This window comes from Lithobates pipiens, unplaced genomic scaffold (assembly GCF_037356315.1).
Source record: "Lithobates pipiens isolate NorthernLeopardFrog02 unplaced genomic scaffold, aLitPip1_a1.2 Scaffold_10, whole genome shotgun sequence".
Lineage (NCBI taxonomy): Eukaryota > Metazoa > Chordata > Amphibia > Anura > Ranidae > Lithobates > Lithobates pipiens.
This window is the reverse complement of record NW_027507686.1, coordinates 227596756-227740934: the sequence shown is the minus strand read 5'-3', so window position 1 is coordinate 227740934 and position 144179 is coordinate 227596756. Positions and strand designations below refer to the sequence as shown.

Here is a 144179-nt window from a genome sequence, read left to right as displayed (position 1 = left end):
TTTATGTGTGTATGGTCAGCCGTACACAAGATCGCACATTCCGACAACAAAATCCATGGGATTTTTTCCGATGGATGTTGGCTCAAAGTGGTCTTGCATACACACGGTCACACAAAGTTGGCGGAATTTCCGAACGTCAAGAACATGGTGATGTACAACACATATGACGAGCAGAGAACAACGTTCAATAGCCAGTGTGGCTCTTCTGCTTGATTCAGAGTATGCGTGGAACTTTGTGCGTCTGAATTGTGTACACACTATCGGAATTTACGTAAACAGATTTTGTTGTCAGAACCAGATCTCAAATTTTGTGTGACGGAAATTCCGATGGAAACTGTCCGATGGAACCTACACACGGCTGAAATTTCCAACAACAAGCTCCGTTATGCGGCATTAGTGTTAAAAACTTGGCAATAGCATTTTCATGAAAAGCTGTCTGAACATTTTTTAAATTGCTTAAATAGTGCTGTGTTGAGTCAGCATTACCCGATATTTTTTGCTTTTTAAAAAAAAAAAAAATTTTAAGCAAATATACCATTCCACTTTCCTACACCGATAGCAACCATTGTTTTTCCCAGAAGTTTTCACCGAGGATGCAAGACATGGGTTCTCACCCTGTGGCCATCTAGCTGTTGCAGAACTACAAATCTCATCATGCCTCTGCTTTTGTGAGTCATGCTTGTATCTGTTAGCCATGCAATGTCTCATGGGACTTGAAGTTTCACAATAGCTGAAGGGCCACAGGTTGAGCACGTCCTTTTTTTGCTTTGCCTAAATCTGGCCAAACACACACATTTTCCAATTATCACCAAGAGTGAAAGACTAGGGCAGCCCATACACTATTTCATTTAACCAGGGGATTTAGTGAAGGAAAATTTAGGATTCCTCCTAAACATTTGATGCAGATAGGCAGAATTCTCCGCCGTCAGATTACACTGAACATGCAGAAACTTTCCAACGAACTAGTTGTACAGAAGTAGATAAACTTCTGTACAACCAGCCTGCCCATACATGGAACCGGTCACTAGAGCTGCACAATTAATCGTCAAAGATTGTTATTGTGATCTTGACTAAAGTGTTTCACAATTCTTTCTATGCAAAGAATTCTCTCTGCTCTTCTGAAGCCACAGCCATCAAAAGAAAGGAAGAGAAAAGGGCATTCTGCCAAGAATCACAACATTCTTTATCAGTTGAACTTAAGTATAAGCATTGTAACAATTTGTCAATGGAATAGATTTTGTGTGCAAGTGAAAAAAGTTTAACCACTTCCCGACCGGCGCACGAAATGTATGTCGGCAGAATGTTACGGGCAGGCAAATTGGCGTACAGGGACGTCCATTTGTATTTGCCTCCCTGCCATCGCGTGCGCGCCAGTGGCGGTGCGCATGCCGGTCGGGTTCCCCCGTGAGTCCGGTCGCGGGTCCCGCGGACTCGATCGCCGCGGGGATACCTACGATCGTCTCACTGGGAGGCTGAACGGGGAGATGCTGTTGTAAACAGCATCTCCCCGATCTGCCTAGCAACAAGTGATGCTGATCTCTGCTCCATGTGATTGGAGCAGAGATCAGTGTTCACTAACACACAGCCCAGCCCCCCACAGTTAGTAACACGCCCCTAGGACACACTTAACCCCTACACTGCCACCCCTGGTTAACCCCTTCACTGCCAGTGTCATTTACACAGAAATCAGTGCATTTGTATAGCACTGATTGCTGTATAAATGACAATGGTCCCAAAAATGTCCGATGTGTCCGTCATGTCGCAGTAACAAAAAAAAAATAATAAAAAAAAAAAAAAATAAAAAAAAAAAATCGCTGATCACCGCCATTCCTAGTAAAAAAATAAAAATAAATAAAAATGCCATAAAACTATCCCCCATTTTGTAAACGCTATAAATTTTGCGCAAACCAATCAATCACTTATTGCAATTTTTTTTTTACCAAAGATATGTAGAAGAATACATATCGGCCTAAACTGAGGGGAAAAAAAAAATATTTTTTATAGATTTTTGGGGGATATTTATTATAGCAAAAAGTTAAAAATAACGTGTTTTTTTTCAAAATTGTCACTCTATTTTTGTTTATAGCGCAAAAAATAAAAACCGCAGGGGTGATCAAATATCATAAAAAGAAAGCTCTATTTGTGGGAAAAAAAAGGATGTCAATTTTGTTTGGGAGCCGCATTGCACGGCCGCGCAACTGTCAGTTAAATTGACAATGTGCTAAATCGCGAGAAGTGGTCTGGTCTTAAGCCAGCAAAATGGTCCGGTCTGAAAGTGGTTAAACACTAAACCCTTTTCTGACACAATGGCCATCTTTTTCACTCTCCCTCTCCACTATCCCTTCCCCACTTTTTATTTATTTTACTTTGTGTGTTGTGTGTCACGTTTTATGTTTGTCACTGCACGTTTGACGAGTAGGGTGTCGGTCCTCGGACCTATCCTGAAAGTCTTGTGGGGGTCTTCCTTCGGGGGAGCCCCTATACCCTAGTACCTGGGTGGGTCTGTTTCGGTAGACCTTCCGGAGAAAGGCGGTCGTCCGGCTTCGGCTGGATGGGCCATGATTATGGTACCTTAGTCCCCGTCTGGAGCCTAACGCCCCGGGGGATCAGGGTTAGGTCCTTCCTAGTGGAGGACAGTAGACACGCGTGGCATGGTTTTGTGTTTCACTTTTTATGTGTGTGCACTTTTTTTGGCACCAGGTGGAAGTTTTTTGGGGTGTGTTTTGCACGCCATAGGCTTTTTCCAATAGAAAAAAAAATAGACGCTTCTCTGCCTTTTGGCTAAGATCAAGTGTAGTATCTGTTCTTATCAGTTGCTAAAGGAGGCGCTGTTCCATCCCTAATAGAGAGGGTTTGGTCAGCACTCTCCGATGGCGTAATTAGCATCCGGTCGGATCAATCAAGGGCGGTTTTGGTAGGGGCCACGTCGTGCTGCCGACAGTAAACTGGGGGCCGATGCATGGTCGAGTTTGAGCCGTCTGGAAGGGTGCTCCTGGTGAGGATGGGTGCTGCTATTGGTCCAATCCAGAGGGTCCAGTACCTGGCCTTCTGGCCTGGATTGGGGTGGCTCTAGCCCTGGACAGTCTTTCGGGAATTGGAACGCCTGCTCCTCCTTAATGGGTGGGGAGGAGCGATCAGTACTTCCTGGATGTAATTAGGTAGGAGTGAAGGGAGCGACGGTGGAGCCTGATGGTCAAGGGCTCTCACCAAGCTTCCTGATCTTCACGCCTTCCTGCCTGGGGTGGGGACTGCTGTGGTCCGGACCATGGATCAGGGCAGTCTTGAAAGCCTTTGGAGTATGTGCCCCTGGAGTGGCAGTCCAGGGGTGCCTAAGAATCACTGTGAGAGTCACATTGATTTTGGGCACCAAGGTCACTGCACCAATAGCATGCTTTTTTAGCACCTGCCTCTTGGGCCGAGCCTCTTGGCTGGGACCAGAGGAATTTTTTATTCCTGGCCGGAGGGCCTGGTCATTGTTTCACACAATGGCCACCTTTTCACTCTTCTCTCCACTATCCCTTCCCCACTTTTTATTTATTTTAGTGCGTTTGTCACGTCTTGTTTTGTCACTTTGCATGTTTGCTGTGATGAGTAGGGTCACAGATCCCAGGGCCTGTCCTGAAAGTCTGGGAAGAGGGTGGACATGGCCTTTTGGCTTAGCTCACTCTCTTCCTTAGGGTTGGGGTCTCCCTTCAGGGGAGCCTCACCTAGTATTTGGGTGGGTCTGTTTCGGCAGACCTTCCAAAGAACGGGGTCTGACTGGTTTCGGCCAGGAACACCAAGTTTTAAGTGTCCTTGTCCCTGTCAGGAGCCTAATGCCCCGGTGGATTCAGGACAAGGCCCTCTGATTTTAGAGGGCTTGTCTACCCGTCTTCACTTTTTTGTGTCACTCTTTATGTGTGTGCACATTTTTTATGCACCGCGTGAGTTTAAGTGCGTTTTGCATGACACAGGCTTTCAAAAAAAAAAAAAAAGACGTCCAGCTTTGTTACCATGCTCAAATGATTTCTGAGTAGCGTATAACAATGGTTTTTGTGTAAGATCTAACAAATGGAGTTCGTACTCCCTACGACTCTGTAGCCATGCATCTCGTGTCAGAATCAGGGTTAGTAGTATAGGCAGACTCTGCTGTCAACATGACTGTTTCTAACTCCTCAGTACGTTGCCGATTATTTTTGCGTATAACACCAGTGATGGACATAAAGGTACCCCTCAGTGTAGTTTTAAAGGCCTCCCATTCTGTGGATGGATCTACTGTTCCCAGGTTGTCTTTCCAATAACCAGCAATGCCCTTTTTACATTCCCCCTGCACCACCTCATCCTCCAGGAATGCAAATGCTAAATAGTTGGGCCCGAGCCTGGGAGGAGGAGGAGGTCAACAGAGAGGAGCATGATCTGAAACTCCCTTGGGCAGATAGGATACCACAGAAACAATGGGAAGAGTGTCCTCTACAGCAAACTCCAGGTCGTTCCGAGACATGGTGTGCAAAGAGTCCAAGTGGCAGGAATATTGGCAAACATCCGGATGTTTCCAGCACCATATCTCCGTGAGACCATGAACCTATGTCTAGTCCACAAAGGAGGGGAAAGGTCTACCACCACCACCCCACCAAGCAGTCCACAGCCGGGTCTCAAATGGCATTAAAGTGGAGTTCTGCTTAAAAAAAATGTTTTAAGTCAGCAACTACAAATACTGCAGCTGCTGACTTTTAATAAATCGGACACTTGCCTGTCCCAGGGTCCAGCGATGTAGGGGAACGAAGCCCCGCTCATCTTCCCCTCCTCTCTGCGGCATTGTCACTGTGGGCACGTGCTGCGCTGCGACCGGCTGGGCAATCATCTGGGACCTGTAACGTGTCACAGATGATTGCTGAGAGGGAGGGGGGAGAGGTAAACTTACTTCCGGCGCCGCAGTGCCCTGGGAGGAAGTGGGAGCTGGAACCCTCTAGAAAGAGGGTCCCCCCCCTCAAAAAAAAAATGACATGCCAAAATGTGGCATGTTAGGGGGTCACCTTCCCTTAAAGCGGAAGTTCCATTTTTGGGTGGAACTCCACTTTAAAGTTGACCACATTAAAGAGGAGTTCCGAAATTTTTTTTTTAAGTCAGCAGCTACAAATACTGCAGCTGCTGACTTTTAAAATATGGACATTCACCTGTCCAGAGCGCCCGTGATGTCGGCACCTGAAGCCGATCGGCTCTCCGGTGCTGCCGCTGCCATCTTCGGTATGGGAATCAGGAAGTGAAGCCTTGTGGCTTCACTCCCGGTTCCCTGCTGCGCATGCGCGAGTCGCGTTGCGCAATACGGACGGTCCCTGCTGTCTCTGGGATCCGTGCGTTTCCCAGCAGACAGCGGGTGGGGGGGTGACAGAAAGTGGTGTAGCTAGCCACAGAGTCTGCGACTATGTATGCCCGGAAGTGGGCGCAAATACCTGTATTATACAGGCTTCTGCAGCCCCCACCCCCTCCCCCCTGAAAGGTGCCAATTGTGGCACCGGAGGGGTGGGGGAGGGTTACGATGAGCCACTTTAGGGTGGAGCTCTGCTTTAAGGGGCCTGGGGGTCTGGCCAATTTAGACAATACTTCCACTGAAAATGGGGGAGAAATATAAATGTTTACAAGGGTGAATGTGTACAGAGGTAATTTGTAAGGTGAGTATAATAAATCTCCCATCGGGGTCTGTGTTGTGTTAAAATTTCAGCAGAGAGAGATTTGGCCAGTAGAATAGAGATCCCCCTGGAGTAGTTTGTGTGCATGGTAAGACTGGGCCAGCAACGGGTGCTTGAGAGCTCTCACCTAAGTTCCAGTAAGGTGAGTTTCTTGTAAGCAATTTACAGTAACTCACAAAAGTGAGTACACCCCTCACCATTTTTGTAAATATTTTATTCTATCTTTTCATGTGACAACACTGTAGAAATTACACTTTGCTACAATGTAAAGTAGTGAGTGTAAAGCTTGTATAACAGTGAAAATTTGCTGTTCCCTCAAAATAACTCAACACACAGCCATTAAAGAGGAAGTAAACCCTCTTAAAAAACAAAACAAAAAAAAACACAACACCCTCATCACGAATTACTTGTCTGAGATCGAAGCCCCCGAAGCGACCCTCGTTCACCTCCTCCGTCGCCAACATGTTTACTCGGTGTGTCTTTCGGTTATCGCTGCTCTGGCGCTGTGACTGGCCGGAGCAGCGATGACATCACTCGCACGCATGCAGTTAGAAACAGCACGCACAGTGCGCCTGAGCCCGATGTCTGACATCTGTGCTACTAGTTCTGCAAATATATCCTAAACATTTTAGGTTTGGGAGATATTTCTTGCACCTACAGGTAAACCTTATTCTAGGCTTACCTGTAGGTTAAAGTGGTTGTAATCGGTTTGAAAATATCCACACTACTTTTCATTGTAGCAAAAGTGTAATTTCTTCAGTGTCATCACATGAAATTATACAATTAAATATTTACAGCTTTAGATTTAAGGCTCGGTTCACACAAGTGTGGGTCACACGTTCTGGTTGCTGTAATCTCATAGATACCAACAACCGAATTGCCATGTTCTTACGAGACAGGCAAGGCTGCCATTCACTGCAAATGGCACCCCTATGCATCTGTGCCTGCAGTGAGACCACGGGGAACTGCAGGGAAATGGCATGGTAAAAAAAAAAAAAAAGTTTGGTTTCCCTGCAGTCGCGTTTTTAAAAAGGGCCATGTGCTTTTTCTGTGCGTTTCACGCGGAACAGCAGCCCATTCAAATGAATAGGCTGCCGTGCCCGAGCAAACTTTGGATGCATGGCTACCGCACTAGAAATCACACAAGAACACGGCCCACATTACTGTAGGTTTCCTGTGTGATTCAGTACAGTGTAATTTTCAGCCCATTCATTTGAATGAATCCCCACGATTCCCACTTGCACAGCAGGTGCCGATCACTTGCGATCTCTGAACAATGCGAGTTCAGCCACACAGTTGTATGGCTGAACTCTCATTGGATTTGCACAGAAAATAGTGCAGGGACTTGTTTTTCCCCGAACTAGAATCGGATCGGTGTTCTCACCTATGCAATCCGATTCCTGTGCGAGTTCACAGTTCGCACTGCAATCTGTGAACTTAATGACACGCGCAGCGGTTCGCACAAGGCAGTGTGAACTGCCTGCAAAAGAGGAACGATGCAGGAACCAGCTCTGGAATTGCACTGTTTCCCGCATCGCACTAGTGTGAAAGTGGCAACTAAAGAATGTTGCCTGTTTTCCGTCTCAAACACATAACAGATGTAGGTGAATAGAGTGAACATGCTGCAACAATTAGGCTTACTTGTTAGTACTCCTGCCTTGCAGCACTGGGGTCCTGTGTTCAGGTCCTGGTCAGGATACTATCTGGATGCGTGTTCTCCCTGGGCATATGTGGGTTTCCTTCGGGTCCGGATTCCACCCACACTCCAAAGACATCCTGGTAAGCTAACTGGCTCTAGCGGTGTATGTGTAACAGGAACCTTAGATTATAAGAACTTGCTGCATAAATTGTTAGCCCTATGGAAAAATCTGTAATAGTGTAAACCCTAAGGGCCTCATGCACACTGCAGCTAAATAACGGAAAAAAAAAAAAAAAAAAACTGCAGTTTTACAAGCATTTGACTTTTTTCTGCCTTTTAGCTCCCCTCTATATTAGCCTGTGTGTCCATGCACACCATGAAATCTTAACACACCAAAATCACTTTCAGGAGAGGAACATCTGGGCAGAAAAAAAACGCTCAATGCACCTAAACGCTAGGCGCATTTATTGCTTGAGCGTTCAATTCAGAGGCCAGAATAAATTATTTATAATTATTCAGGACGATGAAATAAACGCCCAAACACTTCACACACCTGCTTCAATGCGTCTAAATGCTTTTTTTTCTTCTTAAATGCAGCTTTAGAAGTCTACATTTCCACTAGTACGACTTGTCATGCGACATTGCACACAAAGTCGCTTGACAAGTCACAGCCCATCGATTTCAATGGCACCCATTCCAATCTATGCGACTTTGATCCATGGAGTGTAAACTTAGATCAAAGCTGCACTCAGTCGCATCAAAAGGCGAACTCAATCGCCCAACTTTGAGGTCGCAATACTGGAAACCTAGACGTAGGCAAATTTTTAACACTACTTTTCTCCTTCCAGGAGAGTTTTTCATATAATAAGCTTGTGTCCTGTACTACACGATCAAGATGAGATGGCAGCATAATTTCTCGCCCCCACTTAGCAGTGCTGCAAACTGTAAACCAGACTTTACATGGCGTTTCCCAAAAAAAAAGCCTGTACAAGGGCATAGTTTGCAAAGTAGGCCATGGTCATCCCAAAATAAAGCCTGGTCAAGGGCATGGTTTTCCAGGTAGGCCATGGCCTTCGCAAAATAAAAAAAATGGGTAATGGTGCTGCCAAATAGTATGAGATTTAATACATTAGTCCATCAATAAGTCCTTGAAGTGGATACTCAGTTTATGTGGAGGGGGAGAGATGAAGAGGGGAGACCTGTATAGATTACTTTAGCAGTCCAAAACAACCTTGGCAGCCTTTGAGGGGGGAGTTGTAAGCAGACTCCAGATATACAAACGAGACGAAAAACCCAGGCGCCTCTAGATTAGAGCTGTAAACATTTTAATGAGATACAGGTGCATTATCCACTTACATGGAGGTTAAGGAAGTAAGGCATGAGTCCATCCACACTGGCATGGCGTTCACTGCAGAGCGGCATTCTGAACAGGCAATTTTTCTGCCTGTGGGGAAGAAATCCTAGCCAGCAGGATCTCTGGGAACATAGCAATGAAACGGAGGCTCGGATAAGGCCAATGGCGAGGACTGGAACGCGTCGTCGGGCGTTTCGGAGCATGTACACTAGAGGTCGACCGATATATCGGCCGATATTTGCCGTTTTTTAAATAATCGGCATCGGCCGATTTGTGCTGATAAAAAGCCGATTTAGAACTACAGCGGGACTTTGAAATGACTTCTGTATAGAAGTCAGTCTAAGTTGACTGAGTCGTCATAGCAACCCTTTCCTCCTCTCTGGGCAGACTGCCAAGAAAAGAACAGAAAGATACAATGTTTACACTTGAATGAATTAAGTCATCTCAGTGTGTAGAAGTTCTCAGTTTAACCATTTAAAGACTAAATCTTTTCTGACACTTGTTGCTTACAAGTAAAAATCCTGTATTTTCTGCCAGAAAATCACTTAGACCCCCCCAAAAATTATATATATTTTTTTAGCAGAGATCCTAGGGAATAAAATAGCGGTTGTTGCAATATTTTATGCCACACGGCATTTGCACAGAGGTCTTTCAAATGCATTTTTTTGGGAAAAAAATACAGCATTTAAAAAATAAAAATAAAATAAAAACAGTAAAGTTAGCCCATTTTTTTTTTTTTGTCCAAAAGTTTTGACTACCTGTTTTTATTTAATTTATATATATATATATATATTTTTTTTTTATCTAAATCATACATACAAGTAAACTGATTGGAGGTTTGTTTTGTTTAATGTTTAAGTGTAAGAAATTTTCTGTATCACGTATGAAGGCCGCTTTCACACTGGAGCGGGCAGGCGTTGATGGTAAAACGCAAGTTTTAGCGGCTCTTTACCATCATTTTAGCGGTGCTATTTGGCTGCTAGTGGGGCACATATAACCCAGCTAGCGGCCAAGGAAGAGGTTAAATGCGCCCATGAAGCACTGCTGCCAAAGCGCATTGCATGCGCTTCGGCAGTGGTGCCCATTGATATCAATGGGCAGGAGTGGTGGAGGAGCGGTATACACCACTCCAAACGTGCTGCTTGCAGGACTTTTTTTTAAGATCCTGCCAGCGCATTGCCTCAGTGTGAAAGCACTCTGTCTTTCACACAGACTGCAGGGGAGCCATTTTACAGGCACTTTACGGGCGCTATTTTTAGCCCAAAAGCGCCTTAAAACGCCACAGTGGGAAAGGTGTGTTAGATCAAGGGGGGATTAAAAATAAATAAATAAATAAAATAAAATCGGCCTAACATATCGGCCCAAAAAAATCGGCATCATATATCGGCTATCGGCCGCCATGATTTCTAAATATCGGCATCGGCCAGAGAAAAACCCATATCGGTCGACCTCTAATGTACACTGGTAGATGGACTTAGAGTGCGCTCCTTTGTCAAGCTGGCGAGAGACTTTGGCTGATAACAACTTTATATATGACTTGGAACACTGCCATCTAGTGGAAAGGATGTGACATCCTTTCCAACATGAAATCATGAACTATCCAGAGCTAAAATATAGATATCAACGACTGTTAACCGCCTATGGTTCAAAGGAACTAACATTACGTATCGCCTTCAGTTCCTGAGGTAATTCCAATAAGAATAGGTAATAAAAAAAAATATATAAAAACATTTGAGCATAAAATCATCTAAATAACACAATTGCATTAATTTCTTTGGATTACATTGATTATTACGAAATTAATAGTATGCGTTTTGGGGGAAGATATATGAGAAGAAACATGAAATTATGACTACCATATATGCATGTAAATAAATTGTAAATTTATTTAAAGAATATGTTTACACACTGTGTGTATATCACAGGAGAGGCCAGTAGTTCTTAGATACCTTTTGTAAAGCAATGAATTTTATTATAAAATGTATGCGATAACAGAATTAATATGCACTAATAGTGGTATCCAATGTAATGATTTTTGTGGTGGGGTAATTGCACCTTAAAGGGGCTATTGGGAGTAAAAAAAAAGGAGGTTTATTTTTTTTGGGGGGGGGCCTGAATGGCAGGTGAAGGGAAAAATGGGGGGGTGGAAAAGTATTTTATAATGATTGTGGGAAAATGTTATAATATAGTAGACACCCCCCTCTAGTTCCTCGTTTAGTCCCCCTGGTGAAAGAGTATTGAGAAAATAAATCCAATATGTTTTGCGTTCGCAGAGCCTATGGAATTGCTTAGCCTCTGAGGGGTTCTTAGGGATCTGTTCCATGATCTATACTTTTAGGCTTTCAGTAGATTTCTTATGCTATTGGGATAAGTGGCGAGGAATGATGTGTTTATCTTTGATAATATAAAATTCACCTCAAGAGCAAAACCTAATATCAGTGAATTGTATAACTGTTCATCCGATTATGTGGTGTATTGCCTCAGCTGCCCGTCCTCAACTTTATGTAGGTCGTACTATGCGCCCCCTCCGACAGAGAATTGGCAAGCACCGGAGAAAGGTTGAGGAAGGCAAAAGATAAAACAAAGCGTTCCTCGCCACTTATCCCAATATCATGCCTAAGAACCTCTCAGAGGCTGAGCGATTCCATAGGCTCTGCAAACTTGAAACATATTGGATTTATTCTCTCAATACTCTTTCACCAAGGGGACTAAACAAGGAACTAGAGGTGTCTACTATATTATAACATTTTCCCACAATTGCCCCTTTTCCCACAGTATCTCTTCCTTATGATGGTTTTCAATATAAAATACTTTTCTATCTTGGGGTGGTGGGAGGTTTGTCCCAATAGTAAATAAACATAGTGTTACTGTTAACGTCTAAACATCTAATCCCCCCCCCTTTTTTCATCCCTACCCAAACTCCCCCCTTCTCCCAAAAAACCCTCCCCCTCCGTCCTTTTACTCCCAATAGCCCCTTTAAGGTGCAACTACCTAACCACGTTACCCCATCACAAAAACCCATTACATTAGATACCACTATTAGTGCATATAAATTCTATTATTGCATACATTTATAATAAAAATCATTGCTTTGCAAAAGGTATCTAGGAACTACAGGCCTCTGTGCGATACACAGAGTGTAAACATTCTTTTAATTAAAATGTACATGCATATATAGTAGTCCTAATTTCATGCATCTTCCCATATAAATTCTCTTTTCCTCTCCCTCCCCCAAACACATACTATTAATTTCGTAATAATAATAAATCCATTTAATCCAAATAAATGAATGCGATAGTCTTATTTAGATTGATTTTATGCTCAAATGTTTTTATACATTTTTTATTAGCTATTCTTATTTGGAATTACCTCAGGAACTGAAGGTGATACATAATGTCATCTTAGTTCTGTTGAATCATAGGCGGTTGGTTGACAGTCTGTTGATATCTATATTATTTTATTCTGGGTATTTCATATTGGAAAGGATGTCACATCCTTTCCACTAGATGGCAGTGTTCCAAGGCATATATAAGGCTCACTAGCTTGACAAAGGAGCGCTCCCGAGTCAATCTACCAGTGCGCATGCTCCGTAAAGCCGCTGCAACCCACCAGTGACATCATAATGCCCCTGGCGTAGGTAGAATAGGAAGCATTAAAGGCTCTCTGGATCCACGGCTTCTTTAGTGCCAATAGTTTGCTGCCCATGAGGTGCGTCTCCTTAAGATATTTAAATAGTACTGCTCTTTTAAATTTAGAATTGAGCCCCCAGACATTCCAGGATAGGATATTAAACGAGGAAAAGTCACGTGTGGCCATCAAATGGTTCCATTATGATGTCAAGGAGACGCACATGAGTGTTAATATTGTGTAACAAGAGCCTCCTAGACCCAGAGAGCCCATTGTAGGAAGAGTCATGACCAAACATTAACCATACAAACAAAAAAACAAATACATAAACAAAAAACAAAAGTACCCTTGTTGACCGCAAGGGGTCAACCCTGCCCTTATCTGGTGGCATCCCTGGAAACTGAGGAGCGATCAGATTGGGCTGTTGTGAATTCATTAAGAAAAAAAATAATAATAATACATTTAATATTTACTGTTAGAGAGGTGAGATTTGTTTAGGCCTCAAGAACAGATGAACCACGATTTTGCTATCATTGAACTGTTACCCTCTTGGAGAACTTTAACGCAAAATACATGATCTCACGTTTACTACATCAACTATTGAAAACTTTTACAAGCATGCATTGAGACAAACTCGCTGGAACAATGGTGTATCTCGTCACAAAACAAGGAGATGTTTAGCTGGTGTTAATGGATAAACAGAAGCGACAAATAACAGCCATGAAGACAAAAGGTTAAACTATTGTGTTAGAGTAGCTAACACAACTCATTGTGTGAATTTTTAGGAACTGTTTGGACAAACTAAGTCATCTTTAAACATCCATGGGACTGCTCAAAGTCCATCTCTAAACATGGTGTTAGAGAGATGTGAGAGGAATATACAAATCAGACATATTTCAAAAATACTTCAAGTGATTCAAACTGTATGTGATATTTGTGGGTCAACAAGAAGATATTGTGGTTTGGTATCTGGTGATCTGGGGAACTTTGTCATGGAGAGATTATATATGAAAGTGTGATCATAAGTAGAAGTGTTTTAGCAAGGAATTAGTATTATGAAAAACATAATCGCGATTATAACTGTATAAGAATTTAACCTATGTTTAGATAAACAAATATTGATTGGATACCCGAATTATACATGTATCCATATAGATAATAATTGTATGCGATATTGTTTGATATATAGCTAACCTGTGTCCTTTCTAAATGGACTAAAGATTAATAGATATACATTGATATGCATATATATCACCATTTTATGCAAGTGATTATTCAAAATTATGTTAAGCGTATTTTATATTATACTATCATTCCTGAACACTCGAGATATATTCATTAGAACATATATAAACAACGAACGCATATTATAGAGATAAAAATATTAACTTAAAGAAATAAAACACTAAACACATGTGAGACACCTGGTGGTTGAAGGTGCTATTACCTTAAAATCACGAGACTACTGGGAAAGGTGATCATTAAGTCTGCCTGCCAATAGGAAAGGGACACATACCCTCTGGGCAGAACTTAGTATAATTTTATGACCTTTTTGTTTAAGAAGATATTTAAGAAACTAAAAAGATGGTCAATGGGAAAAAAGAGAGAGAGGAGAGCTGGGGGGAGAGAGTCAGGGGGAAGCTTAGGGACCCCCCCCCCCCCCCGAGAAGGGACACTGGAAGACTCCCAGACAACTGACACTCATGCACCATGCATGAATACATATTTTTACATTCACGGAGATCCCTGCTCCTTGGAACTCGGAGGTCACACAAAGTAATTCCTCTGTAAAAGGATCCATGTTGAAGCCACGGCAGCCATCTTAAAATTCCTGGTAACCAACACTCCACACTAATAGCCATATTGGAAATGGGTAAATATATGTTTATCATCTATTCTATGTTCTCTTAACCACTTCCCGACCGCCGCATGACGATGTACGTCGACAGAATGGCACGGGCAGGCATAAGGGCTTACATGTACGTCCCTGCCTTCCCGCAGGTCGGGGGCCCGATCGGGCCCCCGCCCCGTGCCTGCGGCGGTCGGTATTCGTTCGGGAGCGATCCGGGATGAGGGGGCGGCCATTCATTCATGGCCACCCCCTCGCGATCGCTCCCGACGAATAGAAATCCTTCGTCACATCACTTCCTCTCCTGTAATGTAAACACAGGAGAGGAAGTGATGTAATCTCTCCTTCGTGTCGGTATTTTTCGTTCCGACACCGAGGAGAGAGGATCGGTGAGTTGCACCAACACGACACTACACAGTAGAACATGCCAGGCACACTCACACCCCCCCGATCACCCCCCCAATTACCCCTGCCCCCCAGTCACAGTGACACCAATGTCATTTTTTTTTTGCATTGGTGTCATTTGTGACTGTAATAACTGTTAGGGCAGTTAGGGTTAGCCCCCTTTAGTTCTAATGTACCCCCCTAACCCCCCAATAAAGGTTTAACCCCGTGATCACCCCCCGTCGCCAGTGTCACTAAGGCTGGGTTCACATTGCAGCGGTTTATGAGAACGAATGTGATTCGCACCGCACTGCAAATCACATCCGATCTCTGTGCGATTCGAGTTCAGCCATACAGATAGTATGGCTGAATTCGCATCGCACCCGCCGCACCCGCCGCAAATTCGCACGGGACCATTTTTTTGGCCCGCAGCAGAATCGGATCGCATGGGTGTTCACACCATGCGATCCAAGTTTGCAGATCGCACTGCGATATGCGAACTGATCTGGGGGTGTCATTAACATTTTCACTGACACTCCCAGCAGTTCGCATAGGGCAGTGTGAACTGCCGCCGGGAGGCATGCGATGCGGGAACCCGCCGAGGATTCGTGGCGTTCCCGCATCGCTCCAGTGTGAACCCAGCCTAATAAGCGATCGTTTTTCTGATCGCTGTATTAGTGTCACAGGTGACGCTAGTTAGGCAGGTAGGTATTTAGGTTCGCCGCAGCTTTTTATAGCGCCAGGGACCCCCATATACTACCGCATAAAGCCCCCTGATTGCCCCCTAGTTAACCCTTTCACCAGTGATCACCATATAACTGTTACAGGTGACGCTGGTTGGTTAGTTATTTTTTTATAGTTTCAGGGCACCCGCCATTTATTACCTAGTCTCACTAGTGTACCCCTAAATTTAGGGGTGTCTACTTTCCAAAATGGGGTCATTTGGGGGGGGGGTTTGTGCCATCTTGGCATTTTATGGCCTTCAAAACTGTAATGCCCTTAGAAAGCCTGAAGGCGGTGCTTGGTTTCGGGGCCCCGTACGCGGCTAGGCTCCCAAAAAGTCCCACATATGTGGTATCCCCGTACTCAGGAGAAGCAGCAGAGTTTATTTTGGGGTGTCATTTCACATATGCCCATGGCATGCGTGAGCAATATATCATTTAGTGACAACTTTGTGAAAAAAAAAAAAAAAAAAAAATTTTTAATTTTCCCGCAAATTGTGGCAAAATATAAAATATTCCATGGACTCAACATGCCTCTCAGCAAATAGCTTGGGGTGTCTACTTTCTAAAATGGGGTCATTTGTGGGGGTTTTGTGCCATCTTGGCATTTTATGGCCTTCAAAACTGTAATAGGTAGTGAGAAGTGAAATCAAAAATGTACGCCCTTAGAAAGCCTGAAGGCGGTGCTTGGTTTTCGTACGCGGCTAGGCTCCCAAAAAGTCCCACATATGTGGTATCCCCGTTCTCAGGAGAAGCAGCAGAATTTATTTTGGGGTGTCAATTCACATATACCCATGGCATGTGTGAGCAATATATCATTTAGTGACAACTTTGTGTAAAAAAAAAAAAAAAATTTTTTTTTTTGTCATTATTCAATCGCTTGAGGCAAAAAAATAAAATATTCAATGGGCTCAACATGCCACTTATCAATTTCCTTAGGGGGTCTACTTTCCAAAATGGGGTCATTTGGGGGGGTTTTGTACTGCCCTGCCATTTTAGCACCTCAAGAAATGAGATAGGCAGTCGTAAACTAAAAGCTGCGTAAATTCCAGAAAACGTACCTTAGTTTGTAGATGTGACAACTTTTGCGCAAACCAATAAATATACAATTATTGACTTTTTTTTTTACCAAAGACATGTGGCTGAATACATTTTGGCCTAAATGTATGACTAAAATTGAGTTTATTGGATTTTTCTAATAACAAAAAGTAGAAAATATCATTTTTTTTCAAAATTTGCGGTCTTTTTACGTTTATATCGCAAAAAATAAAAATCGCAGAGGCAATCAAATACCATCAAAAGAAAGCTCTATTTGTGGGAAGAAAAGGACGCAAATTTTGTTTGGGTACAACATTGCATGACCGCGCAATTACCAGTTAAAGCAGCACAGTGCCAAATTGTAAAAAGACCTCTGTTCATTTACCAGCAAAATGGTCCGGTCTGAAAGTGGTTAAATATTGATTTTTTTTTTATATTCTATTATTGAAAATATTTCTCCCGAATCAATAACCGCCTAGATTTTTCTCTAAATTTAATTTTTCATTATAACATTTCTTTTTGCATAGATGCCAATTTATTGACAAACAAATGTCTAATTTATTTCACATTGTTAACCATTTACTTACCTGCAGTATAGTAAAGGTTGGACGTGTGAAATACAGACATTGTTTAATTGTCAATTATCAAAAGGTTATTGATTCTACCGAGAAGTGATAATGGTGATAATTGTGTCCAAGGTACTACTACGCCCAGTTTGAGGGTGTTTCCATTAATTGTCAAAATGATCAAGTAATGCAATCTGCATTTTAATATTTCATGTAAATATTTGTCTTTTGTCAACCAATAAATGTAACTATTTTGTATGATCACTCGTCTCTGTGAATAAGTTTCACATGTCCTTAAAAAGCACAACAGGGCTTATACCCCCAAAAAATAACAATTTAACCCCTTAAACTTTGCACGGCAACAGTTCAATGGTGTGCATAAGAACGTGTGGAAATCCTCCAGGGGGGCAATCAGCTGCAAGTTAGCAACAACACTCCGTGCTAACTCGAGTACCACGAGTGCTTCTTACAAACAAGAAAAAAGCAAAAACAAAAACCCCCAAAAAGGGGAAAAATATAGCTTCCACTGTGTATTCCAGCCGGGATGGAGAGGCACAGCTTCAATAGTCACCGAGACAAGCCAGAGGGGGGGGGGGGGGGATGGAGCAACAACTTATCTTGTAGAGTTCTGTGTGGATAGCTTCCTTAACGTAGGATTTTGCAGACATGTAAGGATGATGGACCGATACTTGGGCCTGAAATAACGTAAGATTTCAGAGTTTCTGTTCATTTTCATTGCCTTCCCCCAGTGAGCCCCAGCTGTCCCCCACGATGGAGTAGTGCACGCTTTCTCAATGCAGCCCAGTAAGCCAGGCATCCGCCCCGGCCGGTGTCAAAAAAATTTGCCAGTACCCTCATGATGGACTCGCAGGCGAGTAGGACAGAGCATTCCATATTTAATGTTGCAGTCTCGTAGTCTGCTCTGAACATCAGTGAAGGTCTGCCGTTTTCTCTGTAGTTGCGGGGAGAAATCGGGGAACAGCATGATATGTGCATTACCATATTGCAGATTCGGGTGCTTCCTGGCCTCAGAGTATACGATCCCGATCTCGGTAGTTGAGGAAACGTACCAGGAAGGCACGTGGAGGTGCACCCGAGATAGGTCGACCCATCGGAACCCGATGAGCGCGTTCTGCCACATATGTAGGAGGGACATCAGTCAGTCCCAGTAAATTTTTGAAGAAGGCTTCTGCAAAGTCTGCCAAGTGGTCTCCCTCCGATCCCTCAGGAAGGCCCAGTACCCGAACATTGTTACGTCGCATTCGGTTTTCTGCATCATTTGGCTTCACCACTAAAGCTTTAATTGTGTTTTGCATGTCAGTGAGCTGGTCGGCATGTTGTCCCGTTCAATCCTCCACCTCCGAGATCTGGTGTTCAGATTCCGAGAGGCGCCCCCGTATTTTATCCAGATAATTACGGATGAGATTGTACTCCTCTGCCAGGTGATCGATCCGTACCAATAGAGATATCCTGCTACTTTCGATCGCTGCTAAGATCATGTTAGTGTCACCTGTGGGGGACTGGGGTGAGGAGGGTGTGGGGATGTCAGCTGGGGAACCGTCTTCCATGTCAACCAACAAGGCCTGTAGTTTCTGGAGTAAGGCGGAATCCCCGCGGGTGGGTGGGGCTGCAGCCTGTGCCCTGGGCTGTTGCTTAGTTTTTGGTGGCTTCTTTGAAGGCATCAGATGGCTCCCTGACTGGCAGGGAGCCAGAGGAGACAGAGGATGCATGGATGGACTGCGCTGGACTGAAAATCACCCGTCTCTGGATCAAATCAGCCATCGCTGGACCCCAGAGAGATGATGATCATCCATCTCTGGATAGCAAGAGTGGATTAGCACTGCTGGAATCTTTTTTTTATTTTTAATAAAGGAATTTTGCAAAAGTGTGTTTGTCTTGTTTAACCATTTTTTACACTTTCTTTGTGAAATGGTAGGGGTACCCCCTTACCATTTCAAACAGGGGGGGCCGAGATCTGGGGGTCCCCTTGTTAAAGGGTGCTTCCAGATTCTCTGATAAGCCCCCCGCCCGCAGACCCCCACAACCACCGGCCAGGGTTGTGGGGATGAGGCCCTTGTCCCCATCAACATGGTGACATGGTGCTTTGAGGGGTCACAGACCCCCAAAGCATCCTCCCAATGTTGAGGGCATGTGGCCTGGTACGGTTCAGGAGCAGGAGGGGGGCGCTCTCTCGTCCCCCCCCCTTTTTTCCTGTGGCCTGCCAGGTTGCGTGCTCGGATAAAGGGTCTGGTATGGATATTTAGGGGGAACCCCACGTCAATTTTTTTATTAAATTTGACACAGGATTCCCCTTAATATCCATACTAAACCTGAAGGGCCTAGTAATTGAATTTAGGGGAACCCCCACGCTTTTTTTTTAAAATTTTTTTATCAATGGCTTTCAATGACTGTTCTCTGTATTACGGGAGCCAACAATTCATTAGAGCCGTGAGTGATTTTAAAAGACTTTTTTTCCTGCAGAAATGACACTTTTTGCAGGGACAGTTCTAAGCACGGGAAACATGCGCCCCTTTACAGGCATACTATAGACACCCCCCAGGTTGTGATGTGTCGCTACTTGTATATCAAGACATTGCTTGTTTATCAAGTCGAAATTTATTTAAAAATGTTTGCTGGTCTTGCAAAACGCTCTCAAACCGAGAGTTGGTTCCTAACAGGATTGAGGAAAACTTTTTATAATACATATTTGTGAAACCATCAGGTCCCGGGCTTTTACCTAATGGCAAAGCCGCCGTCGCTCCCCTCAGTTCTTCAATGGAGATTGCTTTTTCCATTTCCTCCAAGGCCGTAGATGGAATGTCTGTAGCCCTCAAGATATTCCCGAATTCTATCCGAGCGTCCACCCTCCCCCCCCCCCCCCCCAGGGGAACTGAGTCTATGTTATATAAAGACACATAAAAGCGATGAAACTCGGCTGCTATTGCCTGGGAGTCCCCGGTCTGCTTATCGCCTGTCAGAAACCATGAAACAGACAGACAGAGACAGAAGTACAATCAAATCACACTTGTTTATTAATAAAACTAAAAGGTAAATAGAAAAAGCGTAGTCAAGCATAGCCAGAGTCCAGTAGCCAGATTGGGTAGTCAGCCAGTCCAAAGTTCATTAACCAGATCGGGTAATCAGCCAGGCCTGAAGTCAGGGATCCAAGGAGAGCAACTGCAAGTGGGATAAGGAGCCAGGAAGGATGTCAGCAAGCCAGTCTTGAAACAAACAGCAGGAGATGGTTCCCTGTGATGTGACCAATGTGAAGGCAAAGGAGAAATTAACTGCAAGGCTTTAAATAGGCAGGTCAGACGAGCATCATCGGGAACAGCTGGGAACTGTGGAAAGAGAAGAGAGCTGGCAATTAGCCGACAGCTGAGCGGCCAGCCCAGAGGAGGAAGGGCTAAGCCAGCCCTGACATCGCCTTTCTCTATAGTGTGAATCCTGGTGTTTCTTTAGTTGTCTGACCAATAGTCTCCCCTCCTTATTCCCCTGTTTACAGAATCGGTGGGCAAAGTCTCGGTGTTTATTTTGAACTTTTCGATCGAGAAGCTGTTTTAAGTCTGTCCGCAGTTTCTCCAGTCTCTGGGCCTCCTCGGGTTTTAAATGGGCCTTATGTTAAATTTCAAGTTTATGATGTATTTCCTCTAAGAGCCCAACTATTTCCTTCTGGTCTCTCTTCTTTCATACGCAAAGCCATTAAAATGAACCACCCTCTGATGACCGCCTTGTGGGCTTCCCATACCACTTGGTCAGACACCTCCTCTGATGTAATGGTCTCAAAGTATAATGCTAATGTGCGGGACAAGGATTCCACATTCTGATTATCATCCAAAATAGATTCATTCAATCGCCAAGTTCTTTCCAGGCCCCCAATCGATGCCGGACATATCATTAAACTTATTGGAGCATGGTCCGACATGGTGATTGACTCAATAGTTGATTAATTTACATAATTCAGATAATATTGATTGATCAACAACATATTGATCCTTGAATATACATTGTGTATTAGGCTACATGCCTGCGGACGTTTTAAAAAACGAGCTGCAAAGCTAGTACCAACACCAGGAAAAAAGCAGCGTTAAAGTGAGGACACGCCCCTTGTGATGTCATCGCCCCATTATGCCCCGGACGATGACATCACAAGGGGCGTATCCTCTGACTACATCGGGTGGCCCCATGCCAATATAAGTCACTGCACACGGCGGACCCAGTATTACACCGGGAGATCGCACTGAGTCAACATCGGAAGAACAACAGGAGGAAGAATACCAGAGGAAGAAGACCCAGCAAAAGAGCAGAAGATAGCAGAGAAGGACCGGATACAGAAGAAAACTCAGCAAAAGAGCAGAAGATAGCAGAGAAGGACCGGAGAGGAGCGAAGACCCAGCAAAAGAGCCGAAGATAGCGGAGAAGGACCGGAGAGGAGAGAAGACCCAGCAAAAGAGCCGAAGATAGCGGAGAAGGACCGGAGAGGAGAGAAGACCCAGAAAAAGAGCAGAAGATAGTGGAGAAGACCCAGCAAAAGAGCAGAAGATAGTGGAGAAGACCCAGCAAAAGAGCAGAAGATATCGGAGAAAGACAGGAGAGGAGAGAAGACCCAGTAAAAGAGCAGAAGATATTGGAGAAGGACGTGTGTTTATTTTTGACACTTTTTTATTTAGGTGAATGGGTAAGGTCACGATGTACCCCATACTCATTCACCTAGGGTGGGGGGCTGTGGTCTGGGGGGCCTCTTGTTAACGATTCAGATCATGACAAGTCCCTGCCCGCAGAACCCGACAGCCACCGGGCAAGGGTTGTCGGGAAGATGCCTTTGTCCTCATCAACATGGGGACAAGGTGCTTTGGGGTGGTGGTACAGGGGCCCCCTCTGCCCCAAAGCACCCACCCCCCATGTTGAGGTCATGTGGCCTGGTATGGTCCAGGAGGGGGGGTTGCTCGCCCCCCCCTTTGCTGACCTGCGTGCTCGGATAAGGGTCTGGTGTGGATCTTGAGGGAAACCTCACGCAAAATTTTGTCGGGTTTCCCCTTCAAGATTCTCAGCACACAAGTTGCACCGCAAGTCGGATCCGCTTTATCAGACTTCTATTCAAATCAATCTGCACCCATAGGGAACCATCAATTTTGGGGGGGGGGGGGGGGGGGGAAGAGAGAGAGAGAGAGATAGAGAGAGATTAACCACTTGGGTACCGCGCTATTGCCGAATGACGGCATTAGCGCGGACCTAGATTTCCAGGACTACGTCTATTGACGTCGTCCTGGTTACGAGCGGCCTGCGCGCCCCCTGAGGGGCGCGCGCGGCGCGCTCTGTGATCGGCGAGTCCGTGAGACTCGCCTGATCACCGATCCGTGTAAGGGGTCGATCCCGACCCCTTATCACGTGATCAGCTGTCAGCCAATGACAGCTGATCATGTGATAGAACGGAGCCGGTAATCGGCTATTATTCCTCCTCGCGCTGACAGCGCGAGGAGAAAAAAAAAAAGCCGATCACCGGCGGCCGTGATCGGGACATCAGTCCCGATCACGGCCAGCAATGAAAGGCAGCACATGCCACCTGCCAGTGCCCACCTGCCTCCCGCAGTGCCATCCTGAAAAATAACAAAGTAAAAGTAAGTGCCCCCCGTCTGTGCCCATAATGCCCACAGTGCCACCCCACAGTGCCACCCACAGTGCCACCCCACAGTGCCACCCACAGTGCCACCCAATCTGCCTCAAAGGTGCTGCACCCCAGTGCCGCCCATCAGTGCCCAGCAGTGCCGCCCATCAGTGCCCAGCAGTGCCACCTATCAGAGCCACCTATCAGTGCCCATCAGTCCCATCTATCTGTGGTACCTATCAGTGCCCATCCGTGCCACCCATCCGTGCCACTTATCCGTGCCACCCATCCGTGCCATCTTATCTGTGCCCATCTTTGCCCATCAGTGCCGCCTTATCTGTGCCCATCGGTGCCGCCTTATCTGTGCCTATTAGTGCCGCCTTAACTATGCCTATCAGTGCCCACAAGTGCAGCCTATCAGTGCCCACCAATGCAGCCTATCAGTGCCCACCAATGCAGCCCATCAGTGCCCACCAATGCAGCCTATCAGTGCCGCCTTATCAGCGCACTTCAATGAAGGAGAAAAATGACCCGTTTGCAAAATTTTATAACAAACTATTAAAACATGATTTTTTTTTTTTTTTTTGCATCTTTTTTTGTTTGTTTAGCAAAAAATAAAACTCCGAGCTGTAACTAAATACCACCAAAAGAAAGCTCTATTTGTGGGAAAAAAATGATAGAAATTTCATTTGGGTACAGTGTTGTATGCCCGCGCAATTGTCATTCAAAGTGCATCAGCGCTGAAAGCTGAAAATTGGTCTGGGACTGAGGGGGGTTTAAGTGCCCAGTAAGCAAGTGGTTAACTTACAGCTCAAAAACGCCATGGTGAGCATGTCACCATAGGCTAACATGGAGAGGCGTTTTTAAGCTGCAAAAAACTTTCAAAAAAGTGGCTGTAAAAACGTCCGTGGGCATGAGGCCTTAAAATGGAAAAGATTTCCCTATGGGGTTTTGTATTACAGCAAAAAATTCTGAAAGAAAGCGATGGAGAGTAGTAGAAATGTAAATGTAGTGGAAACTCTACATACTTACTCTAGTATTCTACTATACTCACAGGGGCGTTTCATAATGAATAGCAAAGTCTTTGTGTAATATGTGAATCAGTATCCCTTCTCCTAAAGGGTGTGTAGCGGAGATATGTATGTCTTCATCCAAGGCCGCATTTGCTACGTATTTTCAGGAGTAGAAATTGAAGAATCCTTTGTTCGTTCAATAGTTGGTTTATTGTTCAGAAAGATGAGCAAAGACAAGATTGACATCTGGTAACTAGGGATGAGCTTCGTGTTCGAGTCGAACGCATGTTCGACTCGAACATCGGTCGTTCGTGCGTTCGCCGAATTCCGAACGTTTGGGCCGTTCGCGGCAAAATTCGTGTGGCCCACAATGCACTGCGATGGCGCAATGCATTGCTGTCTCACGATTGGCCAAGCATGCACTGTGACCCCGCATGCTTGGCCAATCGCAGCGCCAGTAGCGAGGAGAGCAATGGTTGGCCACAGGCATCCTGCCTGTGGCCAATCATAGCTCAGACTGTGTAGTGCACGCCCCACACTATATAAAGCTGCCTTTCAGGCGGCCTCGTGTAGCGTTTGTTAGCATCTGAAGCAGTGGGTGTTCTGTGTACCTTCAACACAGTTACACACCAATCGTTTTTGGCTGATTTACTATTTTGCTCTTGTGTAGTGGTTACTGTCTGTGCCCTGACCGCAGTATACACCACTATATTCACCTCACCTATATAGCTAGTGATCTAGCTTTAATAATAGAACTTGCAGTCAGTAGTGTTAGTGCGTGCTGTCTGCGTGCTCTGTACCCAGTACATACCACTATATACACCTACAAAGCTGTTCTCTATTTGAGCCCGATTGTCATTTGCTGGAGTTATTGGAAGTTGTGTGTGCCTCCAGCACAGCACAGTATACATCTGTATATACCCCTTTAACTCTGCTGTTTTCTTGTTATTGTCTGCGTGCCCTGACCGCAGTATACACCGTGATATTCACCTCACCTATATAGCTAGTGGTCCATCTTTAACAATAGAGCTTGCAGTCAGCAGTGTCACTCAGGAGATAGTGCGTGCTGTGTGCCTGCTCTGTACCCAGTACATACCGCTATTATCCACCTACATAGCTGTTCTCTATTTGGGCCCGATTGACATCTGCTGGAGTTATTGGAAGTTGTGTGTGCTTCCAGCACAGCACAGTATACATCTGTATATACCCCTTTAACTCTGCTGTTTTCTGGTTATTGTCTGCGTGCCCTGACCGCAGTATACACCGTGATATTCACCTCCCCTATATAGCTAGTGGTCCATCTTTAACAATAGAGCTTGCAGTCAGTAGTGTCACTCAGGAGATAGTGCGTGCTGTGTGCCTGCTCTGTACCCAGTACATACCGCTATTATCCACCTACATAGCTGTTCTCTATTTGGGCCCGATTGGCATCTGCTGGAGTTATTGGAAGTTGTGTGTGCTTCCAGCACAGCACAGTATACATCTGTATATATCCCTTTAACTCTGCTGTTCTATAAAAAAGGCATCTGCAAGAGTTAGTGGGTGTTGTGTGCCTCCAGCATAATATAAACTACCCAACTACTGTTTTACCCAACTCCCTTCAGGCCATTACCATGTCTGGAAGGCCAGCAAGGAGAGGCAGACAGGCGCGAGCCAATAAAAGAGGGCAAGCAGGCTCTGTGTCTAGAGACAACAGTGCTGGTCGTGGACACGGTGCATTGTCATCAGCACGTGGCCATGGGACATGCTTGTCCTTCTTTTCTGCCGCTGGACATGTTGAACCGCAACATGCCAACGACTTGGTAGAGTGGATGACCAAGCCCTCTTCATCCTCCTCATCCTCTCTCACCCAGTCTCAGGGTAGTAGAAAAGCAGCTGCCAACACATCGTCGTCCCTCCTCTCAATGTCATCATCAGTGACTCCTTCCCTAGACCCACCACGTCCTCCTGAGGAGTCTCCTGAACTCTTTGAGCACAGTGTTGGGTACATGCTCCAGGAGGATGCCCAGTGTTTGGTGGGCTCTGATGATGACACTCAGCTAGAGGAAGGCAGTAGCGTGAGCACAGAGAGAGGGGATGCTCAAGAAGGACAGCAATCTGGCAGTCATGTTCCACAAGCTGCAGCATACTGCCAGGTTTGCTACAGCGATGAAGAGGGAGGGGATGATGAGGGCACTGACTCCACGTGGGTGCCTGGAAGGAGGGAGGAGGAGGAGGAGGAGGAGGAGGCGGCACATGTCCAACGAGGCAGGATGCCCTCCGGGGGCCAGCTTAGGGGCAGCACACCGACTGAATCACACCGCAGAGCTCCGCCTGCGCAGAGCGCTTCCTCTGCGCAGAGCGCTTCCTCTGCGCGTTATTCTAAAAGTTCTTTGGTGTGGGCCTTTTTTGAGACGAGTGCATCAGATCGCACCGCTGCTATTTGCAACATATGTCTCAAGCGTATCTCACGTGGCCAAAACATCAGCCGCTTGGGCACCACATGCTTGACCAGACATATGTTGACCTGCCATGCAGCTCGTTGGCAAGCATACCTCAAAGACCCACACCAAAGAACAAAGCGGACCTCTCCTTGCTCCTCATCAGCTGGCATCTCCAACCCCACTAGACCTTCAGTCCTCTCTGAAACCTGCTCTGAGAGGAATGAAGGTGTAGAATTAGGTGTGTCACAGCCAAGTGCTTCCGGGAACTCTGCTAGTGGTACATCCACGTCCGATTATAGCAGACAAATGTCCCTGCCCCAGCTGCTGGACCGGCGGAAGAAATTTACTCCCAGCCATCCACATGCCCAGCGGTTGAATGCTAGCTTGGCTAAATTGCTAGCACTTCAACTGCTGCCTTTTCAGTTGGTAGACTCGGCCCCCTTCCGTGAGTTTGTACAATGTGCGGTTCCTCAGTGGCAGGTCCCCAAACGCCACTTTTTCTCACGGAAGGCAATTCCGGCTCTCTACCGGCATGTGGAAGGCAATGTCCTTGCCTCGCTGGACAGGGCGGTCAGCGGTAAGGTGCATATTACCGCTGACTCATGGTCCAGCAGGCATGGACAGGGACGTTACCTGTCTTTCACGGCCCATTGGGTCACTCTTCTGGCTGCTGGGAAGGATGCAGGACAAGGTGCAGTAGTATTGGAGGTTGTTCCGCCACCACGCCTCCAAAATGCTACTATTGGTTGTGACACACCTCTCTCCTCCACCCCCTCCTCTTCTTCTTCCTCCATGGCCTCTTCCAGTGCTCTGTCCTCAGAACCAGCGGTGCTCCGTAGGCGTTGCAGGGGCTACGCAAGTACGCAGGCAAAACGATGCCATGCCGTGCTTGCGCTGGTTTGTTTGGGGGACAGGAGCCACACTGGGGCGGATGTTTTGTCAGCTCTGCAGGGGCAGGCCGAGAGGTGGTTGACGCCACGCCAGCTTAAGCCAGGAATGGTGGTTTGCGACAATGGCACCAACTCCTCTCCGCCCTCCGACAGGGACAACTGACCCATGTGCCCTGTGTAGCTCATGTCCTTAACCTGGTGGTGCAGCGGTTCTTGGGCAGGTACCCCGGCTTACAGGATGTCCTGAAACAGGCCAGGAGAGTCTGTGTGCATTTCCGCCGATCATTTAATGCCTGTGCTCGGCTGGCTGAGCTCCAAAAGGAGTTGAACCTGCCCAAGAACCGCCTTATATGTGACATGCCCACCAGATGGAACTCAACATTGGCCATGCTGCAGCGGCTGCACACGCAGCAGAGGGCCATCAATGAGTACCTGTGCGACTACGGCACCAGGACAGGGTCAGGAGAGCTTGGTTTTTTCTCACCACGCCAGTGGGGCATGATCAGGGATGCATGCACTGTCCTGTCACCGTTTGAGGAGGCCACAAGGATGGTGAGCAGTGACAGTGCATGCATCAGTGACACTATACCTCTTGTCCACCTCTTGGAGCATACGCTGCGTGGAATAATGGACAGGGCACTTGAGGCAGAACAGAGGCAGGAAGAGGAGGACTTCCTTGCCTCTCAAGGCCCCCTTTATCCAGACAGTGTTCCTGCTGTGCCACCCATCACACAGGAAGAGGGTGAGGAGGAGGAAGAGGAGGAGGAGGATGATTGTGTCAGCATGGAGGTGGAGGCTGGCACTCAGCATCAGCAGCAGCAGTCTTATAGGGATGATTTACAGTCCCAAGAAACACGTGGACTTGTACGTGGCTGGGAGGAGGTAGCTGCGGATCATGTTGTCCTTAGTGACCCAGAGGACTCCGGACCGAATGCCTCAGTTAACCTACGCTGCATGTCCTCCCTGATCCTGCAAAGCCTGCGGAAGGATCCTCGTATTCTTCGGATCAAGGAGAGGGACCATTACTGGCTGGCCACTCTCCTTGATCCACGGTACAAGGGTAAGGTTGCCGACCTTATCTTGCCATCGCAGAGGGAGCAGAGGATGAGACATCTCCGGGAGGCCTTGCAGAAAGCTCTGTGCAACGCGTTCCCAGAGACTGGGAGGTCACAAACTCCTGGTCCTGGACAACGTGTTGCTGAGGCATCAGTCAGAAGGAGCGGTGGAGAAGGTGGCCGTCTGACTGATGCTTTCAGACAATTTTTTAGTCCGCAGCCCCAAGGTATGATTGGTTCCAGCACCCATCGCCAGCGTCTAATTTACATGGTGCAGGAATACCTAGGGGCAAGGTCAGACTTGGACACCTTTCCCACTGAAAATCCTCTGGCTTACTGGGTCTTGAGGATGGATCACTGGCCAGAGCTTGCACAGTATGCAATTGAGCTACTGGCCTGTCCTGCATCCAGCGTTCTTTCGGAACGCACCTTCAGTGCTGCTGGTGGCTTCGTTACCGATCACAGGGTGCGCCTGTCCACCGAATCAGTTGATCGACTGACCTTCATCAAGATGAATCAGTCTTGGATCACCCACAGCTACCAAGCACCTGAAGCTGATGTAACCGAATAATTTTTTTTGAAATACCACATCCCTTCAAGACTGCCTATGCTGATGCTGAGTGACTGTCCTGTTATGTTGATTGTCTATCCTCTTCCTCCTCCGCTGATATGTTGGAAGAACATTTTTGGTTCTGGGTGATGCCAGCAGCCCAATTTTTCTGCCCCTGTTTAACAGGGGCGTTTAAGTACAATTTTTGATGCAATGCTTTGCAGCAGGGCTAATTCCTGCAAAAAAACTAGAGTGTATGGCAGAGGTTGCAGTGTGATGGCACCAGTGCCTAAGGCCCAATTTTTCTGCCCCTGTTTAACAGGGGCGTTTAAGTACAATTTTTGATGCAATGCTTTGCAGCAGGGCTAATTCCTGCAATAAAACTAGAGTATATGGCAGAGGTTGCAGTGTGATGGCACCAGTGCCTAAGGCCCAATTTTTCTGCCCCTGTTTAACAGGGGCGTTTAAGAACAATTCTTGATATAATATTTCACAGGAGGGCCCCTTCCTGTGCCCACCCAGAGTAACTGTGAGGACTTATAGTGTTGTGGCACAAGCACCACAACCACCAAAGGTCAATTTTTCTACCACTGTTCAACAATGGCATGTAATTACAATTCTTGATATAATCGTTCACAGCAGGGCGCTCCAGCGCCCACCAAGAGTCACTTTGAGGGCTTACAATGTTGTTGCAAAACCAACACCTTGTTCCGCCATTTCTGCAGAGCATATAGGGCAGGCCCCTACTTTCAAACATCCAACTTACAAACATCTCCTACTTGCAAACGGAAGGAGACAACAGCAAGTGAGATGAAAAAAGATGGACGACAAAACAAATTATACAGGGGTGATAACCCTTCCCTATGTTTTCCAAAAAGCTTAAAAATATTTTTTTTGACTGGAGCTACACTTTAAAAATGTACCAGTTGAAAATTACAAACAGATTCAACTTAACACAACAAACCTACACAGTCCCAGTCTTGTTTGCACCGCCTGTATACTGCTGTTCTGAGTATATAGGGCCTGGGGGCCACACGCATTTCCTTTTTTTAATATGGGTACAGGGTTCCCCTTAATATGCGTACAAGACCCAAATAGGCTGGTAATGGGCAGGGAGGGCTACCCATGCCATTTTTCTGAATGATTTTCAACCATATTGCAGGAACCAGATATAACATTAAAACCGCAAGCAGTTTTAAATGGTGTTATTTCCGCTTAATGTCATTTTGTGCAGGGACTGTTCTAAACACGGGAAACACGTGGCACTTCACAGGCATACTACAGACACCCACCAGGCACCATATTTAAAGGAATATTTCACTTTTTTTTTTTCACTTTAATCGTCATTAAAATCAGTACTCCCACCAAAACGGTAGTTTTTAAAACTTTTTTTTGCAGTGACCCATGTCCCCTGAGGCAGGAGGCAGGTCGCCAAACCCTTTTTAGGACACTATCTTGCATATTAGCCGTTAAAATTAGCACTTTCCAATTCGAACGTTCGAGTCCCGAGACGTTCGAGACTTCAATGGGGTTCTAACGTTCGTACCGAACGCGGGGGTCGTTCGCAAGTTCTGGTGCGAACCGAACCGGGGGGTGTTCGGCTCATCCCTACTGGTAACATATGGCATGGTTTTGGCTTCTAAGGTGGTACTTCTGGTGTTACATTTTCAAGGTATAGCGTTACTTCCCACCGATCTCCCCCTCCTAATCTTACTCCATTCTTATACGGTTTCATGTTATGTCAGCATATCCGAATAACACCCATATTTGCATATATACCTAATATGGTTCAGTCTATAGATAAGTAGCATAACTCCACCCATTGTCCTGACATAGTAACTCAAAAATAGATGGACCTACTCCGCAAAACCACTCCTCCCTATACTTTGTTGTTCTGTGACCTTCAGAAACCATAACTTATTACCGTACATATAACTTGCATATATTTACAGAAACTTTTATCACTTAAAATATTAATTAACTCAAAAACTAACAAATTCTAAATTGTAAAAATATATTCATTACAAAAATAGAAGATACAAAGGCATAAATATCTGTTAAAACATGAGCCCTGTGAATGAGGCTAACATACATACATGATGATACAGCCGTGACGTGTTTCGACAATATGTAGTAGAGGTCTTCTTCTAGGGGAAAAAGAGTTGTAGAAAATACAACATATGAATGAGTACATTAAAAATCACACAATGTATGATAATTCCAACATATTCAATTATAATTATTATAGTTCTATTTACCACTAACGGCTGTGGATACAAAACCCCATAAGGAAATCTTTTCAATTTTTTACCATAATCGGGGCTTGCAGCATTCTCTTCTCTCGCCTATGGTATCACCTTTCCTTTCTCGCATACGTTGTGTATTTTGGAGTAATAACTGAAATCCCTATCCCGCTCATGCAGCTCCCACCAACTGTCCACCAAATGCAGAGAGTGAAGGCGCTGTTTAACCTAGCTTATCACCTTATGAGGAAATGTTTTCCCCGAAGGGGTGTCTAGACTAGGGGTCCAAGGTAACGTTAAAATCCCCTCCCATAACCAGCAGACCTTCCCCAGGATATCCAAAGTTTTAGAAATGTAACGGTATGGCTACTCGTACTTCTGTAGGTACTAGAGGACATTGTTTGTGTATAGCTATTGTAACTCCTCTAGCCCTAGGAATGGGTGAAGGTGCATGAAACCAGTGATTGTATGGAAAAAGAGGCATACAAGGGGGTCGATCCTGCCAAAAAAAAGTGAGTCTCTTGCAAAAAAAAAAAAAAAACACCTATCTCTGCCTTCATGTGACGCAGTTCATGCCAGAGACGGCCCCTCTTACCAATCGAAGAAAAGCACTCTCACATTATATGATATAATCTTCATTCTTCCTGCCATTCATTACTCCCATGAATCTCTTATTATACTGCTGTGCCTGATCGGTGTCAGCGTCCGGCCTTCCGAGCTCTCTCGCCCTCGCCCGGCCTTCCAAGCTCTCTCGCCCTCGCTCGGCCTTCCGAGCTCTCTCGCCCTCGCCCGGCCTTCCGAGCTCTCTCGCCCTCGCCCGGCCTTCCGAGCTCTCTCGCCCTCGCCCGGCCTTCCGAGCTCTCTCGCCTGGCCTTCCGAGCCTTGGGAGCTCTCTCGCCGAGCCTTGGGAGCTCTCTCACCCTCGTCCGGTCTTCTGAGCTCTCTCACCCTCGTCCGGTCTTCTGAGCTCTCTCACCCTCGCCCGGTCTTCTGAGCTCTCTCACCCTCGCCCGATCTTCTGAGCTCTCTCACCCTCGCCCAGTCTTCTGAGCTCTCTCACCCTCGCCCGGTCTTCTGAGCTCTCTCACCCTTGCCCGATCTTCTGAGCTCCCTTGCCCTCACCTGGCCTTCTGTGCTCTCGCCCTTGCCCGGCCTTGTGAGCTCTCGCCTTCGCCCTGCCTTCTGAGCTCTCTCATCCTCATCCGGCCTTCTGAGCTCTCTCGCCTTCGCTCTGCCTTCTGAGCTCTCTCGACCCTCATCCGGCCTTCTGAGCTCTCTCGCCTTCGCTCTGCCTTCTGAGCTCTCTCGCCCTCATCCGGCCTTCTGAGCTCTCTTGCCTTGGATGCATCTGATGAAGAAAAAAACCCCCCGAAAAAAAACACAAAAAAAAAAAAAACATAACCTACTATGCCACCAACCTATTGGGGAAAAGATGAAAAAAAACATGAACAGGGTACCTCATGAACCCCTGGGCTTCCATTCATATTCTTATATCATTTTTTATTTTTTTCGGTATTTCAGCGTGTTGCCTCAAAAAGTCCCACCAAAGGGGAGAAAACAAAAAAAGTACTTAGGGGTGCGATAACACCCACACAGTCCTGCCCAATAAGAGTGACCTAAAAGGGAAAAGGAAGCAGTGGCCATAGGTATATAAATGGCCCGACTACCAACTCGATTGAGAGAGGCTGCCAATAAATGGTATACCGATAAGATGTACTTACAGTGGAGTTACTGGCATAGCGTCCAGAGCATTCTCAAGCAGCAGCCTTTTTTTTTTTTTATATAAACCATGACCCAGTGGCATTCCAGTGATTTATAAATCCCCCTTAGTTGCCACAGGGGACCCTTCCTGTGACGTCCTGTGCATGCCAGTGTTTTGGGTAAGCAGCTCTTCTCTTCTCCATTATATATTTATTGGTATTGATATTTTGGTATTAAATTATGTGATCACTTTAAGTGTATGGTTATTGATCACCTGTTAATCAAATTACAGATCTCCTCCTGACGAAGCGGCATTAGACTGTGAAACTTGTTGAGATGCGATCCGTGATCAACTATCCCACTGTGATCTTCCCCGTTTGGGGATCATTATCCTGGTGATGCACATGGATTGTTACCACGCTTTTAATCTGTATCTGACTTAATTTTTTATTAATACATTTTATATCAATTTTCTAATTATTTGTGTATACATTTGAATGGACTTTATACTGTACCGAGATAGTCCAATTGCTCCTGTCCCTCGGGGAGGCTTGGTTGGGGACCAAGCATCCGACCTATTCGTCTTCAAAATAAAAACAGTGTGGTTCGCACTGAATCTCTCGTTGTGTAAGACTTCCAGTCACGTTACCATTATACATTCTTATAGCGCCAACCTATTCCCCAGCGCTGTACATTGTGTGGTGACACTTCCACATACACCCACCAGGTGGCGTTCTGACACAGCAATCTCCTCCTAGTGACATCAGTCTCGGGGGGGGCCGAGTCACACATGGAGGCATCTGCGCTGAGGCGCGGCACCGTGCGTTATTGTAACATGTCGATGCGCATTTCCAATTTGTTTTGATTAATTTTTCTCATGCTTGGTTATCCTGTGCTTGTGACACATCACAACTCTTTAGAAAGATGGCCACAAGAAGGAGATACGCTTTTTTGGCAACACTTTTAAACTTTATTTGTACTGCACAGTCACATGCAGATATGTTGCATATAAGGGGTTAAAATCGCCCACATTGTGGCACTCCTGAAACACTTTTCAGGCACTTCCACCCTGTTGCAACCCCAACACTGCCCGGCCCTTCCACCCCGTCGTAGCACCAGCTCCGCTCGGCCCTTCCACCTTCTTCTCGCAACCCCAGCTCCACCTCCGGCCCTTCCACCCCGTCGCAGCCCCAGCTCCACCCCGGCCCTTCCACCCTGTCGCAGCACCAGCTCCGCCCGGCCCTTCCACGCCGTCGCAGCCCCAGCTCCACCCAGCCCTTCCACCCCATCGCAACCCCAGCTCAGCCCGGCCCTTCCACCTTCTCGCAACCCCAGATCCACCCGGCCCTTCCACCTTCTCACAACCCCAGATCCACCCGGCCCTTCCACCCTGTCGCAACCCCAGCTCCGCCCAGCCCTTCCACCCCATCGCAATCCCAGCTCCGCCCAGCCCTTCCACCCCATCGCAATCCCAGCTCCGCCCAGCCCTTCCACCCCAGCTCTGCCCGGCCCTTCCACCCCATCGCCACCCCAACTCTGCCCGGCCCTTCCACCCCATCGCCACCCCAACTCTGCCCGGCCCTTCCACCTTCTTCTAGCAACCCCAGCTCCCTCCAGCACTCAGACACACAGGCTCCCGAAGCCTCAGGTAACACCAATCACAAGAGGCGAAGTTGGCCCGCGGATTGTCACCCAACAGTTATCTTTTATTGCCAAAACATGTATGACTGCAGTGTAAAAAAAAAAAAATAAATAAAAAAAAGAAAGAAAAAGCTAACATGTTTCAGCCATCAGGTCTTAGTCATGGCCTGATGACTGAAACACGTTGGAGGTTTTACAGCCGTTCTACATGTTTTGGCACAAAAGGATAACAGTTGTTGGATGCCATTCCAAGTGCCCACTACTTGTGACGGGTAATTGCCCATCATACCATACATGGGGGGCAGCTGCCAATAGTTAGAGTGGTATTAAACCCAACGCCAAAAATCGTCATATAGTGCAGCTTACCAATCATTGGATGTAAGGGCTGTATTTGTTTACAAGTAAATCTGCTACAGTGCACTCAGCAAATTTTATTATTCTACCCAAAATATGCTGGGTATGACCTTTGACCCCAACCCTGCCAATCCTTCATCTGGTCATTTGTATCTATATATATTTTATATTTGCTCTTCTTTTGACAGCTTTATCTCCTGCAAGGAAGATTCTTACATTCTGGCAGAAGGATGGGAGGACAATCTCCTGTGACCTGTGAAACCAAGAGGCCACCATTGGTAAATAAAGAGGATCCTGACTGAAAATTACCCTATTCTCCAGGATACGCAAAAAACGCTCTTTAATTGTAAGAGCTTGTATATCGCCAATCCTTCTGGCAGTGGTAATGGCCAGAAGAAAGGCCAAACTTAAATGACAAAAACGAAAACTTGACCCACCGGCTCAAAAGGCCCTTTCGTTAGAGCATCCAAATACCAGGGATAAATTCCACAGTGGGCACCTAATCGTCCTTACCGGGGCTAACCTCTCCCTGGCCAACAAAAATTTTTTTTACAAGGGGGTCTTGAGCTAGCCTCCTGTCAAAAAACACAGACAGGGCCGCCACTTGTACCCAAAGGGTGCTAACCACTAACCCTTGGTCCACCCCCTCCTGAAGGAAATCTAGGATGGTTGGCACCATTGGGAGAACTCCCTTCTCTTGAGTGCAACCAATGGAAGAAGACCTTCCAGACCTTTCCGTAGATCTGTCTGGTGACCTTCTTCCTACTAAGAGAGTATCGATCACTCTCTCCAAGCATCCCCTATCCCTGAGGATTTCCCTCTCAAAAGCCAGGCTGTCAGAGAAACCCCGGGTCGGGGTAAACGATTGGACCCTGGCAGAGGAGGTCTCGCTGTACTGGAAGACGCAGCGGTGGAACAACCGACCATCTCTGTATGGGAGGAACCAGGCCCTCTTCGGCCACCAGGGCGCTATCTAAATGAGAACACCCCTCGACCGACAACTTCTGCAATACCCTGGGTATGAGCATCAGGGGAGTTAATGCGTAGGCCACCGTGAAGTCCCACGTCTGAGCGAAGGCATCCACCCCCACGGCGTCCTGCTCCCTGTAAAGGGAAAAGAACCTCCGAACCTTCGCATTTCTCTGGGAGGCAAGCAAATCTATCTCTGGCCTGCCAAAATTATGGTATACCAGAGCAAACACTTCCTTTTTCAGCCCCCACTCCCCCTGATGGACAGGCTGCCTGCTGAGGAAATCTGCCTGAAGGTTGAGCGATCTCTTTATGTGAACTGCTGAAAGCGAAAGAATATTTCCTTCTGGTTCCTCTAGGATCTCTTGTGTTAGCCTTCTCAGCTTGCCTGACCTTGTCCCCCCTTGGTGGTTCCGGTAGGACACCATTACCAGGTTGTCCGAGAGGCCCTGCCCCTCCCTGCCCTGGACCTGCTCTTTGAAGCTTAGCGCCTTTCCAACTGCCAGGAGTTCCCTGAAGTTGGAGGACTCGCTGCTTTGACTGCGGTTTCACTCCCCTTAGGGTATACTGGTCTCCCAGGTGAGCACCCCAACCCCAGGCGACTGCGTCCGTAGTTATAACCACCGGATCTAACTGAGACCAGGCTCGACCTCCCGACAGGTTTTTCGGGTTGAGCCACCACTGTAGGGAGAGAACGACCTCTTTCTTGAGCCACACTTTCCTCCAGCGCTTCTCTTCTGCCGCCGCCCCCCCAAGGAAATAAGGAAAGCCTGGAGTTCCCGAGAGTGGAGCTTGGCCCAAGGAACGGCTGGGATGCAAGAAGTCATGAGCCCCAACACTCTCATGATGTTTCTTAATGAGGCCTCTCCCGCTTCGAGAAGAGTTGCCACTGCTCCCTGCACCTTCACAATCTTTTCCGTAGGAAGGAATATTCTTTGTGTCGTGGAGTCTATCTGGTATCCCAGGTATACCTTGGACTGCGATGGGACCTGGCTGACCATCCAACCCAAGGCTTACAGGGTAGACAAAACTGTCCCTGTCTACCAGAAGCTGTGCTCGACTCAAGTTGTAGATCAGCATATAGTCTAAGTAAGGTATCAGAGCTATTCCCTGGAGGTGCAGAAAAGATACCACTTCGGCGATGACCTTGGTAAAGATCCTTGGACTGGCGGCCAGTCCAAAGGGGAGAACCCTGAACTGCCAATGTTCTAACCCCGTTAGAAGCGCAGATACTTCTGGTCTTCCGGGGCAATGGGCACATGTAGATGCGCATCTTTCACATCTAGTGTAACCATGAAGACCCCTTCCTGGCGATGCTTCCTTACAGAATACTCTCCATCCTGAATTTCTTGTGTAGCAAGTACCAGCTTAATTTTCTCAAATTTATGATCAACCGAAACTTGCCAGGCGGCTTCGGGACCATGAAAGTGTGGGAATAAAACCCGAGCGCAGACTGACTCGCTGGCACCGGAGCTCTCGTACACTTCCCAACAGGCTCTTCGCCCTGAGCGGGTCCCTGGGGAGACAAGTAATAAGAAAATTTTGAGGAGGATTCACCTGGAATTCCAACCTGTAACCCTCTCTTATGAGACTTAGGATATAAGGACTGTGTAACCTTGTCCCATTCTGGAAGGAACTTGCAGAACCTTGTGCCAACCCTTATGCTGGCGTCATTTGGCTTCTTTGTGGGAAGGTCCGGAGCCGGAAAAAAAAAAAGAATCGCACTCTTTTCCTTGCCCTTCCCAAGCCCTCACTTCTTCCTCTGGTCACCTCTACTCTTAGACTGACCCTTTGCCGAGGGCCCACGAAAACATTTCTTGCCCTTCTCTTTAGCTTCGTAGGGAACTTCTTACCATTCTCTGTGGACCGGGAAAGCACTTGTTCAAGTCCCAACCCAAAGAGCAGGGAGCCCTCAAAGGGGATATCACACAGACGGGACTTTGAGGTAAACCCCCATCCCATGTTTTCACCCATAGGGCCCTCCTAGCGGAGTTCAGTAGTGCCGCTGACTTGGCAGCCGTTCTCACTGTCTCCACCGCTGCGTCTGCCACGTAAGCTACCGCTCTCCCCATCACCTCCAGGGAGTCAACCACATCCTTGGACTCTTTACGCGAGACGTGGTCCATCAATCTATTCCAGACATGCACGGTAGCGGTGAACATACGCCGCCCGATCGCTCATCGGAGCCTCCTTCTCCCTTCACCGGGAGCCACACGGACATCAGATGGGGAGACAGCTTCCCCAGCAGCTGGGGAAAAGAAACGCCTCCAGCGGTCCCTCTCCACCGTCCCCCCACCATCACGTAGGAGGGAGGAACAGGTATTTTGGGCACAGTGTTACTAAGACACCTCACCTGTCTTCCACACCATGTCTCAGGAGTGTTTTATTGAACTCCTGAGACTTCGTAAAAAAGTAATGTCGCACCGGACATTCCCCCTGGGAATGCAAGGCCTGCTGAGACCCCTGCAGTCACCACTGGCTGCTCTGGGTCTCAATCCCTCAGGGGTGACCTTTCAGTCTTAGGAAACAAGAAAAAAAAAAACAAAAAAAAAAACAAAAAAAAAAAAAACAAAGGTTCCTCTGCCACCCATGGGAAACGCAATCAATAACTGAGGATCGGAGGGATGGTGCGGGGACTTTTAAACTCTGCTGTTGATTGTGTTTCCTGTCAGATGAGACCAGTCATCTCTCAGGTGTGCCGTCCTGGAAGATGACTGGAGAAATTTAGAATATATATATATATATATATATATATATATATATATATATATATATATATATATATATATATATATATATATAATGATAGAGGTGTATGATGGGTGAGAAGGGGGATCATTCCTTCCATTAAAAAAAATAAAGAAAGAAAATTAAAAAAAAAAATTCTACTTCTGCCCACACAGGAAAGGGGGAGGAAAGATCCAGCGCTGTGCCCGGCTGCATCTATTCCTCGTCACACAGGGACGTGAGGCAGTGGCGTCACTAGGGTTGGCGTCACCTGGTGCGGGGAAAAAAAAAAAAAAAAAAAAAAAAAAAAAACTCTCTCTCTCTCTCTCTCTCTCTCTCCCCCCCCCCCAAACTATACACAGTATAGACCCCCTCCCGCAGTATAGATCCCCCTCCCTCAATACAGACCACCCTCCAATATAGAGCCCCCTCCCTCAATACAGACCACCTCCATCAATATAGACCTCCCCCCTCAGTACAGACACCCCTTCAGTGCAGACCCCTCCATCGGTACAGACACCTCATTTACAGAACCCCTCTCAGTGCAAAAACCATTACATCATTACATCAGGCGAGTATAACTTTATTTTTCTATAAAGAGGTTTGACAATAAAGTGTTAGTAACCCCTCGCCTACCGGGCACTTCCACTTCCCCTTCCTGCCCAGGACAATTTTCAGCACCACCACACATTTTTTCACACACAGCTTTTTGGTGGCATTTAATCCCCCCTGGAGGTTTTATGTTATGCTAAAAACGCCACACATTTGTTTTGGTTATAAAATTATTACTTTTTTTTTAATAAAAATAAGTAATTTTTCTTGAGCGATGAGTCTGCTGGCACAGGATCGCCAGTTATCAGCTTTCCTCATACTGACCGCGCTGAGAAAATGAAATTCCGATAACCAGCATTTGTTTACATGGGATGAGCTGTGATTATAGTAAAGGTCCAAACAGCTGCGTCCAATGGCAGGGGGGGGGGGCGGGGGGGTTGTTAGGTTAGGGAAGACGTAAAAAATAAAAATTCTTGCCGACATTTTAAATTAGAGATTGTGAGGATCTCACATCGAAACGACATCCACTTCTACAAAAATATACACAATCATAAAAGACAAAAATAGGGAATGTTACATCACAGACACCCCCCCCCCCCCCCCATCTACACTGCTGAGATATTCTGTAACATTTTACTAAAAATACTTTATTTTCTATACAAAGAAGGTGGCCAGGCCCAGCTATGGGGGAGGGGGCAGCACTTCGTATACAGAGAGGGGGGCCGCCAGCCCGGCTACGAGGGGCAGCACTTCCTGACATTACTTTTGTCAGGAGAAGAATTCTTTCTTCCTCCCGCTGGCACCAACGACGGGGCCACTATTCCTGCCGCTGGCACCAACGACGGGGCCACTATTCCTGCCGCTGGCACCAACGACGGGGCCACTATTCCTGCCGCTGGCACCAACGACGGGGCCACTATTCCTGCCGCTGGCAACAACGACGGGGCCACTATTCCTGCCGCTGACACCAACGACGGGGCCACTATTCCTGCCGCTGACACCAACGACGGGGCCACTATTCCTGCCGCTGACACCAACGACGGGGCCACTATTCCTGCCGCTGACACCAACGACGGGGCCACTATTCCTGCCACTGACACCAATGATGGGGCACTATTGATCTTTTATTAAAAAGAATAAAGCGACCAATTTTATACAAAAGTAAAAAACAAAACCATATTATAAAACTTCAACAGAAAACAAAGGAATATACAGTGCCTTGCGAAAGTATTCGGCCCCCTTGAACTTTTCAACCTTTTGCCAAATTTCAGGCTTCAAACATAAAGATATAAAATTTAAATTTTTTGTGAAGAATCACCAACAAGTGGGACACAATTGTGAAGTGAAATTAAATCTATTGGATATTTTAAACTTTTTTAGCAAATAAACTGAAAAGTGGTACGTGCAAAATTATTCGGCCCCTTTACTTTCAGCGCAGCAAACTCACTCCAGAAGTTCAGCGAGGATCTCTGAATGATCCAATGTTGTCCTAAATGACTGATTGTGATAAATAAAAATCCACCTGTGTGTAATCAAGTCTCTGTATAAATGCACCTGCTCTGTGATAGTCTCAGGGTTCTGTTGAAAGCGCAGAGCGCATCATGAAGACCAAGGAACACACCAGGCAGGTCCGTAATACTGTTGTGGAGAAGTTTAAAGCCGGATTTGGATACAAAATGATTTCTTAAGCTTTAAACATGCCAAGGAGCACTGTGCAAGCGATCATTTTGAAATGGGAGTATCAGACCACTGCAAATCTACCAAGACCTGGCCGTCCCTCTAAACTTTCAGCTCAGACAAGGAGAAGACCGATCAGAGATGCAGCCAAGAGGCCCATGATCACTCTGGATGAACTGCAGAGAACTACAGCTGAGGTGAGGAGAGTCTGTCCATAGGACAACAATCAGTCGTACACTGCACAAATCTGGCCTTTATGGAAGAGTGGCAAGAAGAAAGCCATTTCTCAGATATCCATAAAAAGTCTCATCTAAAGTTTGCCACAAGCCACCTGGGAGACACACCAAACATGTGGAAGAAGGTGCTCTGGTCAGATGAAACCAAAATCAAACTTTTTGCCCACAATGCAAAACGATATGTTTGGCGTAAAAGCAACACAGCTCATAACCCTCAACACACCATCCCCACTGTCAAACATGGTGGTGGCAGCATCATGGTTTGGGCCTGCTTTTCTTCAGCAGGGACAGGGAAGATGGTTAAAATTGAGGGGAAGCTGGATGCAGCCAAATACAGGACCATTCTGGATGAAAACCTGTTGGAGTCTGCAAAAGACCTGAAACTGGGACGGAGATTTATCTTCCAACAAGACAATGATCCCAAACATACAGCAAAATCTACAAAGGAATGGTTCACAAATAAAACGTATCCAGGTGTTAGAATGGCCAAGTCAAAGTCCAGACCTGAATCCAATCGAGAATCTGTAGAAAGAGCTGAAAACTGCTGTTCACAAACGCTCTCCATTCAACCTCACTGAGCTCGAGCTGTTTTGCAAGGAAGAATGGGCAAGAATTTCAGTCTCTTGATGTGCAAAACTGATAGAGACATACCCCAAGCGACTTGCAGCTGTAATCGCAGCAAAAGGTGGCTCTACAAAGTATTAACGCAAGGGGGACGAATAATTTTGCACGCCCCACTTTATTTTTTTTATTAGATAAAAAAGTTTCAAATATCCAATAGATTTTGTTCCACTTCACAATTGTGTCCCACCTGTTGGTGATTCTTGAAAAGTTCAAGGGGGCCGAATACTTTCGCAAGGCACTGTATATCCATGTTCAGAATATATACAATATATACATAGTCCATTACCAAAACATGTTTGGAAAACTATTTACATAAAGCAGCAGAGATGGCCTAAGAGGCACAACCCCTCACCTATGTACGTATCCATCAAAAATGAATCATAAGTTATAAAATCTAGGGTGATAAGAGACAGACAGCCACACCTGGGAAAGAGACTCCTGGTAGTCAGGGAGGCTTGAAACCCCTCCACGCCTTCAACCAAGCCCCCTGACTCCTTGTCTCTCTCAAGCACCCGAATCTTCTCCACCACCTCAACAGGTAGGATTTTATGCCTTATGCTGACCTGACACTGTGTTCCAGGTGAAATAATGGACTACTAGGCTAACTAGAAAAAGTGTAACCAAACAAACCAGTACACCAGTATTGAATGCTCCATACGCCCACTCAGCATAACCCAGCCTGGACAGGAAAGGAACACCGAGGGCCCTCCCCACCTGTTTGTACACCTCTATGTTAAATGGGCAATGAAGCAGAAAATGGTCCATAGTCTCCTCCTCATCTGCACACTCCTCCCGAGGACAGCTACGATCCACCCCACTGCGGAATTTCAAATTGCCCCGAACATAGAGCCTCCCATGGAAGCACAACCAGGCCAGATCCCTAAATTTAGGGGGTACTCTGTCCAAATTAATCAATCTTAACCCCACTCTCAAAACTGGGCCTGGGCAATCCCTTAAGGCCTGAAAGACTTCACTCAAGACTCGACTCATAAGGACTTTCCTCGGAACTAATATGAGATCTTCAGCTGACAATAGCCACTGCCGCAGTAACTTCAGTCACGGAGCAACATAGGCTGGTAGCTGACCACGATGACCCCTAAGATTCTTCACTTGGCCACCTTCTTCCCAAAAGTCGTAGAAAAGGCCTAAACCAAGATCTAAATATGCCTACCCATCCAGGAGGTTCCACTGCAAGCATATTACCAATGTTAAATTTGAGAAATAGCAGTGAAAAGAAAAGAACTGGGTTGACCATACCCAAGCCACCCTCCCTCCTGGATAGATAGGTGACATTCCTCTTGATGGGGTTCAGTCTGTTCCCCCACAGCATCTGGAAGAACACACTACTGATCCTAGCATAGAAAGACACCAGCAAGATGCAGACAAAGCTGACATACAAGATCGGAATCAAGTAAGTCTTAATCAGATCAACCCTTTCCCTCAGAGATAACTTCCATCTCTTCCAGCTGACCACCTTAGTATTGGCAATTTCCAGCCTGCCTTCCCAGTTTTTGAGGCCATAAATCGCCGGGTCCAAATTCAATGCCTAGAATCCTAATTCTTTCCTGGGGCACTGGAAAGGTGTCCAGGAGAGCAAACCCCTCACCTTCCTTTCCTATCCAGAAAACTTGACTCTTTTCCCGATTGATCTTGGAGCCTGATGCATCAGAATACCGTGATGTCAGAGAGACTACCTCCTCTGCTCCAGTGACAATCACCGCCACATCGTCCGCATAGGCAACAACCCTCAAAGGCGGCTCACCCGGGAGCCCCACTGGCACCCTACACAACATGCCGCTCTATAGCCTCCTGATGAAGGGGTCGATTGCAAACACATAGAGCAGGGGACAACCCTGGCGCACCCCGGAGCCAACCTCAAAGGACTGCCCAACCATTATCAAGAGGAAAGCTTTCTGCCCCCTTATACAAGACTTTTAACCAATCCACAAAACCACCTGGCAGACCGTACTTACTAAGGAGCAACCACAGGTACTCATGGTTAACACGACCAAAAGCCTTTGCCTGATCCAATATCAGCAAATACTTTACCCAGCCTGCAGCCCTGCACCGCTCCAAGGCCTCCCGGACAGCTAAAACCGCTGTGAAGGTGCTTCTACCTTGGACCAAACAGTGCTGATGGCGAGAAAGCAAAGACTCCGCTACTGATGATAAGCGCCAGAAAATAATCTTTGCCAGTATCTTTCTATCGACATTAAGAAGGCTGATGGGGCGCCAATTCTCAATCATCGAAGGATCTTTACCCTTTGAAGGAAGAATCACAGCCGAGTGCCTCATGGAAGGGCAAAGCACCGCCCCAGCAAGGCAACTGTTAAAAACCTCTACCAAATGTGGGGCCAGAATAGACAAAGGCTTTGTAAAACTCAGCTGTCAAGCCAGCCGCTCCAGGTGACTTTATGATGGCAAGCTGATTAATTGCCCTCATCACCTCTTCAACTGTGATCTCCTCTGTCAAATTCATCAACGGAACATCTCCACCATTTAGACCTGGAGTAGAGTAATAGTACTGTCCTTAAGGCCAACAACCGTTTTAACAGCTACACCTTGTTTGCAGTTCTGGTAAGGGTCAGGCGAGTGGTACTTCCCATAGTCCCTCTCCAGAACCAAAGAGGCATGCCGGTCATATTGACACTTCCTGAGAAGGAGTTTCACTTTGGAGATTGCCCCAGGATCTTCTCCTCTTGAGACAAGAATATCCAGCTTCCTCCGTAAACGTTGGTAGGTCATGTATTTATTAAACTGCTTTCTATTGGCTAGGCCCCTGAAGAATCCAGCGATCCTCTTTTTGATCAGCTCCCACCACTCAGCCTTGCTGCTACAAAAGTCCAGGATGGTCACCTGAGCCTGAAAGAATTCCTCCAAGGATTGTCTAACATGTTCTTCCTTGAGTAGAGTCGAATACAATCTCCAGATGCTCTTGCCCGTCTGAAGCATTCAGGACCACAGATAGCATACAGTGATCAGAGAACTCTACTGCCTGCACCACTGGGGGGCAAGAAAGCAGAGGTCTCCTTAAAAAAAAAAAAAAAAAAACCTATCTATCCTACTCTGACTACTACCTCGATGAAAGGTGAACCCGGTGTCATCTGGGAGGTGCTTAATGTGCACATCCACAAGACCAGCATCCCTAACCATACTATTTAAAAAAACGCTATCATATCCCAGCCTGTCCTTGAAGTCCTTCCTGTCCTTGGGCCTAGTTACTGTATTAAAGTCACCTCCAAAGACCACTTGCCGGGATGTAAAAAGAAATGGCTTGATCCTTGTAAAAAGGCATTTCCTGTCCCACTTTGTGTGCGGCCCATAAACATTAGGCGCAGGTCCTGCCCTCCCACAAGGATGTCTAAGACCATACATCTCCCAATCTCCAACTCAATAACCCACCAGACATTTACCATACCGGTTTTAAACAACACCGACACACCGTCGTAAGGCTCGGCCGCAAGAGACCAGTAAGACGGACCATACCTCCACTCTCTCTTGGCCATATGAATATCTGCCAAAGAGGTGAGCCTAGTCTCTTGCAAAAAAAAAATTTCAGTGTCTAATTGGCTGAACAAAAAGAAGGCCATGGAACGAGCTCTTACTGACTTAATGCTGGCAACATTTGTTGTCATCACTTTTAACAGAGGGGGAACCGCCATTTGGGTTATTGGGTGGATTGCTTCTTAGCTCCCCTCTGCTGCTCATCACCAGAAGCCTCTCTCTTTCTTGAGGCAGCCTCAAACTCCATTTCAGAATCGGAACTTGGCTCCGAAGAAGCTCCAGATGAAGAAATATATCATTCAGAGGTCCGATGACTGTTGAAGACAGGCACCAGAGCCCGTTCCATCCTCACCACCTGCTTCCGCTTCCCAACCCTCTTCCTCTCCTCCAGGTACTGCAGGTCAGCTTCAGAGATGCCATAATCTCTTGTTTTTTTCTTTGGATTCTTCACAGAAGACTCCTTTACAGAGGAAGAAGCAACCTTTTTAGTACCCGCTACCACTCCTGGTGGGGGTGGTGGTCCCTTTGAGACAGACTTAGAAGGGGTAGACACCTGAGGGGTAACTGACCCGGGGGACACAGACTTGGAAGGTTCTGACTCAAGAGGAGAGGATACAGTAGGATGGGGGGGGGGGGACACAGAGACAGATACAGAAGGAATACTTACCGTATATACTCGAGTATAAGCCGAGATTTTCAGCCTCTTTTTTGAGGCTGAAAGTGCCCCCCTCGGCTTATACTCGAGTCATCGCTGTCTGCCTGCTCGATCAGCGTGTCGAGCAGACAGACAGCGGACATTCTACCATTCAAACGCCACGCCTCCGCCTGTGATAGGCGGAACACTGAATTTCCCAGCAGCCTGTGTTCCGCCTATCACGGACATCGTCTCATCCTCGTACTACGGACGAGGATGAGACGATGTCCGTGATAGGCGGAACACAGGCTGCTGGGAAATTCAGTGTTCCGCCTATCACAGGCGAAGGCGGAGGCGCGGCGTTTGAATGGTAGAATGTCCGCCGAGGCGCCGACGAAGAGCGGCGATCCTGGCAAGGCACGGGACGGAGGCAAGGCAAGGCACGGGACGGAGGCAAGGCATGACACGGGACGGAGGCAAGGCACGGCACAGGACAGAGGCAAGGCACGGCACAGGACAGAGGCAAGGAGGCAAGGCACGGGACACAGGCTCGGGACACAGGTAGGCTGGACACACACACACACACACACACAGGGATGGATGGATACACACACACACAGGGATGGATGGATGGATGGACACACACACACACAGGGATGGATGGACGGACACACAGGGATGGACGGACACACAGGGATGGACGGACACACAGGGATGGACGGACACACAGGGATGGACGGACACACACACAGGGATGGACGGACACACACACAGGGATGGACGGACACACACACAGGGATGGACGGACACACACACAGGGATGGACGGACACACACACAGGGATGGACGGACACACAGGGATGGACAGGCATGTCTCACCCTCGGCTTATACACGAGTCAATAAGTTTGCCAGTTTTTTTGGGGGTAAATTGGGGGCCTCGGCTTATATTCGGGTCGGCCTATACTCGAGTATATACGGTACATACACAGGAAGGGTGGCCACAGGAACTGGAGAGGGATCTTGAGCAGGACTAGGGGAGTCAGTCACCGCAGAGGAGGATGGTACACCAGGAGCCTCACCCTGCACTGTGTTCCAGCCCCCCCCCCCCACCACCAATCGGCCTGATTGCTGTGGTCCTGGAGATTCTGATGGTTAGACAGAAAAATCAGCTGTTAAGAACGCCACTCTGCAGTGAAGGCCAAGCCAGTGTGGATGGACTCATGCCTTACTTCCTTAACCTCCATGTAAGTAGATAATGCACCTGTATCTCACTAAAATGTTTATAGTTCCAACCTAGAAGCGCCTGGGTTTTTATCACAAAATAAAGCCTGGTCAAGGGCATGGGTTGCCAAGTAGGCCATCTCCATTATACAAAACAAAATCCTATCAGTCACATAACAGCAACACAAAAGACATTTCTCATTGAAGTTAAGATTTCAGATGGTTGGAAAAAAAAACAAAAAAACAACTTTATTGAAGCTTCATTTACAAAATCATAGATCATTAATGAAGTGCTGTATGCAAAACCAGATAAAAGAAACAAATAGACAAAAATAAGACTTAAAAAAACCCAACCCTGTCTGTTACTCCCCCCACCCCAAACCCAAGGGACTGAATCACGTTTCAGCTTTTCAGATACAATAAGCACCACAAGCCCCTGAATAGTTGGTCCAAAAGCCATGTTTCAATGTCAGAGAGAGTAACAGTTTGAAAGGTTTACAATAAAAGAAATCAGGGTATGTTGCTCTCCCTTAGACTGTAACAATACAACGAACTGCCATTGGAGGGTCTCACAGCTTCTAAAAGTAATTATTCCCCCCAATAACAAAATTTCAAAGCATGCTGCTTGCAAGAAATGGGTTATCCCCACAAAAGTCACTTGGCAAAAAGGGGTTTTATTTGGTCGATAATTTGAAGCTGTAAAACCTCCCATCTTCGGAAGAGGTGACCAATCTCACTGGGTGTCTATTCTTGAATGCAAGCAATCTCAGAAAGCAGGCAAGGATTAGAAAAGCTTGGATCCCTTTGGAAGCCATGTACATCTGTGATGCTGTCACATGAGGGTTTCATCCTAAAAATGCTTTATCTCTAATGGGACCAGTGCAATCCCCATCCATTGTTTGGAGTGAAGCAGCACTGGTCTCTGCTCAGTGGTGCATTTGTTCTGCAATTTTAATTTGAAAGAAAAAAAATATAAAGCATGATTCTGGTGTGCAGTTGCCAAAAAATGCAGACTTCGACCTCTCTAAAAAGTTCAAAACTATTGGGGTACCAGTTGGTAAAATGATATAAAAAATAAAACACAGCAAAAATCATCCTCATGTACAGATAGTAAGATCATACACATTCTGATTGGTTGCCATGGGTAATATATTATATATTATATATATATATATATATATATATATATATATATATATATATATATATATATATAGGCTTTATTGACTAAAGGAGGTTCACAAAACAGCTACAATGTGCCGTAATGCAGAGCAATCAGTCAGAAATCCGCTTTCAGCAGTTAGGCCAAATGTGACTTTTAGATGGGGGTTACTGCACACTTTGCTGCTCCAATATTCGGATGATGTACAGTTCGGAGATTGTAACAGCCAGAGGTAGAGCATGACATCCCGAAGGATGAGTTTAATGAGTGCCATATTACTAAAGAGAAGAAAAAAAAAAAAAAAAAAAAAAAGCAATGGCCTCTTTGTAGAAGAATGTAATAGCAAATACTTGACCCCTTACCATCAACCATATAATACATCTATATAAAGCAACAGGCTCAGAGTTTTAATGCATGGTTCTATAGTTTGCCATTTTTGTAATACTGGGAGGAAACGGACTGAACCATATTAAAATAAAAGAGCAGCATAGAATACGCCAGTCAGGACTGCACCTATATAGGGGAGGTTCACAGTGGACATTACAGGTTGATGTTAACGGCTTCTTGTTGGTGCAAAGTGTCTGGATAGGGCAATCAACTATGGCATCCACAAAACCTATTTCCTCTTCAAAATGAAGTTGATCACTTTAGAAGCAAAGAAAAGAAACAAATAGTTAAAAACAGACCACTCCACCGGTAGAGCTCTTGTAGCCAAGATCAGGAAAGCGGTGCCGTTTATGGGCTGGTCACAGGCAGCTGCAGGTATACATCAGGGCACGATCACATGGAATCCCGACACTCACATTCTTATTTTTTTTTATTTTTTATTTTTTTTAAAGTGGATGAAAAATCGGAGACTGCAATGTAGCACTGCATAACGTTCAATATTGACTAGGCATAGATGGCTGTATAGTACACATGGGATAAAATCATTTAAACATTAGGAAGGGGGAGTGCACACTGCAATATGTGCTTTTCTCCCTAGATTCCTTGCGTCTTTCTCTTTAGGAACTGTTTATGGCCAAAACTTTTTTGAATAGTCAAGGGAAAGATTAGCATGTCTGTCTGTGTCCTTATGTCTTGTACTTCCTGCCTAGTGGATGTTGGACAGATCGGAAAGTGGGGTGCAACCTAGGGTGTCAGACCCAGCTGACAATGAAGGAAATTCCCCCCACCCCCACTAGGGCACAGGCAGAAATACAAATACATTTTTTTTTATTAACTTAAACTCCTTTCTGGATTTGAATTTGCAATCTGTGGCTTCCTGTCTAGGTGATGGGTGCCAGAAAGACATAAGAAGTCTTCTTTGCGTGGACGCAAAATCTTCTTATAGAAACATGTCCCCTAGTTGAGTACACTGCATTTAGAAACAGAAGGAAGTCATAACCCCCTAAACTAAAAAAATAAAAAACAATGAGTTTTAAGTTCTACATGTACCATACATCCACCTATGTAATGTTCACAGTACTATTATACTGCCATCTCCTACCTTATATTTTAGCAGAAACAAAGGTTATCATCCCAAAACTATAAGAGGCCAGATATACTGGATTAAAAACAAGCACATGTATTTACTGATAAAAAAAATTAGGTGTGAATGGTGCCTGCTGTTAGATCCGTACACTGTTACCCAGCTGCCACCTGTGAAACCACCCGACAGGGGAAAAAAAAAAAAAAAAAAAAAAAAAAAAAAGAAGACTGCCCTGCTCATTAATCAGCTCCAGTCAAGTAAAGGCACGCCTGGCAATAAAGGGGTTAACAGCCTTTAAAATGCATCTGCGTGTTAAAAGCCTGATAAAAACGTACTAGAAATACAAAAAAATAATCTGCAAAAACACTGCTCCCCTTGCCAAAAAGAAAAGAAAGAAAAAAAAAAAAAAAAAATCATGATTTGTAGTGTTTAAGAATCCAGCTCGGGTAATTATGGCAAAATTCTTTGTAGAGAGTGCGCAAAAACAGCGCCTTGCTGCAGCGCCACCAAGCAGAGAGCTGTGACGAAGGATCCTCTCGTAGGGACAACAGATGACGGATATCTTACTGCCGGAGTTCCACATAATTAGCTGGAAAGAGCCCATATCGTTCCTTGCACATCCCTCTCCACCATCCCTCATCAATCATCTCAATGTTCGTGATTATATCATCTGGGTCGAAGGAGATCTCATCATCACCAGCTGCGAAAGAAAGAAAAAAAACGTTCATTCACTGTACGACGACAATTATCTCAAACAAGTCAGTAAACTGATTTTAACCACTGCAGCCCTGGAAGATTTACCCCCCTTCATGATCAGGCCACGATACGGCACTGTGTTACTTTGACAATTGTGCGGTCGTGCAACGTTGTATCCAAATAAAATGTATGGTCATTTTTCCCACATATAGAGCTTTCTTTTGGTAGTATTTGACCACCTCTGGGGTTTTTTTTTTTTTGCACTATAAAACGAAAAAAAAAAAAAGACGATAATTTTGAAAAAAAGGAGATAGATTTATTTTTGTGTGTTTTTATAGCAAAAAGAAAAAAAATTATAATTCATCAATTTAGGCCAAAATGTATTCTGCTACAGGTTTACGATAACCAACAAGCGTATATTGGTTTACCCAAAAGTTATAGCGTCTACAAACTATGGGATAGATTTATGGAATTAATTTATTTTTTTACTAGCAATGGCGGCCATCAGTGACTTATAGCAGGGCTGTGATATTGCAGCAGACAATCGGACACTGACACTTTTTTGGGAACCGGTGACACCAATACAGTTATCCGTGCTAAAAGTATGCACTGTCACTGTACTAATGGCACTTGCAGGGATGGGGTTAACAAGGGCGATCATCAGGTTAAATGCGTGGCCAAGATGTGTTACTGTGTGCTGGTTTTACCAAGCAATTTGCTGTGTTTTCTTTACTTCCTACTTTGCTGTCAGAAGAGAGCGGATTGCCAGTTCTGCCCGCCAACCCTGCACTTACTGCACACAGGTCACAGGGGGTTTCGCAGCTTCCCCTGCTTCTCCGAATTGGTCCTAAGACCAATTCGGTCTTAGGAACTGCTTCCTGTTCTCATTGCCCGGGAGGAGAAGCAGGAAACCAATAGCAATGTTCATTCGCTAAAGTCACATATGGGTGGGCTAGGGGCACAGTGCCCCGTGCCCACCCTTTTTGAAGCCGATTAGAGTCTCTGGCAATCCCCAACCTCTCCACGTGGAGATTAGGGGCCAGTGCATAGAGATTAGGGGGCACTGCCCTTGCGCCCTTATGGACCGGCTGGACCAATGTAACCGTGCAAAAATATCTATACATGGAAATCAAGTGGTAAACCCCCACATACTGTTGTCCGTGCATACCTGTTATTTGACTATTAAAAAACTAAGTTTATTAAGGCATTGCACAGACCAGCATTGAACCTCCTCTATCCATGCCCCTTCTCTTCTGCATGTGCAACCAAAGGAAGCTGCTGAAATGGGCACTGAAGGTTTGTCTTACCCTAACGCATAGAATACATCAAGGTAAAAACCCCTTACAACCTTAGAAAGGTTTTTGGGATGACAAGCTCAACTGTTAAAAAATACAGAATTTTCTCATCTCTTCTGGCTCCTGTCAGATTTGAAATTGGCACAGTTGTACATGGCTCTGCCCTCACAGTCACATTCACTGAAAAAACGTGTGGCCCCACAGTAGAGAGACCTGTAATTCTCAAAGGAGCACAAGTGAGGCGATGTCACAGAAGTTGTAGTCCATTGACGATTCCTGTTGCCCTCTAACTGAAAGCCCCTACCCAAGTGCAATGCCAGAGCACTGAATCTACAATCCACCGATCGTGGTTGCTATGCAAATAAATAAATACACTTTGTTTGGCAAAAGACAGACCTAGGGGTTCATACTTATTCATAAATATATGCGAAGGGAATGCAACAACTTTGCTTCCATGCTACAGAGTCCGGAACACTCATTATGACATACTGTAAAAAGTACTTTGAGCCATACGGCGGGCCAAACAAACTGCACATGTGCTGATCTGCATTGCTGAAGCTGGAGTGGACTCGTGGAATGGCGGCTGCACAGTGGTATATCTCTGGTGTCTCCCACTGAGAGCAACAGCTACAGAGCTTCACCAACCAGGCACCTGCCAGCTGACAGAGAATCTGTAAGCCCCAGCAAGTGTTGCCCAGCTCAGGTTATATTTTTCTTCTGACATAACCGGTTAATCTGCTATACACCTGCGTAGTATGCTTGTTTGAATTGATCCTATGCAACTCATGGTGCCCCAAATTACTGTTGTTAGGGAAGGATCTTTGATTCATGGATTGTACATAGTAGCTAAAATAACTGCGAGGGTCACCAGCGTTGCAGCCAACATGCTTTTATAATACCTCTCAAATCTCAAGTCAATGCCACTGTTATGGCTCCAGAGTTAGAGCCATCTTGTTCAACAAGTGTTTAGCGCTACCCCTAGGGAAGAATGGATATCTCCCTGATTAATTGAACTGCTAGTACTGTGTGCGGTTGTTTAAACATGGTCACTTCTCATTGTAAGAGTCTTGAGTACCAAGTGCAGGTAGTGTTGTGGTTGGGATTCGAACCAGCGACCTTACTGCTAGGCGAGAGTGCTTACCACTACACCACTGGGATCAAATACTTTTAGTAGGGGTAGGGGTGTGTGCGTGCGTACGGGCGTGTGTGCGTGCGTATGTGTGCGTGCGAGCGAATGTGCGTGTATCAGCTTCAGCAATTTCAATACAGGAGGGGTTTCACACATGAGCCCACATGAGTCACTGACATGAACCTACCTGCTTGATAATCATACAAAGCAATAGCTGTAAGTCCAAGGTCACTGTCATACTCCGCGTACGTGTTCTCCACTGAAAAGACGACACAGCATATTACACAGATATCACATGTAGCAAGACTTAACATGAACAGACATTTCATTTCACAACAGACACATCAGTTACAATATCACGTTCTGATAGCCACCATGTTCAGTTTGAGGTGGCAGGTCACATCTAAAAGAGCAAAAAAGACCACTAATTCAGGGATTTTGCATCAACCGTTTTGCTCCAATTCAAGCAGGAATGAAAAATTCTAAAGCCAAAAAACTTTTATTCCTTTTAGATACAGTAAGGAATGGTTAAAACCCGGCCTAACCCACGTGTGTTTGTTTTTCTGTGGGCTTTTTGTGCAAGCTGTGCCCCTTTAGGGAGATTTTCCTGCATACATAACCTCAAGAGGGGGGGGGGGGGGGGCGGGGGGAATAAATAAAAAAAAAAAAAAAAGAGAAGGAGGGAAACCCCTCATGCCCTGTACACACATTCCGATACACAGGATCAAACAAAGTTGTCGGAAAATCCGATCGTTCAGAACGAGGTGACGTAAACCACGTACGACGGGACTATAAAAGAGGCCAGCAGCCAATAGCTTTCATCTCGCAATTTATTCTGAGCATGCGTGGCACTTTGTCCGTCGGAATTGTCTACACACGATCGGAATTTAAATGATTAGATTTTGTTGTCGGAAAATTTTAGATCCAGATCTCAAACTTTGTGTGTTGGAAATTCCGACGGAAAAAGTCAGATGGAGCCCACACATGATCGGAATTTCCAACAAGATCCGATCTTACATTTTCCGTCGGAAAGTCCGACCGTGTGTATGGGGCATTAGACATGGTGTGCTGGCAGCACATTTTTCCTTCCTCATATATATTTACTAAAATTAACTGAAAATGTACACGCAGGATCTACTTATAGAACATTCCCTGGACCAATGTCAAAAACATTGTACCGGCCTGCACAGATTTGCCCTGTATAATCTCTAATATGATCGTTTTCTAAGATAGTCAGCTCCACCTAGTGGCCAAAACACAGTTGTGCGATACTGTTCCTAAATAAAAGGAATGTCTTTTTTTTTCTGAAGTCAGCAGCTTCAAACACTGTAGCTGCTGACTTTTAATAAGGACACTTACCAGTCCAGGGAGCCTGTAATGTTGTCACCCCCCCCCCCCCCCCCCCCAAGGCTGATCAGTCCATCGGATTGGGTACAGGTGCCGCCATGCCAACTAAGGGAAACCGGCACAAGGCTCCACTGCTGGTTTTTGACCGCCGTATCGCTTTGTGAAAGGCTAGCTTGTCTTCTGGGACACACACAGGTCCCAGAAGACACCAGGGGGGGCTCGCTGCAGAAGAGGACGTGGTGCCCTGGACCGCGGCCCAGCTGGATCAGAAGTACATACAGTACTTCCAAAAAAGGCAACTATAGAAGGAAAAAAAAAAAAAAAAAAAAAAAAAAAAGAAGCTTTAAATATCCAAAAACAAGGGGTGGAGAGGAAGTCTTTTGTTTAAGACCACCTCTCAAAAGTGGGTGGAACTCCGCTTTAAGTGGTTAAGGAAAAAAAACAAAACTGCATTTTGGGCACTAAACGGAGCCGACGATCATCAGAAATAATCATAGACAGAGAGAACTTGTGCAGGCTAGGAGAATGTGATATTCTTCCAAAGAACGTTTTGCAAATTGACCACATAGTTTGCATTGATAAACACTGAAACCTTTGTAAAATCAGACAGACAATCAGAACAAAATATGTAAGCATCTTAAAAGAGAAGTCGTACATGCTTTAGTTAGGAGCAGGAGTCAGAAATGACACTTTACAAATTTCTTTCAAGATCTTCTAAGTTAATGACCAATCAAGTAGACTAGAAGTTCTGAATTCTGTGGCTGCATGCTGGTTAAAACAAAGTGACCCAGACTGTATGCTTCAGCAAATAATCTCCTTGTAGCTTTATGCGACGTACTCATTTGCTTGTCTGCACCGCATTATTGTGTGTGATGTCGCAAGTTGTTTGTTCCACTGTTTTATATACTTTGTTATACCCAAACCCTGTTAACAATGTACTGTGTATTCTGTCTGTAAAATGATAATAAAAACTTTTTGAAAGAAAACAAAGTGACCCAGAAAGTACTGAAAGTGGTTGTAGACCCTTCTATAGACCCACATATACCCACTGAAGTGACAAGTCCTCTCTTAACCAGACCTGTCCAAAAGCAGTGTCTCAATTCCAGAAGGCAGGCGATGGGGATCTGATGATACACACTGCTCCGCATAGAGCAGGGAGCCAAGTGTAATTTGAGACCCGAGTGGAGAAAATGGACACACACCCCTCCACACATACTCATAGGGAAACATGTACAGCTGAAGCACTCAAACACAGGTTTTGGGCTGGAGGGGGCAGGGCCCTCCCCCTGGATTCTTTGGTATTGGGGTAACCTGTGAGAAGTGACCCCTCCCAATAGAGTGAAGAGAGAACACAGAACTCACAGTAGGTGCCTTGGACTGGGACTAGTACACACTGTATAGGGATATGCTTGCTTTGTTTTTTATTTAAGAGGTTTACAAACAACTTAAAGACAAAAGTCAGCCACACAACTGGCTTTTTCTTTAAATGGTGTTTTTTCTTTAGGTTTGTTTGGAACTGCTGACAGTCATGCAGAATGATGGGGCCGATCCACGAAAACTGGTACAATGGGATCTGGAGCGGCTTAATAGCAGCCATTCAGGCTTCCCTTTCGTCTTCTGGGAACTGATTTGGCTAGAATAGGTAAAATCTCCTTGTGTGCCATATAATTGCATGAAAATATAATGCATGCTGTTCTGGGACGATATCTTTCAGAAATCTATATTGCTGTATGATAAACTATGCCGACAATTTTCCTACTTTAGTGTCATTTTATAGATTTTCAAAAATTTTAAAATGCGGTCAATATGTTCACATGTGACCTTTGTATTGTAGCTTTGTTTTGGTGCACACTGGACACCATGCATTACCATCTTGATAATCTGCTGTATCGTAAATGGCTTCAGTTTCTGGCTCCTCTTTTTTAGTCTCAGCTTCCTGGTAATCGGACTCTCCAGCATATAATGGTTCAGGCTCAGCTCTGGCTTTTGGTTGTTCTTTCTCAAAAAATGGGGCAGCGTCCTGCATTGGAAAAAACAAGTTACATTAATCTCAGAAGTATAATTTGGATATTTGTCATGTAATGTAAATCAATCTGTATATTTTGACACATTTAAAGTGGAACCAAAGCTCAAACTTATTTTGGATAGAACACGGAAATGTTTGAGTCTTTGTCAAGCTTCATGGCCCCATTATCACTTTTTGGGGAAATTTGCCCCCAATGTCATCTTTGTCATTAACTACTTCAATACTGGGCACTTTCACCCCTCGTCAATCATTTTCGGCTTTCAGCGCTGTCACACTGTGAATGACAATCTCGTGGTCATGCAATACAAGCATACACAACTTAAGTACACAATGGGATTTACTAAAGTTGGAAAGTGCAAAATCAGGCTCACTTCTGCATAGAAACCAATGAGCTTCTAACCTCAGATTGTTCAATTAAGCTTTGGTAGTAAAACCTGGAAGCTTGTTGGTTTCTATACAGAAGTGAGCCTGATTTTGCATTTTTCAGCTTTAGTAAATAAAGCCCATTGTGTACCTAAAAGTGGGGTATGCCTGTACTGTACCTGTTAGGTGGTATTAATCACCACTGTTTTCATTTGTTTAGCAAAAAAAAAAAAAAAAGTGTAATTTAAATAAATAAGTTCTTAGTTTCGGTTATACAATTTTGCAAAGAAGTCAATTTTTCTTCCTCACCAACGTGCACTGATGAGGCGGTACTGATAAGGCAGCACTGAAGAGGCGGCATTAATGGGCACCGATAGGCGGGACACTGATAATCAATGCCCTGATTAAATGAGTAAACAGTGTGATGACAGCCTTGCCAGTTATCAGCACTCCTTTCCTCACAAAGTGGTTAAATATACCCCAGACTCTTATGAGCAGAGTCACCAGTCCTAGGGCCGATGCACACCAAGTTGTTGTGTTAACACGAGTTACCGTACACCGTATCGCAATGACATGCACCATATTTTGGCACCACACTGCAAGTTAGTGCATTGATGTGTGGTTCTGACAAATCAGCTGTTGACAAGACCTGTGCTTACAGTCACACTGGGGGGGCCCTGATGAAGAGGGCCCTTGGACCCTCGAAACTCGTTGAATACTTTTTGGATTGTCCCCCTGACTTATTGAAAAAAATTTGTATCTAGAAACTTGTAGTGGTGTGGTGCTTCAATTTTCATTTTTTGTTACACTGCATGACAATTTATGTCCGTTGGTAAGGTGCACTGGAGTGAATGGTACCACATCACACCAACGCATGTAACGAAGTGTGCATTACCGCAACATAGTGTGAACAGGTACTTTATCATGAAAGCTTCACTGATACAGGGAAACAAATACAAAAAAGTATGCTGCTATAGTGCTTTCTGTAATGTGCTGTACTCAGACATGAGTTTAGGGTTCCACTGTCTATCGGTAGTCTACAGATGTAACAAGTATTACATGCACTGATGAAAACTCTCCGGTACCTTGAGATTTCAGATTACTGAAACAAAAGCGCTTGCATATAAATAACCCATGTAGATGGGCTTATTCAATTCTCACCTCATATACAGGACTTGCTGGGGCCTTTTCAACTACTTCTCTGGTTCTGGGGGTAGCTGGAGGAGGAGAAGCAGGTTTGGCTTTTTCTTGCTCCTGAATATGTGGTGGTAAAAAATAAAACAAAATTAAAAACTAGCTTAGACGAATTTGTGGATATCCATTGGAGCAAAGGGGTACTTTTTTTCTGCAATTTTTGGCCACAGATTGCCAGACCTTGCACCTGGGAGCCACCATACAAGATCTACGGCACCAGGCCCTCCCTCTCATCTTCTGGCCCATATTAAAATTTATTATATAGATAGAGCTTGTTTGATAGGGTTTGTGTGGAGGCGCATCCCAGGGTGTGCAGTGTGATTCTATTTATGCACACAGTGTAGGGAGACACAGGTCTAGCCCCCTGAACACAACGGTGGCTCCATAAGATGCAGCAATAGAAAGTAGTTAACCTAAAGATGAAAACCAGGGCAATGGTCATGTCACCAGCTTAGTATGAAACATAGGAAAGGATTAAATGATAAAGTTGTTACATACTAAGTGAATAAATCAGCAGCTGAAAGTGCTAAGAAAATAAATAAAAAAACTGGGGAGTGTTTAATATAAAACTTAAGAATAATCAAAATATGTAGTTTTTAAAAGACCATCTTTGGTGATATACTGTACAGTAGTATTGCAAAAATGTTTATTTTTTTATGTGATCAATAGACAAAATTGGCAACGGGCATGTATGGTAAGTACCCCAATGTTCACAACTGGTTAATCAATTAACTCATAAAAATACAAACAAACATACGCCTTTTCAGTTTGTATCATGTTTTACACTGACCTCAATCTTCCTGCGGGCCTGTTCTTGTTCATTCTTCTCCTGTGCCATCCTCTGTGCCCTCTCAATCTCTGCCTTCTTCCGGTCCTCCTGCTCTTTGTCTTTTGCAAGGTTTTCAAAGTTTGCCCGGATGTCGCTGGCTTTATTTCCCTCTGTAATGCATATACAGTAATTGTGAGTTTTTAAGAAACCAGCAGGGTCCATTTATTTGCCATATCTAGAATATGATGAGGAGCGCATCCAGGAAGTATTCACAGCTCTTTCTCCACATTTTGTTAGGCATTCCTATACTTTGAGCCTCATAGCTGTATATCTGCAAGATGAGATCATCTAAGAAATTGACGACTGACTGCTCATATCACCAGATTTAAGATGGCCATGGATGGATTGAAATTTGGAGGGTTCGGCAGGGACTGGAAGAATTTCTATCCATCTCTGGCCATTCCCGTTAGACGCCTCTCAAATGAGACCGTTGGTAAAATTTCATTCGGCTGCAGGGCTGATTAGTGTATTCCAACAGCAAAGGAGTCCCCAATGTCAGAATACAAAATCGCAGCAGATCAGATGCCTCCATCTACCTTGCTTGTGTGGATGGGGGAATCCACATAGGAGTCCAGCTTCTGACTTTACAACCCCTTTAATATTAATGTTTAAAAAGTGAACTTAACCAAACAGATGTTATAATGTATTCTTTAAAGGATATCTAACTCACTCCTGGTAAAATTTAACTGACGGCGAAATTCAAATTCCTATACAACAGATAAACCATAACTTGATATATTCAAATAATTTCAGATGAACTTCAATACATCTTTTGTTTTGTTTTTCCATTTGATACCTGTGCTTTACCCATGTGCTGCAGCACAACAGGTTTGGTTTGATTTGATGCTCTCCACCCCATCAGCAACTTTTCACCTTGTTCCTATCATATCAAAAGGATAGGCAAATTGTTATTACATACCGACTTCCACTGGTCGAGTTCTTTGGTAACTTGGGGCCACTTTCTCTATATCTTCAAAGGATGCAGCCGTCTGTAAAATGTAAAACATAGGTAATATATGCATTCTCTTTAATGCACACACATACAATGCAAACCATACATTAGTCGAGTCAACTGGGTAAATAATGAGAGCAAAAGAAAAAAAAAAAAAAAATGTATGCCAATCATGACTTTAAAAACAGACATAATAGACGATGCTGAAACTGACCCATGAATCAATTATGGCAATATTTCTACAACTCTACATGTGCACTCGCACCTGCAAATACGCCAAGCACCGATTACACATGAGAACTGTAGCGGGGTTCCCATCGACTAGTCGCAAGAGGCAGCCCACTGAATGCATTGGTAGGCTGTCGGCTCTCACAACCAATAGTGGTCGCTTGCATGTAAATTCCTTATGCAGCCATCACATACAAAGAGTAGGGAAGGATTAGAGCCCGTCACGTTTTTACTGCTGTGTGTTCCCGCTGGGAAGATTTATGCAACATTTTGTCCTGGTGTCTATGGTCACAGACAGTAAAAAATAAACTCCCAAACTTAAAGGTTGTCATTTGAACAGGATGTGGAGAGAAATCTTCCGATGTGGACAACTCTTCCAATAATTCACTTTACCTTCACTTTGGAGCGATTCACTCATTTCTGTTGTGGCCCAAATTGTCTGACAAGTAGGGTTGTCCCGATACCGATACTAGTATCGGTACTGGCACAGATACCAAGCATTTGCCCAAGTACAAATGCTCCCGATGCTTCACCCGATACCTGGACAGTCAGCACTGATTGGTGCGTGGGGGAGTTACAAGCTTCTCCGACCCCCCCCCCCCCCTCGGCTTTCAGCTGCTTTAGTGAAATCTATACAGCAGTGATCGGTGCTTGTAACTCTCCCACACAAGATCACCTCTGACTGTCACCACATCCTCCATGCCCCCTCCATTCTTCCTCCATGTCCCCCTTCGTTCTGCTGTTCCCCTCCGTGTCCCCTTCCATTCTGCTGTCCCTCTCCATGTCCTCCTCCTTCCTTTTCTGTATGAACAGAGTCAGTGATCACTGACTCTGTCCATTCACATAACAAACATTGTAGCCTCCTGTGATTACAATGTCTCAGTTTATTAATGGAGAGGAGCTGCTGTCTTATCTCCAATCATTTTTCAGTGTAGCCGAGGCTGCAGAGAAAGGGATTTGGAAATCTCTATCCTCTGTCTCTTTCTCTGTCTCAAGGGGGGATATCAGGGGTCTATTAAGACCCCTGATATCTCACCAAGGCCCCCCAACAGGGCTGATAAAAAAAAAAAAAAAACACACACACACACACACAGTCCACCCCTACCAAATACATTTTTTTTTTGTAAAAACACCATCACATGACAAGAAAAAAATAAAAAAAAAAACACCATCGGTACTCGTACTCGGTCTTAAGTGGTATCTGGATAACCCCACTGACAAGCAATGTACCCATTCCCTACTTAATCCAAAAACTGGGTCAGGAGGTGCCATATACGATGTGGGGGGGAGGGCTTTCGTTTGGTGCTGCTGATAACAGTGCTGTAAATATATAAGCATTCACAGTGGTGTCAACAGCAATCTACAGTAAGTACTGAAAAAAGAAGGCTGAGAATCAACAAGCAAGAACAAGGGAATGGAAGGGGGGCAGGCAAATTGAGATTTTTATTTTATTTTTTTTACATAAAGTCCACATTCAAAGTACTATTGACACACAAAAAAAAAAGTGGATTTTGCCAGTGCGTACACTTTAGGACACATAGCAAGCAAATAAGTAACCTTCAGTCTTAAGTTTGATTTCAGAAAATGTTAAAATGGAAATAAGCTGCAGTACACTGAAACATGTGAGTCCTAGCCAAGTCATCAGAAGCCACTGTGAAACAGCAGGACAGTGAAATTGCTTGCCAATTTGATATTGTTAAATCATAAATGAATTTCAATGAACATAATAAGTTTGTACTTGCTCCTGCAGTCTGTGAAAGAAAAATGCCAGTATGCACTTTAGTGTGGGTTTCTTCCCAACTAAAATGAATTGGCCAATTACCAATCCCTGGCCTAAACTGTCCCTAGGGCGCTTATGCATGCACATGCCTAATACCCTCAAGACTGTTTGTGTGATAGAAATATATCCTATACATTTTAAAACTCAACTTTTACGTTGCCACTGTGCAATTCTGCCTTTCCCTGGTTCTTCCCCAGTGATATTACACTTTCTCCAGTAAGATTACCACCTCTAACACACACACACACACACACACACAGTCTCCGCACGCACATCTTTCCCCTGTATTTTTCTACCTGCACAAACACACTGGTCTTTTCCCTGTGGCCCGCTGTCACATACACAACATGGGGTTAAATTACTAAAACAGGAGTGTAAAATCTGGTGCAGCCATGCATAGTAGCCAATCAGCTTCTAGCTTCAGCTTGTTCAATTAAAGAGGAGCCCCAGGCTCCTTCAGAAAAAAGGAATTAAAACACGGGAGCTGCTGACTTTTAATATTAGGACACTTACCTGTCCACTAATCCAATGGGGTCTACACCCCAGCCGATTTTTCAATCTGCTCCCGGGTGCCGCCGCCATTTCTTGTAAGTGAAGCCTTACAGCTTCACAGCCGGCTCCCTACTGCGCATGCGCAAAGCTTGCTGCACTTTGTGAATGGCCTGGCAGTGGGGGAAGAAGGCTGAACTTCTTTCACTTCTTTCCACTGCTATACCCTCCACTCTTCTGCACATAATGCCTGCTGTCATACCCTCCACAATTCTCTCCTGCAAACATTGCCCACTGTCATTATTATGGACCGCTCCCTGGCATATACTGCCATAGCCATCACACTCCTCTCCTGCACAGGCTGCCCACTGCCATACCCTCTATATCCTTCTCCTGCACAGAGCTCATTCTGTAATACTCTGTACTCCTTTCCTCATACTACTTGTTGCCATTCACTGCACACTTTCTCTTGCATATATTGCCTTCAACATATCCTCCGCACTCATCTCCTGCACATATTCCTTTCTATCATACAATTCACACCTACACTTATTTCCCCCCCATCATACCCTCTGAGATCCACTCCTTCACATGCTGCCCTGTCATACTCATTGCAATTGTTTTGTGCACACACTGCCTGCCGTCATAGCTCCTACACTCCTCTCTGACATACTGCCTCCTTTAAAACCTCGCACACTCCTCTCCTGCCCATACCGCTTGCCTTCCTATGCTCCGCACTCCTCGCCTGCACATGCTGCCTGCTTTCAAATACTGTGTATTCCTCTCCTGCCCATGCTGCTTGCTGCACTATGCACTGCGTTCCGCACCTGCACATTCTGCCTGCTTTCAAAGCCCCTGTACTCCTCTTCTGCCCATACTGTCTGCAGGCATATGCTGCACACTTTTCATCTGCACGTATTGCCTGCTCAATACAAGAACAAAGAAAAGTGCCTCCAAGTGCAGCGAGGCCAATTTTAACAACAGTCTTGCTGCTCTTAGAAGCTCTTTTCTTTGTTCTTGTATTTTACCTACAGTGTGAGCTTCTACTCCTTTAAAGAGCAGCCCTGGTGCCCCCCACTTACCCGGATTGCCTATGCTTAGTACATACCCTAATAGGACTGAGGACTTACAGATGAGGCCCATTTCACCTAATGTGTACTATTCTTTTTGTTTGCTCATATTGCCTGCTCAGACATTTCTTTAGCATGGTTATTTACCCAACCTTGCCCGTTCTTGAACAGGTACTATTTTTCTAGTATTTACTATAAAAGGCATTAGGATAAAACATGTTAAAAAAGGTAATAGTATTTCTCCCCCCCCCATACTTAAGTGTTGACTCAGTCCAGCGTGGTGCCCGTCTATCAACTCTCCTGGGCTTTGCTGAGGCACTGGAGCCATTGGCCCCTGCTGCTGTCAGTCAAATCATGCGACAAGAGGGGGGGCAGAATCAGGCTGTGCTGTATATTTCTATGGAGTGCAGCTCGGGATCAAGCGGCTTCCTATAGTGGTACACCGAGAAGAGGAGCAAAACATGCCAATGGAGACTTGAGAAGAGGAGGATCGGGGCTGCTCTGTGCAATTCCACTGCACAGAGCAGATAAGTATACCATGTATGTATGTATGCATGCATGCATGCATGCATGCATGTATGCATGCATGCATGCATGTATGCATATAATGATTCATGGTTTATATATAGCTCCAACAGTTTACGCAGCTCTTTACAATGTATAGGGGGGACAACACAAAAGGTACAGGAGGGCCCTGCTTGTAGAGCTTACATTCTAAAAGGGAGGGGGTGGTGGTAATAGCTGCAGAGAATGATTATATATCTCTCTCTTTCCATCTCTTTAAATCATTTTAAGCATTAAGTCCTTCCTTGAGTCACAGATCAAAAGCAAAATGTTTTATTTTCTGTAGATACCTTGTCCATACGATCTTTCTGTACACCATATTTTCCACCGAATCCCTTGGAGTAATCTATAAGCATATTGGCAAATAAGAGTGTTAATTGAAAAGAGAAAACAGGGACACATTTTAAATAAATGGAAAAAAAAAAAAATGTATTCCAAGACTGACAGGAGAGCAAATTGGCTTACATTTGCAACGGACTACTACAAGGGAAAGTCTTACTGGCTGTTAGTAATGGCTGTCATACAGGCAATTGTAAGCAAGTTGGGTCACTAAGTAAGAGGAACTAACAAGTGTGTGAAGAAATGTGAGAAGAACTATGGACAGTATCTACAGCACTATAGCAAGCAAGATCAGGTAAGCACCCATTTCATATAGTGCTTGCCACGTTAGCTATTATTTGGAAACAATGTATTTTAAACTTGTCAAAGAGAAACACAGAGTGACATTTCTGCCCTCTCTTCCTAAAAACTCTAGCCTGCCTGGCTGTCATGCAGACCCCTCTTCAAAATGTTCAATCACTGTCCCAGGACAAGTACAGACCTCTGACTTATCTTATCTGCACTTAAAGTCTTGATTTACTAACTGGAGCACTTCATATCTGCTGCAGCTGTGCATGTGCCAATCAGCTTCCAACTTGTTCAATAAAGTTTGACAATAAAACCTGGAAGCCGATTGGTTTCTATGCAGAGTTGCGCCAGATTATGCACTCTGCAGTGTTAATAAATCTCCACCCAAAATGCAATATACCTTTAGATTAAAAAAGGTAGTTAACAATGGCAGACCCCAAATTGAGAGCGGTTAACTTTAACCACTTCAGCGCAAGAATGCTTTACCCCCTTAATGACCAGGTAATTTTTTGCGATAAGGCACTGCGTTACTTTGACAATTGCGCGGGCCTGCGACATTATACCCAACGAAAAAAAAGTTATGCATGTCCTTTTTTTCCCCCTCACAAATAGAGCTTTTGGTGGTATTTGATCACCAAGGGAGTTTTTTTTTTTTTTGTGCAAAAAATAAGGAAGAAGGGTGACAATTTTGAAAAAAAAAAATAATAATTATATTTTTTATATTTATATATATATATATATATATATATATATATATATATATATATATATATATATATATATATATATATATATATATATATATAAAAAATTTGTTTTACTTTCTGCTATAAAACACATCCAAAAAAATAACTAAAAAATTCATAATGTGGTGGTCCCCTGGCCAGTCATGGGTCTGCACAGATCTACCCTTGTTTATAATATCCCCATTCTCGGGCTCGTAACGTGAGGTAATAAATGACAATTTGACTACCTGCTTTCTTTATTGACTTTATCATTGCCTTCTTCAAGCTATTGGATTGTATTTACGTTATGCCTGTTACATACTGGAAGACATACATTGTACCCATGGATGCCTCTTCTTTATCCCTGCATTTTGATTGTTTTGGAAGCTGACCTTTTTAAAAAGTGAAGCAGATTTAAGATCTCATACAAAACATCTAGATAATAACTGCTACGTTTCTCAGTTTTCTTAAATTAGATTTACTAAAACTGTAAAGTGATTCCTAATATTCTTTTCAAAAAGCAAAACTTTTTTTAAAAATTGTGAAAAAAATTGCATTTTACACATTAGATATTAAAACACAAAACAAATATAAAACAGAATCTAATGGCACTTTATTTAGCCATAATATTTCTACTGAAAAAAAATATATAAAATCTGATGTGATTAAAACGTGTACCGAGGTCCAACCGTGAAAAACAGAATTGTTGTATGAACCATTTAAACTGGTCTAGTCTGGTTATCTCATTGCAAGTGGTTACACTGTTACCTATGTAAGAGTTTTGTTGACCTACCCTTAGAACTTGCCACAAGCTTTTTTTTTTTTTTTTATAAACACTTCTGGGGAAGGGTTAATTGCGTCAGTTTCAGTTTTTTTTGGGCTTCCCCTTTTGAAGACTACTCAGGAAGAGAGTGGAAATCTCACTAGGGGAATACAACAAAAAGCAAAAAGGCTGCTTTTAACCCTTCCACACTCTTAAAAATACAGAGAATGTGTTGACTGAAGTCCTACTTTAACTGTAATTTACTACCCAAGACAAGCTCTTCCGCAACTATTAATAAAGACTTTATTAGGTGATTGAAGTGGAGTTCTGGGATAACCAACTACTCTTAAAACTGTCCCCTTCACCCCCTAACACCTATGCTCACTAACCTGTGTAAGAAAGACATATAGAGTTACCCATTTTCAGCCCGTTCAGATCGAGTCACATGATCTGGCTCCCCTTTGTCAACCAACACTGCTGCAGGGGAGAGGCGGGAGCACCAACAATAGTAAGGAAAGGGATGGTCGGCACTCAGGATGACATCTACCTTTTGTATCAATTGACCCTTCCTTTTTCGATTGCAAGCTCGAACGAGCAGGGCCCTCCGATTCCTCTTGTACCAAATTGTAATGTAACTGTAATGTCTGCCCTCATGTTGTAAAGCGCTGAGCAAACTGTTGGCGCTATACAAAACCTGTATAATAATAAAAAATAATCCATAACAGCATTTCTTTATTAGTTAAATATGCACAACGCTGTAAAACAGCCTACATGTTTCGGATGTTATTTTTGAGCCATGCGTAGGCTGTTTTACAGCAATGTACAGTGTTTACTTAATACTATTTTGAAGCTGATCCTGAGTGCCGGCCATCCCTTTCCTTACTCTGGTATGTTGGAGGTGTCAGCAGCCTCAAGCTTTGAGCACCAGGCAGAGCTTTTATGTGGGAAGATTGTAGCGCCTATACACCGGTTTTCCCTTGAGCACCAACAAAGGATGGGCAATTGAAGCCTATGGTCAAAGTCATGCCCTCAATCATTACCTGCCATTATTGGAGGGCTCTCTCCCCTGCAGCAGGCACTGGCTGACTGTCAGGGCTGGGCTCAGCTCCCATCTCTCTCCAGTGTTACTTATCTGTTGTCGATATCCTGCTCGTCAGCCCTGCCTACTTTGCCTACTTAAGCCGTCGAGTCAATAGGAGCTCTGCCTTTGCCAACATCACAAGAAACATCTCCTGCGTTCCTGTTTAAAGACTGGCTTTGCTGACATCCCTTCTGGCTCCGGATCCTGCTTGCTGTTCCAGTACCTTGATCCCTGACTTCTGGCTTAACTGACTATCCGTTCTGGCTACTGAACTTTGGCTATGTTTTGACTACATTTGTTCTTTTTACTTTTATTATTAAACAAGTGTGATTTAACTGTACTTCTGTCTCGGTCTGATTTCATGGTTTCTGACACTGACACAAGGGAGAAAAGTTTACTGGAGTGGGCTGAAAACAGGCAAATGCAGTTTTTTTAACACACAGGTTAGTCAAAATATCTGTTAGGAGGTGGGGAGGGGACAATTCAAGATTAGTTAGAGTTATCCTGAAATTCCACTTTAATCATGCAGATTAGGGGCTCCGAGTCAAATGGCCTTGGACTTCTATTAGCAGCAACTGTTTGACATCAATTTGAGAAGCTTTCAAAATCATTCAGAATTGATTGACAGGTGCATTTGACCTGTAGTTGACCTACTTCATGCAGGTTTTGCATTCATAAACATTTATGGAAATGCAAAACCAGTTTGAAGTGAACAAAAGTCCATTGACACAAAGTCCCAACTAAATAATCACTACCCTGGAACACAGTTGCATTCGAGATATTTGCACCCAATATATGAATCTGCATTTCCACAGAAAGTGTTTTTTTTTTTAAATACAAGTCAATTTAGCAAAGGTTGCAGGAAAGCCTGTAAACTTAAAATGAATGTATAAGCGAATACCCCTAGAATTACCAATGTTTGTTAGTGTTAAATGCCCATCACACAGTAAAGAGTAGAACAGCCAGTGGACATGAGAAGGTAGGACAAGGACAGACAAAACACAGAATGATTGGACGTTACAGAATACCTTTTTGGGATTCATGTAGCTGCAGTTTCTCTTGGTGATCCCAGCCAAGTGCACACTTGTCTTGTCTGTCTGTCTGCACACCAAACTTTCCTCCAAACCCTTTCACATAGTCTACACACACAGAAATCCACGAGCCATTAAACAGAAATGAGAGACACCCCATGCACAATTGACAGGTTATGAATTACCGACGTGTGCTGCTTAGTACTTATTAGGAGGGCAACAAGTTTTAGGCTGATCGTGTTAAATGGAAATTGCACATGTTGAAACATCTGGAATTATGGATTATTGCAAAAAAAGCACTGATAATAGGAAAATGTTTACAATGAAACATAATGGTGTTAATGAAACTTAAAGTGGATGTAAACTCTCTGAACAGCCTCAGACGATGCAAAAAAATGGGGATGAAAAATCTCCCAACATAAGTTTTACATGTATATCTGCTGGTCTTCAGATTTATATATTCTTTAGAAAGTTGAGATAATGTAAGGAGATTTTCTCTTCCTGTTCAGCACTGGAAGTGGATTATTGGCATACAGCCAAGACAGCTGATTGGAGGAAAGGCACACCACCCCAGTGCAGAGCTCTGCTCTGAATTGAGCATCACTTTGCTAGTCTATAGCAAACTCCAGAAGTTATCAGGCTGATAACAGAGCTATGGGGCAGAAGAAATACACGGGACTCAGTGCTTTGGAGAGAGATAAGAAAAACACTGCAGATATTTGTGCCCAGCTCAAATTTTATTAATTGGGTTTACATTCAGGAATAATTTTTTTTTTTTTTTTAATATATACTTTGTTACATTGGTCCAGCTAAGACCAATGTAACTATGCATAACCCATACCTGGCCAATGCCCCAAATCACTGCAGTAGACACCACTACTCCAGTGATCTCCACTTGCTTCCGGGTCCCGTGCCAAGCAGCTGACCTGATGCATTGTGGACACCGAGGGTCAGCTGCTCAGCACGGGTGCCATTCAGAGAATGCTTTGCATCTTCTGAATGAATGCAAAGTGGTCTCTGATTGGACAAGGATTAGAGCATGACATTACTGCCCCGCCTCTCCACCTCATTCAAAGCAGTCTCTGAATGGAGCCCATGCTCAGCAGCCAATCAGTTCAAAATGCAGCAGACCAGCTACTTGACACAGGACCAGAATGCAAACACAGATCACTGCATTAGCAGTGTCTACTTCATGGATATTCAGCTTCCAGGGGGGGGAATCGGTCATTTATGGTATATACAAAGTTACAGCAGGTCCATGGTTCCCATGTATAAAGTACACCTGGAAAACAGCCTTAAAATTTTATTTTTGGGTTTAGCTCTGCTTTAAAGGGAAGAGCAGACACCATCACAACCTTGGAATTACTTCATTTACTGGACAGAACTGAGAATTCTGGTAGGGAACGTGTTAAACATACCCAGCATGTGATTCAATTCTGTGGCACCAACACAAAACTGAAATATCAATATGATAGATGGGTTGGCCTGAACTACCAAAGTCTTTAGATAAAATTATATACAAGTTAAAAGTTGATTGTTCACGCTACAAAATAAACGATCAACTGGTAGATTTAAGTGGCGTATAGCAAGTTGTTGACTCATGGCAATTTCCATTTCACCGATCAGTAGAAAGAACCTGGTTGATGCCAAACCTCTTTCCAAAGGAAAAGGAAATCAAGGCGGTCAAATGATATAAGGGGACACACCAAGCATGAGAATGGGGAAGACCAGTGTCATTAGTCCCCTCCTTCACCTTGCCACCAAGCAGCATACTGGAATGTTACAGTTGGTTTGTAAACATGAAGGAAAAGAAGCAAGAACCATAGAGGAGGACATCTGACAAACAGAATTAAAAAAAGGTCAGTTTCTCCAAATATCAGTCAGTGCTGGGAGCATTGCACAATTATTTGCATGTTGATGAAATGTATTTTTTAAATATTTCAATCTGTTATCTCCATGCCCTCCGAATACGAATAGAAAAAGGTCAATTCCATGCCACTTAAAAAAAAAAAAAAAAAAAACACATACAAACCTAGGGGGCTGCCCAATTATTTTTTAATTGTGCAAAAACTGGTTTTGAGCTTCAAGGATTAGCCCCACCTTAGAGAATATTAGATTAACTGCTACAAATGACTATCTGTGTATACAACCTCTTCCAATGTGCTAATGTTCGGGGTTAAGCAAATATCTTGAGAGGAGAATGCTGAACCCAGCGTCTGAGTATGTAAGCTTTATATATTCTGTTGCAATATATTTTTGTTGGAAACATATACATTTTATGTGCAGCGGGCCTACAGGTGTAAATAACCTTATTTGATTCAAAAATAATTATAAGGATCTGAGTTTGACCAAAAAAGGTGCCCAAGAAGCACCTAGGGGACAGTCCTACTTGAGAACCTTTCAAATAACTGACAATGGGTGAAGAAAAACACTGAAGAACACCTTTAAAATGGTCAACAGATGTAAAGAAAGATGTAAAGAAATTAGAATTACATTTTGCAAAATATATATTTTAAAAAAAGGGCCAATTTTTACTACAGCAATAAAAAATTAGAATATCGTTGGACCCCCAAATGGCTCTTCTATAGCGTGGATGAAAAGAAACAATTGCAAACCATTAAATGGGTCGGATTTCTTGAACTATGATTATTTGATTATGCAGAATGCTTGCAGCTGTAAGAATAAGGTAGGGCATGAGAAACAAAGATTATAGTTTGAGTCTGGAGGAACATAAATAGGAAACTGATTTCCAGTTGGGTAGATTGCTAGTCCAATTTTTGAAAAAAACGTGTAAAGAGGAAAAAAAAAATAAAAAATACATGTTCATCAACTGCCAGCACTGACCATATAAATCAAAGCCACCATATTAAAAACACACAGAATACAGAACCCAAAGAAGTTAAGTTTTTTTGTCATGTTAATTTTGTTTTTATTACTTTCAAAAAAAAAAAAAAAAGTTCCTAAATATTCAACTTGAAACATTTTCCTGTGTTTGCATTTTCATGTCCAGCTGCACATGATGTGTTTATGGGCAGGATGTGACCTGCTCTGCACTGCTGTAGGCCAGGGGAACTGTAGGAAATAAATGGTTATTGATACCAAACCTTTTTGTGATTCATGCTTCTCAGTCTTCCCTTGGTAGTCAAACCCGACAGCACTCTTGTCCACATTATCCTTATCAACACCGTATTTACCGCCAAATCCTTTGGAATAGTCTAAAATTACAAATGTGTAAATCAAATAAGGAATTTGGGAGTAGGCTCATAAGTAGGGTTAGTATTCTAAATGGATGTATTTTATCACCAGTTTCAGCATGGCCTTTTGTTATCTCTGCGCAAGCATCAGAGGCCAGAGCTCTAAAGCAACATTAAACAATATTTCATACACATCTACTACTTAAAGTGGTTGTAAACCCTTACAAACCACTTTGACCTACAGGTAAGCCTAGATTAAGGCTTACCTGTAGGTCCAAGAAATATCTCCTAAACCTATACGGTTTAGGAGATATTTGCCCAAAGACAGGCACCGCTGTCTACGGCGCATGCGCCGTAGACAGCGGCGCGCAGGCGCACTGAGCGCGGCATTTCCAACAATGGAACTGCCGCGCGTGTCGGCTCCCGTGCGCATGCGCGGGAGTGACGTCATCGCGGCTCCGCCGAATGACAGGGGCGGAGCTGTGAGACCCCACCGAGAAGATGGATGCGCCGGACTACAGGGGACAGCGGCGACATCGCTGGCTCCTGCGTCAGGTAAGTGACACATAATGGGCTACTATGCGATGCATAGTAGTCCATTATGCTTTGCCTTTGCAGGGAATGAAAGAGGAAGTAAACCCATCAAGCAATTGTAAAGTCTTAGGGGTTTTTTTTGGGGTTTTTTTTTTATGCTTACCTGCTCTGTGTAATGGTTTTGCACAGAGCAGCCCGGATCCTTCACTTCTCCGGTCCCTCTTCTGTGCTCCTGGCCCCTCCCTCCTATTGCATGCCCCCACAAGAAGCAGCTTGCCATGGGGGGGGGGGGGGGCACCTGAGCCGAGCTGCAGCTCTGTGTTTCCATTCAGACAGGGAGCTGTCATTCTGCCCCGCCCCCTTCGGATTGGATTACTGACTTTGATTGACAGCTGGGGGGAGCCAATAGTGCTGTTGCTGCATCTAAGCCAAATCAGTAGGAGAGTCCCAGATGGCTGAGAGAATTCTGGAAGTGGCTGGACAGCGTTGGGGCTCAGGCAAGTATTAGGGGTGCTGGGGAAGCTGCCACACACAGAAGGCTTTTTATCTTAATGAATCAAGATAAAAAAGACCTTCTGCCTTTACAACCCCTTTAATGGGCCGGTGATCTATTTTTCATGAAAAAACACCTCCATGCATCATCTTCATGAGCTCCCAAACCTTTCCTTCTCCCAATCACTATGTGTTTGGAATGGGCAGCGCACATCAGTAGTACTCATGTGTACTGACACACACACACACACACACACACACACACACACACACACACACACACACACACCCTAATTCAGGGTGACTATGTTGCTACAAACAGTGGACTTTGGAAAATGAATGTAATCATCCTCTAACAAAGTCCGATCACAGCAGCTAAATATATAAATATAAGAGAAAAAAAATAAAAATAAAAAAGGGGGGCTATAAAAAAAATAAAAAACACAGATTTTTCAGAATCGGGAAGACATACTTTTCTTTTTAAGGCTGCGTTTAATGTAATTTTAAGTGATTGTGAAGGAGTTGCAATGTGAGACACCCCCTGCAAAAGGGAACCAATGCTGGCATAATTATTTAAAGTAGATGTAAACCCCAACAAATAAACCGTTTACTAAAGCACTATTATGAAAAAAAAAAAATAAAGGCTCAGGCGTGTTCGGGATCCTAGTCGTAACCCACCCGCCCAATCCCACCAGGAAGCCGATGCTGCACATGGCTAATCACAGGCAGAAAGACATTTCCTGGTTCACATCTACACAGACCAGGAAATGTCTCAGTCTGATTAGCGGTGCGCAGTGTCGGCTTCCTGGTGGGATCAGGCAGGTGGGTTGGGACTAAGATCCCTGAGCCCATCTCTAGTCTATGATAGATCACCAGGAATTATTTTAATGAGAGCTACAGATATAAAAAGTATTCAAAATTACTTTTGAAACAAACATGGTGAAGCTTATAAGAGGGATATTTCACCACGTTGCTGTAAATAAGCCATAATTGGATTGGTTATTCATAACACACATACAGCTGAATAAGTCAGGGAAGGTACAGATTCCCATGTCCACTCCAGCTGAATGCTCTCCTTCAATAAGGTTTCAATTAGACAGACAGCCAAACAAAAAACTGCTTAAAAAAACCCAATAGACTACAGATTCTGTGGATGTGAGGGGAATTATCTACAAGGGACACAGACAAAAAAAAAAAAAAAGTGGCAAGCTCCAACCCTCTCTACCCTATCCCAGCACTTTGGATCTTATTACTGGCCCGGTGTGTTCTGCAGTGATAATGGGGACCTGGCATCAAACAATCCCCGAAATGGGCTGTAGCCTTTGAGTGATAAATCCAAGAAGGGACATGAGAGAGTTATATATATATATATATATATATATATATATATATATATATATATATATATATATATATATATATATATATATATATTTAGCATTCTAATAAAATAAGAGGTACAACACACAAAAAAAAAAAAGCATTTGTAGCTATATTAACTTGCCAGAGAATACCAACCTTTTTGAGACTCGTGCTTCTCTGTCTTTCCCTGATAATCAAATCCTAGAGCACTCTTGTCCACACGGTCTGCCTGCACACCGAACTTCCCACCAAAACCAGTGGAATAGTCTGTGGGATAAAAATGTATTAGCAGAATATGACTTGGAGAAAGGCTTTTCCTTTTTAAAGTGTGGTCTCACTATAAAAGCAGAACTAGAGAGAAAATAAATGAGATGGCTGAGGAAAGGGGGGGGGGGGGGGGCGAACTTCCAAGGGATGGCGCCATGGTGCTGTCTCCCAGACGTGGGAAAGAATATCTGTCAAAACCAGGTACCCGTTTCTCCCCCCCCCCCCCCCCCCCATTATGAAAAGGTGCCAAATGTAGGGGGGAGGAAGCAGATAAGCGAAGGCCCACTTTTGGGTGGAACTCCGCTTTAAGCGATTTGGTACCTGGTTGATGGCCATAATGAACATGGCGTTTAACCCCCCACCCAAACACAAATGAGCCCTTACTGTCCTGAGCCCATATAAGGCTGTTTTCACACGGATGCGCTGCAGTTTACTGACACCATGGGAGCAGCTCAGCGCACCTCTGGCTTTCCTGTGGGGTTAGCTGCACTGAGCCTTAAACTTCTATTACATCTTGCAGGTGTGGTGCCCTTTCTGAAAGCACACCAAAACTCCTGCATTCAGATCCACAGGATAGAATAGAGGTCTATGGCTCAGTGCAGGTAACACACAGGAAAGCACAGCGCACCTGCAGATCAGTGTGAAAACAGCCCTATAACCCCTTTTTTTATAAGTGCGAATATGCCCATTGCAAAAGTGCAGTGTATGTTTAATACAATGACCTCTTCCAGATTCTGCTGGCATTGCTCTCCAGACTGCTTGCTTCATACATCGATGCTCTGAGATGGCGGTCAGCAACCCATTGATTTTTATCTGGTCATCCCGCCATCCCAGAGCATGGGCATGTGCTTCCCTGGTTTGGGATTGTGGGCCACATCTGAGGGCGCCACTGGCTGGGCAGTCCTGTCCTAGAAGAACATAAGGGTTTGCATAAAAAAAATGTCCTTTTTTTACATGCCTGTGAGAGGCATGCGACACGGCATGCTTAGATTTTTAGTTGCTCTTTGGCTAAAAGACTGCAGGCAAAACATCTGCAGTAGGAGTCAAGTCAGGAAATCTGGTTTTGGCTTGTGATGAACACACAGTGATGTCTTATTTGTGTTCAGTGTTCTTTTGTGCATTCCTGGGAAGAGCGATGCCCCTCACTGCTTGACAGGGTTACAGCAGGCCAACCCTTGCTGCAGGCTAGTTGTCATGAGTCTTGTTTCTCATTTTGACACAAACCTTTCTGGGATTCATGCTTCTCCGTTTTGCCCTTGTAATCAAAGCCAACGGCGCTTTTATCCACTCGGTCAGACTGAACTCCATATTTGCCCCCGAAGCCGCTGGTGTAATCTGAAAGGCATTGAGTTTTGTTATGCAACAGCTTTGGACATTTACAAAACGAAGAGACAAAATAAAAAATCTCTAAATCAATTCTAATACAATCAACCTTGGCAGCAAACTTCTTTACAAAGATGGAATATTTGTGGCACAGATAAGCGGTCATTTCCCTATAAGTATGGGCCTACATAAAGCAGACTTAACCTCCCTGGCGGTGATCCCGAGTCTGGCTCGGGTTAGGATTTTACTATCATAAGCGGTAACCCTGAGCCAGACTCGGGATCGCATCGCTGGATACAGGGAGAGGTTACTTACCTTGTCCCCTGGATCCAGCGATGTCCTCCGTGCTGTGTGATCGAGCTGGATTAACACAGTGCCCGAGTGCCGCCGAGCTCCGTTCCCTGCGACGTTACGACGCACGGGAGCGGAGATGGGCGCCAAATTCAAAAAAGTAAAAATACACAAAAACACACAGTACTGTAATCTTACAGATTACAGTACTGTATAAAAAGAATTACACACCCCCTTTGTCCCTAGTGGTCTGTGCAGTGCCCTGCATGCACTTTTATATTATAAATACTGTTTTTTTTTCTGCCTGGAATTTGGAGATTGCCCATAGCAACCAAAAAGAGTCCCTTTATGTCAAAAGCGATTTTAGACCAACTAGAAAACAGCGATAATAAATTATAATCACTTGCAGAATTGAGCGATAGCGATTTGTGGGGAAATTCATCAGCAAACACTAAATCTAATGACAGCGACAATTCTGCAAATAAATTTCAGTGTTTTTGGATTTGATTATTGAATAATTTTTATTATATTATAAACTTTATCATACCCAGGATGTCTGCTAGACTCTGGTTTGAACAGATTTAAGAGAGTCATTCCTAAGAATTACAGGACTACAATATAAAAACACCAAATTTCCATGCAAAATAATTGTACCGCTTTCAGCGCCTAAAACCAGAACTAATCATACCGCCAGGGAGGTTAAAGTCTACAATATTTATTGGTCAGATGATTGCAAGGCCCCACGATTTTCTTCCTGCTTGTTCCAGTAACCAGTCTTCACCTATCTGGATAATCCGGTGTCCTGTCAGAATAGCACTACCCATCAGAAAATGTAACGTTCTCAGCAAAAAATGCTTACTGTGCATGTGTTCCAACATGGCCGCTATGTGTTCTAATAGGTTTCCTAATCTGACAGAACATGAAGGCAGAAGCGGACATCTTCTTACGCCCAGGCAAGTCTTCAATTTCACACTTATTTTAGTAGTAAATTCACCTTATATACTGAAACACAGTATTTTTAAATCCTTAACACTGTTTTGATGTTGCATTCGACAAGCCTGCAGACAGAAGGTGGCGACGGCCATCTTTGTGCACCCCGCACTGCTCAGCACCAAACTGAATATATACTGAAATAGACTATTTCACCGTGACCAAGTGAAATTGTCTATTTCAGTATATAAGGCGATGTAACTGCTAAAGTGTGAGATTGAAGACTTGCCTGGGTGTAAGAAGCTGTCTGCATCCTTTGTGTTCTGTCAGATTAAGAAACCTATTGAAATGCTTGGCCATGTTGGAAAGTGTAGCGCATGCACAATAAGCGAATTCGTTTGCAACGTCACTTCCATTGCATTTTATGATGGGTAGCGGTATCCCGATTAGAACACCGGCACAAGATGACCTAAATGCCGCACATGTGATCCTGGCACGCAAACACTGGGATGACTGCAAGCACAGCTCAGTGTACATTTAGACTGAAAGTAGGCAGATAGGCTTATTTTATTGCAGAAGAGGCATTGAAAATCTCTTTAATAACGAGCAGCCTGCTCATAATTTTAGGTCTTAGCTCTACATTATTAACGCAAGCAAAGATTATTTATATGCAAATTGCCACACACACACCTCTCTAACTGAAACACATGGCTCCAACAATCTCAGAGATGCAAACAAAAATGCATACGAAGCTTTTCTGTGTGGCTTAATCCCCTTTCCTCTGCATGCAAAAATAGATGAAAACCCACATCTCTTGGTTCCCTTCTAAGGTCAGCCTGCCCTTCAGTCAATGGGTGATGCTGTGCATATAGCAGGCTCATGATCTGCAGCCCCACTAACAGAAGCCAGGACTCAATATGCCGACAACTTAATTATGCTTGCTGTCAGGGTTGCCAGAGGAGCATGTCTTCACAGTGAGGATTCTGGAAGATTAAAGCAGCTACAGACCATACATAAGGACCATTTAAACGTACGCTATATTACCAAAAGTACTGGGACACCTGCCTTTACACGCACAGGAACTTTAATGGCATCTCTGTCTTAGTCCGTAGGGTTTAATATGGAGTTGGCCCACCCTTTACAGCTATAACAGCTTCATCCCTTCTGGGAAGGATGTCCACAAGGTTTAGGAGTGTGCCTATGGGAACGTTTGACCATTTTTCCAGAAGTGCATTTGTGAGGTCATGTTAGCAGGAAGGAAGGCAGTCGGGTCAAGAAAAGAGGTGGACCAACATCCTACATCAAACTAACCACTTGCTTACTGGGCACTTAAACCCCCCTCAGTCCCAGACCAATTTTCAGCTTTCAGCGCTGATGCACTTTGAATGACAATTGCGCGGGCATACAACACCGTACCCAAATGAAATTTTTATCATTTTTCTCCCACAAATAGAGCTTTCTTTTGGTGGTATTTAGTTACAGCTCGGAGTTTTATTTTTTGCTAAACAAACAAAAAAAGATGCAAAAAAAAAAAAAAAAAAATCATGTTTTAATAGTTTGTTATAAAATTTTGCAAACGGGTCATTTTTCTCCTTCATTGAAGTGCGCTGATAAGGCGGCACTGATAGGCTGCATTGGTGGGCACTGATAGGCATAGTTAAGGCGGCACTGATGGGCAAAGATGGGCACAGATAAGGTGGCACGGATGGGTGGCACGGATGGGTGGCACGGATGGGCACTGATAGGTACCACAGATAGATGGGACTGCTGGGCACTGATGGGCGGCACTGCTGGGCACTGATGGGCGGCACTGCTGGGCACTGATGGGCGGCACTGCTGGGCACTGATGGGCGGCACTGCTGGGCACTGATGGGCGGCACTGGGGTGCAGCACCTTTGAGGCAGATTGGGTGGCACTGTGGGTGGCACTGTGGGTGGCACTGTGGGTGGCACTGTGGGCACTATGGGCACAGACGGGGGGCACTTTTACTTTTAGTTATACTTCAGGATGGCACTGCGGGAGGCAGGTGGGCACTGGCAGGTGGCATGTGGTGCCTTGCATTGCTGGCCGTGATCGGGACTGATGTCCCGATCACGGCCGCCGGTGATCGGCTTTTTTTTTTTCTCCTCGCGCTGTCAGCGCGAGGAGGAATAATAGCCGATTACCGGCTCCGTTCTATCACATGATCAGCTGTCATTGGCTGACAACTGATCACGTGATAAGGGGTCGGGATCGACCCCTTGCACGGATCGGTGATCAGGCGAGTCTCAGACTCGCCGATCACAGAGCGCGCCGCGCGCGCCCCTCAGGGGGCGCGCAGGCCGCTCGTAACCGGGACGACGTCAATAGACGTAGTCCCGGAAATCTAGGTCCGCGCTAATGCCGTCATTCGGCAATAGCGCGGTACCCAAGTGGCTAAAGAGCAAATGAAACCCCCTATCTGGACTTTTTAGACCAAAAGGATAAGTAAACTATGAAGATAGTGGATGGATAAACTTGTCAGGCCTGACCTCAACCTGAAAGTACACTTTTGGGATAAATTATAGCAGAGACTGTGAGCCAGACCTTCTTGTCTGACCATTCTTCCAGAAGCACATTTGTGAGGTCAGGCACTGATGTTAAACATTCCTATAGACACACTCCTAAACCTTGTGAACAGCCTTCCCAGAAGAGTTGAAGCTGTTATAGCTCCAAAGTGTAGGGCAACTCACTATTGAACCCTACAGACTAAGACGCCATTAAAGAGTGTAGGGGTCCCAATACTTTTTGGCAATATAGTGCATCTATAACCACTCAGGGCAAAGCATCAATTTTAAAGTGTGTGTGTGTGTGTGTGTGTGTGTGTGTGTGTGTGTGTGTGTATTCCATAATGTAATAAAACAAAAAAATTTGTAGTATTACTGTATGTGGATCTCCATAAGAAAAAAAAAATTAAAATAACCACTCCTAATTTTGCCAAAGTTGTACAAATATAAAGTACCCTACATTTTTGTCCAACACTAAATTAGGGCATCACTTTCCTTGTTCAAGTGGAAAGGTCTCCTGATAACCCACCTCCCAGCAAGGTATACCCAATCTGTACCATCTTGCCACTTCCTTGCCCTGTTTCTTGAACAGAGCTGGGCTTCCAGGCTTGGGGTAGTATAGAAACTCCATGTGGAAATCTCTAAATAGCATTGCCACTTATATTGGTTAGCCGCTTGCCTTACTAAATCTTGTGATTGCTAGCATCCTTTTCTGAAGAACCTGAATCAGAGCCCACAAAATGGTAACTAGATTTTCCACTTTCTGTTGTCTCAAACAGAAGCAGAGCTTACCTGTGCAAATACATACATACATACAGCTCCTTCGTAAACATCATTGCAAAGTATAGACAAAAATTTGATTTTTTTTAAAACCCCGATATTTACATGCATACAGTAGTTAAAGAGACCAAATTGCAGGTAAATGCACAGAAAAAAATATTTAAACATTGAGTATTTTTCCCTTCACATAAATAGGTTATTGAAATGCAATGCGTCATTGTACGTGCTAGAGAATCTGACTACCCCAGGAAAAGTTAATGTCCTATTGCATGTCACAGGCCTCTTCTCTACTGGGAGTGCCCAATTACTCCGTGTGCCGACCCAGCTCCTTCACCCCTCCCTTCACCACCTTTTATGCAGCTGCCATAGGGTAGTGAAGGGCAATACTTTAAACTGTTTGGGTCTGCTGACATCACATCCAAGCAGTGCTTAGCAGCCACCATTACCTCTTTTAGATTTCTACACCAGGGAGGACATTACAGATAAATAAGATTATATGTGCATTTAGAGTATTTTATGTATGTTATGGGAAGGCTTATGCTGACATACATTTTCTGGTGTCAGGGTCTCTTACTCTTTCACCATGTATTTGACCCCACTTTTACATCTCTTGAACTTGTTGGGGTGCTCTGAAATACAGCAGAAGTTGGCTTACAATCAATGATAGTTTCCCCTAAAAACTACAGCTAAAGCTCATTAAAGTGGGAGTAAACTCCCATGCACGACTTTCACCTATAGGTAAGCCTATAATAAGGTTTATCTATTAGGTACTGGAAATATCTCCTAAAAGTGCACCGTTTAGGAGATCATTACTGTAGTCCTGTCATGCATGGTAGTGACATCATTGCGGATCTGGCCCCTCACACAACCAGAGTCTGTGAACCCAGAAGGAAGATGAGTGAAGATGGAAACAGTGTCAGCGGCGACAGCTCACCGCTGGAAAGCTTAGATCTAAGGCAAGTTTCACATAATGTGCAAGTATGCGATACACACTAGTCCATTTTGACTGCCTTGCGGGTTAGAAGTGTTAAATGCAAAAATTTATTTTTAAAAGTTCTTGATAGAGTGAAGATGGATTAGCACACCTGTCAGTTTTTGTTGCCCTCTGGGTCCCCATTAGGGAAATTCACACTCTATTTGTCCTGTATACTATCACCACTGAAAGTAAAAGAAAAATTGGCTTGTCATCAGACCAAGAATAGAGGGGAAATCTTCCAATGGGGGACATGCCAGGATTCCCTCAAGTTGGAGAGATTTCATTTTGCTTCCTGTTTGGCTATGGGACAGGAAGTGAAGGGGAAAATTCCCCAATGCAACAAAAAAATAACTAAAAAACACACTGACAGGGGTTATAACTTCTTTTCTTTATCCAAAATTAATAAAAAATGCCTTTAGTGACATTAATCTCGTTTTGCGCTTCTCAGTCTGAACCAAATGATGTGCGTTGTGGCAAGGTGTATCCAGGGTCCCTGAAACAGTTAACTCAGCAAGCATTCCAAGAAATCAGGCCAACAAAAATAAAATTAAAATTTAGGCAAAAACTTTTAGGCACACTGCCCATGTACCCACTTGGAATTTTACGGACAGATGCAGCATTCACCTGGGTGAGTATAAAGGATTTTATTTTTTTTTGCATTCCCAAACTACTTCAAAAGCACTTTCACTTTATTGCAAAAGCATAGCAATACAAAAACAGGCTCCCAGTTCAGAGTAAAGTTTCAGACCAGTGCTTTTATTATTAAGCTAGGAGGTTGTGTTTTAGTATGCAGTTTGCGCCTAGTTTAATAAAAGATTAGACATGGTCTGAAACATTGCTATGTGAGCTGTGAGCTTGAGCGTTTTGTGCAGCCATGCTTTTCCAATAAAGTGAAAAGGCTTTTAATACTGAAAAACCTGAGGTTTTACATTTCTGTATACACTTTGAATGTTGCATCTTACAAGCTCTATTATACTGCAGGTCTCATCTAAAGGTCTGCTCCAGCAATAGAATAATAATAATAATAATAATAATAATAATAATAATAATAATAATGATAATAAAAAATAAAAATAAAAACCCACACGCAAATGTAGCGCACACACACGTTCTCACCTTTCTGGGATGCATGTTTTTCTGTCTTCCCTTGATATTCAAAGCTCAGAGCAGACTGCAAGAGAACAAAAGTATGAAAAAAAAAAACACCAAACACACAGGGAAGTTCATAAAAATAAAAAAAACAATGGTAGTGCTAAAAAGTTTTTAAAAAAGTTCCTGTTGTGCAGGTTACTGTGTGTAGGTTTACCGTTTTACAAACCAAAAAGGGAAGGAAACACCTTTGTTTCCTGGTTCAGCAATCCAGTTTCTTATGTCACCTTGGCAACCTCAGGCTTATTTCTTGGTCAACAGATTGGCACCATCAACTTTATTCACTTGGCAGGGATAAAGAAAACCAAACCAGGAAGATGCATAGTGACCTGGCTGTGCAGGGTGGTAGGTGTGTGTAAATAATCTGGCAATAAAAACACTAAACATACAGTATGCATTTTAAATGAGTATGCTTGCCTGTAGTTTCACTTTAAGTTTTGCTTCTAAAAGAAAAACAAAGCTGCTCCAGGTGAAAAATTAGCAGACCATCTACCAACCACTCAGGGTGAAGGTGTTAGCACAGCTCATCTGCAGAGCCACAGAAAAGAGGATCCGGAATTCGCTGCACTCCAGCCTTTATTGCATATTCCATAAAATAATAACAAACAAACAATGTGGGGTACAGCTGACAAAGCATTAGCTGTAGCGCGAAATGCGTAAAATTTTAGCTGTGTCCCACACTATATTTGATGATTTTTATTGAATATGCAATAGTGCAGCCAATTCCAGATGCTCTTTTCTGTAGTCCATAAATGAATATTTTTGTTTATAATACACGTTATACTTAGATTTTGCATAGAGCAAACACCGGCGGTACTAACTCCCACAACCTGACAAGTGCCCCCAAAAGCAAGCCTCTTGCTATGGGGGCACACAAGAAGGTTAGCTCCCCAGCCATGCCCTCTGTGTGTCCATTTAAACACGAGCTTGGCACAGCCCACCTCCCCAGCTCTGGCCTTATTGGCTCACTGACTGAACAGCAAGAGCCAATGGATCCAGCTGCAGTGTAAGGGGTAAAGAGAGAGAGAGAGAAAGAGAGAGAGAAAGAGAGAGAGAAAGAGAGAGAGAAAGAGAGAGAGAGAGAGAGAGAGAGAAAGAGAGAGAGAAAGAGAGAGAGAAAGAGAGAGAGAAAGAGAGAGAGAAAGAGAGAGAGAAAGAGAGAGAGAAAGAGAGAGAGAAAGAGAGAGAGAAAGAGAGAGAGAAAGAGAGAGAGAAAGAGAGAGAGAGAGAGAGAGAGAGAGAGAGAAGAGAGAGAGAAAGAAAGAGAGAGAGAAAGAGAGAGAGAAAGAGAGAAAGAGAGAAAGAGAGGGAGAGAGAGAGGGAGAGGGAGAGAGAGAGGGAGAGGGAGAGGGAGAGGGAGAGGGAGAGGGAGAGGGAGAGGGAGAGGGGGAGAGAGGGAGGGAGAGGGGGAGAGAGAGAGGGAGAGAGGGAGAGAGGGAGGGAGAGAGAGAGGGAGAGAGAGAGGGAGAGAGAGAGGGAGGGAGAGAGAGGGAGAGAGGGAGAGAGAGAGAGAGAGAGAGAGAGAGAGATCAGCCTATATAGCCAAGAGCACTGTAGACGCCCAAGTTGATCAATTCTATGGATGTCACCGTGACATGTTTGCTCTGTGAGCAGTTAGCAAGTCATAGGAGAAAATAATTTGTCGTGCTGCAGAATCCAGTCAGACAGACTGAGGAGACATAATTTTTCTTCAACAAGAGCAATCCTTATTCACTTTGAAGCCTTTGGCTGATACAGCAAGGTGACTGAGCCAGATGTTTAAAGTATTAGAAGCTTACTTGGCACACCTAAAACACCCTCCCAGCTCATGGATGCACCTGGCATGGACTCTCCAGCAGAGGCAATGGAGCAGGCATGGCCAGAGGCTGAAGAATAGCCCTCCCAATGGGACACAGGGAGTACCTCTGCCCCTGTCCTGGCCCCCAGAGCCCTAACAGACCAGGACAGTCAAACCCCTGAACCGACATTGTGGGATATTTTTGCAGCAGTAAGTCCCTGCAACACCTCCATTACCTCTCTACCTACTGAGATTAAAGGAGTAAAGCTAGAACTGAATATGGTTAGGCAGGACATGCAGAAGCTACGTGACCGCACAGCTGCACTGGAGGACAGGGTGAGCAATGTGGAGGATGAGGTAGCCCCCCTGCAGAGAGAAGTCCACCATATGCAATCTATTATAGACAGCCACACAGCGCGTCTAGAAGATATGGAGAACAGGCAGAGACTCAACAATATTCGCACGGTAGGCATACCAGAGCGAGCTGAGCGTAAAAGCCCGGTGTCTTTTATTGAGAATTGGCCGATTGCTACTTTTGGGAAAGAATCTATTTCACCAATGTTCACGGTGGAACACGCTCATAGGGTCCCACCAAGGCCACCTAAACCTGGGGAGCCTCCCAGACCGTGCCTGTTCAAAATGCTGAACTTCAAAGATCGAGAAGCCGTAGTGAATCAAGCCAGGACCAGAGCTACTCATGAAAATGGATAACACCCGCATATCCTTTTAACCCGATTTCTCTGCTGATCTTCAGCGTTGCAGAGCCAAGTTCACTGAGGTGAAGAAGCGTCTCTGCAAATACGAAGTCGCATATGCCATGCTTTATCCGGCCAAGCTTAAAATCACAGCTAGCGGCGAAAGACAGTTCTTCGATAACCCAGCTAATGCTTCCCTGTGCCTGGACCGGATGGAGCATATACTCAAGAAAGCCTCAGTACCTACGGTCTGAAGGGGACCTGACTTTATCCACTCTTAACAAGGAGAAGCAGATGTCCTATAAGAAGCTTTGCATATATCTGTTTTTTCCCTTAATTTTCCTGCCAGATGGAGGAGACGAATGTAACTTGCACGGTTCTTCAACAAGTTGGACCCGCAAGTCCCTTTGAATCGGAGTTGTACTGAGACGTTGGGGACCCCTCCCCTACATTTGTCCTGCGTGGACACGGTTACTTCCCCTCCCCCCTTTTTTCTTCTTTTGCCCCCCCTTTTTTTTCTCTTGTTGCTTTTATTGTCCGTCAAATCACCTTACAGGATGCGGACAATTTCTATTATTTTTCCTTGTTCGTTTTTTTTTTTTCCTTTTGCTCACACAACCAGCTGCTGTAGGCAGTATAAACAGCTCATTCCTTTTTTGCTCTATCTTACCAACCAGAGATGTTACCAAGTGGACGATGTCACCTTACCCATGCCTGTGTTAAAAAAAAATAAAAAAAATAAAAAAGAAGAAGAGGAAAAAGATTTCCTTGTACGCGGATGATACGCTGTTATACTTGGGAGACAATGACCGCTCTCTGAGAGCAGTAATGAAACTAATAGAACAATTTGGACAGCTATCGGGATTTGCTATCAATTGGCATAAATCGGCCCCGTTACCATTGGATCCGTTGCCGGCATCTTTGCCGGAGGACGTGCCCCATATACAGGTGGTTTCGTCATTTAAGTACTTGGGAATAACGGTGACGGGGGAAACATGGGACTACATAGCCCTAAACCTCAAACCTTTATTGCAAAAATTCCAGCAGAAACAAGCGAGTTGGAGTAAGCTGCCGCTGTCGGTGACTGGCCGTATTAATCTTATAAAAATGATCTGGGCGCCGCAGCCGTTATATATCTTACACAATGCTCCTCTCTGGATACAATACTGGTTCCAGCGCATGGACTCATGGACTCACAGTTCAGGGCTCTTATATGGAGAGGTGGAGTGGCAAGAATCAAGCTGGCCACTTTACAGCTCCCTAAGGATCAGGGGGGTATGGAGGTTCCACACCCCCAAAATGTACTACTTGTCGGCACAGTTACAGAATTTCACAGGCTGGGATCTAGGGACAGTGCTAGATCCTTCTAAAGGCCTCCTCTTGGGCAGTGATGTGCACTACACTGCGCTATCCAATATGAAGATTGGTTTCCCTGGAGTTCCTATCACTTGCCCTACAGTTTGGTCACTAATGAAAGTTTGGAAAAGGGTCAAGCCCATACTGGGTGTGACGGGCTATCTCCGTCAGACTCCTATATGGCGGAACCGATTTTATACAGAGCTGAAAAGAGTGACTGATCCATTGGTATGGGAAAGAGCAGGGGTTAGATTTCTTACCCAAATACTGGAAGGCTCTGTTCTAAAGCCTTTCACTCAGTTGTTGAATGAATTTCCTGCACTTGAGGGACATCACTTTCAGTATATACAATTACAACATATCAGAGCAGAAACTATAATTTGTAACCAGAACACTCTATATTCCTCGAATCTATATACTCCGATTCTGAGAAAAAGGGAATGATCTCTAAAATTTATGTCCATCTTCTATCACACATACAGGCCCCGGACTTGTTGCCATGTAGAGAGGGGTGGGAGAGAGATGTAGGTCCAATTGATGGTGAGCAGTGGAATCAAATCCTGGGGGTGGGTCCAGTGGTGTCAGCAGCACAAAGACTCTCAACTGTTTATACTACACAGGGTATACCGCACACCTATTCAATTACATAGATGGGGTAGACGTGACTCTCCCATATGTCCCAAATGCCAGGCTCACTCAGGCGATCTCATTCATATGCTCTGGAGGTACCCAAAATTAGTGAGGTATTGGAGCGATGTTATTGCTAGAATAAATAATGTTTTTTTAGGTCCAGCTTGGGCTGGAGCCACTGATGTGCTTACTAGGCAGCCTAGATGAGGACATGTACCTTCCACCAATATACATTTCCCCTAAGTGACTTCTATACCTGGCCAGGAAGCTTATTGCCCGTTTCTGGCTGTCAGCACGTATACCTAAGGAGGCGCAGTGGATACAAATGGTTAATACCACTCTTATCCAGGAAAAGTACACCTAACAGCATAGAAAAACACCAAACAAATTTTCTAATATATGGCAGAAGTGGCTTCACTCCAGATGGCCCTGGATAATGGGATAGATGGAGGAAGGTCTATGTAAATGTAGGTATATCGCCTATGCTACCATACCACAGGGAGAGTTCTATATAATTGCTGGGTATGAGCCATGGCGAAACGTCAATGGTTGGTTTATTTATGAGGAATTATTAATAGCCAATTATTATTTAATGCCATTATTCTTTTGATTAGCTCTTTTTAGTTTTGGTTCTTACTACTACTACTACTACTCCTCTTTATAGAATTAGGATAATGTCTCATCCAAGTTCTCACCCCATCTATAAAGGAGTAGGATAACGGTATTGACTGTACAATTAGAATAAAAGTGAAAAATTTAAGTGGTGTTGCCACCAAAAAATAAAGTGGTTTAAAATTCTTAAAAAATAAAAAAATATATTTTTTACTCCCCTCTAAATACCTGTTGCTAGGGGGTCCCTCGTAGTCTGCCTTCTTCCTTGCCCGGGCTGGTGACATCACTTCTCCTCACGCCTGGGACCTGTCACGTGTCCCAAGTGACTGTACGGCGTATCAGGGTGCCCTGCGCCATTCACGCATGCGCAGTGGGTGCCCGGCTGTGAAGCCACAGCCGGGTGCCCACAGTACGGATGACGGCGCCGCGAGCGGAGAACGAGGGGAGGCTTAGTGCCCCCGCATCGCTGGACCCTGGGACAGGTAAGTGTCTGATTATTAAAAGTCAGCAGTGGCAGTATTTGTAGCGGCTGACTTAATTTTTTTTTAGGGGGTACCCCACTTTAAGATTGCTGATACTGTAGATACATATATTTAAAGTGGCATATATTTGTCGTGTATAAGTTGTAATGCCTGGTGCTCATCAATAAACATTTTTTTTCCCCAACAAAAAAGGAAGAAGAAGCTCATCTTAATCCCTTCCACGGACCATACACATATATTCATCCTCACAAAAGTGGGTCTGTTTTATATGGGAAGAAGAAGAAGAAGAAGAAGAAGAAGAAGAAGAAGGAGAAGGAAGGAAGGAAGGAAGGAAGGAAGGAAGGAAGGAAGGAAGGAAGGAAGGAAGGAAGGAAGGAAGGAAGGAAGGAAGAAAGAAGAAGGAAGAAGGAAGGAAGAAGAAGGAAGAAGGAAGAAGAAGGAAGAAGGAAGAAGAAGGAAGAAGGAAGGAGAAGGAGGAGAAGGAGAAGGAGAAGGAGAATTGGGAGATATCATTACCATTTACCACCAAATGAAAGCCCACCTGTAAACCAGTACAGTGTTGGATTTAGGTGGGTTTTTGTTAGTACTTATAACTTGGGTTTTTGAGTATCTTTACATATATGTGGACAATTATCCCACTGTTTATTTTGTCCCTCCTTGTTTTTTTACTTGCAGATTCCAACTTTATTGGGACCTCAGTGCCAACCATCTGTTGGTCCAGATTCCGGGCCCCGGGTGGATTGGGGAAATATTTTGGAGGGGAAAATTTCTGGTCCCCTCTCGGTTTTCCTCTTTATGTTTTTAATATTTCTCGGATGCTTAGATACACTGTGCTAAGTGATTGTGATGCAAGTATAGCCATGTGTGTCATTTGAATGATCATGCAATAATAATAATATATGTGCATAAAGATTTGTTTGGCTAATTACTGCATATTTGACTTTCATAGACAGTTCTTCCCTGCAAACAACCCCTGATGAAGGAGAATATATTGCATCTCAGAAACATTGTTGGGTTCAGGCAACTGTACTTCGTCCGGTTCACTTTTTTTTGTCTGTATATGATGCATCCGTGTATTTGTATACAATTATTTTTAATAAGAATTTTATGCTACACTACAGAAGATACAATAATAATTTTTTTGTAATGTGTGTATTGGTAGTGCCATTAAAGTCCCACCTGTGGGGGGGGGGGGGGGTATTGTTATACCCTATATACAGGGAACAATTGAGACAATCTGAGTAGGGTACAGGGAAATTTACTATATCTGCCCTGGAATACGTTGCCCATCTGTTGTGCCCAGATCCACGACGAGCCCCTTCCTACTAAGGATTGAAAGGGTTTAGAACGCTCCGATTTTACATGGGGGTGGTCCACTATAAGCAGACCTTACATTTTCTAATTTAACACTTTCCCACCAAAAAAAAAAAAAAAAAAAGTTAAAGCGGAGTTCCACCCAAAAATGCAACTTCCGGTTTTCGGAAACCTCCCCCCCTTCGGCGTCACATTTGGCACCTTTCAGGGGGGAGCAGATGCCTGTATATTCCAGGTATTTGCTCCCACTTCCGGGCATAGATAGCCGCAGTATCTGTGGATATCTACTCCATATCCGGCGCCTCCTCCCCTCTCCCCCACTTGTTTTTTTTTTCCAGGACAAATTGGGCCTTCATTTGGTGGTAAATGGTAATATATCCTGATAATTTTTTTTATCAAAAAAGGAAATTGGCACAAAATATAAAAAAAAAAAAAAAAAAAAAATAATGAAATATCACCATCATAGCGATCAGGTGACCCAGAACCAGCGAGTACAGGGTCCCGATCGGGGTTAGCACACTGCAGTGTGATCCCAGCACAAACGTATGCAAACAGACCCACGAATATATGTGTATGGTCAGTGGAAGGGGTTAAGACAAGTAAGCTTCTAATACTTTAAACATCTGGCTCAGTCACCTTGCTGTATCAGCCAAAGGCTTCAAAGTGAATAAGGATTGTTCTTGTTGAAGGAAAATTATGTCTCCTCAGTCTGTCTGTCAGACTGGATTCTGGAGCACGACAAATGATTTTCTCCTATGACTTGCTAACTGCTCACAGAGCAAACATGTCACGGTGACATCCATAGAATTGCTCAACTTAGGCGTCTACAGTGCTCTTGGCTATATAGGCTGACCTATTTTCATCAGAGGTTTGTAAAAGTGGGTGTAATGACAAGAAATAGGATATTCATGCTGCACCTTATTAAAAGTATGTGCTCAGGGTCCTGCTTTAAAGCCTGATAATTTCACTACAAATGCTTGTTCTACCTAAATAAAGATGAGTGCTTTAATGATGTAAAGCAGGTGGCGCTGCTTTAAAGAACAATTCCAGGCAGTGGCATGTTATACAGCAACATTGGACCAGCTTGGGTCAAAGTAACTATTCATATGCCATACCTGGCTAATGTGGCTAGAAGCCTGAGATCACTGAAGCAGCCACCATTACTTCAGTGGTCTTAAAAAACAAAAAAATAAAAACAAAAAATAAAAAAACACAAGTTAGATAATGTGCATGACAAAGATTGTTACTCTCCGGTATATAGTAATCCCCGGTAACCAATGCATTTCTGGTTAAAGCACCTTCGTCAGGGGTATAAAGTAGGAGTATGTATGGTCACGATTCTGTCTTTACATGCAAATAATTCCTAACGGAATAGATGAAGCAGTACCAGTAGGGGGTGCAGATGAACGCCAACCAATACGGTAAGGAAAAAATGGAACCAAAATTTACAATTGCCTGATGATCACAGGGGGTTGAGAGTGGCAGACTGCAGAGCGGGGAGATGCCAACCTTCATGTTTTTCTACACCTTTAGGGAGAGATATCCTTTGGACCTGGGAAGTTTGCAACCTCATAGACTTGGAACCTTATTTAAGGCTTTGGTTAACACTTCCAGCCTAAACAAACCCTACACATTCTGTTTTGGCAATCTGACCATACCTGAAGAAGGTGCCTTAACCAGAAACGCATTGGGTACCGGGAATTACTATATACCGGAGAGCAACAATCTTTTTGTCACACATTATGTAACTGTTTTTGATATCTTGTATATTATTGTAAAATGCCTTTAAACATCTCTCCTCATGATTGTACGTTATGTACATTTAATAAAATATATTTGACTATACACATGTGTTCATTGCCTTTAAAGTCCCAAGGAAGGGGGATTTCTCTATTTTTTTTCCAATTGAATACCAGGGATGTGGCAACCACACTTCGGTCTGACATGGTGAAACCCTTCTTTGTCTGGGACCTGTGACTGCTCTCCTGCATTGTGATTGCAGGAGGTTGCCTGCTTGACATGGGTGCCATTCAGAGAATTCTTTGCATTTTCTGAATTCATTCAAAGTGTTCTCTGGTTGGATGAGGTGGAGAAACAGGGTGATATCATGATCTATACCTCATCCAATCACAGAAGGCTTTGCATTCATTCAGAAAATGTAGCGCATTCTCTAAACAGTGTGCTGAGCAACCAACCTCCTGTATTCACAAGGCATCAGGCCCGTCATTCAGCACAGGACTCAGACACAAGTAGAGATCACAGGAGTAGCAGTGTCTACTTCAGCGATTTCCAGGGGCATCAGCCAGCACATTGCTCCCATGCTTGATAAATCGTGGGATTAATATTGCGGGAAATAAAAATATTGGCATTACCACCATTTTAGTCTCCAAGGTCTCTGCATTCACTAAATATAGGCAGTCCACGAGTTACCAGCATCTGGCTTACATACAACGTGTACTTAAAGTGGGATTAAACTGCCATGTATGATTTTTACCTTTAGGTAAGGCTTTTATAGGCAAAGTAAATATCTCCTAAATGTGCGATGTTCAGAAGCGATTTACTTTAGATGCAGCAGGTGACATCACCAGCACATGCACTCTGAAGGAAAGGCATACAGAACCTCTTGTTCACAACCCGGGAACTGCCTATATAAAACGTGTTGGGGGTTTTAAGTAATCTTCAGGCTGAAAACCAAATCTTTAAACATGAGCGCAAAACAAAAAAAATAAATAAATAAATAAATAAAGCTCTCTCACTACTCTGCTCTTTCAAAAATGTTTTACGTTTTGGCTTTAAATTCCTTACTATTAAGCTGGACTACAATATTACCTTATCCACCCGGTCTGTCTGGACACCAAACTTTCCTCCAAAACCTTTCGCTGAATCAGACTGGGAACAGTGCTTGGAAAGCTTTGTCAGGTACTCATGTCCAACCGCAGACTGCAATAAAAGAAAAGAAATACAGCCTGGTAAATCTAACCAACACCGGTGTGGCCCATAGAAAACAAATTAAGGCACTTTAAAACTAAAAAGTAGAGGCAAAGTTAAAAACATAGGTCTGGATGGACAACGCCTCCCATAGGTCTTTTATATTAGATTTATACAGTACTGACACACAGCACAGCCATATCTGGCAGGGCAGAAGATTAGACCCAGTAATGCTGCAGTTTAATAACATGTAAAGATCTCGTCTCTCCCATAGCCTGTGACTGGACAGTGAAAGGAGAAAGACTAATTAGCTCATCTCTGTTACTCTGCTCGCTCCTCCTATCAACATGTTCTTTGTAAGACCACAGCAGATTGGTTTCTTGTGCCACTTCTTCCTCTACCAGTCGGAGCTCTGCTGTACAGGGGTCTGCAAAGGGCTGGTGAAAAGCCATCACTCCATGGTTCCACCATATGTAGGAACCCTCTCTTAAGCCGGCCATAGACTGAACCTCGGCCAATGCAGTGGGGACCTGACAGAATGTAAACCATGTATGGACAGGCGGGGCAAGCCTGTCGGATTTTACAGTACATACTATTGCTGCTAGCCCCCCCGCCAGGAGAACACAACAGAGTTCCCCCTGCAACATTCTCAATGGGACACTGACTGTGCTGATGGGGGGGGGGGGGTAATTCAAGCAAATTTATATCCTGCAACCTGTGATTGCAAGAAAGGAACTCACTCCATCTATGGGCAGCCTTACTTGCTCTTGAGATGGACTATGGGATGTGTAGCAAACACTGCTTGTTCCAAACAAATGGAAAGGAAAAAAAGAAAGAAAGGTTCAGGAGCTCGAGGAACTCACAAGGGAGGCAGAAACCATAGCAAGTATATGTATTAATTTTGGAGAAGAAGAATAGTTTAGTGTCACTTTTAATCGGTGGCAATAGACATGAGGCTTATTCCCATCAATATTTAGGAAAGCAGTTGCCCTCCATCTTGCTAACTGTATATCTGGTCATGTGACAGAGGCTTGGCATAAGATGACAGGAAAGTCTTCCTAATGCTTGCCAGACTCAGCCTGGAATTGGAGATTATTCCCCTAACCACTTCCTATGCTGAGCAGAACGCCTCTGAACAGTAAAATGACTCAGCATGAGGCAAAGCCGATCCACTAGCTACACTACAGTGCCTGTATTAGGATATCCTCTTGTTTGACGGCCGTTTCCTGGCTCAATAGCAGCACAGCAAGCTGGCCTCCATGATCCATTAGTCACAGAGCCACCAAGCCAAGATATAATGAACTCTCTAATCCTTCAGAGGCCTCGACATTCTAAACAAGGCATAGAGATGGCATTCACTTACAGGATGTATGTACCACACACTAAGAATGCACAGTACGCAATCTGCAATCAAGGGCATTCTAAAATGAAGCTTCAACAAATATTTTGCTTTGCTTCTTGCATGGGTCTCGTGCATAAAATTTTATGGGGAAAAAATTCTGGGGAGGTGAAATCAAGATCAGAGAATTAAAAAAAAAAAAAAAAAAAAAAAAAAAAAAAAAAAAAAAAAAAAACTAAAGAAATACATTGGGTTTTGCCAACTACTCATATACTCCAATACTAGAGACCCCCAAATAACTGCTTTGTTAGCATTTAAACCTTCTAACACTATCAAGACATTTATTTGCTCACAGGAAAATTCTACTTTTAAAGTGGTTGTAAAGCCTTACAAACCACTTCGACCTACAGGTAAGCCTAGATGAATGGCTTCCCTTTAGGTCCAAGAAACATCTCCTAAACCTACACGGTTTAGGAGATATTTACTAAAAGACAGTGACAGCTGTCTACGGCGCATGCGCCGTAGACAGCGGCACGCAGGCGCACTAACGCCGTTAGCAGCATGCCGCTGCCAACGGTGATATGCTGCTCCGGCGCTGTGAGTGGCCGGAGCAGTGATACCCGGAAAAAGATGGATGCTCTGGAGTACAGGGGACATCGGTGACATGGCTGGCTCCTGTGTCAGGTAAGTGACACATAACGGGCTACTATGCGATGCATAGTGGCCCATTATGCTTTACCTTTGCAGGAAGACAAAGAGGAAGTAAACCCATCAGGGTTTACTTCCTCTTTAAAAAACATATCGTTCTTATATTCATCCACTTAGGCTTTCCAAAACGGACTACTATTAACAGATCTGTGTACCTTATTTTGTGGTACTATGGTTTACTTACTAATGTTGTAGTGGGAAACTAATGTTTTTCCAATTTTACCAACTCGTCCATTGCAATTTTTAATGCTTTATAGTTTTTTTCCTTGTAGCAAAACTTTTTTTTTGGTAAAAATTTAGTGCTGGCACTTCCATAACTTTTTTGCAAGACATGCTGGGCTTTCCGATTAGTGTAGAGCTCTAGCTCTCCACTTAGGCCTCATTAACGTACTTAGTTAGGTGCATCTGTGCACAGGGCTGGGATTATCCAAATGGGATGCAAAGGTGTTCTGTGCATCTGTATGCAGCAATCCCATTCATGTCTATTGGGATGTAGAGTCTGAATGGACACCGCAGCTGGTCTTAGTTTGCCAGACAAGCGGGTGAACGTAGGGAACACTTGTGCATCCCATACAGGCAAACAAAGCCCATTGAACAAACGTTTGCTAAAGTACATCATGAGAACAAGGCCTTACAGCTGAAGCCCAGGAAGCTCAATGGACTACAAGAGCACTCACCAGCACCCTTGCAGTTCATGGAGAACTACAAGCCTCCAGCCGCAATGGCTGACGGTAGTTGTATTTTATTTATTCATTCACAGAACTCTGAATAAATGATGCGGCTGTGTGGGCAGAACCCTGCACAGCTGCACTTTTTTGAACTTGGAACAGCGAGTGTGGGGAGAAGGCCCCCAACCCGCTGTCACAGGGAAGGGCAATTTGGAGGAGGTAGGTGGCAATAAATGCTCAACATTTTACACCCTAAATACCGGTGTAACATGTTGAGAAAGGTAAACTTATCCTTCAAGATGTTTCTGAGAAGATTGGCAATTTGACAAGTCCATTTGACTGGTAATTGACTAAGCCGCATCAGTTTCTTTTGCTTTCCTATTGACTTGTATTAGTGAGAAAAGCAGTTCTGATGTAAACAAAACCCTGTTGAGACAGGCCCCAAATCACACTCCCCAAGTCACTGAAAGGGAAAAAAAAAAAAAAAAAAAAAAAAAAAAACGTATGACCATGTTGCTATTCTAAAAGCTTTCCTCAAAGGTGTTCAGAAGCTTTGTACCCACCTTGTCCATGCGGTCCTTTTCTACACCAAACTTTCCTCCATAACCATGAGAAGCTTTGGGTCCAGACTCAAGTTCTTGCTCTTTCAGGGTCTGGTGTTCCTGGGAGACATTTTCCCTCAGTGTGTGGATGCTGCGACAAAAGCAAAGAGGCATAACAATTATAGATATTGTTTAAAATTGTAACTGGCAATACAGATTTGAGAGAACATACAGCACAGTTTACAAATGGTCACAAACTAGCTTGGGGTGGGGTTGTCGTGGTAATTTGGCTATATGCTATGCACACAACCCCATCTACCACTGTGCTTCCAATAAGCACCCATTTCCATCTTAATGATATAATGCTTTAGGTTACCTTCCAACACATTCATCCCAATGAACAGACTCAACCATCCTTCTACGTTCTCAGTTCCATCGTCAGCCAGCCCGAGCGAGCCCTTGACCAAGCTTTTTATTTACTTTTTCCCACTGGAAGCCACGCCCTGGAGGGTTTGCCTCGAACAGCTGAACACCTCCCACAAAGGATGTGACCTCACAGCAGTAACAGGATGTTAATGCCCATATAAGGACAATACAATACTATACAATACAATAGAAGGTACCTTTACAGACATGTATACATTCAAAAAGTCTGTTACACAGACTGACCAAAACCATACAAAACCAATGAACGATGACTAATTCCGTTGATAGAAATCCTTAATATATTCATTGTTCCAGAGAACAATGTATACTTGGATAATTCCACATCTCTTGTGAATGGAAAGCCATCTACAGATGTGCACTGCCTATCTCCATGTGCTGATCAGACACAGCAGAGACAATGTGCACACATCCGCACACAACCAATGTCCGCAGAGCCAGCATATGTCCCCAGACGATCGTCTGTACAATGTACAGGGGCCCTTTTGCTGGTGGACATACCCCCACTCCGCAAACACCTTTCTTCCAACCCCAAGATATTATCCACTACCTAACGGATCTCAACCAGCGTCAGTCTGCCCCAGTCAGCTCTAAAAGAGCGGGCTGGGGGAGAATGAACACTCTTATGACAATATATATAATAAATACATCTAAAATTTCCACAACAGGGTGAAATCTCTCAATACCTGGCAAGGTATTGAAAAGCCCATTCCAATGAAAATGGATTTTCTTTTTTGTGGAGGAGTTGTTCTTTTAAGTGGACCTCAACTCAAACATTTGCCATGTTATAGGGAAAATCTATAAATGTTGGAGACTAAGCAGTACCCTAGAGCAGTGGTCATCAACTCTGTCCTCAGAGCCCACTAACAGGCCAGGTTTTATGTATTACCTTGGGGAGATGCAGACTACAATACTGCAATCACTGAGCAGCAAATTAGATCACCTGTGATGCATTTCAGTTATCTCGCAAACCTGTCCTGTTAGTGGGCCCCGAGGACAGGGCTGATGACCACTGCCCTAGAGATTTACCTGAATTCCTCCTTAAAAACAGAAACTTGGTACTCTTGGGCTTCATAGCTGTATGTCTGATGTGCAAGACCTAAGGTACTGTTGTCTGTGACTAATGTCCTGAAATTTTGATTGAGATTTGGTGCTTCTCACCATTATCCTGGTTAGAGAGAAAGCTATACCTGAAGATCTGTAATGGAAGGATCTCCATAAGTTGGTTATACCTATAACTCTCCTGAAACTTCTTAAATATTCCCCTACTCGTTATTAGATAAGAAGTCTTCAGGAGAGCCACTCTGGTGTGAGGAAGCAAAGTTCTGAGCATGTACCAAGATGGCCATCTCCACAAAGGAAGTGCAGGCATAGTAAGTGAAGGGGAAAGATCAGCTGCAATGAACCTACATAAGCAATACTAACGGCTAGTCATCCTCTCTTTTTCTCGACTAATATTTCAATTACTATAAAATTAGTCCTCTTTAAACAAGTTCTTGAGTAAAGATTTCAGTTTTTAACATTCACAAAAGAAACTATGTGCACTTATTTCAGTCTTCAGTCCATCAGAAAGGACTGGGTGCTGGAAAGCGCTCCCGCACATGCCTATGTAGTTGAGCATCTATGGCATCCTTTCTTAAACTTTTCAACACAGAAGAACATTAACACTTTGCTGAAGTATTTTTTTTTTTTTTAGGCAATTTCAATAGGTAGTAAAAGCACCACACCACCATAAATGGTTCACTTACTTGATGTGTTCCTGATGACCAGAACCTTGCACGGTTTTCGCTCCCCATCTTTGTTCCTTCTCGGATAGATCATTCTATTCACAAAAAAGACAAGGTGATGAATATTATACACCACTTATAAGCTTATACCATCAGTCTTACGCAAAAGAAAGTGTGCCAACAGTCCAGGCAAAAAAAAGAGAAGCCTATAATTATGACCGTCCGGGTTAGGTGCCACCTATAAGTAAATAGGCACTGGCCGACCAAAAACAGACAAACACCTCCCCTATATAACCCCTCGCATACAAGAAGCAGATTACCAACATCCAGGCTCTACAGCCTTAGTGAAAAAAAAAAAAAAAAAAATTTAATATAATTATATTATATATATATATATATATATATATATATATATATATATATATATATATATATATTTATATATATATATATATATTTCCCCCCTCTAAATTTTCTCTATATATCAAATCCAGCCACTTGACTTTGTTGCTCATACAAAAACTCCCAGGTGGTGAGTGAACAGAAGAAACACAAGAGTGCTGTTGGTAGGTGGACACTAGAGCACAGTTAATGAGCTCAGCTGGATGAACTAATGCATGTATCTATATAAATAGTTAATTAAATAATTAATGTATCCACAGGGTCCAGTAAAAAAAAAAAAAAAAAAAAGAAGGTTTGAACACATAAGGACAAATTAAATGGCTCTTTAAAATAAATGATGCGGTGGTAAAAAGCTCACTGTCACACTGTAAAGATGACCATAACAGTATACCAGCCTTACACGCCATTTCATGCTGTGTGCCACTTACTGTGAGTCGGCTTTTTTGGAATCTGCTGTAACTCTCCACACTGAACATCATCCAGCTATTCTCCTGGTGCCCAAGGCTGGTATGCCATTATGGTCATCTTTAAAGACACATTTCATTAACTATTTCTATAGAAACATGCATCAGTCCATACAGCTGAGCTCAATCTGGTGACCACCTACCAACCGCATACAAGTTTTTCTTTATTGTACATCGTGGGACACAGGGCAGGCTATAATCTTGGACCATCTGGGCAGTCACAAAGCAATGCACTTGAGGGGAGGGAGACACGGACAAAGTGATCACAACCATAAAAAAAAAAAAAAAAAAAAAAAAAAAAAAAAAAAAATGGTGGCTAAGAAGTGTAATGCAGCTAGGAAACAAAGGACCCCATACTCAGAAAATAGGAGGCTGTCAGCAATCCAATATACACTCATCACAGCAGGCTTTGTCATGAAAGACCCTCAAGGGGGACCAGCCCTTTGCTCTGGGGTCCACCACAGCAACCTGCTGGAAAGCACCTTGGTCAGACAAAAACTGCACAGGGTTCGGCAACACAGGGCCCAGCACTGAAACACCCCATTATAGGCAATCCCCGCCAAGTCTTCCATCCTCTCCAGCGGGGCTCAGGTATCATCCATTTTAGCATCCTAGTCATCTGAATTGATAAGATTATCCTGTCCCTTGATTCCTAATGGAACCATTCTGAGACTATTAGTACTTTCACAGAGAGCTGAACTTCAGTGACCATCACCTTCAAGAAACTGGTGAAAAACAAAACCAAAAAAAAAAAAAAAAAAAAAACACTGGTATGCTTCCTATATGGGAGGGGTTATATAGGGGAGGACTGTTTTTGGTCTGCCAGTGTCCATTCATCTATATGTGGTGCATGACCCAGATGGTCATGATTATAACCGGCTCTGTGTCCCGTGATGTACCACGAAGAAAAAACGGTCTATGTGGACAGCTTTACCCCGGATGCCTGCATACTTAGATGTTTTAACCTCCTCGCGCCCGCCCTATAGCCGAATGACGGCCGTAGAGCAGGCGCGTTCGTTCGGGCGGTCGTCCCTGGACGGCCTGATGTTTACTTCCGCAATGCGCGCCGCCGCGGGCGCGCATCGCGGAAGTTCTGTGTTCGCCGTGTCCCCCGGGGACAGGCAAACACAGATCGCTGTAAACGGCCAATCACAGCGGCCGTTTACAGCGTGATCGGCGTGTCCAATGGGAGATGATCTCATATGTAAACATATGAGATCATCTCGCAGCGCCGCTCTCCTTCCTCGCACAGACAGTGCGAGAGGGGAGAGATGAACGGCTGCAGCGGCAGCCGTTCTGATTGTGGAAAAAAAATAAATTAAAAAAAATGAAATAAAAAGTGCCATCCGCCCCCAGCAGTGCCATCCGCCCCAGTGCCATCCGCCCCCAGCAGTGCCATCCGCCCCAGTGCTACCTGCCGTCAGTGCCATCCACCCCAGTGCCATCCACCCCAGTGCCACCTGCCGTCAGTGCCACCTGCCGTCAGTGCCACCTGCCGTCAGTGCCACCTGCCGTCAGTGCCACCTGCCGTCAGTGCCATCCACCCCAGTGCCACCTGCCGTCAGTGCCACCTGCCGTCAGTGCCACCTGCCGTCAGTGCCACCTGCCGTCAGTGCCACCTGCCGTCAGTGCCACCTGCCGTCAGTGCCACCTGCCGTCAGTGCCACCTGCCGTCAGTGCCACCTGCCGTCAGTGCCACCTGCCGTCAGTGCCACATAGTGCCATCTGTCATCAGTGCCACGTATCAGTGCCATTTGTCATCAGTGCCACCTGTCAGTGTCACGTGCCATCTGTTGTCAGTGTCACGTGTCATCAATGCCACATATCAGTGCCATCTGTCATCAGTGTCACGCGTCATCGGTGCCATGTATTAGTGCCATCTGTCATCGGTGGCACATATTAGTGCCACGTATTAGTGCCATCTGTCATCGGTGCCACGTTTCAGTGCCACGTGTCATCAGTGCCACGTATTAGTGCCACGTGTCATCAGTGCCACGTATAAGTGCCACGCGTCATCAGTGCCACGTATAAGTGCCACGCGTCATCAGTGCCACGTATAAGTGCCACGCGTCATCAGTGCCACGCGTCATCAGTGCCACGCGTCATCAGTGCCACGCGTCATCAGTGCCACCTGTCATCATTGCCACGTATCAGTGCCATCTGTCATCAGTGTCACGTGTCATTGTCCTGGTGCTTCAAAAGTGTAATAAATAGTCAACAAGTTAGATGTGTAACTTATGTTCCTAGAACACATGATGGCGCTACCTGCATGTTGGGCCTCTCTATGTGGCCAGGCTGTGAAAAAGTCCCACACATGTGGTATTGTAATACTCAGGAGGAGTAGCAGAATTTTTTGGGGGGTGTCATTTGTGGTATACACATGCCACGTGAGAGAAATAACCTATTACAATGACAATTTTGTGGAGAAAAAAAAAAAATGAAAAATCTTAATTTTGCAAAGAATTGTGGGAAAAAAATGACAACATCAAAAAGCTCACTATACCTCTTACTAAATACCTTGGAATGTCTACTTTCCAAAAAGGGGTCATTTGGGGGGTATTTGTACTTTCCTGACTTGTTCGGGTCACAAGAAGCGAGATAGGCCACCAGTACATCAGATGTGATCAATTTTGTGCGATTCGCACCACAGCTTGTAGACTCTCTAACTTTCACAAAGACCAAATAATATCCACTAATTTGGGTTATTTTTACCAAAGACATGTAGCAGTATAAATTGTGACCAAAATTTATGAAGAAAAATTAATAATTTGCATAATTCTGTCACAGAAACAAAGAAATATGCGTTTTTTTTCAAAATTTTCGGTCTTTTTTCATTTATAGCGCAAAAAATAAAAACCCCAGAGGTGATCAAATACCACCAAAAGAAAGCTCTATTTGTGGGAAAAAAAGGACAAAAAATTCATTTGGGTACAGTGTTGCATGACTGAGTAATTGTCATTCAAATTGTGAGAGCACCGAAAGCTGAAAATTGGTCTGGGCAGGAAGGTGTTTAAGTGCCCTGTAAGCAAGTGGCACCATGCGAGTTGCTAAATGTTGTACCCTCATTAAATGTAAACATATTGCTACACTTAGGAGGTGCCTCTCTTCTCTTTTATACTCAGTTGTGACATGACGCTACTTGTATATCAAGTCAAAATTTATTTAAAAAAAGGTTACTTGCCTTGCAAAATGCTTTCAAACCAAGTTACTCTTTACTGTATATCTTTTTTTTTTTTGGGAAGGGAGGAAGGCTCTTGGGCACAGAGAATTTTGAAATCAACCCGCTATGTCTTCCTATTGTAAAGGACAACTTGTTAAAAAAAGGAAAAATTGGGGTTTACAGATGAAAAAGAAAATATGCACAGAAGGGGGAAAATATCACCAATTGTACACTTTATTTTGTTGGTTTAGCTATGGTGCAAAATCCTGGGTGCTGCATGGTAAGTTTGATTACGTTAGACTCTGTAGTTATTTTATTCCTAAAATAATTTGGTCAAAATATAAATAAATACATTGGAGCAGCTAGGGTAGAACATAGAATCATGCTCTGCAGTATAAGGAAAACGTAAGCTCAGGTTTTATACTTCTAAACTCACCACAAAATCGGGATCCGTCTCCCAGTCATCATTGTCATCTGCAGAGATGGAAAGGGAATGTCCGGCTGCTGATTTCCACATCTAAAAAAATAAAATAAAAAATAGAAATCTTTGTTAAACTACAACACTCTCTCACAAAAGGCTAAAGTAGAACTCCAATTTACAAAAAAATAAAATAAAAATGAAGCGCCACACTACTTTGACAATTGTGCGGTCATGCAATGCTGTACTTAAATTAAACCCCCCCCCCCCACAAATAGCACTTTTTTGTGGTATTTTAACACCACTGGGTTTGTTTTTGAACTATAAACAATTCTGAAAAATAAAAACATGTTTTACTTGATCAATACAATGCTGCGCTTATTCCAACAAAAACATAACATGATAAACATAATTGCACAAAGTCCCACATATAAATCAATCTGTGCATATAAAGTTTAATCGTGAATTCTTAAAAATTGTCCATACAGTGCTACTCCAACATAGGAAACTTTCTCACGATAAGTGCCACCACCAGGTGCAATGCCCGCTCACCTTAAGAGGCGAACCCACTGGGTCAAATCGTTCCTAGCTAGGCGAGTGTCACCAGGAGGGAAGGGGTCGGCTCTGGAACGATGATCGATGATAGGCTTTTTCTCGCTCTGAGTCACTCCAGAGAACAGTGAGAGATATATATATATAAAAATCAGAGGATATTCTGGATACTTACCCACAACAGCAGCACACTCCTATCTGCATCATCTAAGCCCTTGTACACACGGTCGGAGAATCAGTCGGAATGTGTCCTATCGGACCGTGCTGTCGGATAATCCGACTGTGTGTGGTATGCATCGGACTGATTCCGTCGGAATATCCGTCGGACCCAATTTTCCAACTTGTTGGAAATATTTTCTGACCAACTGGTTCGATTGGACATACTCCGATCAGGTGTAGAGAATTTTGATCGGACCAAGTGCCCCACATGCTCAGATCAAATTCCTACATCAAAGCTATTGGCTACTAGCCTGAACGTAGTCCCATCGTAACTAAATTACGTCATCACGTTCTGGAAGATCGGATTTTTAGACAACTTAGTCCGACTGTGTGTATGCAACAGTTTCGGACAAGATCCGACGGACAAAATCCGACGGATTTGGTTGGCAGAATGTCGGACTGTGTGTACAGGGGCTAAGAGTCTATATCATCTTGAAGGCACGATTTGACCCAGTGGGGGGGGGGGGGGGGTCGCCTCTTAAGGTGAGCGGGCAATGCACCCGGTGATGGAAGTGGTGCCACTTATCACGATAAAGTTTCCTATGTTGGAGCAGCACTGTAAGAAGTCACTATTAACCTGCCAAGAGGACTTTATATGCACAGATTGGTTGATTTATAGGACTTTGTGCAATTATTTTTATCATTATGTTTTTGATGGAAAAAGGGCACCATTGTTTCATTTAAAGCGGAGGGCCGGTTATAAAAAAAAAAAAAAAAAAAGTCAGCAGCTGCAAACACTGCAGCTGCTGACTTAATAAACACACTCACCTGTCCAGGGCGCCCGCGATGTCGGCCGCCCGAGGCCGACCCGTCCCTCGGCTCTCGGGTCCCGGCGCCGCCATCCCTTGTAAGGGAAACAGGCAGCGGAGCCTTATGGCTTCACTGCCCGTTTCCTACTGCGCATGCGCGAGTCCCGCAGCTACTGCGCATGCGCGAGTCCGCAGCGCTTTCTGAATGGGACGTGCTGTGTTCTGGAACACACAGTTCCCAGAACACAGCGCGACTCATTACCCAGAAGACGCCGCGACGAAGAGAGAAGACAGAAGATCTCCGCGGAGGAGGAAGAGGAAGATTAGGATAAAGTGCCTAGCAACAGGCATTTCTGGTAAGTAAAAAAAAAAAATTTTTTTCATTTTTATTTTTTTCGATTTTTTGTAATTTTTAACATTTTTTTGTTTTTCAGGGTGGCCCCCCCCTTTAATGTTGAAGACCATTTTAATGGTGCAGCTGCTCCGCTTGGACCCAACACTGTTCACTTTACACACACAGCAGCGCTTTAGTATTTTAAATCAAACATTTTTTACTTGATGCCGATCAGCGAATTATAGCGGGACTGCGAAATTGCAGCAGTCAGTCAATCTGACACTTTGTGGGAGCCAGTGACATGAATACAGTGATCAGTGCAAAAATGCACTGACACTGTACTAATGACACTGGCTGAGAAGGGGTCAAACAACTAGGGTGATTAAAGGGTTAGATGTTTGCCTAACCACTGTTTGTGTACTATGTGCACTGCTTTCACTATGGGATGCAATGGATTTCCCCCCCCCCCCTCACACTGCTTTGCATCCAGAGCATCCCAGCTGTCAGGACGAAGCTCTGCATTGTTTACATATGCAGAGCTCCATCCAGCGGGTGTCGGCAGACATCCATTCACCAGCATCTGCTGATCGGCTTCTGCTATGACGAATCACAGCCAGCCCCTCATCCCCTATGCAGAATTACACACACTAAAAATTATATATACACACACACACAATACATAAAAAAGTGATATCTTATTTCGGTTTGGGGTTCCATTAGAGCTTTCTAATCTGGGAATAACTTTTACCCGACCAGTAGTGAGGGAGAATCTGCACCAGGGATACAGACAATACAAGTTCTAACCATAGAACAAAGATGTTACTGTTAAAGACTGGATTTTTTTTTGTTATTCGCTGTAAAAACCCTTTCTCCGAGTTCATTGACAGACACAGCATCTACTGTTCCAAGGGCCAATCTTCTACTTTACTGGCTAGGCTATTCATACCTGGTCAGGTGAGGCAGGGGGTTGTCAGGTTCAGAGGTTCCTATCAGGTTGAAACTGTGCCGAGAAAAAAAATTAAAATAAAAAATAAATGAGACAAAAAAAAAAAAATATGAAAAAAAAAACAAAAAACGGCGGCATATAAACATGTGTTTGCATTGGAGCATGCAAAAGCATTGCAACAGCAATCAGTGGATTAGAGGGTGCAATGCTCAGGCTCCTACAGACCATTCCTTCAGGCAGGGCAGCCCTAATGCATGGACAGCCCTGGACAGTGCCCAGGAGCATGGGGACCCTATAATATTTCAATACATCACACTTGCCAACTGTCCCGGATTTGTCGGGATAGTCACATTTTTCTCTAAACTATCCCAGGATGGCCATGTCCCTGGCAGCGTCCTGGAACCTATACTGTGCCCTTTATGTTGATTAGTCTTTGTTTTATAGCAGGCTTTTTGTTTCAAATTGATTTTATTGAAAGTACTAAATATGTATGTTTGTTAAAATCTATCAACTATTTATACTTTTATAGTTATGAGTAGGTGCATAAATTAGGGCAGGCTAGTAGGTGCCCCAGTGCATTACATTGCCCAGTGGCCCATGATGCAGTTAAGGTGGTCATGCCTCCAGGACTAGTGTTATGGGGCTAGAGAAAGCATCAATGGACTACCAGTGTGGAGATGTCACTCCAGGAAAAAGCATTCCCATATTTAGTAAATGGGAAGAGATAGTGTGCAGACTCAACATGTTTCAGGTTACACCCCAAAAATGGGTGTAATGCAAACCGTGGTTAGAAAGGTGCGCTTAGCCCTCAGGCCCCATTCACACTAATGTGTTCTCTATGAGGACCTTTCACACCAATGCAATATGGCGCAATGTGATTGTTGAAAAGGAGCAGGAGCTCCCTTTGAAGGGGCATAGCACGTTTTCTCCCCCAAGTTCAAAGGGAGGGCATAAAAAGTGCATACACATACATTTTTGGCAGGGTTCTGTGTTTAATAACCTCCTGCTACAAAAAAATAAAAAATAAAAATGGAAGTGCGCAAAAACCATGATGCAAAAACCACATTGAAAAATGCAATAGCACTAGTGTAGGTTTAAAGAATAACTTCACCTACCGGAACATGTTACACTGATGTGCTGGTGGTCTATCTCATTTCTTGCGACCCGAACAAGCCAGGAAAGTACAAATACCCCCCAAATTACTCCTTTTTGGAAAATAGACATTCCAAGGTATTTAGTAAGAGGCATAGTGAGGTTTTTGGTGTTATTTTTCTCCCACAATTCTTTGAAAAATTACGATTTTTATTTTTTTTATTTTTTTTTTTCCACAAAATTGTCATTGTAATAGGTTATTTCTCTCACATGGCACGCGTATACCACCAATGACACCCCAAATTAAATTCTGCTACTCCTCCTGAGTATTACAATACCACATGTTTTGGACTTTTTTTTACAGCCTGGACACTTAGAGAGGCCCAACATGCAGGGAGCGCCATCACGTGTTCTAGGTGCATAAATTACACATCTAAATTGTTGACTACCTATTACACTTTTGAAGGCCCTGGAGCACCAGGACAATGACACGTGACACTGATGTGGCACTGACAACAGATGGCACTGATGCATAGCACGTGACACTGATGACAGATGGCACGTGGCACTAGGGGCAGGCGACACTGGGGACACGTGGCACTAGGGGCAGGCGGCACTGATAGGTGGGCATGTGTGTGTGTGTGTGTGCTCACTGTCACAGTCACAGACGTTGCAGCACGGAAGCTCTCCTTCCTCACATGCTGTCTCTGTGTGAGGAGGGGAGCCGGCGATGAGAGATGATCTTATATGTTTACATATGAGATCACCTCTCATTGGATAGCCCCATTGAGTGCTAAATGGCCACTGTGACTGTGTCCAAGGGACACGGCCAACACAGAACTTCCCCGATGTGCGCCCGCGGCGGTGCGCATTAGGGAAGTAAACAGGAGGACATACAGGGATGCCCTCTCGGCAGTTAGCATCCGCTCTGTAGCCCTCTTTTGGCTATAGAGCAGGCGCGAAATGGTTAAACCTACTCTGTTTTCACCTGGTGATCTGGCCCATAAGACACCAGCTGTATTAGAGCACCTCCATTCTGGATGAAGGAGCACACATGGGGCACCACTGGACAGCAGCATGGACAGTCTGGGGGGGGGAGGGGAGTGTTAGATGTACTAGTAGAGATAGATACACTAATAAATTGAAGCCAAAACTCCAGCTAATACTTTATAAGCAGTTACAGCAAAAAGTTCCCCCCCCCCTTTTGGGATAAAGAAATAAAATCAAAACTGATCATCGTAAGCACCCCTGCCAGTGTTAGATGGTTTGTCTCATCCTTGTAACGGATACATCTGCAGCAGCGCTTGTTCTACTAGATGAAAATAGAGGAAAGAAAGCCTTAGGCTGGGTTCACACTATTGGGAATTGGATGTGGGTTTCCTCGCATCAAATTCACATAGCAGAAGATTGTGACCGGCTCTCTGGAGTTGGTTCGCACATCTCCGGAGCGAATTGCACGGGAGACCCGCGTGTCTTTTGGTCCGTTCCACGTCCGAATTCAGCCAAAAACTCAGGCTAAAAAAAAAAAAAAAAAAAAAAATCAGACCTGAAATGGTGAAGGGAGATGCACCGGACCCCCTGCTGCGAGCCGCTCCGCGCTGCGGTGGGAACCCAGCCCTAACAAGTAAAGGATTTTTAAAGGCAGCTGGCACATGTAAGAATTGGTAAGCTGCAATATAACAAAATGTTTGCTTTAGGGGTCACTGCTGCTTTAAAAAAAGGAATACAAAGTATAAATCCAATAGACAGCATAAGACTCGGAATAAACCAAAGCACATAGTTAGGAGGTACAGCATTCAGATACTTTTAATACTGAAAATTACCACATAGGTTTAGAGATAGACATTTGAATACGTTCTACTGGGCGAGTAGTCTTCAGTCACTATGGCGACACATTGTCCTCAACAATTACTTGGCATCGCTGGTACGAATGTTATTTATAGCTGCAGTGATCTAGCCACAGTTGCTTTAGATTCCACCACTTCAGTGCCAAGTAATTCAAAAAGACCAAAAATATATATATATATATATATATATATATATATATATATATATATATATATATATATATATATATATATATATATATATATATATATATATATATATATATATATATATATACATACATACATAACGCCCAAAAACAAATTTATAGAAAAAAATAAATAAAAAAACCTAAAAACCATTCATTAACCCGAAGATGCCGAAATATAACCATACCTGAATTTACCCTACACTTAACCACTTCACACCAATTCTGAAACAGTTTCATGCTTTTAAAACAAAAAAAAAAAAAAAAAACACACACACACACACACACACACACACACACATTAAAGTTAGCCCAATTTTTTTTGCATAATGTGAAAGATGAAGATACACTGAGTAAAAAGATACCCAACATGTCACGCTTCAAAATTGCATGCGCTCGTGGAAAGGCGCCAAACTTTGGTATTTAAAAATCGCCATAGGTGATGCTTTAACATTTTTTACTGGTTACATGTTTTGGAGTTACAGAGGAGGTCTAGGGCTAGAATTATGGCTCTTGCTCTAACGTTCACGGTGATACCTCACATGTCTGGTTTTAAACAATGCTTTCATATGTGGGCGGGACTTATGTATGCGTTCACTTCTGCGTATGAGCTCACGGGGACAGGGGCGCTTTAAAAAAGAAAACATTTTTGTTAATTTTACTTTTTTATAGTTTGACACATACATACATACACACACATACACATATACATACACATACACATACACATACACATATACATATACATATATAAACATCCCTTGTAATAAGAATATGGCATGATCGGACCCATTTACAGTGAGATGTGGGTTCAACACCTCTAGGCTGGGAAGCCTAAAATAAAAAAAATAATCACGGCTTCCCAGGCGAGGCGGCGCCAGTTTCTGAATGCAGAGGCCGGGCGTGACGTTAGAACATCGCGCTCGGCCTCCGAACGATCATAGAGACTCTGGCGACCATCCGGTCCACCGGAAATCTCTATGATGAACATCCGGGGGATGGCAGATCCTGTGTCCAACTCACCGGTGGAAGCGGTGAGTCGTTAGAAGCACCGGAGGGCGGCAGGACGTCCAGCCGCCCGTAAGAACTATCAAGCGGCGGAACAGCCGCTATGATCATTCTTATGGTGCAGGGAATCGCCGGCTGAAAAAGACAATATCTGAATGATGTCTGTAGCTACAGGCATCATTCAGATGTACTCCCGGAAAATAAAGGACGTCCACCCGGCGCAAAGTGATTTAAGGCTGGGTTCACACTGCTGCGATGCGGGAACACTGCGAATCCACTGCAGGTTCCCGCATCGCATGCCTCCCGGCGGCAGTTCACACTGCCCTATGTGAACTGCTGGGAGTGTCAGTGAAAAGTTAATGACACCCCCAGATCAGTTCGCATATCGCAGTGCGATCTGCAAACTCAGACAGGAATCGGATCGCAGTGTGAACACCCATGCGATCCGATTCTGCTGCGGACCAAAAAAAGGGTCCTGTGCGAGTTTGGGCCGGATGCGATGCGAATTCAGCCATACTATCTGTATGGCTGAACTCGCATCGCACAGAGATCGGATGTGATTTACACTGCAGTGCGGTGCGAATCACATCCGATCTCCTCACCGCAGCGGTGTGAACCCAGCCTAAAGGAGTGAATCCAGGTACAGATATATTATGCATGGTTCTATTGCTCCAGCTTGGACCAATGTAATGATGTATATGCATCAAAAAAAAAAAAAAAAAAAAAGACTAAAATAATTTCACAACTTTTTCCATCTTTAAATGTGACCTATAAACTGTACAACACAGTTGAACAACAAACTGAAATCCATAAAAAGGTGGAGGGAAGTAAAAATAAAATACGGTGTGCACACCCCTAAACTAATACTTTGTTGAAGCACCTTTTGATTTTATTACAGCACTCAGTCTTTTTGGGTATGAGTCTATCAGCATGGCACATCTTGACTTGGCAATATTTGCCCACTCTTCTTTGCAAAAAGACTCCAAATCTGTCAGATTGTGAGGGCACCTCCTGTGCACAGCCCTCTTCAGATCACCCCACAGATCGTCAATCAGATTCAGATCTGGGCTCTGGCTGGGCCCTTCCAACACTTTAATCTTCTTCTGGTGAAGCCATCCCTTTGTTGATTTGGATGTATGCTTTGGGTCGTTGTCATGCTGAAAGATGAAGTTCCTCTTCATGTTAAGCTTTCTAGCAGAAGCCTAAAGGTTTTGTGCCAATATTGACTGGTATTTGGAACTGTCCATAATTCCCTCTACCTTGACTAAGGCCCCTGTTCCAGCTGAAGAAAAAACAGCCCCAAAGCATGATGCTGCCACCACCATGCTTCACTGTGGGTGTTATGCAGAGTTTTTGCGCCAAAGATATATCTTTTGGAATATGGCCAAAAAGTTCAACCTTTGTTTCATCAGACCAGAACACATTTTTCCCACATGCTTTTGAGAGACTTCAGATGTGTCTTTGCAAATTTTATCCATTTTGGTAATGTCACTGTTGTGCCATATTTTCTCCACTTGCTGAGGACTGTTTTCACTGTGTTCCATGTAATTTTAGCAATTCTCTCCAAGCCCCAGGCCAGCTCCTGATGGGGCCCAGACTGAAATTCTTGCCCCTTTCTAGCTGCCCCCCCCCCCCCCCGGGACTTAAACCCATGGAGAAGTGAAGTGAAAACCTCCTAGCAGAGGAAGAAGAGACTGCACAGGCCTCCCAAATATTCATCAGACTCTAGCCCAGTGGTTCTCAACCATGGTTCCGTGGAACCCTAGGGTTCCTCCAGAGGTTGCTAGGGGTTCCTTCAGCATTGGGCAATTTCTGTCTCTCAGATAAGTTCCCACTGACACTATTGATCTTTTTAGCTATCTGTAAGGAGGTAATTCTTCCCAATGACCCCAAGTGTAAGGACCATTCTTCCCACTGACCATCACACTAATGTATCAAGAGTTGTAGATTTATTTTTAGCAGGGGGTTCCCTGAGACCGGAGAACTATTTCAAGGGTTCCTCTGTGTTGAAAAGGTTGAGAAAGGCTGCTCTAGCCAATCCACCTAGGGATAAAATATTCATAAAGCAGAACAGGAGGCTCAGGCAAGTATATCTCTGTTCTCCAACCCCCTAAACCAGTGATGGCGAACCTTGGCACCCCAGATATTATGGAACTACATTTCCCATGATGCTTATGCACTCTGCACTGTAGTGGAGCATCATGGGAAATGTAGTTCCAAAACATCTGGAGTGCCAAGGTTCGCCATCACCGCCCTAGACAGTCAAAAGGATAAGTTCACTTTTTTTTTTTTTCCCCAAAAAGTAAAATAATTTTGCAGGGGAGAAGAACCCCGCCAACTGTCACAGCAGGGATCGGGCAGGTGTGGGGTTCGGTCTGTTCGTAATATGTTACATTACACCCAGAATATGTTACAAAAGGTGAATGTATCCTTTAAAGCGGTTGTAAAGCACTGCACTTTTTTTTCCCGCTGATCTGCAAGGCAAAAGGCATAATGTGCTAGCGTGCATCGCATACTAGCGCATCACGTGAAACTTCCCTTAAAAACGAAGCCCTCCAACAATGCGATGTCATTGATGAAGATGGCATTCATCTATACCCAATCTTCCTTCCAGGTTTGTGGCTCTGGACAATCATCACAGACCCGGATGACGTCACTCCTCCACAGAAGATATTTACACTACCTATAGGTGAGCCTCATAGGCTTTAGGTAAAACGTAATAATGGAAGTTTACGTCCTCTTTAACCCATGCAGTGCTGGCACAGCTTCACTGCATAGGAAAACCTTTTTTTTTTCCCGGAGTTGGGCTTCAAAGACCACCAGCTAATTTTTTATATATTAGAGCTTTTATTTGGATAAAAACGATCATCATGCTGGAAATTCGCTATCGCACTCCGTGGCTTAAAACGTCATCCACTAAGAGAACCAAATGTGTTCTCCATCACATTTCCAGGCCCGGCATCAATAAGCAAAGCATGTTTGTATATTCAGCAGAGAAGGCACAGACATGGCTGAACACTTAGAGCAAACGTTGGACCCCGGCCCGTGACCCGCATGTCTGTTTCTAGAACAAAGTGGGCACATAATGAGGAATAGGCATCATGACAGATCAACAAGTGAATGCAACAAACAACTGGGCATGTAGCCCTCTGTGACTAAGCATTCGATCCCTTGAGAACTTTCAGTTATTTAAAGTAAATGAATGCGCTTACAAAAAAAAAAAAAAAAAAAAAAAAAAAAAGCTAAAAAACTCCAGGCAGATATAAAAGACTCAAACAAATGTAGCTCTGTGTTCATGACATCTGTGAATGTGTTTGTTTCATGCACGCTGTGTAAGTACCGGATTCTGTCTTAAAAGCCTCTTGCAGTCACTATACAGCAGAGCTCACACTTGAAAAGGGAAAAGCAGCACAAAGTAATTTGTGCAGCAGTGCAAAAAGGGAGGAGGAGAGAGCAGAGTGACAGAGACTTCAGGGCATCAGTCTTCCACTTCTCCTATCACTGTCCAGTCACAGGCTGGGAGAAGACAAAGACCTCTTGTTCAGCTGGCCATACACTAGCAGATTTTTGAACATTTGTGCAAACATTTGCTCAAAAGTTCAGAGTACATGACTTAAAGTGATATTAAAGTATTGGGTTTTTTTGTTTAAAAATAACAAACCAATGTTATACTTGCCTGCACTGTGCAGTGGTTTTGCACAAAGCAGCCCCGATCCTTCTCTCCTTGGGCCCCTCCTTGACTCTTCTGGCCCCTCCCTCCTGCCAAATACCCCCACAGCAGGCAGCTTGCTATGGGGCACCCAAGCAGGTTCCTTCCCAATCAGAGAGAGCCATGGCTTGGCTCAATGACTGATCGACAGCAGCAGAAGCCAATGGCCCCTGCTGCTGCCGCCTCGGCCAATAAAGAGGGAGAGTCCCCAGACAGCCGAGGCACTCATGCAGATCGCTGGAGGAAGATCGGACTCGGGGGGCTGCTGTACACAGAAGGGGTTTTATCTTAATGCATTAAAAACACAGATCCACTTGTTTTTCAGTTTATTAAAAGTAAACTGCTACAGAAAAGTGTAGCTGCTGACTTTTAATAAACACTCACCTGTCCCAGGAGTGAGTGATGCGGGCGCCCGAAGCCTCGCTCCTCTCCGCATGGCTGTCACTGCAACTTGCAGGCACCCGGCTGTGACAGCTTGTGGTTTCACAGCCGGGTGCGCACAACGCATGCACAAGTCACACTGTGCTCCGTTACTGGCCAGGCAATCTTCTGGGACCTGTGACGTGTCCCAGAAGATTGCAGAGAGGAAGGGGGAGAGGAGTCGTCACCTAGGCGGACAGGCAAATGAAGCACTTGTCAAATAAGTACCCCCCCCCCCCCCCCCACACACAAAAAATAAATAAAAATTATAATATGGACATGCCAAAATGTGGCATGCAAGGGGGCGAGGAGCAAGTTCCACTTTTGGGTGGAATTGCTATTTAGGCTGGGTTCACACTGCTGCGGCTAGGAGACCCGGATGTGATTCGCACCGCACTGCAGTGCAAATCACATCCAATCTCTGTGCGATGCGAATTCAGCCATACAGATAGTATGGCTGAATTAGCATCGCACCTGCTCCAAACTCGCACAGGACCCTTTTTTTGGTCCGCAGCAGAATCGGATCGCATGGGTGTTCACACCATGCGATCCGATTCCTGTCCGAGTTTGCAGATCGCACTGCGATATGCGAACTGATCTGGGGGTGTCATTAAGGTTTCACTGACACTCCCAGCAGTCCGTATAGGGCAGTGTGAACTGCCGGCGGGAGGCATGCGATGCGGGAACCCGCCGCGGATTTGTGGCGTTCCCGCATCGCTTCAGTGTGAACCCAGCCTTAAGGTTAAAAAAAATAAAAATAAATTATATAATACTTTAGAAAACGAACACAGATTTTACACCACTATACTAATTAGAAACTCAAACGTTCCTGGAACAAAAGATTTTGAAGAAAATTCTACTAGTGTAAAGCCATTTTTATATCCACCCCCCCCCCCCCCAACCTTCCCTGGACTGTGTTGTGCAGCAGAGCTGTGTTAGCCGAGGTTCACACTGATGCGATTTGATTGCCGGTGTCCTATCATATATGGTCCCCCATCGGATAGTGTCCGCTGTGTACTGCGCATGCACAGTACACAGCACACACAGATTCCTAAAACAGCTGAGGATGAACGGCGCCTGCGCCGTGAGTCCAGGTTCTATCCCCACCATCCAAGTGGGCATAGAGTAGGAAACTAGGAATATAAAAAAGAGCCGAGCGCAGCAAGGCTGGGCCTGAAGCTCGCCTGCGAGGGGCCTTCTAATTTTCTCAACACTATGTCCGCTTGGATGGTGGGGCCACCACCTCCACTCACGGCGCAGGTGCCGTTCATCTTTGGAGATTTTCCAAAGCTTCTTCTGCTCATGCGCAGTACGGGGCGGACACTATCTGCCAGAACACCGGCAATGGCATTGCACCGATTCCCAAAAGTAGTTTCTGTACTACTTTTGGTAACTTCAGGTGCAATTTCAATAGACATCCGTGCAGGAACTTGCACAGCTGTCTCTGAAATCGCCCCCGAAGTTGGACTGACATGCAGGTATGAAATCGTGCGAGCTCAGCGAGCAGTGCGAACCTAGGCTAAATCTCAGGACCGGGTGAACAGAAAAACAAATCGTTTGGCAGGTGAATCAACCAGAGTATGGAAATGATGCATAATACATAGCTGTGTATTAATATGTAATCAGTGTGTTACTTAAATCTCCTTTATCGGCAATGGAAACGTTGAACAGAAACAAAGAGAAGCTTACTCCTCAGCGGCATGCTCTAATTGACACCTCCACCTAATTAGAAGTTACCAGTGTAATCTGTGCTACTTCAGTCAACATGAAAGGCTGCCAATGGCATGGATCCACCCACTCAAATCCTACCCATTTGTCTACAGCACAATCGCTCTAAAGGCTTGTCTCCACTGGGGGGCAAACAGGGCGGTTCAGTTTCTGGAAGTTGTTTCTGCCCCTGAAATACCCTAAAATCACCTTGTGCAACTGTGATAAAGCTGAAAGGTACATTAGAGATGAAAGTCAAAAAAAAAAAAAAAAAAAGAAAAGTATATAAAAAAAAAAAAAAAAAAAAATGGGAACAGGCAAGGCTCTTTATTGCAGAAGAGACATGCAACGTATCTTCTGCAATTAAATAAACCTACCTACCTACTAGGGATGCACCGATACCTGCTGCAACTGTTTTGTTTTCACTTCAGCTGTCTGGTACCAAGCATTGAAAAAAGTTATTTACAAAAGAAAAAAAAAAAAAAAAGTATGTTATATATACACCAGTTGACATGTCTCTTGGAAGGTTGCCCCCAACAACAAAACAAAAAATATATATATATATAAAAAAAAAAAAAAAAAAAAAAAAAAAAATTTTATAATTAGGGGCAAGCTTCCAAGAGACATGTCAACTGGTCACTGCTCTCTATAAATCACACCACATTGTTATTAATGGAGTATTGATGCAGAAACTACCTTGTATTTCCGTCTAGCGGTGATCCATTCAGTTTAGCTGAAGTATGGCTTACCACCCCTCCAACATCTAGTGTGATTGAGCCCAAAGGGGTATTATGGGAGGGAAACTGGACAGATTTTCACAGCTTATCCAAATGTGGAGGAAGTCATTACTTGAAGCCCTGGCTGGTGCTCCTGAATGCTAGAAATCACTGAAGTAGACACAGATACTCCATGGATCTCCACTTGCTTCCAGGGCCCTGTGCCGAGCAGCAGGCCTGTTGCATTCTGAACACAGGAAGTCGGCCCCTCAGCATGAGCACCAAAGACTGCTTTCTGATTGGAAGAGGTGGACGGGCAGGGCAGTGATGTCACACTATCCATCTCATCCAATCAGAGAATGCTTTGCATTTACTCAGGGAACGCAAAGCTTTCTCCGAATGGTTTCCGTGTCAAGTAGCCGACCTCCTGTGTTCAAAGGGCAGCAGACCAGCCACTAAGTACAGGGACCCAGAAGCTAGTAGAGATCACAAAAAATGTACCATGCCTGGAATTTACAGACAAGGGTCTGCCTGATTGGCAACAAACAATGGATAAAGCGCTGTGCAAACTGTTATACAAAACCTGTATAACAACAACAATGGATAGTTTAGACATAGTTTTGGTAAAATAGAAGGATGGCCGTACATTCAGGCAAACAAACCATTCCAAGCAACATCCCACATCTTCGCAATATAAATCTACTTTTGGTGGTAGCCAGTCCTGACCAAAGAAGGTTCAAAGCAAAGTTTAAATTTTCTTTCCACTCATTGTTTACAACGTAATGAAGAATAATGCCTATGACAGGCTTAAAGTGCACCTGTCATGAGATAAATATGGGGTGTGCTGGCCTTGAACGACTGATTCACTATCCTTAACAACCACGCAACAAACCAGTCAAGCGTGTTCAATATGACTAAAGCACCAGAAAATGTAACCTGGTCTGGTGCAGGCCAAAAAAAGTAAGGTTTCTTTTGGATATGCATTTGTATTATCCCCCCAACAGGAGCCGAGCTCTAGAAATAAACAGATGACGGAGACCAACAAGCCACATTCATCTGCAGGGCAGATGCACAAGCCACGCATCTCACTTGACTGTTCCATTGAACCCAGAAATTCATCATTTTTTTTATAGGAGCCGGTTTGCGATTATTAGGGCCTAGAGACCGATTTCATTCAAAGATTAAAAAGGAAAATAAAGTTGCTTGACCAGTTGACGCAAACTTTTTTTTTTTTGCTTTGACTGCTGGTGTACTGAAGGCAATTTAACAAATTAACATCCATCAAGTACAAACGGAGGTCTGGAAGAGGAAAATGAATACAAGATGTGTGCTCAATTTCTCGCAACTGCCCGTCTTAAAATGAGTCTTAATATACAGACTTGCCAAAAACGGCAAAGTGACTAAGAGGCTTGAGAATGTTCCAAAGTCTTAATGGTCTGAATTTAAAGATCAGCACTTTTCACTGAAAGGATATTTCTGAGCCACAGACCAGCAAAAGTTCTATGGGTTCAACCCTCTGCATACCAGAAGCGTTACAGAAAATAGCGGAAACACAGATGAGTATACTGTCTGGGATACAGAATTTATATGCAGCTACAATCACCTTCAGGCTAGGTTCACACTGCTACGATCAGTTCCGAAACAAAAGTCCATAAAGACAAGGATGAGCGATTTTGGGGTGGAGGAATTTGACTGGCCTGCACAGAGTCCTGACCTCAACAGGATAGAACACCTTTGGGATGAATTAAAGTGGAGACTGCGAGCCAGGCCTTCCGTCCAACATCAATGCCGACCTCACAAATGTGCTTCTGGAAGAATGGTCAAACATTCCCATAGACCAGTGTTTTTCAATTCCAGTCCTCATGGCCCACTAACAGGTCATGTTTTCAGGATTTTCTTCAGATGAAACAGCTGGGGTAATTACTAAGGCAGTGAAACTGATCAAATCACCTGTGCAAAATAATGGAAAGCCTGAAAACATGACCTGTTAGTGGGCCATGAGGACTGGAATTGAGAAACATTCCCATAGACACACTCCTAAACCTTGTGGACAGCCTTCCCAGAAGAGTTGAAGCTGTTATAGCTGCAAAGGGTGGGCCAACTCACTATTGAACCTTATGGACTAAAGCTGGATACACACTATACAATTTTCTGTATATTTTTTCCTTGAGATTTACCAAAATATAATATGAGGTCAAATCTTAAGAGTCTCAATTTGTATACAATCAAGCAGGCCCTTGAACTACATGGTTTGTTTTAGTAAATCGAAATGAAAAACGGACAACAAAAGTTGTATAGTGTGACCACCGGAGGCACCATTATCTAACATCAGTGATGCCCATCTGTGCCACCTTATCAGAGGCTCTTTACCAAGATCGGTGTAGCGGTGTGTCAGACTGACACACCGCACCACCGATCGCCGTGATGCGCGCCCCCATGGGCACGCAGCGGCTGTTATCCTGAAGGATGTCATATGACACCCAGTCAGGATAACTGAACCACCGCCTGGCCGTCATTTTGCTATAGGCCGGGGGCAGGAAGTGCTTAAGGTTGTTGTAAACCCCTTTTTAGAACTTGTACCTGTAGGTAAGCCTTATTCTAGGCTTACCTACAGGTACTGTAAACATCCACCATTTAGGAGATATGTACATTGTAGTGCACCGATGATGTAGTCATTGCATGTGTTGTGAAGAAACAGCCCTCCGTCCGTGGCCCCAGAAGGAAGAGGGGCGAAGATGGATGCGGTCTGCAGCAGGGACAGCGGGGGCTTCGTTTGCAGGTAAGTGCCACATAATGGGCTAGTATGCGATGCACACTAGCCCATTATGCTTTTACTTTGCAGGGTTTGCAAGGAACAAGTAGTAACCAATCAGGATTTACTTCCTCTTTAAAGTTCTTGTGCATGTAAAAGGCAGGCGTCCCAATGCTTTTGACTGTAGTTCATCTCACTATTACAAAGCAGCACAAATAGTTCCCTTAGTGCAGCTATTAGGTAAAGTGGCGCCTATTTGGACCTACATTGACACAGTGGATGTTGATCCTATTCTGAGGGGCTTTATTTTGCTCTTCACGTAAAGTCACAAATGGCAACATGAAACATATGCTGGAAGTGTTTGATGCACCGTTTAGTGTACATTCTACAGTAGAATGAGCAGGTAGGTAGTAGGGCTGCACCGATACTAGTATTGGTGCCAATACAGAGTATTTACACAAGTATCGGTACTCATGCAGGCTCGGTTCTTTGAGCAGGTCTCCCCTGTTAACAGATGAAGTGTTAAAAAAGTCCGGTAATTGGAGCTGTCAAAAAAATAAATAAAGCAGCCAGCAATGTTTAACAACATTGCTCAGCTGCTGAAACACTAAAATAAAAAACATTGTTTCTTTTTGTATCTTTCTGTTTCTTGATCTGCAGATCAAAAGGGATGATCGAATGTTCCTCTGTTTAACCCCTTAACCTCTAATCAGACTTAACTCCCTATTCTCCATTTTATTATTTTCCTGCTTTTTTTGGCGCTAATGTCTAGTATATATATATATATATATATATCCCTCTCCATTTGTAAATAACTTTTCAATGCTTTGTACCAGACAGCTGAAGTGAAAACAAAACAGTTGCAGTAGGTATCGGTGGGGGGGGGGGGAATAAGTATCGCTACTCGTACTAAAAACAAATGGTATCGGTGCATCCATAGCAGGTAGGTAGGTTTATTTCATTGCAGAACATACGTTGCATGTCTCTTCTGCAATAAAGATTCTGCCTGTTGCCAGTTTATTTATATTGTAGACTTTAGTTACACTTTAAGAAAGAGCAATAGAGAGTCATGGACGCAGCTACAGGTCTATACTTGACAGGGTATGGAACATGACACCAGGAAAACACGGTCATATCGGCTACTATGGCACTTCCACATTCTTCTGACTCCGAACCCACAGGCTGTTCCTTCATTTTACAAGAACATTGGCCACATTCCTATAACATGGCGAGCACGCCCTTTATATACCCACAATGCTGTGCTTATCAGCAGCAAAGTCACCTCTCCTCCTTGCTAAAGCATGTACCGTCACTGCCTGCCGACAACACCAGATTACAGATGAGGAAGGAGGTGACAAGAACAGGCCAAGGCAGCAGGGCAGGTAAAGACATATCAGAGGGAAATGAAAAAACGAGTTCTGGGAAAGAGATGGTTAGACCCTTCACTGTATAACCTAAAGATCAATAGCCGGTGTGTAGTAAACTTTATAATCAGGAAGTGGTAAGATTTTATTATAAGAAGCTAGGATTATATAAGAGAGCTGCTGGAGGAAAGAGAAAAAAAAAAAAGAAAAAAAAAAAAAAAAAAGGATGATGTTCCAGCATCACAGCGATGGACCAGCGCAAAGTATTATATAATTTCAATAACATTGCAATTGACAAACATTTTTTGAGTCACAACCAATAATATCTCTCCCTCAATCATGCATACTGATTGCCCCAGTTCTACTGAGCAGCTCCTGGGTGCAGTGTTGGGTTGAGGTTTACAGGCACAACACGCGCAGTAATGAGCTCTGGAACAAATGTTCCTGGATGTGGAGTATTGATCAGAGACAACAGATCTCTTTGGTAGACGACAACATCAACATCTACCCACACTGAGCCATCTCCGGGAAAAGGAAAAAATAAATAAATAATAGATAAAAGGTCTCCTCTGCGGGGAGGTTGCCCTTGCACTGCAATGTTTAAATGCCAATTTAAATCTAGGGGGGGGGGGGCATTTCTCTATAGCGGACCTTCTGCTCCATTGGCAACAGGGTTCCCTCCTTTAATTCGGTATCTTGCCGAGAAAGTTCCCCCTGGTGGATATGGAGCCCCCCCCCCCCCCCCCCCACAGAGCTGCTGAAAGTCTCCGAAGATGAACAGCTGATCGTCAGCTCTACACGGCGCCTGCGCACTACATTCTGCCCCGAGTCCAGGTTCAAGCCCCACCATCCAAGTGGACATTGAGTTAGAATAAAAATATGCCAAGCGCAGCGAGGCCATGCCTGAAGTGTGGCGAGTGACGCCGTGCCCGAAGCGCGGCAAGCGACACGAGCCCACGAGGGGCCCTGTTACAAAGCCGTTTTATTTTTTACAACAGTGGTGGCACACAGGCGCCGTGTACAGCTGACTCACTGTGTCCAGAACACCAGCAGTGGACTGTCCCTTGGTGAACATTCAGTTCAGGGCTGTGGACTATGCACTGTTCTTTATAACGTTGGTGGCATCAGACCACCGAAGCATAGCGAAGAGGAGGTGGGGACCAGTCTTAAAGTGGTTCTAAAGCTTAAAGTTTTTACACCTTAAAAAAGAAACTGCAGTCTGCTCACATAATTTGTAATAAAAACATATTTGCCATTCTGAAGCTTCCCTCCAACCACCTTGTATATTGTTTTATATATACACTGCAATTCACACTTGCCAAAAATGCTGCAGAAATCTCCCTCCGCCAAGTCTGGCTGCATCCATTTTAACTGTGGGCAGCTCAAGCTGCTGCCTGTTCACTTCCTGGATTTACACAGAGGCACACCTCCAGCTCTGCAGCTCACTTTGGCCCACTTATGACTCACCCCTCCCCCACCAAAAAATAAATAAAAAAGCCTTCTGTGTAACAGAATACCACCCCCATTATACTTACCCGAGCCTATTCCTGATCCAGCGCTGTGCATGAGAGCAGAGGCTCCTTGCGCAGATTGATAGCAGCAGGAGCCATTGACTCCCGCTGCTGTCAGTCAAATCATTTGACAAGGAAGTGGAGGCAGGGCCAAGCCATCATGTCTGTCAATAGACGCAGACAGGGCGGCTCGGGAGTGAGCCCACATGAGTGCCTCATTAGGAGCCAGGAGCACCAGCGGGGGACACAAGAAGAGGCAGGTAGGTGCTGCTCTGTGCAAAACCATTACACAGAGCAGGCAAGTATGATGGGTTTATTATTTTAATTTAAAAGAAGAATCTTTACCATCACTTTAAAGCCTGGAGCGAGCCTGAGAAACGGAGGATGGAGTAAGAAAAAAAACTTTAAACCTTAGGGCTCCTTTCACATAGGTGGCCATACCACAGTAAAAACAATGTTTTATGGTTGCAGTAAAGACAGCCTGTTGATCCACGTTGTTACCTCCCACCTACAAGCGGCCATGCTGCTGCTTGGGTGAGTACAAACAGTCGCAGCCACGATGCTCTTCATCACAGGGCAGTCATTTTACTGCAACATGCCGAGCTTGATAGACAGCAATGCCTGTCAAACTCCGCCACGCAAAGGCTGAGTTCACATATGTGTGAATTGGATGCAGTCTTTACCCAGTCACATAACATGCAAGTGCGACCGGCTCTCAATAGAACCGGTTCACACATGTCCGGGGCTGCCGTGCTTGCAAGAGGGTCCTGTGTGTGTTTGGGTCCGGTTCAGGCAAGAATTCGGACCTGAAACGCACCTGAACTGGTGAGCAGAAAAGCAGCGGACTCTAGGGTTGCACTGATACTAGTATCTGTGCCGATATTGAGTATTTGTACAAGTATCGGTACTCGTGCAATTGCGCTGAGACCGATACTTTCAGACTCGGCTCTTTGAGCTGTCAGTGGGTCTTCCCTTTGTTAAAGAAGTCCGGTAATTGGAGCTGAAAAAAGAAAAAAAAAAAAAAAAAAAAAAAAAAAAGCATCCCACAATGTTTTCAATGCCCTGAAACACTAAAATAAAAAGAAAACATTGTTTCTTTTGGTATATTTCTGTTTCTTCTGCAGATCAAAGGGATGATCAGATGTTCCTCTGTTTAACCCCATAATTTGCTCCAATCAGCCCTAATTAACTCCCTATTCTCCTCCATTTAATTATTTTCCTGCTTCCCCCCCCCCCCCTTTTGTTCACGTCTATTTTATAAACGATAAACAATTAAAACTTTTTTTGTTTGCATCGTTATTGATTATTTTTACAAATATATATTAACATATACACATTTCACAGTGAAAAAGCGGTAAATTAAAAACAAACAAAAAAAAATTTAATTTATAAATAGCTTTTTAATGCTTTGTACCATTGCCGACAACTGAAGTTAAAACAAAAAAATTGTGGTAGGTATCAGTAATCGGTATCAGCGAGTACTAAAAGTATCGGTACTCTTAAAGCGGTAGTAAACCTGCTATTTTTTTATTTATTTTTTACCACCTGCAAAGCAAAAGGCATAATGAGCTAGTATGCACCGCATACTAGCTCATTATGAAATACTTACCTTAGAACGAGGCCCCGACACCTGGCCCGATCTACGCCGAGGGAGCTGACTTGCTCCCTCTGCGTTTCTTCCGGGTATCGCGGTTCCGGCCCTGTGAGTGGCCGGAGCCGCGATATCGTCACTCCTGCGCATGCACGCGGGAGATTTCATCCCGGCCGGTCGGCCACTGCTAGACTTTCAGCCGAGAATCCCCTTGTGCGCATGCGCCGCTGCAGTCAGCGGCGCATACCGAGGTGAATATCTCCTAAACCGTACAGGTTTAGGAGATTTTTTTTACCTATAGGTAAGCCTTATTATAGGCTTTCCTGTAGGTAAAAGTTAAAAAAATGTGTATACAACCACTTAAAAAAAAAAAAAAAAAAAAAATTATATATAATAATAGGGTATCGGTGCATCCCTAGTGGACTCCATGCCAGAAACCGCAGTTGCACAAATGTGAACCCAGCCCGTTGGTGGGCCAGCCACGAAATGCAAAAATCGCTGAGATCCCACTCTTCTCTGTAGACCAGAGTGATTCACTACGAGGGCGCTGACCAATCAGAAAGGTTCTGGTCTTTCCCGGGAAGCGCTGCACAGAAGAAGAGGAAGAAGATCGGGATTTGAAATCCCCAGAGCGGTGCAGTAGGTGCGGGGGGCACCGACAGCTCAGCATCGCCGGAAATTAGTAGAGCGAGGATAGGGCAGGTCAGGTGGGTGTATGGTGCTAGTCCCACCTTTAAATTCCAGCACAGGTCCCGACACATTGCTGTCCACCCAGCAGCCTCCAAAGTGCGTCCGACCATCAATATACTAGAAGTAGCAGTTCCCTTTAGAAACGAGCTACACAAAACTATTTTAAAAAAGGCACAATGGCATCACTAAAATGGCGTTTAGGCAACGGGCTACCACAAGCAGCTCATGCTATAGAAGCAGTTTGAATCATCAGTAAGCAACACATTTCTGTAGATGCTTCAAAAAATTTCTTGTAAGTATATAATACCGCACACACGATCGGATTTTTCAACAACAAATGTTGGATGTGAGCTTTGTGGCACAAAGTCTGACCATGTGTACGCTCCATCGAACATTTGCACTTGGACTTTCCGCCAACAAATGTTGGCTAGCAGGTTCTCCAATTTTCCGCCAACAAATGTTTGGCGTCGGACTTTCCGATCGTGTGTACACAAGTCCATCGCACAAAAGTTGACGCATGCTCGGAAAAAAGTACGAGCCGGAGATATAATAATTAGCGTTCGTAATGGAGAGGTCACTACGTTCGTAATTGTTGGCCAACATTTGTGTGACCGTGTGTATGCAAGACAAGTCCGAGCCAACAACCATCGAACAAAAATCCACGTTTTTGTTGTCGGAAAGTCCGATCGTGGGTACGGCGCATAAGATCCTGAATTAGATCTCTGTATTTAGGAGAATGTCACCAAAGGTGCAAACTGTTTCCCCATCAATGAAGCAGGTAATGTACTGCTCTTACACGTAAAGTTTTAGGAAAAAAAAAAAAATTATTATTATTTTTATACAAAAAAAATAACTTGCTCTGAAAGGTGAATCTATCATTTAAGTTAAATAAACTCATCTTGTCACCCAACTGAACAAAACTTGCAGTGGGATGTATGTGCATTGTACTATTGTACTCATCACCATCCTTAAAGTGTCATTAAACCAAAAACCAGAAATGTAATACTTTGCAGCTTATGAGGTGGTCGGTGCATTAGGTTTTTTTTTTTTTTTGTTTTTTTCTTTCCGAGACTTTTTTTTAAGCTTTTTTTTTCCCCCCCATTTTCATCTGGTGATCTGGCCGGTAACACCTCCTGTATCAGAATATTCTGGGATTGGGGGGGGGGAGCAGCAGTGATACCTTTGGCCAGCGGTATTGTCAGTTTAGGGGTGGAGGGGAGGGTTAGATGTACTAGCAGATTTAGATACACTAACAAATTTAAGCCAAACACCACTTTAAGCAGTTATTGCAAACAGTTCCCCCCCCGGATCACTGCCAGCACTGCTATCAGTGATAAATGGTTTGTCTCACGCCCTCTGACTGCAGGGCAGCTTGTTCTTTTGAAAAATAGACTTATTGGCAGGAACACCAGATAACAATAGAAGACCAAAAAAAAAAAAAAAAAAAGAGAAAACGAATGCAGCCATCACATATAAGAATTGGCAAACTGCAACATAACAAAAATGTTTGCCTCTGGGTTTAATACCCCTTTAATTGAACCATTTTTGTAACCCAACTGATCAAAACTTGCATTGGGATGTGTGTGTTGGGGGAGGGGTGTATAAATCTATAGATAAGGGGGGAAGGGGGTGTATAGATCTATAGATAAGGGGGGAAGGAGGTGTATAGATCTATAGATAAGGGGGGAAGGGGGTGTATAGATCTATAGATAAGGGGGGAAGGGGGTGTATAGATCTATAGATAAGGGGGGAAGGGGGTGTATAGATCTATAGATAAGGGGAGAGGGGTGTATAGCTCTATAGATAAGGGGGGAAGGGGGTGTATAGATCTATAGATAAGGGGGGAAGGGGGTGTATAGATCTATAGATAAGGGGGGAAGGGGGTGTATAGATCTATAGATAAGGGGGGAAGGGGGTGTATAGATCTATAGATAAGGGGGGAAGGGGGTGTATAGATCTATAGATAAGGGGAGAGGGGTGTATAGCTCTATAGATAAGGGGGGAAGGGGGTGTATAGATCTATAGATAAGGGGGGAAGGGGGTGTATAGATCTATAGATAAGGGGGGAAGGGGGTGTATAGATCTATAGATAAGGGGGGAAGGGGGTGTATAGATCTATAGATAAGGGGAGAGGGATGTATAGCTCTATAGATAAGGGGAGAGGGGTGTATAGCTCTATAGATAAGGGGAGAGGGGTGTATAGCTCTATAGATAAGGGGGGAAGGGGTGTATAGATCTATAGATAAGGGGGGAAGGGGTGTATAGATCTATAGATAAGGGGGGAAGGGGTGTATAGATCTATAGATAAGGGGAGAGGGGTGTATAGATCTATAGATAAGGGGAGAGGGGTGTATAGCTCTATAGATAAGGGGAGAGTGGTGTATAGATCTATAGATAAGGGGGGAAGGGGTGTATAGATCTATAGATAAGGGGGGAAGGGGTGTATAGATCTATAGATAAGGGGGGAAGGGGTGTATAGATCTATAGATAAGGGGGGAAGGGGTGTATAGATCTATAGATAAGGGGGGAAGGGGTGTATAGATCTATAGATAAGGGGGGGAAGGGGTGTATAGATCTATAGATAAGGGGGGGAAGGGGTGTATAGATCTATAGATAAGGGGGAAGGGGTGTATAGATCTATAGATAAGGGGAGAGGGGTGTATAGATCCATAGATAAGGGGGAAGGGGTGTATAGATCCATAGATAAGGGGGAAGGGATGTATAGATCTATAGATAAGGGGGAAGGGGTGTATAGATCCATAGATAAGGGGGAGGGGTGTATAGATCCATAGATAAGGGGGAGGGGTGTATAGATCCATAGATAAGGGGGAGGGGTGTATAGATCCATAGATAAGGGGGAGGGGTGTATAGATCCATAGACAAGGGGGGAGGGGTGTATAGATCCATAGACAAGGGGGGAGGGGTGTATAGATCCATAGACAAGGGGGGAGGGGTGTAGAAAAGCCCCGTAGTACAGACAGTCCCAGTCCCCGTCTCACCTCTCCCGGTGTCGGTCGGCTCCTCTCCGGATTGTGGGAAGGAGGTGTCTCTTGGTGTCAGGGATCCCACTTCCTGTCTCTCCCGAGTTGACGTCACCAGTGTCACGTGATTATCCCGGCCGCCGATCCTAGGTGGAAAGCTTTCGGGTCACATGACCAGTGCGGTGGGCGGGGCTCTCCCTGTATTCTGTAGATCACCTCCGCAGTGTGCGCCACACACCGACACACAGCGCTGGGAGGGGGGAAGGGAGTACAGGTGTCAGCGTGCTGTCATTCCATAAGCGCTGCACTACTAATGGGGGCTAATTAACCACTTACAGACCGGAAGTTTTCCCCCCTTAATGACCAGACCATTTTTTGTGATATGGCACAAAGCGACAGTCGTGTGACGTTGTACCCAAACACAATTGACGTCCTTTTTTCTCCACAAATAGAGCTTTCTTTTGGTGGTATTTGATCACCTCTGCGATTTTTTTTTTTTTTTTGAACAATAAACAAAAAAAGCGTCAATTTTGAAAAAAAAAAATTTTTTTTTACTGTTTTATCCCAAAAAAAATTCGTTCTCAGTTTAGGCCGATACGTATTCTTCTACATATTTTTGGTAAATAAAATCTCAATAAGTTTATATTGATTGGTTTGCCCAAAATTTATAGCGTCTACAAAATAGGGGATAGATTTATGGCATTTTTATTATTTTGTTTTGCTAGTAATGACGGCGATTTGTGATTTTTAGCAGGTATGCAACATTGCGGCAGAGAGATCGGACACTTTTTGGGAATAGTGACATTTATACAGCGATCAGAGCTAAAAATAGCCACTGATTACTGTATAAATGACACTGGCAGGGAAGGGGTTAAAACTAGGGGGCGATCAAGGGGTGAAATGTGTTCCCTGGGAGGTGTTTCTAACTGCATGGGGGCTGAGCTGGCTAGAGGAGGAGAGAGATCGCTGTTCCTAATCACTAGGAACAGCAGATCTCTCTCTACTCCCCTGGCAGTGACCGGCCCCCCAGCTCCCCCTGTTTTACTTACCTGAGCCCTAGAATTTCACCCGGCGGAGACGCGCTCTTCCTCTGCCCGGGGTTCTCGGCTCTCGATTGGATAGATTGATAGCAGTGCAGCCATTGGCTCCCACTGCTGTCAATCAAATCCAATGACGTAGGTGCCAGGGGGGTGGGGCCAAGTCCGGCATTCGTGTCTATGGATGCAAATGCTGAACTTGGGAGCGCGCCCGCAAGGTAACCCCTCCCCGGAGAGCGCTTCTCCTAGGAGGTTATACAATAGAGAGGAGCCACAAGAGCAGCCAGGGGACCCCAGAAGAGCAGGTTCGGGGCCACTCTGCAAAACAAACTTCACAGTGGAGGTAAGTATGACATGTCTGTTATTTAAAAAAAAATAATGCAAACCTTTTCAGTCACTTTAAGGCCCCTTTCAGACTTGTGCGATCTGAAAGTCGTGCAATTTTGACACGACTTGAAGCAATGCCTGTGTAATCTTGAGGTCTATGGGCCTGAAGTCGCATCAAAGTCGGACCACAGTTGTACAGGGACTACTTTAAAGCTGCACAGATATGAATGGTACTCATTGGAAATCATGGGGTACAACTTGTCATGCAACTTTGCATTCCCAATTCGCAGGACAAGTCGCACACAAGTGTGAAAGGGGCCTTAAGGGTAAGGGTGACCCCGCATAATAAACGTCTTCTGTATCCTCCCTCCTGCTCGTCCCATACACCATTGGGGGGGGTGTTCTGGTCTCATGTACACAGGACTTTTATTTTCCTCCCCTGGGTGCCTTTGCTCTGCATTTTGCAGCACGTTTATGTGTGTATTTGCTCATTTGGCATTAATACCTTCTATTTGCCAGTCGTGGGCGTCCACAGAGCTTTTTCCGAGGAGGGGGGCATCATTTTGAGGTTTCTAAGGCCACCCATGCTCCACCCCTTTGCGACAATCTCATGAAAATCTTTCTGCTGGAAAGATATATGTGTATTATAGAAGAGATAATTCATCTTCACTTTGTATTGGAAGTACAGACGACCGTTTTTTCCGTCACAATAAACTCTGACATTTTTTCAGACAGAGTTCCACTGAAAAGGACTTGCCTACACACGATCACACCAAAGTGATCGTTTAGAATACGGTGGCGTAAAACACGGACTAGAAAAAGCAAGTTCAATAGCCAATCGCTGCCCTTGCGTTGTTTTTGGTCCGCCGGAACAGCATACAGACGAATGGTTTTCCCGATAGGAATTGAGTCTGTCGGACAGATTTAAAACATGTTCTATTTCTAGGTCCATCAGAATTTTTGAAAAAATAAAAGTCCTCTGAAGACCACACACGATCGGAATATCCGATGAAATGATTCAGTCTGACTTTTTCTGCCGGAAAGTTCGACCGTGTGTACCCGACATTACTCAGGCAGCTGTGTACCATGCCCATATAGCCTAGAGCAGTGGTCATCAAGCCTGTCCTCAGGGCCCATTCACACCTGAGCGTTTTGTAGCTTGAAGCCTGAAGCTACAAAACGCTGGAGGGGAAAAAATCAATTATTCTCTATGGAGATGATTCACATCTCCACTCCAAAACGCCTGAAGCTCAAACAAGTTCTGGAACTTTTTTTTTTTTTTTGGGCAGATTTGGGCGTTTTTCTTCTTTTTACATTGGTGACCTTTTGCCCTGCACAAAATCGCAGCAAAACGCTGTAAAAAACGCAGCAAAATCGCGGTAAAAACTGCCGTAAAATCGTGCGATTTTCTGCCTGAAAACGCTATGCTCAGGTATGAACAGGGCCAGGCCCACTAACAGGCCAGGTTTTATGTATTACCTTGGGGAGATGCAGACTAGAATACTACAATCACTGTGCAGCAAATGATATCACCTGTGATGTATTTTAGTTATCTTGCAAACCTGGCCTGTTAGTGGGCCCTGAGGACAGGGCTGATGACCACTGGCCTAGAGAATGTACATCTTTTTACATTGCAATACATCTGTTGTGGCCATATTTTGGTCTTCATACTGTCACTGTATAGCTGTTTTCATCAAGATCAAAATATGGCCACAACAGATGTATTGCAATGTAAAAAGATGTACAATCTCTAGGCTATATGGGCATGGTACGCAGCTGCCTGAGTAACCTTGCAGACGCCCATGCTTTTTAATCCAATACAAAGTGGTAAGTGAAGATCAATTATCTCTTAAACTGTACATACACAAACTTTTTCAGCAAATTGCAATTATAGCTCAGCTCAGCTGTGCAACTTTCCAAGCAAGGCAATATATTATTATATATAAAAATTCTCCACCTGAGTCTTGCTGTTACCTCTGTGATGATGATGATGATGATCCCCAAGGCCCAGGGCAGTACTGGCAGGCGGCAGCGCATCACTGACTCTGACTCGGCCACTTGAGTGGGCGGGGCTAGCGCCGCGCCAGCCGGATCGACACAACACAAGCAGACTAGCAGCCAATGACTGGTGCGGAGCGGCCGAGGCGAGCATCGCATTGGATGATCGGGCCGGGGTGGGGGGACGTCAGATGATAGATGTCAGTCATAGCTCCCAACTGTCCCTGATTTGAAGGGACTGTCCCTGATTTGGAGCAATGTACCTCTATCCCTCTTTCCTCCTCATTTGTCCCTCATTTCAGTCTGATTTATATAGATGTATATAAAATTCACTTTTTATCTATCAAAAAGGGTTTGTTTTCTAGCACTAAACCTTTCATCTGATTTCTAAATTGTTGCATTTGTAAATTCCAAAAGCTAATATAAAGCAATAGTAGTGGTAAAAAAAAAAGGATTAGTGGGTTTAACTAATTCTCCTTTAAGGGGGGGGGGGGGGGGGTGTCCTATGCCTGCATTCTTTTGCTGATAGGTGTCCCTCATTCCCATCTCAAAAAGTTGGGCGGTGTGGTCAGAGAGCAGCCAGCGGACTCAGGAAAAAGTCTGCAACGCGGTGGCGGCCCCTGCTGGCTGTTGTAACACCTTGACGATTCCAGGGGTGGGCACTTGACCCCCCTTGCCCCCTCCTGCAGACACCCATGTTGCCAGTATACACATTTATTCTGGCCATTAGATTACATTAACACACCTAAACACACTGGCGTTATTGTGCATTTATGAACGTTTCACATTTCTTTCTGCTTAAATCCTCCTCTCATGAATGTTCTGGTGGTGTGGGTTTTTTTTTTTTTCTGCCTCTAAATGCCTAGGTGTGTATAGATAGAGGATATCATAGAGGGGTGTTTAGGAGAGAAGAAGAAAAAAGCAATGTTTTTGACATCCTTTGTGCTTGAGGCCTGTCTATTCCATCTGATACATTATAACTATGTAGAGCTTCTGAGAGGAATATAGGCGAAAGCTCAGGGCCAGGTCACGCTGGTCACATTGTAGCAACTACAATTCTTCTTCTTACTTCCAGTGATTTGTAACTGCTGTAGATGATTACAATGTTTCTGTCTACAGTCAACATTTCTCAACCTTTTTTTTGAAGTGCGGGCCCATCACATCTTTTTTGTATCACTGTCATGTATATTGGTCGGGCAACGTACTGACACCTTTGCAACCATTGAGTTACATGTTGGGTGCTCAGTGTGCTCCTGTACCTTTAAGAAGGGGTGGACGCCCCTTCAGTCCACCTGCCCTCACCTATCCATCAGAATGCATGTGCCTCCACTGTGGGGACACTTATAATTTAGTGTTAGGTACCACAGTTACTAGGGTGCTGTGGCGAGGCTCTGTGGCTTACGCATGCATTTGCAAATGCGTGCAGACTAAACCCCTGCTTTTAACACAGACGGTTAGGTTTAAATGGTTGTCTGCTTGTTTTTTTTCCCCTTGGATTCATCCTTGGCCCTGTTTATACCTTATGTAGCCTTCCAATGCTGCTTACTGCAACGGCCAGCTATAGATGGGGCAGTGGCGTCTTGTTTGTATTTCTATCACATCAGACGTTTTCTCATCACATCATTTTAGAGGTCCTCCCATCACACGAGAGGTCCTCTCATCTCAGTCTCTCACCATATCAGAAGTCCCCTTATTATACCAGAGGTCCCCTCCCCATCATATCAGAGGTCACCTCATCCCATCAGAGGAACCCCATCACATCAGAGTTCCTCCTATAACATCAGATGTTCTTCCAACACATCAGAGGCCCCCCCCATCACAAGTCCCCCCATCACATTGAAGGTCCCCGCATCATATCAGAGGTTGCCTTATCACACAAGAAGTCTGCCCATCACATCAGAGGGCTCCTTGTCACATTAAGAGGACCCCTATCACATCAGAGTTCCATTTATAACATCAGCTGTTCTTCCATCACATCACAGGTCCCCTTATCACACGAGAAGTCTTATCACATCAGAGTTCCTCCTCATCACATCAGAGGTCCTCCTTCATTTTAGAGATCTCCTCATCACATCAGAAGTCGCCCCATCACACCAGAGGTCACCTCATAACATCAGAGGTCCCCTCATCACACCAGAGTTCCTCCTATAACATCACATGTTCGTCCATCACATCAGAGGTCCCCCTCCCCATCACATCAGAGGTCCCCTTATCACATGAGAAGTCTCATCACATCTGAGTTCCTCCCACCATCACATCAGAGGTCCTCCCTCATTTTAGAGGTCTCCTCATCACATCAGAGGTCCCCTTACCACACGAGAAGTCTCCTCATGGCATCAGAGTTCTTCCAATAACATCAGATGTTCTGCCATCACATGAGCAGTCCCCTTATCACACGAGAAGGCTCCTCACCACAACAGAGTTCCTCCCATCACATCATATGTCCTCCATCACATCAGAGGTCCTCCATCATATCAGAGGTCTCCTCATCACATCAGAGCTCCCTTCATCCCATCAGAGGTCTTCTCATCAAATCAGAATTCTTCCTATCACCCCTATACATCAGAGACCCCTTATACATGGAAAAGCCCCCCCCCCCATTCATATCAGAGGCCCCCCACCATATCAGAGTTGAACTTACAGTGGGGCAAAAAAGTATTTAGTCAGCCACTAATTGTGCAAGTTCTCCCACTTAAAAAGATGAGAGAGGCCTGTAATTGTCATCATAGGTATACCTCAACTATGAGAGACAAAATGTGGAAACAAATCCAGACAATCACATTGTCAGATTTTTTGAAAGAATTTATTTGCAAATTATGGTGGGAAATAAGTATTTGGTCAATATCAAGAGTTCCTCTCAATACTTTGTTATATATCCTTTGTTGGCAATGACAGAGGTCAAATGTTTTCTGTAAGTCTTTACAAGGTTGTCACACACTGTTGCTGGTATGTTGGCCTCCATGTCCTCCATGCAAATCTCCTCTAGAGCAGTGATGTTTTGGGGCTGTCGCTGGGCAACACGGACTTTCAACTCCCTCCAAAGGTTTTCTATGGGTTTGAGATCTAGAGACTGGCTGGGCCACTCCAAGACCTTGAAATGCTTCTTACGAAGCCACTCCTTCGTTGCCCAGGCGGTGTGTTTGGGATCATTGTCATGCTGAAAGACCCAGCCATGTTTCATCTTCAATGCCCTTGCTGATGGGAGGAGGTTTGCACTCAAAATCTCATGATACATGGCCCCATTCATTCTTTCATGTACACGGATCAGTCATCCTGTTCCCTTTGCAGAGAAACAGCCCCAAAGCATGATGTTGCCACCCCCATGCTTCACAGTGGGTATGGTGTTCTTTGGTTGCAACTCAGCATTCTCTCTCCTCCAAACACGACGAGTTGTATTTCTACCAAACAGTTCTACTTTGGTTTCATCAGACCATATGACATTCTCCCAATTCTCTTCTGGATCATCCAAATGCTCTCTAGCAAACCTCAAATGGGCCCGGACATGTACTGGCTTAAGCAGGGGGACAGGTCTGGCACTTCAGGATCTGAGTTCCTGGCAGCGTGGTGTGTTACTGATGGTAGCCTTTGCTACGTTGGTCTCAGCTCTCTGCAGGTCATTCACTAGATCCCCTGTGTGGTTCTGGGATTTTTGATCACCGTTCTTGTGATCATTTTGGCCCCACAGGGTGAGATCTTGCGTGGAGCCCCAGATCGCGGTTTATTATCAGTGGTCTTGTATGTCTTCCATTTTCTAATTATTGCTCCCACAGTTGATTTCTTCACACCAAGCTGCTTGCCTATTGCAGATTCAGTCTTCCCAGCCCGGTGCAGGTCTACAATTTTGTTTCTGGTGTCCTCCGGCAGCTCTTTGGTCTTCATCATAGTGGAGTTTGGAGTGTGACTGCTTGAGGTTGTGGACAGGTGTCTTTTATACTGATAATAAGTTCAAACAGGTGCCATTAATACAGGTAATGAGTGGAGGACAGAGGAGCCTCTTAAAGAAGAAGATACAGGTCTGTGAGAGCCAGAAATCTTGCTTGTTTGTAGGTGACCAAATACTTATTTTCCACCATAATTTGCAAATGAATTCTTTCAAAAATCAGACAATGTGATTGTCTGGATTTGTTTCCACATTTTGTCTCTCATAGTTGAGGTATACCTATGATGACAATTACAGACCTCTCTCATCTTTTTAAGTGGGAGAACTTGCACAATTGGTGGCTGACTAAATACATTTTTGCCCCACGGTATGCATCAGAAGCCCCCATCACACCATAGTTGCCTTTATACAGCAGATGTCCCTATGCATGAAAGAGTCCACGTGAGTAGTTACTGAAGATGGCGATTCTGTAACTGGTGTCAGACACTGCAAAAAGGAACTGAGCTAAAAAACAGCAAGGAATTTCTGCAACACAGATTTTTCATTGACTGCAATTCAGTTTTATGCAATATACAGTATTGGTGGCCAAAATGAAAAAAAAATGCCATTAGTTCTATTTAATAGCATCCCAATGCATAGTACTGTGCTAAATTACAAAAAACAATGCATGCTTGCAAAAAAACAGACATCATTCAGATGAATGAGCTTGCCTTAAAGCAGTTCTGAAGGTAGGTGTTTATCTTAATCCATTCCCTGCATTAAGGTAAACCCCCCCCCCCCCTTTTATACCTACCTGAACCCGATCTTGATCCAGTATTGTGCCTGTGAGCGGCAGCTCTCTCTTTTCACTGGAGATTGAGGCAGCAGTGGGAGCCACTGGCTCCTACTGCTGTTAATCACAGCCAGTGAGGAGAGAGCGGAGGACAGGGCAGAACCACGCTGTTTGTGGCAATGGACACACAGAGCAAGGCTCAGAAGCGAGCCTGCATGAGTGCCCCCATGGCAAGCAGCTTGCTATGGGGGCACTCGGGGGAGAGGAGCCAGGAGTACTGGTGGAGGACTGTAGAAAAGGAAGATCAGAAATGCTGTATGCAAAACCATTGCAAGAGCAGGTAATTATGACATGGTCCTCTCTAGGCAGATTCTCAGATAGGACACATTCCCATTTTTATTATTGATGAATTTTAACGTATAGCTAAAGGCAAAATGTTTTCTTTATTTTTGAGTGGAGAGGGATTAGAACACCTATTAGATTTTTACTGCTGTCTGTGTACCCTTTAGAGAGAGTCACCATGTGTCCTATTTACCATTAGCAGTGAAAGAAAGAAAAATAGGATTTTTTCCTAATACTTACATGTAAAATCCTTTTCTTTGAGTACATCATGGGACACAGAGCCAGGCTAATATTCATTTCATTTCATTATACTTCATCTCCAGGTGAATGGACACTGGTAGACCAAGGGTCTTTAAACAGGAAGTGTTCCCCTATATAACCCCTCCCATACAGGAAGACCTTCAGTTTTATAGCAATCACTGAATGATCAAAAAAGAGGGGAGGAATCTCTGTGTCCCATGATGTACTCAAAGAAAAGGATTTTACAGGTAAGTATGACGAAAAATCCTATTTTCTTTTTCATACATCATGGGACACAGAGTCAGGCTAATTTTCATTACCTGCTGGGATGTCCCAGAGCAAAAGCCTTGAGGAGAGGGAGACATCCTTCCAAACAATAGCCATCAGAACTTATACGGCAGCCCGCAGTACCCTGCGGCCAAAAGCCAAATCCTCGGCTGCTCAAACATCTACTTGATAACATTTTGTGAACGTATGCACTGAAGACCAGGTAACAGCCTTACAAATCTGAACCAGATACCTGATGGCGAAAAGCCCAGGAGGATCCTACACCCCTGGTAGAATGAGCTCTCACCCTAAAGGGAGGAGCTTTACGTTTCAGACCGTAGGCCTGAATGACTGATTAATGGACTCATTTGGCTTTGGAAGCTGCCTGCCCTTTCTTGGGTCCTTTTGGTAAAACAAAAAAAGGAGTCTATTCCTCGGATCTCCACAGATCTTGACAAATAAACCTTGACTGGCCAGACAACGTCCAAGCAGTGCAGTCGTCTCTCTTCCGCCTAACGAGGCTAAGAGAAAAAAGAAGGCAAAATAATTTTCCGATTTAAATGAAAGGCTGACACCACCCTTGGCAAAAAGGATGGAACAGGTCATAATACGACCCTGTCGTGAAGGATCAAGTACGGTTCCCTGCATGAAAAGGCCGCCAACTCCGACACCCTTCTAGCCAAGGTGATAGCCATCAGGAAGGCTAGCATGCGTGACAGCAAGTCTAATTGAATTTCCTTGATAGGTTCCAATGGTTGTTTCTGTAACACAGACAGCACCAAGTTCAAGTCCCAAGGACACATAGGTGACCTAATGGGGGGAAGCAAGCGAGTTGCCCCCTGCATAGAGGCTCGGACCAGTGAATGGGAGGCTAAAGGCCTTTGGAAGAATACTGATAGGGCCAAAACTTGTCCCCTGATTGTACTCAAGCCAATTTGATTTCCACAGCTGACTGTAGAAATTAGAGAATTCTCCCAATCACGTATTTCTGAGGATGACATTTTTTGGCTTCACACCAAGCAATACAAGTCTTCCAGACCTTATGATAGAACTTCCTAGTGACAGCTTTTCTAGCATTCACTGGGGTAGACACCACTGGTCCCGAGATGTCACAGTCCTTAAATATCCTGGCTTTAATAGTCATGCCATAAAATTTAGAGACTGCATATTGGGGTGGAATATAGGAGCTTGAGTCAGTGGATCGAGGCGATGTGGAAGCGTCCATGGCCCATCTATTGTCAGTCTCACAATCTCTGGGAACCAGGGCCTTCTGGTCCAGGCTGGTGCCACCCTAATGACTGGAACCCCCTCTCTCCGAATCCTGCACAGCAAATGTGGAAGGAGAGGGATTGGAGGGAAAGCATAAACCAGGGAGTACTGACTCCATGAAACTACCAGAGCATCTGCTCCTATTGCCAGAGGATCTCTTATTCAGGGCACAAACTGCTATAGCTTGTCGTTGAACCTGGATGCCAGTAGGTCAACCTCTGGCCATCCCAAACGTTGGCAAATTTCCTGGAACACACCCCTGGGTGTAAGGACCATTTCCCCCGGACAGATCTGCTGGCGGCTGAGATAATCTGCCTCCCAGTTCTCTACTCCCGGACGGATAGAATTGGCAGCTGTCCCTCTGCCCAGGCTAGTAACAACTCCTGGTGCCACCTTGGTGGTTTAGATGTGGCATTGTCGGACTGAACCCCGATAGGGCAGTCCTGAAGCACCACCGTTCATGACCGTAGGGCCAGTTGTACTGCCCATAATTCCAGGACATGGGCAGGATCTGTTCTGTCCTTGACCATTTGCCTTGAGCTGTGAGCCCCTCTAGGGTCGCTCCCCAGCCTGAGAGACTGGCATCTGTAGTCAGTACTCTCCAAGTTACCGGAAGGATCTTCCCTTTTCGTGGGTTCTGATCCTGGAACCTTCAGTTTTGGCTTAAGCGTGCCTGAGGAGATAAGAACATTGGATGATCCAGGACTTGTCCTCTCCTGTTCCAAGTCAACAAGATGTCTTGTTGTAGAGGCCTGGAATAGGATTGGGCATAGGGCACTGCCTCAAAGGAGGATACCTAGAAGACTCATACAGAGCCAAATGGAGAGTTGTCTGGTGCCCCTTATCTGATGGACTTGATTCTTCAGGGCACAGACCCTTGCGGGTGGCAAGAATACTCTTGCTTGGACTGTATCTAGAGTCCAACCTAAATATTTTAGACCTTGAGCTGGTTACAAGGCTGACCTTTCGGTATTTCTGATCCAGCCTAAGCTTTTCAAATACCACACTGTGCATGTTATGCTCTGTTCTAGAGTCTGTAATGAGTGATCTCTGAGCAGGAGGTCATCCAGATACCGAAGCACCAGGAACCCTTGGGCCCTTAAAAGACCCAATACTGGTGCTAGGACCTTTGTGAATACCCAGAAAGCTGTAGCAAGCCCGAAGGGTAAAGCCACAAACAGAAAATGATGTTCCTCTACTGCAAATTGCAGGAACCTCTAATGAGGCTGAAAGAGAGGTAAGTGTAAATACGTGTCTTTTATATCGATGGAGGCTAAAAAGTCTTCCATCTGGAGTGAGGCTACAATTGAGCAGACTCCATCCAAAAGGACTGGATTAGTAGATAATGGCTCAGAGATCTTAGGTCCAAAAATGGGCCTTGTGACGCAGTTTGGTTTTTTTAAACCATAAAACAGGTTCACTCTTTTGGATACAGGAACCTATATGATCGCTCCTTGATGCACTAAATTATGTAGTGCCCTGAAGCAATAAGTCTGTTTGGAGAATCCGAGGGAACGCTGGATCTTAAAAACCTCTGAGGGGGAACCCCCCCACAACTCCAGCTTGTAACCGCAGGTTATAATTGAGGTGACCCACTCGCCCCGAATTATCGTTCTCCAAATGTCTGTAAAGTGCAGCAGCCTTCCCCCACCCAATGGAGTGGGGGCATCCCCTCAAATGCAGGGCTTGGTGCTGGGTTTAGAAGAATTTTGGACCCAGGGCTTTTTCTGGCCCTGGCCTTGCGGCTTTCCCCTGGCCCTAGCTCCCTGTTGGCGTCAGAATTGCCTTGGCGCTGAGACATTTGAGGAAGCAGTCCCTGAAGTTTTAAACGAGGGATGCCTGGTGCTTTTCTTCACAGGAAGTAGAGAGCTCTTCCCTCCATAAATATTTTGGATATATTTGTCCAAATAAATGTTCCCCATGAAAAGGCAAACCTGCCAATAACTTTCACAAGGAAGCTCCGCTGACCAGTTCTTAAGCCAAAAAAGTCTGCACATATGTACAGACAAGAGAGCCAAACGAGAAACTTGTGGTATTGAAGCCTTTTAAGGCGTCAACAGCAAAAACATCTCTCGAGGAATCTGTCTCATTTTCAGGCAGATCGTCCTCCTGGTTGACCTGATCCTTTATGGACTAGCACAGATATGACTCCTAGAGGCAGAGGCATGATGGGATTTGTAGTATCAAAATAGCTGGAGAGCCAAGGTTCCCTACCCCTGGCTAGAAGATACCAATTGCTGCAACAGCTGGCTGACTAGCTGAACTGACCAAGGAAGCCTTTAATAATGACTCCAGTTTCTTGTCAACAGGGTCTTTCAAGCCCTGAGCGTTATCTACCGATAAGTTAAGTTCTTGTTTAAGGAAGAGACTGCTGCCTCTATGGCTGGCATGCTCCCCTTTTTTAACAAACTTTTCTTCCATGGGTTATAAAAAGGGAAAACCTCTTAAGAAGAAAAAAGTCCTGTCAGGATGTTCCCAATCAGCATACGCCGCCTGTTCCAGCAGTGGGTGCAGGGGGTAAGCCTGTGCAGCCTGAAGAGGCCTCAGGGATCCCAAAGAGGACCAGGGAGGCTCAGTCACCTCCGCAAGAGGCAACTTAAAGGCAGAACTAACTGTTTTGTCAGTGTCAGGATGAAAAGCCTCTGCGACTGAGAGGCATACATCAACTGGATATCCTTTTGTCCAGATTGCTTGGAAGCAGACTCATCCGTCAAGCCCTCCACAGAATCCTGAGCTTTTAGCTCTTCACCATTCTCAACCCATTCCTGTTCTAAACTAGGAGGCTCCAGGAAGGGGGTATCTGTCACGTACCCTGTGGGATGGAGGCAATCATGCCAGCAATCCCATGCTCTAACCTGAATGCCAGATAGGTGCAGTGTCTCAATTTGCCTGGGAAGCCTCTGGTCCTTCAGAGGATACAACACTAGGGATACGACTAGGTTAATCAGGAACGACATAGGTGTGTCCTTCCCTGTAGTGTTAGTCCCACTCCTCTTTTTTGAAGACATTTACTAGCCACAAAAAGAGAGTACTTGAGTGTAGTATTAAAACACCTCAGAAGGGAGCCCCTTTAATAGGGCTCACCACACCCCTATGTAACTATCTTGCTAAGCACCTTTAGCCTGCCAAGCAGCACTTGGTGACTCACATGACCCAGGTAAGGAGAAATGAACTGCTGCAAGTGTCTGTTCAGAGCCTGCTGTGCGTACCACAACTGCCTTCTGGAAGCACCGCAAGCTTGGCCTACACAGCTTAGATAAGCTAGGTGTGTGCTGGAACATTCTGTGCGTGCGTGCATGGTCCCGGTGAACAGGCGTGACTGCATTCACGTATGACCCAAATCTTCGTGCGCCCAGATAGAGGCTACTGCGCATATGTGGCGAAGCCGCGTGCAACATGGCTATCAAACAAACTGCTGAGCACAGCGGCACTCGTGAACCAAGGTGAAATGGCATACAGGTAAAAAACAGCCAGACACAAGCAAAAAAGGTACACTTTGCAAACACCCACAGCTAGCCCAAAAATTCTCATGTATGGTCACTGCACACAGGTGTTCAGCCTCTAGCTATCTCGACTGATTGTTACAATCACTGGGACACCCCACACTAATAAGTAAAGGGGTTTCACTTACCCGTCCAGGTGCAGGGCAGCTTCGAAATTAAGAGCCCAAGCTTCACCCTTCACGCTGGGTTCTTGTCACTTGAGGACCTTCAAGGACTGGGTACCCTTTTCATGTTTAGGGTCCACCTCATTGGACCTATACAACACCCTGCAAGAATATTTTAGCAATGTGGTGTCCAGGATTCCACTTTTAAGGGTCCAACGCCGGAGGCCGCATTACATGCAAAACCTCGCAGGATCTTGAGTCTTCTTTGCGAGGCTCGGGTAGCATTTATCTAAGCATATAAAGCCTGTGTCAAATGTATCCGATCGGTCAATCCCTTAAATCATTTAAGAACCGTTTGTGGGACTAGAGACCTGGAAATCAGAGAGCTCAAACAAACTGTGCCATCCATCTTGCAGACACTGATAAAAAAAACTGAAGTGCTTCCTGTATGGGAGGGGTTATATAGGGGATCACTTCCTGTCTAAAGACCTTTGGTCTACCAGTGTCCATTCACCTGGAGATGAAGTATAACCCAGCAGGTGATGACTGTTAAGGCCCGTACACACGATCGGATTAGCTGTTTTGGAGCAACATCCGACCGTGTGTAAGCTCCATCGGACAAACTTTTTCTGTTTCCAACGGACTTTTGTTGGCTGTGCGAACGGACAAACTTTTTGACAACATAAGTCCGATCGTGTGTGCGCTAAACCATCGGACTTTAGTACAAGGTACAAACATGCATGCTAAAAACCAATGCAAAAGATCAAACAAGAATACAGATGTTGACCAAAGGTGGCGCTGGAGTAATTGAACGTCCTCTTTTGAAGTGTCGTCAGTACGTTGAAATGTCACTACGTTCGTGTTTGTTGCCTAAAAAGTCAGATCGTGTGTATGCAATACAAACTTGTGGACTACGCCCTTTGTACAAAAGTCCACGGGAAAGTTTGTACAAAGTCTGATCGCGTGTATGGGGCTTAAGCCTGACTCTGCGTCCCATGATATATGAAAAAGAAATCTAAAAATTTTGGGCTGTCCCCAGAAAAATAATAGAGGGGAAAATCTTCCAGGATGTCCATTGATGCCCTCCCATCACTGGAAGCCCACGCTGTAGCCTTTCGGCTATAGCGCGGGCGGAAAGTAGTTGGGATATTTGAAGTTTGGATTTTCATATTCAACCTTGACTGTTTCTTCTTCAGGTATTCTCTTCTTGGTCTCCATGAATCCAGAAACAGGTTTTTATTTTGAGATCATGCGACAATAATTGCACAGTGGTGGATGCCGTTCAACAATTTTCTTTAATGTAATTTTTTAAACAGTTGGTCACACCAGAGCTTACTAAGACCCCAATCACACCTGAGTGAAGTTTCAAAACTCATCATTATGCTGAAGCCCTCTTATTTCAGTGGTGGTTCACACATCAGCACTCAGATGCCTGTACCTCAATGCCTGTTTCTCCAAATGTTACATGAGCTACTTCTGAGGTAGATTGTTTGACCCCATACTCTTCAATGGAAATGTCTGTAAGAGCTGGAATGGATGGTTTTGAAGGTGTAGTTCAGGCATTTTTTTTTTTTTAGCCCCAATGCGTTCCATTGGCTAAAACTAAAATAAATTAAGCTTCCAAAATGCTTGTATACGTTAGCAAAAATCCATGAAAGTTGCTCTGCTCAGGTGTGAATGCAGATTTAAAGCTTGTTTGCACTTGCAGAAGCCCTTGCCTCTGAGGGGCAATATGTCCACCCTCTTCTTTGCCTGTTGAACCCCGATATGTCTGCACTACCATGTGCATTACACATGGTAGCAGCGCAGACCAATTTATTTGACTGGCTTGCGATCAATGAAGGTACTGGTGTATAAGTAATTAAAAAAAAAAAAACTAACAGGTGTTCTGCTTCTTTCATACTCTAGCTAAAACTACAAAAAAAAAAGTTTCAGGTACCAGGGGGAACGTAACACATGGAGGCAATGTCTCTAACATGATCAGGGGCCTGTCCGGTTTGTCCTTTTTTTTTTTTTTTTTTACAAAGACCTCTCAGTGTGCTCACTGAACACTCCCAGCACACTGCCCCATAAATGCAGTATGTGTGGTGGTTTAGCATTAAGACTCACCGTGCATTTTTTATATATATATATATATATATATATATATACATACACACACACATATACCGTTAGGTCCATATATATTTGGACACAAGCACACTTTTCATACTTTTGGCTCTGTATGCCACCAGAATAAAATTTAAATGAAACAATCCCAATGAATTTGAAGTGCAGACTTTAAGCTTTAATTTAAGACATAAATATCAAGTAAAAATTTTAGGAACTGCAACTATTTTTATACACAGTCCCTCCATTTTCAGGGGCTCAAATGTAATTAGACAAATGAATATAATCATAAATAAAATGTTAATTTTGAATATTTTGTTGGGAATCCTTTACTGGCAATGACTGCCTGAAGTTTGGAACCCATGGGTATTACCAAAGACTGGGTTTCCTACTGTCTGATGCTTTGCCAGGATCTATCTGCAGCTGTCTTCAGTTGTTCTTTGTTTGTGGGTCTTTCTGCCTTTAGTTTTGTCTTTAGCAAGTGAAATGCATGCTCATTTGAGTTGAAATCAGGTGATTGACTGGGCCATTGCAGAATATTCCACTTATTTTCCTTCAAAAGCTCCTGGGTTGCTTTTGCAGTGTTTTGGTTCATTGTCCATCTGTACTGTGTATTTAAATCAGCATTTGGCTGAATCTGAGTTGACAGTATATCTCTAAACACTGCAGAATTAATTTGACTGCTTCTGTCTTATTATCAATAAACACCAATGACCCAGTGCCACTGCAAGCCATGCATGCCAACACACTGCCTACACAATGTTTTCCAGATGACGTTGTGTGCTTTGGATCATGAGCTATTCCAAGTCTTCTCCAGTTTTTTCTTCCCATCATTCTGGTACGGATTATTCTTAGTTTCATCTATCCAAATGCTTTTCCAGAACTGGTCTGGCTTTTCTATTCTTCAGGCTTATGAATGGTTTGCACCTTGTGTTGAACCCTCTGTATTTTCTCTTGTGAAGTCTTCTCTTGATTGTAGACTTTGACAATCATACACCCACCTCCTGGAGAGTGTCCTTCACTTGTCTGAATTTTGTGAATGGTTTTATTCTTACCATACTGCGATCATTCACCACAGTTGTCTTCCGTGGACGTCCAGGCCTTTTTATGTTGCTAAGCTCACCAGTGTGTTCTTTCCTCAGAATATACCAAACTGTTGATTTGGCCACTCCTAATGTTGCTATCGCTCTCTGATGGATTTGTTTTGTTTTTGAAGCCTTACAAATGGCCTGTTTCCCTTGCATGTACAGCTCCTTTGAACGCATGATGTAGGTTCACAGCACTAGATTCCAAATGCAAATACCACACTTATAATCAACTCCAGACCTTTTACCTGCTTAATTGATGAAGAAAGAATGAAGGAGTAGCCCACACCTGGCCATAAAACAACTTAAGATTCAATTGTCCAATTACTGTTGGCCCCTTTAAAAAGGGGGGATGGCTATTCTTAACTGCTTGCCGACCAGCCACCGCAGTTTTACTGCAGCAGAATGACACGGCTGGGCGAAAAGATGTTACCTTATGTCACTTCGCCTTTTGGCCACCAGAGGAGAGCTCACAGCAAATCCCCAGAGCCAATGCGAGTGCCTGGCAGCCCCCACGCTTGCTCGTGACAGAGCGAGAACTGGGGTCTGTGGAGGGCTTGGCGGATGAGTTTGCTTCTGAGCAATCTGGACAAATCTTGGTTCTTTAAGGGGAGTAGAGACAGATTGTGCATTAGTATGAACACCGATCTCTCTCTCTCTCTCTCTCTCCTCCTAGATAGTCCCCACCCCCCTCTCCTACAGTTAGAACACACCTAGGGAACACAGTTAACCCCTTCCCTACCAGTTTTTTTTTTACAGTAATCAGTGCATTTTTATAGCACTGAAGCAGGAAATGGTTAAAAACTACTGCTTAAACAGCTTCATTATTTTCTGATTCACAGACTTTGAACCAGTGTATAGAGCTCAGTAATTTTAACTTCACTATGTACTCGTTTTTAGTCAGCAACTCCAATTATATAAACCAGAAAGCCAAGAAACTAGAATTAAGGTGGTTACCTCCATGTTCCTCTCAGAACAGATTAATCTTAACGCTCATTCTTCTCTAACAGTTGCCATGTAAATGGACATCTTTTGCTGACACACTTGTTCATGACCTATTGAACTACATTCCATTCAGTTATAATAATCTTATATTTTGCAATTTTCTTTTCACCACTGAGCTCCCAGATATCTTTCATCAACCATCCCGTCTTCACCTCCCGTCTCAGATTTGTCTTGTTAGCTTTGTTTTATTCTAAGTCATATCAGCTTAACTTTCTTAATCTGCTTGAAAAGCAACTTAAGGCAACTGTACCATTCATTAAATTAACTGCTAATTCAGCAGTGTTCACAGTAAAGTCTGCTTGGAATCCCAGAATTGAAGTTTTATGAAGTGTACCACAATTCCTTGTAGGCAGATTGAACATAGCCTTTACAATGGCTCCTGTATTTAGATAAAACTAGGTTCTTACAGCACCTCTTGGTAGATTGGCAGTCATGAAACCTCATTCTCTCCAAAAAAACAAAAAACAAAACAAAGCGTAGATCCCTGCATGCAACTCTTGCAAAATTCAGTTGTGGTCGATCAGGGACATGAATAAGAACTAGGGATACATTTGTTTTGTTTTTTGCTACCCAGTTATGTTGACTTGTACAGAGGAATAAAAGACAACTGACTCATACGGACCTCAACTAATATCAAAAGCTTGTGTACACTAGCTCTGACTCTGTCCTGAATGATCAAGGACTTAAAAAATAAAGATGCAACGTCACTGCAACTGGGAATCTTGACTTGTAGAATCACAGGTTTGGGATCAAATCATTTCAGAGTAAGTAGTCACAAATGACCAAAATAATTTTTCAGTGGGTGAGTGGAAGGATGGAACACAAACATTCTAGGAAGATGAAATTGAGTCTTCTCCTGTATTTACCACAATGGTAATAGATTTATTGATTTGACCAGAATGTACCTTTTTAAATATTAAAACAGACACTCTAAATCAAAAACTTGGTGTGGAAAAAGATTTCGTTTAATAATTTGTCAAGGTAATGATTTTGTACTGTGTAGTGAAGCCAAGATCAAGAAATTGGCCCTGGATCCTACAGTTTAAAAAAAAAAAAAAAACAAGTCAGCAATGAGGATGGTGGTCACCT

General features: G+C 44.3%; 1 protein-coding gene and 1 pseudogene across 3 annotated transcripts; one reads left to right on the top strand and one right to left on the bottom strand.

Moving 5' to 3' along the window:
- The first annotated feature begins 2761 nt into the window (after positions 1-2761).
- On the top strand, positions 2762-2869 carry LOC143956001 (U2 spliceosomal RNA; annotated as a pseudogene).
- A 43819-nt stretch (positions 2870-46688) lies between these two features.
- CTTN (cortactin) lies at positions 46689-125312 on the bottom strand. 3 transcript variants are annotated; one of them, XM_077462479.1, is made up of 18 exons: positions 125171-125263; positions 103577-103630; positions 100795-100875; positions 96354-96427; positions 94183-94312; positions 90806-90916; positions 81078-81132; positions 74361-74471; positions 73026-73136; positions 70392-70502; positions 67285-67395; positions 63351-63406; positions 58897-58966; positions 57939-58087; positions 57116-57208; positions 55435-55585; positions 52406-52477; positions 46689-49798 (listed from the first exon to the last, which is right to left on the bottom strand). In XM_077462479.1, exons 3-18 carry the CDS (start codon positions 100873-100875, stop codon positions 49662-49664), a joined length of 1623 nt encoding a protein of 540 aa, XP_077318605.1. In that variant the 5' UTR covers positions 103577-103630; positions 125171-125263; the 3' UTR covers positions 46689-49661. The 3 variants fall into 3 exon arrangements, with proteins under 3 accessions (XP_077318605.1, XP_077318596.1, XP_077318613.1); XM_077462470.1 differs by lacking the exon at positions 103577-103630 and having other exon boundaries at positions 125171-125312; XM_077462487.1 differs by lacking the exons at positions 67285-67395; positions 103577-103630 and having other exon boundaries at positions 125171-125312.
- Between the last annotated feature and the right edge of the window lie 18867 nt (positions 125313-144179).

What these genes read in the sequence shown, in the direction of transcription:
- CTTN (XM_077462470.1), bottom strand. Translation starts at nt 100,875, where the DNA reads ATGTGGAAATCAGCAGCCGGACATTCCCTTTCCATCTCTGCAGATGAC. An exon ending in AGACAGACCGGGTGGATAAG is followed by an intron (nt 81,133 to 90,805) that starts GTAATATTGTAG and finishes GTTCTCTTGCAG; the next exon opens with TCTGCTCTGAGCTTTGAATA. An exon ending in GCTACATGAATCCCAAAAAG is followed by an intron (nt 63,407 to 67,284) that starts GTATTCTGTAAC and finishes ATATGCTTATAG; the next exon opens with ATTACTCCAAGGGATTCGGT.